Source organism: Macrotis lagotis, chromosome 1, assembly GCF_037893015.1.
Source record: "Macrotis lagotis isolate mMagLag1 chromosome 1, bilby.v1.9.chrom.fasta, whole genome shotgun sequence".
Classification (NCBI taxonomy): domain Eukaryota; kingdom Metazoa; phylum Chordata; class Mammalia; order Peramelemorphia; family Peramelidae; genus Macrotis; species Macrotis lagotis.
In genome coordinates, this window is record NC_133658.1 from 484,818,775 (window position 1) to 484,962,953 (window position 144,179).

General features: G+C 35.9%; 1 protein-coding gene across 1 annotated transcript; it reads left to right on the forward strand.

Moving 5' to 3' along the window:
• Positions 1-22,434: 22,434 nt before the first annotated feature.
• Positions 22,435-96,643, forward strand: LOC141504807 (phospholipid-transporting ATPase VA-like). Its single transcript, XM_074210114.1, has 20 exons — positions 22,435-22,488; positions 22,842-22,927; positions 33,236-33,342; positions 33,457-33,588; positions 34,946-35,076; positions 36,302-36,554; positions 41,091-41,308; positions 42,995-43,189; positions 46,663-47,230; positions 59,100-59,203; positions 59,591-59,717; positions 64,933-65,117; positions 66,694-67,021; positions 71,685-71,761; positions 76,092-76,217; positions 80,070-80,270; positions 91,141-91,221; positions 91,427-91,531; positions 92,155-92,342; positions 92,471-96,643. The coding sequence occupies exons 1-20, from the start codon at positions 22,435-22,437 to the stop codon at positions 93,150-93,152; spliced, it is 3,948 nt and encodes a 1,315-aa protein (XP_074066215.1). The 3' UTR covers positions 93,153-96,643.
• The last annotated feature ends 47,536 nt before the right edge of the window (positions 96,644-144,179 follow it).

Genomic DNA, 144,179 nt, shown 5'->3' on the forward strand with positions numbered 1-144,179 from the left:
GTCTCCTTCCAGATGCTTTTTCTCATAAGAATCTGTTCCCCTACACAGAGTTCTCATTACCAATCTCTTCCTTTAGTCTATCCCTTCACTTTTTACACCTCTCCCCAACTATTGGATGATTATCTTTTGGCCTCACAGTAAATTAAGAACATAGAGTATGGAGACACCGGATCTAAACTGAATAAAAGTTATAGAAAGAAAAGAAATGAATTAAAATTAGTGAATGAAAGGAGCTTGTCTCATGACCATGAAATTAAACAATCACTTAGAATGAAGATATATAGCAATTGTTTTCTGTTCTGACCAAAAACTTTGAGCGTATTCTACAAAACAGACTGATATTTTTTGTGATAATAAATTAGACAACCTTTTGTCTCAGTTCTTACTTAACCCATAATCATTGAATGGGCATTGACAAACTAAGGCCTGGGACAGACTTTAATTTAGAAAGACCAAGGTCATGTACTTCATTCCAGACCATTGCCAGTCATCTAGATATTTTTCTTGTGACTGCATTTTGGATAGCTCTGGAGAAGAGTGAGACTGCACAACTCTGCCTCATTTAAATCCAGTTGAGGCACAAATCGTGATATCACCCTTCTGATGTCACTGGTCCTTTTCAAGAATGGAGGATAAACAACAGTTACTGAAGATAGTTCTGAAAATATTCCAAAAACATTGTGAGCCATGATAGAATCATTTGGGGAAAATGTCACTTCCTAAGATCATAGGATCCTAAGAACTAGACGGATCAGAGAAGTCCTTCATTTTACAGATGAAGACACTAAGCCCAGAGAAGTTAAGTGACTTATCTAAGATCACCCAATACAATCATTGCATAGATGAAACATTATAAGAAAAGGATAGGAGACACTGCTAAGTACATGAGGAAAAGTTTTATGTAAGAAGTGGCATTTGAACTGACCTTTGGGAGGAACCAGGGACTCTGAGAGACAGAGTGAGTTAGGATGAAGATACTCTGAAATAATAAAGGATAATAAATATTTAGTACAAGTAATGCTAATTTATACCTTTCAAAACTAGTAAGCCTTTTATAGCTTTGCAGAGCACAATAAAGATGGTAGAACCAGAATAACAGGAAATTTAACTAAGCAAAAGTAGAGTTTGGGGGCTATATCATCCCAAGTGATTATGTTTGCTTCAGGAAGTTCTACAGTAAGAAAAAGAAGGAGACAAAATGAATGTCCTTGGTTTAGTTTATCAGAAAACCTTTATTGGTTCAAAAATACCAGCCTTCCAGAGGAAATTGAAAAGATTTATATGAATTAATGCAGAATAAAGTGAGAACTGAGAGAGCAGTTTAGCAATAACAAGAATACTGTAACAACAATGAAAGCTTTAAAAGTCCCAAACAACACAGTAACCAACTGCAGTTTTAAAGGAGTCATGACAAATTATGGGGATTGATAAGACTTTTTTAAGAAATGGAATTTCTTTAAGATTTATTTTGCTTGATATATATATATATATATATATATATATATATATATTTGCAACAGGAGTTTTATTTTATGTTGCATTCTCAATGGAGTTGGAGAAAGGCAAGAGGAAGACAAAGGGAATATTCATGAAAATAAAATAAAAATTTGAGAAAATAAATAGTCCAAAGGTACCTATAAAAATCTCCCCAATAAAATCTTAAAAAATTCATGAATCTCATAAAAGGGTCATAAACCCTTGAACATTTTTTTACTGTAAATATTGTGATGACCTTCATGGTCACAAAGGTACTCCTTTCCTTTTTGACATGTTATGAAAAAAATAAGTCAGGAACAGAAAAATAATTAAAAACCCTATACCACAGATTATATCGTATCATATTAACTATGTCTAGATGAAAATTAGAGGTACAAAAGATGGGGATTTTTGTGGATTGCAAACCTAATATAAATTTGATATAATATGGCAGCCCCAAACTGCAAAACAAAACAAATTCCTAAATGAGATCTTAGAATGCCTTAAGAGAAGCATTGTGGCTTTTGCTCTAGAGACAATAGGACTGATCAGACATCAAGTATCGCATTCCAGTTTTTAGTACCATATTATAGGAATAACATTGACAAGCTGTAGTGGATCCAGAGGAGAGCAGCCAAGGTAGTGAGAGGATGGGAGCACATGCAGTAAGATTTAAATGATTTTATTTAGCCTGAACTATAAAATATTTTATGAGGAGTAGGGATTGGAGAAAAAGTAGTGGCAATAAGGGTTGGAACTGACTAGAATAACTGTCTTTCATATGGAATTCGATCTTTGCTTCACTCAGAAAGCAAAGTTAGAAACATTGAGTGGAAGTTGGAGAGTTCCATAGCTATAGACAATATTAAGAGGAATAGTTCTAGCAGCCATACCAAAAAACAGAATAAGCTCCCTGGGAAAGTAATGAGTTACCAAACAGTAAAGGTCTCTGCAGCAATTTGTCTCTGCCTTTCCTGAAATATGTTGCCCAGAACTGAGCACAGTGCCAGATGGTTCTGATCAAGGAACCCTCACCTCCTTATCTTAGCATTAACCACTGAAGGACCACTTAAATTATGAATTATAATTCAGAATTAAAATTCAGAGAAACTATGACTAACAGTTATAATTCTATGTGATTATAAAATTATAATTTGATAAGTTGCTATGTGTAAATCAATTAAGGCAGTTTGACATGCTTGAAAGAGTTCTGGACCAGAAATTAATTCTATTATCATTTACTAGATATATGGTCTTGGGCAAGTCATTGACTTACTCTGATTCATATCTATAAAATGAAGGGGAGAAGATGGAAGAAGCAGCTAATTAGCACAGTGATTAAAGAGCTGGGCTTGGAGTCAAGAAGACCCCAGTTCAAATTTGACCTCAGTCACTTACTAATTGTGCTGCCCTGGGCAATTCACTTAACCTGTTTATCTCAGTTTCTTCAACTGTAAAAGGAGAATCAGAACACTTGGCTTATTGTGAAGAGCAAATGAGATAATATTTGTAAGACATGCTTAACATAGTGCCTGGCAATCGGTAGGCACTATATAAATTCTTATTCTCCCCACCCATACCTCCTCACATACATCTTGTTGGGACCAAAAGACTTGTGAGATTCCTTCTAATATGATAATGTGATGAATCAATTTGACTTATAGCATTGTTTTTCAGGAATAGGTTTACTCAACTATACTTTTGTTTTATCCTCGAAGTTTCTAAGTTTGGGATATAATACTAGGAGCTCTGAAAATGTAAATTGAATACAGAAGTAGTTGCTCAATTATTTACTATTTTAATAATTTATGTGAAAATAATAGTCTGCTTGAATTATCTCAGTTATTTGGCAGTGATGCCTAAGGGAAACACAAAATATATTTTCTTTAATGCTTTCAATTTAATAGAAGGAATATACTTTCTGGAAAATACCTAAAAAATGGGACCATTTGTAAGAAGCTCCAGAAAAAGTGCCTTACCAATTTTCTCAGATCAGGGAACCTTAAGTGCAAGTTCAAAGCTAAATGTTTGATGTACTGCTCTCTGCAATGGGACAAGGACCTCCAGAGACTTCATAAAACAATACTGAAAGAGAACTACTTTGAGAAGAATGGTTTAGAGATAAAAATCAAAATTTGCTGCATATTATATTCTCAGTACCTTGATATTCTCTTCTTGATTGTAGCATGTCTTGGTATATAGATCAGAGTAAGTGGATCACGGGTCAGGCAATCAGATAATAAGGTCAAAATATCAAAGAGATTAAAAGTAGGTTTGTTTTTGTATTTTGTTTATTTTGTTTGTTCATTTTGCCATGTGGTATTTTTTCTTTGCTAGTTTTCAGAAAAAAAAAATTTAGTTCACTTTTTAAATACAAAAAGACAAAAAACAATGAAGATTTCTACATATATACAACCCAACATAAAGAGAGAATTCAATACAAGATCATGACTTTCCATATCTTTTTTTTAAACTTAATAAATACTACATGATGTTACCCTGCTTTTTCTTTGTTTCCTTCTAAGATTTTTTTCTCTGCTATAAACTTTTTTCCTTCCCTTCCTCCCTCCTGTATCCTAGAGAAGGCTACAATTAAATATATACATGCTGCATACATGTGAAACCATACTATATATAATTCTTATTATTAGTTCTTTTTTCTGGAGGTAGATGGCATCTTCCTTCATAGGTCCTTTGTAGCTGATCATTCAAATCAGTCATTCAAAGTTATTCAAAAGTTGACATTTCTGTTACTATATATAAAGCTCTCTCTTGATACTGCTCATTTCACTTTTCATTATTTTTTGAAAGTCTTTCCAGGTTTTTTTAAATTAACCAACTCATATCTTACGGCACAGTAGTATTCCATTGCAATCCAATACTACAACTTGATAAGCCATTTCCAAATTGAAGAACAACTATTATTTTAACCAATCTGATAGGTATAAGGTATCTTTAAAGATGTTTTAATTTTCATTTCTCTATTCAATAACAATTTAGAACATCTTTATATGATCATATAGTTTTGATTTCTGAATTAAAAAACTGTTTAGGGCAGCTAGATGTCACAATGGATAGAGCATCAACACTGAAGTCAGGAGAACCTGAGTTCAAATTGAGTCTCCCTGATACTTATTAGCTGGTTGACCTTGGGCAAGTCGCTTAGTGCCATTGCCTTGCAAAAAAGCAAAAATAAAACAAAACAAGACAAAACAAGAAACAGTGTTCATATCCTTTGTGCATCTATTAAAGTTATTAATATATTTGAGATGAGACCAAATTTATCTGAGAGATTATCTATAAAAATTCCTCCCCAAATTTTCTGCTTCCCTTCTAATTTTAGCTGTATTGGTTTTATTTGTTCAACACTTTTTTTATTTTAATGTAATCAAATAATGAATTCTTATTCTAAAAATTAAAATATATTTTTCAAGCATAATGTTACTATAATCATTTATTGTTATGTATTGTACGTCTACTCTATTCCACTGATCTACTTTTTCTTAGCCACTACCAAGTAAATTTTGATAATTATTGCCTTGTAATATAGCTTATGATCTGGTAGTGCTAAACCTCCTTCCATTACATTTCTCTTCATTAGTTTCCTTAAAATTCTTGTCTTTTGGACAGGAGAAGAGCCTCTCCTAGGTGTTCTCTCCATAATATTTCAAAAATCTTAAAATTATGACTCTAACTACATTTTCGAGAGATAGAACCCAAGAAAGATCCAGTGAGGCAATTCTCCAAACCAAGGTAACCTGGAAAATAGTGGAAAGGCTCTGCTCCATGGGGTTAGAGCCCCAGGGTGCCTGGGAGCTGCGGTTCATGGCAGCTGGGGCAGTTTCCTGATTTACACCCCAGGGAGCACCAGGCACAACTTGGAAGATCAGCGGGGGGGACCTCTGTCAAAGAGAGCATGCAAAGCCCAGGCTCTCAGGGCAGTTGCTGCAGTCAGAGAGGTCAACGCAACAGTGGTGGGCCCCAGTGCAGATCCAGGCAACTGAGCCTTGAGTGCTCAGCCCATCAAAGGTACGGGAGACTTCGGAAGTTTGTCCTCTGTCCCTGGAATAGGACTCTGGAGCTCTGACCACATTCAGATCCTGATCTCAGTCTAGACCCCCCCCCCCATAGAACAGGCCCCCCCCCCACCTCAGCCCCATAGCAGAGGGGTGTGCTTGTGGTCATTCACAGACCAGGAGGGCAGTCAGAGATTCACACACTGAGATCCTTGTGTGTGTGTGTAGGGGGGGGGGGGTGTCCCAATGATATTCACAAGCTCAGGAAACATCCCAAAATCAGGCACAGACTAGAGAAATGAGTAAAGAGAGACAAAAGAGGAACAACATTGAGAAATACATTGTCTATGATCCCAAGAAGGATCAAAATGTTCAATCTGAAGATGAGGAAGTACAAGCTCCTGCATCTAAAGACTCCAAGAAAAACAGAAATTGGGCTCAGGACATGACAGAGCTCAAAAAAATGTTTTGAAAATCAAGTAAGGGAGATAGAAGAAAAACTGGGAAAAGAAATGAGAGAGATATAGGAAAAACATGAAAAAGAAGTCAGCAGTTTAGTCAAGGAGATCCAAAAAAATGCTGAAGAAAATAACGTTAAAAAACCAGCATAAGTCAAATGGATAAAACAGTTCAAAAAGTTATTGAGGAGAAGAATATTTTGAAAAGCAGAATTGGCTAGATGGAAAAGAAGATAAGAAATCTCTCTGAGGAAAACAAATCCCTCAGATATAGAATGGAGATAAAGGAAGCTTGATGATGTTATAAGAAGTCAAGATACAATACTTCAACACCAAAAGAATGAAAAATTAGAAGAAAATGTGAAACATCTCGTTGAAAAAGACAACTGATCTGAAAAAAAATGCAGGAAAGATAATTTAAAAATTATTGGGATGCCTGAAAGTCATGATCAGGAATAGAGCCTTGACCTCATTTTTTTTAAGTTTTTTTGCAAGGCAGATGGGTTTAAGTGGCTTGCCCAAGGCCACACAGCTAGGTAATTATTAAGTTTCTGAGCCTGTATTTGAACTCAGGTACTCCTGACTCCAGGGCCGGTGCTCTATCCAATTGCACTACCAAGCTGCCCCTTGACCTCATTTTTTAAGGAATTCCTACAGGAAAATTGCCCAGATATCCTAGAAGCAGAGGGCAAAATAGAAATTGAGAGAATCCACCTATCTCCCCTGGAAAGAGATAAAAAAAAAACCCTGGGAATATTATAGCCAAGTTCCAGAACTCCCAAGTCAAAGAGAAAATATTACAAGCAGCCAGAAGGTCACAATTCAAATGTCATGAAACTGCAGTCAGGCTCACACAGGACTTAGCAACAGCTACATTAAGGGCTCATAAGACTTGGAATATAATATTCTGGAAGACAAAAGAGCTCAGAATGCAACCAAGAATCAACTACTCATCAAAAATGAACATCCTCTTTCAGGGGAAAAGATGGACTTTCAATGAACTAGGGGAATTTCAATTATTCCTGTTGAAACAACCAGAGTGAACAGAAAGTTTGGCCTTCAAATATAAGACTCAGGTGAAGCATAGAGAGAGGAGGAGAAGGGTAAAATATGAGGGACTTAATAATGATGAACTATATGCATTCCTGCACAGAAAAATGATCTGATAATACTCATATGAAACCTCTTATTTAACAGAACAAGTAGAAGGAACTTATATAGTTGAAGCACAGGAGAGAGCTGAATTTGAAGATATAATATATTGTAAAAATGGAGTCAATGGCTAAAAGGGAAATGTACTGGGAGTAAGAGAAAGGAGAGGTGGAATAGGCTAAGATATTTTGTATAAAAACATTTTTTTATTGCGATGAGCTATTGCAATGATATGGAAGGGGGGAAGGTGAGGGGAAATGAGGGAATGTTTTCTCTTGGCCCCAGGCCAGTGATCAGTCTGCTGTACCACTCAGCTACCCTACAGCACTTTTAGAAGAAGGACAGAGTGAAAGGAGAGAGAAAATATAGTAAATGGTAGTGGGGAGGTATGGATGGAGGGAGCTGTGATCAGCAATGGCAAGGGTCAAAAAATATGGAAGTAGCTTTTGTGATGGACTTATCATAAAGAATGTGATCCACCTAAGCAGAGCTGGTGGTATCAGAACACAGACTGAAGCACATATTTTTTCTCTTTCTTTTACTTTATTTCTCATAAGGGTCTATATTTGGGGGGGGGGGTATTATGTTTACACTTGAACAAGAATACTTCAATAATATATTAAAAATATATTAAAAAATATATTAAAAATATATTTAAAAAAACAACATCACTTGTACAAAAAAATGGGAAAAAAAGAAATTCTTGTCTTTTCTTCCAAATGAATGTTGTGGGTTTTTTCCTAAGTAACAATTTTTTATTTAATTAAGATGCATTGAATACAGTAGATAGATGAAATTATTCTTTTTATGAGATCCAAGATTTATGAAATTTCATTTTATCCTTTTTAAACAGTGCTATTGCTTTATGGTCAGTAAACCTAAAATTTGGAATCAATTTTCTACTTAGTATTAATGGGTAGAACTGGGCCCATCTGAATTCTCTTACCTCTTCTCCCGTATGGGCAGTTGTTTTCTATGAATCTTTTCATACTTTTTCTCTTACAATTACCATGCATATTGATGCTGAGCAAAATGAGCAGAACCAGAAAAATACTGTACACCCTAACAGCAACATGGGGTGATGATCAACCTTGATGGACTTGCTCATTCCATCAGTGCAACAATCAGGGACAATTTTGGGCTATCTGAGATGGAAAATACCATCTGTATCCAGAGAAAGAACTGTGGAGTTTAAACAAAGACCAAAGACTATTACCTTTGACTTAGGGAAAAAACCTGTTATCTTATTATATAATTTTGCTATCTCATATTCTTTAATTTTCTTCCTTAAGGGTATTATTTATCCCTCATCTCATTCAACTTAGATCAGTGGAAACAATGTAAAGATTAACAGACTACCTTCTGTGGGTGTGGGGGGAAGGAAAGCAATATTAGAGGAAAAATTGTAAAACTCAAAATAAAATCTTTTTTAAAAAAGAAAAAATACCATGCATAAAGGTAGGTGGTACAAATATTACTAGTTCTTATATGAAAGCACTTGGTTTTCTTTCACAGTACTATAAACTATGAGCATACTTGATTTTTTTAGCAAGGTTATTAAAATGACTCAGAGTAATACAATGCTTTAAGATTCACAAATTGCTTTCCTCACAACCACCCTGTGATGTAAGAAGTACATTTATTCATCATAAATTTATACCTGAAAAAACTGGGCTCAGGGTCACATAGCAAGTTTTGGAATTGTCTTGACTTCTCAGGTCTTCTGATTTTGAAAAAGAAAATTATATGAACTTCCCAACTCTGTAAATTGACTTAATTTTCTACTTTTGTAATGAAAAAGTAACAATATTTGATTTTTATGGTCCTGTAAATATCTCTGTAATAAATCTTGAAGTTTTTCATTCTTGTCTTAAGGAAGAGGAAAGTCTAGTTCTGCTTTTAGTGTATATATAGTCAGCCTGAGTTAACTAAATTAAGCATCTCATATTTCCCCTATTTTTCTCAGTGCTTGACCTATAGTAGACATTTAATAAATACTAGTTGACTGACTTTTCATATCTCATTTCTTTTGAATGTAGCATCATCTTCCCAGTCTGAGGTTTTCAGTGTAAGATTCATCCTTGATTCATTACTATCTTTTAGTCCCAATATCCAATCAATTGACAGATTATGTCCTTTCAGAATTCATAGTCTTTTGCATCTATCCCCTCTTCATTCACATAGTCCTCACCCAAGTTCAATTCCTTCTTGTTAGAAATCCTGGGTCCCTTCAAAGCTTAGCTCAAGTAGAACCTTTTATATCTCTGGAATTCTCACTCTTGGTCAGTTTCTTTAGAAATTTTGTATTGTGTCCATTCCTTTAAATCATCCTGACTCTTCCTGATCCCACTTGGGGTTTTGTTGGCAAAGTAATGAGTAGTTTGCCATTTCCTTCTCCACCCAATTTTAGGGATGAGGAAACTGAGGCAAGCAGAGTTCAATGATTTACCCAGGGTTATGCAGTTAGTAGGTGTCTGAGATTGGATTTGAATTTAGGTCTTCCTGACTCCAGGCCCAATACTCAATCCACTGAACTATCCCTTTAGAAATTAAATTGTATTTACTTTGTATATATTTTTAATTTATTTGTTTATGGTTTCCCCCCAATTGAATGTAAGTAACTTGTAAGCAGGGACAATTTGTTTTTCTGTTTCTTTCCTTATATACTTGTGCCTAGCATGTTATCACTAATCCTTTTTGGTCATTTGTATTGATTAATTCCAGGAGAACAGTAAAATGTATTAATTTACTTCTAGTTCTGGTTCATCATCCAATGATACTAAGCCACTAAACAAGCAAACAAAATTTTTTGACATTTGGATGAATCTATGATCACATAAACAATGTGGGTTCCTATTCCCATTGATTACAATCTAGTTGTGCCTTCCTTTTAAGTCTTGTCTATGTCTTCTCATAAAACACTATACTCAGGGCATAGCTACTAGACGTCCATTGGTTATCTCTTTCTACTGCTCCTTGATTCATTTTCTTTTCTACTCATATCTCTTTAATGATATTCCTGAAGCTGCTTCTCTTACAAAATTCTTTATTGTCAGTGTTTCATTCTTTTAATGACATCCCAGAGCCTTTTGAATGGCTTGAAACTTGAATAGTGATACATACATATATATATATATATATATATATATATATATGTATGTATATATATATATATATAATCAATCAGAAAGTATATGTTAAGTAACTGTATTAAGTAGCTGAGAATACAAAAACAAAACAATTCCTACTCTTGAGAGATTTACATTCCATCAAAAGGGACAATATGTACATAATTAGATATATGTAAAATAGTATCTAACATCTGGAGGGACTTCTGAAAGGCCCCACATAGTAGAAATTTCTTGACCTGAGTCCAGAAAGAGATGGGAATTCCTTAGGCACCGCCCAGCTGCCCTAGGTGAGATCAAGAAGGAAAAACATGCCCCCTATTAGGATGCTTATTAGGATAAAACAATACTAAGAAATTCTAAAGCCTTTAATTTTTAAAGTTGTTTTGAGAGTTATACCCTAAATTCAAATGTATATTTTTGACTGTAGTAATAGTCTTTTATCCCTATAGTCTATCCATCTAATGATAAGACAAGCAAAATTAACAGATACACTTTATCATAGTTTGCTTTTTTTCAGCTTTAAAAACATAATGGGAAATAGGTATTTTTAACTTGTTATTAATGGATAGGTTTCTTTGGGTCCTAGACATTTAAAAGTGCCAATTTTTACCTTACTTAGATGAAGTTTATAGAGGTTTTTTGGTGAATCCACATTAGAATCACTACTTTTAATCATAGTGTACCCTAAAGGGGGGAAAAATAAAAAGACAGGAGCTTTTTGGTTTCTCTACTCTGATCCATGGAATCCAGTTTTAGTAGATTAGGACTTTGGGTATAGATGCCCTTCTTGCTTTATTTTATTTCTAACTTGAAATGAGTCTAATTCATTACTTATGGGGCAAGATGCATGGAGTTTTTGACGGCTTTACTTTCTTTGGCTTTCATGCCTGTGTTTTGTTTTTGTTTGAGATTTTTTTGTAGTTTAATCATCATATATAATATTGTATTAAATGCATCCAACTGAGTTAGAAACTAGAGAACTATTTTTATAGAATTTACTAACAAACCAGCACCCTAAATGGTTGGTTCTATTCCGTAAAAAGAGCATACTAAATTGCCCCAAATGTTAAAGCAAGATTGATCTTTCTTTTCATAAATCGGATCTGTCCCAAATTACATAATTATGTGTATGATGTAATGAATGCAATATCTGCATCCCCAGAGACAAAGTTTCCTAGCATTCCTAAACCATGTTAAGAGACAAAGTATCCTAACATTCCTGAGTCATGTAAAGTTAGAACAAATAACAAAGATATTTTAAACACTAACTACATTATCTGCCAAGTGTAATATTAATACACTATGGAAATCACCTCCTTCATGGAAATCCTGGATTATATATTTATGAGTTCCTTCCCTTTTTTTTTTTTTTTTTTTTTTTTTTTTTTTAGTTTTTGCAAGGCAAATGGGTTAAGTGGCTTGCCCAAGGCCACCCAGCTAGGTAATTATTAAGTGTCTGAGACTGGATTTGAACCCAGGTACTCCTGACTCCAAGGCCGGTGCTTTATCCACTATGCCACCTAGCCGCCCCTCCTTCCCTTTTAAAAAAGTAATATATCCACCTCTTGATGATTCACAAAGCTTTTAAATAAACATATTACTCCTGAAATTTTTGTATTATTAAGGAAATAGAATATGAGCCTGTTGTAGCCAAAAAATAAAGATACTGTTTTTAATTAAGTTTTTAAAATAGACTTGAAAATTCTCTTTGAAATTAATGATATTCTTGTATGATTATCCCTTCCATATTGTACCTTTCCATATCATGGTTTTAATATTTAGTGAGCTGACATAAGAAAGTAAAGAAAAATTTGGGGGGAGTTTTGTGAAAGTATTGGTACATATAAAGATCAACTGAAACATGCTAAAAGTTTAAAAATTCAGAAATGCATAAAATATATGTATAGTATTATGTAATATCAACCCAAATTTTACAATAAAGTAAGTAAATACTCCAAAAAGGGAAAAGAAAACAATTCAGAATTCTTCTCTGGTACGAAGGGGAAGGCCAAAAAATGTTATGTGGATTTTCCAGATGGCAGGGTTGCTGTGAAGGGATAACTGTATGTGGTATGTTATGTTTTTATATACATAATACACTGCACCTTGTGGAGAAACTTGCTATATATAGTTACCTTTTCCAATGTATCAAAGAAAATATTACATTTGTAATAGTGTTATAATAACTAGCTAAGATTAATATTAACTATATACAGATTTGTTTAATGTTATTTTTAATCACTATACTTTTTATTGTTTTCAGAAACTTAATATAAGCCAAATATATGAAAAAAAGAAAATAATTTTTGACTAGATTTTAGTGAAGAAAATGTGACTATAAAACTTAGAAATGAAAATGAGATCAAAAGTAGGGATGAATCTTCTGAATAGGTTGCTGGATAGTACAGTGGATGGAGGGCCAAGCCTGGAATCAGGAAGACTTGAGTTTAAATTCAATCTCAGACCTTGGGTAAGTCAGTTAAGCGTTGCCTACTTCAATTTCCTCACTTGTAAAATGGGAATAATATTTGTAAAATACTTTACAAACCTTAAAGTATTTTTAAAATGCTAGTTTTTATTAACTTCAAACAAATGAACTATAGTTCCATATAATTACAAAACATTATCAGTTCATAAATATAATAACCCTCTGAGCTAGCATTCCTTTTTCATTGATGATGAAATTCTGGCTCAGAAAAGTGACAGTAAAATAACAAATAGCAAAGCTACAGTTCATACTAAGGTTTTCTGACTCAAAGTCTAGTGCTCATCCAATTACACCCATCTTCCATTGTTTCGTTATACATATATATATATATATATATATACATATATATATATATATATGTATATATATATATATATATATATATATACACATACACACTAAGTGCTAGGGATGCACATATAAACAAAGAATAGAAACTGCCTTTAAGAAACTTACATTCTAATGAAGAAAGTCAATTCAAAAAAAATGAAATGTGGGGGGGAAGGACAGTAACAGTTTGAAGGGAATATTGAATAATAAAATCTGAAGAAGAAGCACAAGCAGGAAAAGAATCAAATTTGCTCAACCTAAGACCTCCCTCAAAATTGTAGCCCCCCCACCAGAAGAATCTCATCCATAGGAGAAGAAGGCAGCATGGTGATGAAAAGTTCTAGTGCACAAAAATAGTTGAGTCATGGTGGTGAAGTTTACAGTCAGAAAAAAAGAGATAAATAAATAAATGGAATGTAATTGGAAGGGAGAGTGTTATCAAGTAGTGAAGACTAAATAGAGGAAGTAGAATTTGAGCTGAACTTTGAAGGAAGATAAGAATTCAGGACAACTGGGGATGAAGAGAAAATACATTAATTGGTTGGTGCCTATTCTTCTCAAAGAGGTGTAAAATGGCATCATTCTGTTAGGATCAAGTTATAGACCCATAAGAGCTTAGAATTCTCTACTACAAATAGGAGTGGTTTTTGCAAATGCACAAAGATGAGAATTAAGATTTTGAGTCTAGAGACCAAATAGTACTTAAATTTTGCTAGAATATACAATGCATGAAGGAGAATAATATAAAATAAGGTTGCAAATGCCATGGTAAAGAGGACCCTTTAATACCAGATTAAGAAATACTGTATTTTATACTGAAAACAAATAGGAATCCATTATATGTTTCTAGGCAATTAGATGGAATTGTGTTAAGCTTAGAGTCCAGAAGACTAATTTTCGTGATTTCAAATCTGGCTTCAGGCTCTTAACTGTGTGAGCTTGGGCAGGTTATGTCCCCTCTGTGCTCTGTATTCTTCTAAATAGGAAATTGCTATCCTAGATAAATTTAAGGCCCCTCTTAGTTCTCTTGCTATGAATGGCCTAAAGTCTACCCTAGAGTATAAATGAATGTTTTACCAATGTGTAAAATTGGGAGGAATGAAATATATAATCTAACTGGCTTGAATTGAATATTTTATGCATTTCTGAGTTCCTAAACTTTTTGTTTATTTCTATGGCCTTCACATGTCACCTAAGATTAAAATATTGAAAAGGGGTGAGGCCAAATCATTGGGTTGAATTGAGAGAACAGGGAGGCAGAGAAATAGATATTAGAGGCTGCAGATATTAGAGGCTTCATCTTTAGATGAAGAATGGAGTGAGTAGGATTGAGGCAGGTGAAGTGATAGGGCAGGAGCTTATTTAAAATCAGGGAAAGGAATTCAGAGAGATCAGAGGAGAGACATTGAAAGGGTTTTGAGATATATCACTAGTCTTGTAGGGGAATTATGTATAACAAAGATGGAAGATAAAGATCATAAAAGTTAAAGATTGAACTGGGACCTCAAGTCATTCTTGGAGATAACAATTTGGATATTGAATTTCCCCAATTATGAGGTGAAGTTTGGGATAGAGAGGAAAATTGAATCAGATACTGAATTGTTTGAAACAAGAGAGAGAGAGTACCATAACAACACAGACCTAGAAAGGCTAATAAAGGCAGATGAATTGAGGGTTTTTTGGGTTTTTTTTTAATATTAGAAAGGTTTTATTTATTTTGTGTTTTACAGTTTTTCTCCCAATCTTGTTTCCCTCCCCCCACCCCCCACAGAAGGTAGTTTGCTAGTCTTTACATAATTCCTATAGTATTCCCTTTACCTAAGTCCCATAATTCCCTATTGATCTAAGTTGAATGTGACAAGAGAGAAATCCTATCCTTAAGGAAGAAGTATATAGTATGACATATAGTAGAATTACATAATAAAACATTTTTTTAAAAAATTAAAGGTAAGGGGCAGCTAGGTGGTATAGTAGATAAAGCACCAGCCCTGGATTCAGGAGTACCTGGGTTCATATCAGGCCTCAGACACTTAATAATTACCTAGCTGTGTGGCCTTGGGCAAGCCACTTAACCCCATTTGCCTTGCAAAAAAAAATTAAAGGTAATAGTCCCTGGTCTTTGTTCAAACTCCACAATTCTTTCTCAGGGTATAGAAGGCTTACTCTGTCACAGATTCCCCAAAATTGTGCCTGATTATTGCCCTGTTGGTATAAGCAAGTCCATTAAGATTGATCATCACTCCCATGTTGCTGTTAGGGTGTATAATGTTCTTCTGGTTCTGCTCATCTCGCTCAGCATCAGTTTATGCAAATCCTTCCAGGCTTCCCTGCATTCCCATCCCTCCTGGGTTCTAATAGAACAATAGTGTTCCATCACGTACATATACCACAGTTTGTTAAGCCATTTCCCAATTGATGGACATTCTGTCAGTTTCCATTTCTTTGCCACCACAAACAGAGTTGCTATGAACATTTTTGTCCAGGTGATGTTATATATATGTGTGTATATATATATATATATATATATATATATATATAATATATATAACTAGCAAGATGCAACAGAAAGAGCTAGAAAGAGAAATCCCATTCAAAGTAACCTCAGACAATATAAAATACCTGGGAGTCTACCTGTCAAAGTAGACTCAGAAACTTTCTGAAAACAATTAAAAAAACACTTCTCACACAAATAAAATCAGACTTCAATAACTGGACAAATATCAGTTGCTCATGGATAGGCCAAGCAAATATAATAAAAATGACAATTCAACCAAAATTAAACTACTTGTTTAGTTCCCTACCAATCAAAATTCCAAAAAATTACTTCAATAAGAAAAAAATTGTAAATAAATTCATATGGAGAAATAAAAAGTCTAGAATATCCAGGGATTTAATGAAAAAAAGTACAAAAGAAGGTGGCTTAGCCCTAGCAGATCTAAAATTATATTAAAGCATCCATTATCAAAACTGTATTGGCTAAGAAATAGAATGGTGGATCAGTGGAATAGGCTAGGTGCAGTAGCAGGAAATGATTATAGTAATCTGCTGTTTGATAAACCCAGCTATTGAACTGAGTTTTAAATAAAGAGATGTTTTAGAATCAATGGTGGATCTAGCTAGCAGTAATAATTAATAATTTAATATATATTTGAATATAGTATAAATGTATGGCTGTGTATATACACCATAAATAAAAATATTAATATTATTTAGTCATTTTTCAGTCACATCCAACTCTTCATGACTCCATTTGGGTGTTTCTTGACAAAGATACTGGAATGGTTTGTTATTTTCTTTTCTTGAACATTTTATAGATAAGGAAACTGAGGCAAACATGGCTAAGTGACTTGTTCAGGTTCACACAGCTAGTAAGTGTTTGAAACCAGATTTGTACCCAGAAAAAAGGAGTCTTCTTGACTCCAGGCCAGGCACTCTTTCCATTGTGCCACCTAACTACTTATTAATAATAATTGCTAAGATTTATATAGTGCTTCCTGTTTGACAAGCACTGGTCTAAACATTTCACCATCATTGTCTCATATGATCCTCACAACAATCCTTGGAGATAGATATTATTGTTATCTCCATTTTACAGATTAAGTGACTTAGCAGAAAGTCATATAGCTAGTAAGTGTCCCTCACCAGGTGTGAACTCAGGTCTTCTGACTGCAGAACAATTGCAAATTAAAGGCCAGGAAGTGACAATGAAAAGCAAGAAGTGTGTCAACTCTTCTTTTTTGCTGTGGTGTGTGAATTCTTGAATTCTTCCAGAAAAGGAAAAATCAGAACACAAGAGGGTGACTAGGGATCTTCTTGAAAGAGCTGCATTCCAGAACCCAGAAAATGGAAAAATTTTTGCAGGAACTAGATGTAGAATGGAGGATTTGTTAGTGACGGAGCAGGGGTTTCAGAGAATACAGAGGAAGATTTGACTCAAGAATCGTAAAAAAATATTTTCCCACCCCTGTTAAAAACTAAATTAAAATTAAATTAAAACATTTTATTGGGATGAACTGCTTATTTAAACAGTTAGGAAATGAAATTATTGTCTTCAGCATTGCTGTTCCAGACACCAGCAAATTATTTGTGACTATGCCTCAATTCTAATTAACTAAAAGGCATTTTATTCTAAATACTTAATTGCCAGTCTATATCAATGTCTCTACTGTAATATAGAAACCTTGGAGTTTCTGATGTGTTTCATTAAATACATACTTCCTTCTTCATTATTTTTTATCTCCCCAAATATCATCTCATACTGAATGTATATATGTGTACGTGTCTTTGTGTATGGATATGTGTCTTAAACCGAAAATACTACTGAAATAAATTTACTGCTAAAATATTTTCAGAATATTCAACAATTCAACTTTTTCCTTTGACAATCTTCATTTTGATTAATATTTATTTGTTATATAAATGAAATTCTGTAAGCCTATATCAATTAACCATCTGCAATGGATAAGACATATGCATAATTTTTTGAAGATATAATTATTCATTCTTGAAGCTTACCTACTATAGGACAGATAAGCAAGAACTTTTCAAAACATTTGAAAGCTACACCTATTTATCCCGGATTGCATACAGGCATATACAATACCTATTTTACAAATAGGTATATTTTTGGTGACAGCCTACATATATCATGTCTTTTCTGTTAGATTACAGACTCAAGGTCAAATCACCAATAGGGTCTTCAAATATATTTGAACAAACTAGAAAATGTCTTTAGGGAAGACCCTTGAAACAAGGATGAGTAACTTAAATTCCATGTTAAAAAGTAATACAAAGGGGGCGGAGCCAAGATGGCGACAAGAAGGGATCAAGTCTTAGGAGCTCTCTGACAAAATTCATCAGCTAAGGACTCTAACTAAACTTTCAAGACAGAACCCACAAAGGGACCCAGTGAGGCAGTTCTCCTACTCAAGGTAACCTGGAAAAGAGCAGAAAGGCTCTGCTCCCCAGGGTCAGAGAGGCAGCCTGCCCGAGGGGTGGCCCACCAGAGCCAAAGAACCTCAGCCTTCCAGAGGCAGCCCCAGGGCACTGGGGGTCTCAGCTCACAGCAGCGGGGGAGTCTCTTGAGCTGCACCCCAGGGAGCACCGGGCACAAAGTGGAAGAACAGAGGGGGACCTCTGCCAGAGAGCACGTAGAGCCTAGCCCTCAGGGCACACAGAGAGCAGCTTGGTCTTTCCTCAGCCTAGACCCTGAAACAGAAGCAGGTGGAGCCTGTAAGCAGGAGCCCCCAGGGCATGAGCCCATTGAGCTGAGGGAGGGGAGTGAAGAGAGACTGCAGAGCTCTGTCCTCTGCCCCTGAAACAGGACTCTGGGGCTCTGACCACATTCAGATCCTGACCATAGTCTAGGCCCCCCCATAGAACAGCAGCCCCACTCCCACATCAGCCCCTTGGAAGAGGGGGGCGCTTATGGTCATTCACAGATCAGGAGGGAAGACAGAGCCTCACACACTGAGACCCTTGTGGGAGTGTCCCAAAAGCTCAAGAAGCACCCCCTAACCAGGCCCAGGCTGGGAAAATGAGCAAGCAGAGAAACAAAAAGAAGACTATTGAGAAATATTTCACAAATGAGCTCAAGAAAGACCAAAATACTCAGTCTGAAGATGAGGAAGCACAAGCTCCTGCATCTAAAGACTCCAACAAAAACAGAAATTGGGCTCAGGCTATGATAGAGCTCAAAAAAGACTTTGAAAATCAAATGAGGGAGTTGGAAGAAAAACTGGGAAAAGAAAGGAGAGAGATGCAGGAAAAACATGAAAATGAAGTCAACAGCTTAGTCAAGGAAATCCAAAAAAATGCTGAAGAAAATAGCATGCTAAAAACCAGCTTAGGTCAAATGGATAGAACAGTTCAAAAAGTTATTGAGGAGAAGAATGCTTTAAAAAGCAAAATTGGCCAGATGGAAAAAGAGATAAGAAAACTCTCTGAGGAGAACAAATCCTTCAGACAAAGAATAGAATTCAGGGAGATTGATGAATTTAACAGAAATCAGGAATCAATACTTCAAAACCAAAAAAAAATGAAAAATTAGAAGAAAATGTGAAATATCTCATTGAAAAAACAACTGATATGGAAAACAGACTTAGGAAAGATAATTTAAAAATTATTGGAATACCTGAAAGTCATGATCAGGAAAAGAGCCTTGACATAATTTTCAAAGAATTACTACAGGAAAATTGCGCTGATATTCTAGAAGCAGAGGGCAAAATAGAAATGGAGAGAATCCACTGATCCCCCAAGAAAGAGATCCCAAAAAACAACCCCTAGGAATATTATAGCCAAGTTCCAGAACTCCCAAGTCAAAGAGAAAATATTACAAGCAGCCAGAAGGACACAATTCAAATATAGTGGAGCTGCAGTCAGGATCACACAGGACTTAGCAGCAGCTACATTGGAAGCTCGTAGGGCTTGGAATACAATATACCAGAAGGCAAGAGAGCTTAGAATGCAGCCAAGAATGAACTACCCAGCAAGGCTGAATGTCCTCTTCCAGGGAAAAAGATGGGCTTTCAATGAACCAGGGGAATTTCAAATGTTCCTTTTGGAATGGCCAGAGCTGAACAGAAGGTTTGATCTTCAGATACAGGACTCAGGTGAAGCATGGAGATTGGAGGAGAGGGGGGAAATATGAGGGACTTAATGAGGATGAACTGCATGTATTCCTGCATAGAAAAATGACACTGATAATACTCATATGAACCTTCTCAGTTAATAAAGCCGGTAGAGAGAGCTTTTATAGTTGAAGCACAGGAGAAAGCTGAATTCGAAGATAAAATATGGTGTAAAAATGGAGTCAATAGAAAAAAGGGAAATGGAATGGGAGAAAGAAAAAGGAGAGGGGGAATAGTGCAAGATATTTCACATAAGATTTTTTTTTCTTACAATGAGCTATTGCAATGATATGGAAGGGGGGAGGCAAGGGGGAATGAGGGAACCTTTGCTCTCATCAGAGATGGCTAGGAGAGGAAACAGCAAATATACTCAATGGGGTATAGACATCTGGAGTAAGAAGGAGGGGGGGAGCAGGGGGAAGGGGTGGGGATGTGAATAAAGGAGGAGAGGATGGACCATGAGGGGGAGAGTGGCCAGATATAACACATTTTCTTTCTTACTTCTTGCAAGGGGCTGGGAATGGAAGGCCTGCTCAGGACCACAGGGCCAGGTGGATTCTGGGCCTAAGGGGTGGTATGGGGGCTCAGGGCTTCTTGGCCCAGGGACCAGGGATCTGTCTGCTGTGCCACTCAGCTACCCTACAGCAGAGTCATAGTGAAAGGAGAGAGAAAATAGAGTACATGGTAGTGGAGAAATAAGAAAGGAGGGAGTTGCGATCAGCAATGGCAAGGGTGGAAAAATATGGAAATAACTTTTGTGATGGACTTATCATAAAGAATGAGATCCACCCATGACAGAGTTGTTGGTGTTGGAACAAAGACTCAATAACATTTTTTTGTTATGATTATTTGGGGGAGGGTGCAGGGCAAGTAGGGCTGGATGGCCTGCCTGGGGCCACATAGCGGGGTGATCTTTGGGTGTCTGGGGCCGGAGTTGGACCCAGGTGCTCCTGGCTCAAGGGCCAATGCTCTGTCTGCCACCCATCCACCCCTACTATTATTACTATTTTATTTTATTTTGGGTCTTTTTTTCTTTCTTTTTTTTGGTTTTTGCAGGGCAGTGGGGATCAGGGTGGCTTGCATGTGACACGGCTGGGTGATTGTTGGGTTTACAAGGCTGGATGTGGACTCAGGTGCTCATGGCTCCAGGACTGTTGCTTCATCCATTGCACCACCTGGCCATACCTACAATTATTACTATTATTATTTTTTTATTTTAATTTTTTTCCTCTCCCCTTTACTTTTTTTGCCCAAACAAGTCTATCTATATTCATGGGGGAGGAGGAGGGGTATTTTGTTTACTTGTAAACAAGAATATTTTACTAATGTAAAAAAAAAAACATTTGTACAAAATGAGAATAAAAAAATAAATTTAAAAGAAAAAATAAAAATAAAAAAGTAATACAAAGCCAGAAAAGGACTGAGGAATAGAACAAAATTTAAGCAGCAAAGGGAAACTTATAGCGGTTGTACCAGTAGGTCTTTAACTAACCTATACTTTAGTGAATTGTTCATGGATGATGGTGGAAAATGAATTATTTAATTGCCTAGTATTTTGTAATTAAGTGCTTTTTTGTACATTATTTCATTATTTCTTTGGGACAGCACTGTAGGATGCAAGATGAGAAAATTTAATTTCCATTTTAGACAACTTTTAGAGAAGAAAGAGAACAGATTCTCCCTACTCCTAATCTATAAACATGTTTATCTCCATATAATGAGGCAGAATGAACAGACTTTAAAATTCATTTTTTTAAAAAATTCATTTGAAAGAAAATTATTTAAAACCTTAAATAATTCTTTCAATTCATACCCTCCATATCTTTCTTCTTTTTCCTCAATCCTACTTGAAGCCCCATATACATCAATCTATCTAGAAAAATTTAGGAAATGTCACAAGGTGGAACTTGATGAACCCCATAGGGTCCTTCAAATTCTATAAATTCTGATTGTTATTAAATAAGTCATTGAGAGATTTAAAGGCATATAAAATAACCAAATCTTGGGAAAGTTTTTATCCAATGAACATAGAAATTGTATAAATACTTTCTTTTTAAACAAATATACACTTACTGAGGATCATATCTATTGGAATGATTACTGAATTGAAAACAAAAAGACATGGGTTTGAATATTATTTGTGTCTCTTACCCTGTGTGAACTTTATGTAGGTTTCAACACCAACCTAAGGTCTGATTTCTAATTTCTAAAATGATGGGATTGGAGTATCACCTACTCTGAGCACTTAGTCTGAGATAATATACATGTAAAATTGCTTTGTAAATTTGAAAGAATCAGATAGTCATGTTATTATTATTATCCAATTGTGTCTGCAGTGTGTACCACTTAGTACAGTATTCTGAGCTTTAACAGTGCCAGAGTACCAGAGGTTTAACGAAAACAAGGAACGTTTTTTAAACCATTCTATGTAGAGCTCAAATGTGAACAAAGAATTTTTCTAAAATTTTGCAAAGAGGAGAGGCATTGTTACCATTTAATTTAGGAAAGAAATGACTTGAAAGGAGAACCCATTTCATGAAACTTTTGCTAATAATGATAATGTAAAGTTGATGACAGCTGGAAGGCACATTGGACTTGGAATCAGGAAAATTTGACTTCAGATACAGTCTCATATGCTTACTAACTGGCCAAGTCATTTAACCCCTTTTTGCATCAGTTCCTCATGTATAAAATGGGGGACACATTGGTGAAGAAAATAGCAAACCACTCCAGCATGTTTGCTAAGAAAACACTATGGATAAGTCCATAAAGTTACAAAGAATTGCATTCAACTACAGGACAGTGAATGTAAACATAAATCAAGAAACATTTATTAAGTACCTACTGTTTTCAAAATCTTTGAAGCTAATATTTTGCACCCAGCTGCACTCCTTTGTATTTCTCCATTATGCCCTGCTTTTCTACCCCCAATTCCAGCTATTATTTTATTTTCCTCTTTCCATTATCCATTCCTTGAGAGCAGAAACTTTCTTTTTCCTCATTCGATACAAATAGGAACACATAATAGGCGCTTAATAAATGCTTATTAACTGATTAGAACATTAGATTAGGAGAATTAGTTTCTTTTTCTTTAATAAAACAGATGACTATAATTAGTCTTTACTCAGATAAATCTAATGTACAAAATTTTATAATTCTAGGATGCTGAATTCAATCCCTTGAAGTTCACCAGTATAATCGAATGTGAGAAGCCAAATAATGACCTAAGTAGGTTTCGAGGTAACATGTGAGTATTTCAATCAACTTGTTGTCTATCTTTTTTTTATATAGAATTCAAGCCACTAAAATGATTCACTTCACAGACTTGGATTGTCTCTCCTATCTATAGTTCTCAAGAACATTTAAGCTTATTGTCATATCATTGTCTTTTAGTGAATTTAGCCTTAATTTACTGATCAAAGACATCATCCAAAAGATACTGCTAAATTTCATCATCATAAGAGTAATTGTTTTATAAAGAAGACTGATTTTTATTTTTCTGAAGGTTTCAGATCATCAGAGTTGGAGGGTTTTTTGGGGTTGTTTTTTTTGTTTTTGTTTTTGTTTTTGTTTTTGTTTTTGTTTTTTTTGCTGGAGGGTATTTGGACCTTGAGTTGAGTAAGGAAAGGGAAAGTTCTGATGTCCTTCTCATACTGGGAATCTCAACATCCTGAGAAAGGGCATTTGCCTGTGGATATCGATTTCATCATCTTATCATTAGTGACTTTAGTCTGAGTTTAGCTAAGTGTAATCAAATCTTTTCAAATTTTCTGGAATTCTGTTTTCTCATCTGTAAATTGTGGGGGCTGAATTTTGTCAAGTCCCTTCTGGTGATAAAGAATCCACTTCATCCCCAGGACTTGGCACTTTGGGGGGCTTTACAGATAATTAGGGTCTGAAAATCTTGAATGATACATGGTAATTTTAGAATGATAGAACTAGACTTGTGAGAGACTTGTATTTAACTCCTGTCACTGATAATTACCAGTCAAGTGACCATACACAAGATATTTAATCTCTAATTTGTAAAATAAGGATCCATGTAGTATATATTTCACAGGATGTTGTGAGGTTCAAATTGGATAATCTATGTAAAGTGATTTGTGAAACTACCCTCCTCAGTGCCACCTAATTCTCAGCTCACCCACTTCCTTAGATTATTCCCAGTAATAGAAATCTTTCCGAGTTCAGAATGATATATATATATATACATATATATATATATATATATATTTCCTAGATATAACTTATATGGCATTTGTTTTGTTTAACTATGAATATTCTTCCAAGGAGTTTCCTGCCTTCCTTCTCCCCCTACTTAGTAGGGGTAAGCAGGAGATAAAATTTACTTTTGTTATTTAGGGAAAAAATTTTACTTGCTAGACTTTCTCAAATACTTCTCCTTGCCTCAATTCCTTTCCTATCATCCTTCTCCAGTATCATACTGTCTAAATACATTTTCTCTAAAAATGTTTGCTGCTGATTACATTTGGATACTACTTTATGGTTTGAAAAGCACGCTATATGGATTATCTTATTTAATCCTCAAAACAACTCTGGGATATGGATACTATTATTATCTGTTTCCATTTTACCAATAAGAAAAATAAGGTTGATATATAGGTTAAGTGACTTGCCCAGAGTCACACAACTCATAATGGTGAAAGACAAGTTTTGAACTCATCCCTTTTTTGACTCCAGGCCCAACATTTTTATACACTATACCAGAGGTTTCAAACATGATCCAGTACAGCTTGACACTAATCCACATTGAGAAATTTGAGGAATTGGGAATTATAGTCATTGTCAATAGTAATTATTTAACAAAATAAACGAAAAGGTAATAGAACATAGATAATATTAATATGAAGCCTTCTCAGTCAATATACCCTCACAGGGATCTTTGTGAAAGATTTAGTGGCTCTGGTTTCTACTTGAGTATAAGACAACTGCACTATACTTCCTACTTCACACATTTACAAACACAGACATTATTATAGAACAAGATAGGATTGTAGAGATTATCTTGCCCAGACTTGTCATTTTACAGATAGGGAAACTGAGCTTGCATTTTAGGGCTCTGCCTTTCCTATGAAGATGCCACATTTTTTTAGGGTTTCACAAGGTAAACGGGATTAAGTGGCTTGCCCAAGGCTAGGTAAGTGTCTGAGACCGGATTTGAACCCAGGTACTCCTGACTCCAGGGCCGGTGCTTTATCCACTATGCCACCTAGCCACCCCAGGATGCCACATTTCTTAGAGTTGAATAGACTCCCCTAACATCCTTATCTTTTACTACAAACCTGAGTATATCAAGAAACCAGTCATATTTTTATTACACTTTCTTAGCCAGTCTTGTAATACAAATAAGATTTTTTTTTAAAAAGATAAGGCTATTCCATCAGACAGCTAGATTGTACAACTCTGGGCTTGGAATTAGGAAGATTCATCTTCCTGAGTTCAAAGATGCTCAGATACTTATTAACTGTATGACCCTGGGCAAGTCACTTCACCCTGTTGTCTTCAGGTTCCTCATCTGTCTGTAAAATGATCTGGGGGAGGAAAGGGAAAACCAATCTAGTATCTTTGTAAAGAAAACCCCAAATTCGCTCAAAATGATCAGATACAACTGAAACAACTAAAAATCAAAAACAAGGCTATTCATCACACACAAACCCTAATACTTTGTTTTATTTTTGTTTTTCCTGTTGCATTGTTTTTTGAGGACCTATAATTTGCATTGCTTTAACTGCTGAGACTTTTTACTACTTGAAGGCATCATAACCTTGATCTCAAAAAACTTGACAATAAAAACCATATGCAAATTTTCAGAATGAAAACAAGTTTCATAGACAACTGAGATTGTGTAAATACAAAACAAAGAGTTTTACTTCTAAATCTTGCTAAACTAAATATAAAATATAAAAAATTAAAGTGTAACTAGAAAAATCAATGTACTTTAATACAACAATATTAAGATGTAATTACACTGACATCTGTACCATCATTAAAAATAAACTGCCTAATTTTATTAAAAATTTAAAGGCATTTTAAACATATTTTGCAATAGTGAAATAGTACTTTCAAAGTTGTCAATTGCAAAACTGAGTTAATTCTTTTTCATTCTACCCCACTCCAAGCATGAGCATGAATCCACATACATCAATTGCTTGTTATAAATTAAGTTTTCAAACTGAAAGTCAATTTTTACTTTTCCTTTCAGGCCTGTGGAATGTATTAAAGATGATTGGATTAAATTCATGGGTAATTAATAGGTTTGTTCTAAGTCTTTTTCTAGATTCTTCCATCAGCTTCTGCTTAGCATATGACTGTTTCCCAACTGAAAACATTTCTTTTTAGAGGGAACAATATACTCAATGGGGTCATATAACAATAGAGTTAATGACTTCCCACACAACTAGGCAATTATTAACTATCTGAGGTCACATTTGAACTCAGATCCTCCTGACTCCAGTGTCAGTGCTCTATCCACTGCACCACCTGGCTGCTCCTGGCAGTCAGTTTTCTTGATAATTTCTTGAAAGATACTCTTTTTTGATCATGGGTTTCTGGCAGTCTAAATAATCTTAAATTACATCTTCTGGATCTATTTTTCTAGTTCAGTTGTTCTTACAGTGAGGTATTTTGCATATTCTATTTTTCATTCTTTGATTTTGCTTGAGTGGCTCCTGATGCTTCATAGTTATTAACTTCCATTTGCCCAGTTCTAGATTTAAAGAATTATTTCCTTCAATTAGTTTTTGAATTTCCTTTTCCAGTTGCCAATTCAACTTTTCAAGTTGTTTTCTTTAGTCAATTTTTGTCCTTTCTTTTCCAAAATATCCACTCTCTGTTGCATCTTTCTCCTTTTTTAACCAAGTTTTCTTCTACTTCTTATTTGATTTTTAAAATCCTTTTTGAGCCCTTCCTAGAAGGCTTTTGGGGACTGAAACCAATCATGTAGGAATTTTTACATGATTGTTCTCTTTTGAGTTTGTGTTTTGATATTACCTGTTACTATAGTAGCTTTCTGTCACCTGTTTTGTGACTTTTCAAATTTAGTTCTGCTCTTGGAGTACAAGGTGCACCTTACCAAGGTTCTTGTGTTAGGGACCAGAGACCCAGTCTCTGACTTTTCTGTACCTGGTCTTAGGTGCTGGTGACCTGGCCTATTATGCTGGGGCTTCTGGGACTGTCAGTTTACCTGCTGCCCTGGGGCCTATTAAACATGTCAACTAAATGCTCATGCCTTCAGCAATGGTACATGTTTACTACTGGCATACCAGACCACAATTGAGGACCCTCAGCTGCCGATCTGTGTGGTGACTAGGAGTCTCCCATGGGCTCACCTGGGCATTGTCTACACTAGGTTCTCCTTTTACCCATGACCTTTCCTGAAATCCTTCTAAGTTATCTTAAACTGGAAAATTGTTTCATTCTACCTTTTTGTAGATTTTGTCACTCCAGAGTTCCTTTAACAGGGGTGGGGAACCTCCAAACTGAGGAGCACATTGGTCTGGTAATGCCAAGGCAACCAGAGGTGGAACTCGAATTCAATAAATCTAGTAACTTTTTAGGGGTGAATTAATTAAATATTTTACCAGATATTTGACTCAGAAGCTAAGACGTTATAAAAAGAACTGAAGTTGTTTGGAAGCAGAAAAATACAAGCATGACAGCAAAGTGGAAGGTGCCAGAAACTTTTTAAGAATAATGAAGGTGGGGGGCGGCTAGGTGGTGCAATGAATAGAGCACTGGCCTTGGAGTCAGGAGTACCTGGGTTCAAATCGGACCTCAGACACTTAATAATTACCTAGCTGTGTGGCCTTGGGCAAGACACTTAGCCCAATTGCCTTGAAAAAAATTAAAAAAAAAGAATAATAAAAGGAGAAGCAAAATAAGAAGAGTCTACTACGATGCTACCCCTAGTCCTTAATTATAAGATTTATGAGTATGTCAGTTCATGAGACAAGTGGCAAGAAAAATCTAAAGGCATGAGTCAAGCAGAGGAACTTCCATCATGAAAGGATAGGAGATAGAGATTAGAATATAAATTGATGCCATTTTCTGCTTTGTGGTATTTGATGGAGTAAACACCATGGAAAGTATGGGAATGCCTAATCCTTGGTTCTTATTGTGAGGATCAGTCTACTGGCTTACAATTCTTAAAAAATACACTCTCTAATAGTCCCTGAACAATGAGCTTACATTTTAGAGTAACAATAACTATCTTCATGTTTATAGTTAATCCCCAAACTGTGTGATTCTTCATTTCCACTGCCCACTTTTCTGTTACTTTTCTAGTCATTGCAGAAGCAGGAAAGAGACAGCATGTGATGTCCATTTTGTATGTTTCTTAAGTTTCATTCCGTAGTTAAATAATTCATTATTCATTGTTATGATGGATCTTTCAGCATGTTGAATTGTTCCTTGGAAAGCAGATATATATTTTTGTTGTTAGGACTATAATCAAAGCCTTTCCAGTATGTTGGAACATTCCAAGGTTTCTTAGTTTTTGAAAAAAATCCTGTTATCTCTATACCACAGTGAAGTATATGAAAATTGTTATTATAGTGAAAGGGAAAGAAGCCATGAGAATTTAGATTAAATGTTTAATGTGCTTTGTTCTATCAATATGCAGTTCCGAAAGCAGATTCTTGGTACTTAGATTTTTGGTGACCAAATGGTACTCTTCATAGGAAGTTAAGTGCAACAGAAACATTTGACAGTAGGATAGTCTGTCATAAAACAGTTAGAATTGAATTCTATTTTGCAGTCATTTGCCAGCAATGGTGCATGTTTACTGTTATATTTTTTAGAACCTGAAGCAAATGAACTATAACATGCACAAGATAGGTTATCAGCCACAAATATGAAAGAAAGACATAACAATTTCTGAGAAAGAACAGATGGGCTATGACTTTTATTAGCTGAACCCAGCCAAATTTCCAATGAGCAAAGCATACAAGTCTTTAAAACTACTGGTAGACCTTACTACTAGATAACCGTGACACCAAGTTTTATTTTTGGCTAATCCTGACTATAAAAGCCACCAGTTTAATTTGAATTGACTTTTATAGTCTTAACATTGATGGTATAAGATCTTTGGTGTCTTTCATTTTATATAAAAGATAGCTATAATTTCTTTAAGCTAACCTTGCTACCCTCCACTTGCTCATTCACAACCAGAGGGAAGCAAGTAATATGTTTTCTTGGGTTACCCTTCATAGATTTTTCCCTCTAAGCAGGCTGGGGGCATTGCAGTGACTAATACTTTCCATTTTCCCAGGAACCAGAAAGACAGCAAAGATTCTTTTGAAAAGCAGCTCATTTTTATTTCTCTCTGGTCCCCAGCCCCTCCCTCCCCTCCACCTTGCCCTTTCTCCTTACTCCCATCCTCCTCACCATTCTGATCATGTCATTTGACATATAGATAACTCGGAAGTTTACATTTGCAGAATCACATGAATTCCCAGTTTCTAATTTGAAAATTTTCCAAGAGGTCATCCATCTAATACCCATTTGCATAGGAATCCTGTCTCTTACACCTCTGGTTTGTGTTCATTCAGCCTTCACCAACTTCAGTGATGGAAAAACTTCCTAATTCTCAAGATAGCCTATTCTATTTAGGGGCAGCTGTTATCAGATTTTTTTTTTTTACAGAGAACTGAAGTATGCTTTTTCTATAATTCTCATGCATTGCTCCTAATTCTGCCTCCTAGTGTCAATGAGAATACATCTGATCCATTTCCACATGATTAAATTTATATTATTAAGGAATAGTTTCAGGAGAGCTAGGTGGCACAGTGGATAGAGCACCAGCCCTGGAGTCAAAAGGACCTGAATTCAAATCCAGCCTCAGACATTTTAATAACTACCCAGTTGTGTGACCTTGGGAAAGTCACTTAACCCCATTACCTTGCAAAAACAAACAAAAAAATTTTTTCCCCAAGTTTTCTGTTTTCTTGGCTAAATATTCTCAGTTTCTTCTTCCATGGGATGGTTTCCTACCCTCTCACTAGATTCTGGTTTTACTTTACTTTTTCAGTCTTTTGAGTTGCATTATACATTTTGACTAGTCTTTAAAAAACTCCACATGTCTTTCTCATACAGTTTGGGGTTAGCTATGACAATTTCAGCTTGTACTTGAACCATTTTTTTAAACCCAAAAGCACAACTTCCCTTTCATCCTTATTAAGTTCAGTCTAGTCATAGTCAATTCAGTCTAGACTGCTGAGATCTTTTGGGGTCCTGATTCTGTCATATAGTACCATAGCTATCCCTTCCCAAATCTGGTATATCTGTAAACTGTGACATGAGTTCCATATAGGCCTTTACATAAGGCATTTATAATATAGGAATATAATAGCCCAGGGTTGCATATATTCTACTAGAATCATACCTGTAAATTGACATTGACCTGTCTGCGTCTACAAGCCCTACTTCTTTAGCCCTTTGGTACTCAACCAGTGATGAATCCACCTATCCATACTATTAGCAAACCACATTTCTCAGTCTTGCCCACAAAGATACTATGAATAAATACCTTGCTAAATAAAAAGTTCATTGTGTCTTAGACATTCCCTTGGTCTACCAGTTGAGTGTATGTTTTTTTTTAATTGGCCCTATTATTTGAATGAATCTAAAATACATAATCATTATCATAATAGTTATATTCTTCTTTCAACTTTATTTGTAGGTAGTTGAAGAAATGTGATTTAGAAGGTGCTTTCCATGGATTTTCCTATCTTTTTCATGGGTTGTAAATATTATACTTTTTCCTGTTTCTTGATTACATGAGGTTAATGTTTTGTCCTAATTGCTTCCTTTATCACTTTTTCAGGAAGCAACATTTTTCCATGTTTGAATGACATATGATATATTAGTCAATACATGGGATATCAATAGGCACTGTCTGACTTCAATCTTAGCAATGGTATTATTCATCATTTCCTCTGGGATTTCCATATTCTATTCTCTATGTAATTTGGGTTCATTATGCTTATTTTTGGGCAATACAATTTTCTCTTTGCAGTCTCATGTTTAATGATGAAAATATTTCCTGGAATTATCTGGTTGTAGGTAGGAGGTTGATAATAAAAAAATTTGTCAATTTGAAAATCCACATGAATTTTTAAAGAACCATTGAATGTGCTTGGAGTAGACGTGACACAATTTGGAAATCTGTTTTTTTCCTAGAAAGTGAATTAGTATTTTAGTCTTGACTTAATTTTTTAACTCCAATGCACCAACAAGAAGTGCATCTATTACCTGGAATTTGCAAACACAAATTATAGTTAGAGTTTGCTGAGTTGTCCTACCCCCTGTTCCATATCTAAGCGATGTATGACTCAGGGATATTAATTTATTGAAGATACAGAAAAAGTAGAATTAGTAGGTGGTGTTTGTTCCTTAGATAGTGATCTTGTTTCCCTCTCCCACCCCACCTTTTCAGTCATGACCTTCTTTCTCTTGTATCTCAAACCAAGAAGCACAGAAAATTATCTATGCTAAGGGAGTAAATAGGCTATGCAATAAAGTGTGTCTTGAAGAGATGATCAAGGAATTGGGGTAAGCTAGTAAGAAAGGGTGTAGGCAGTATTTTTCAAAGAAACAAAGATGTTTGATACCCAGATGATGAATATGAGTGAAAAGGAGGGTAATTGAAGTGTGGGAGGAGAGTGGGTGGATGACTGTATTAACAATGAATGCCTAAGTGGGTTGGGGGAGATGAAAGAAAAATGAAGAACAGATGTTGGGGAACAGGGGTTGCTACTTTGAAGGTCAATGACCTTTATTAGAAACTATACTCTGATTCTTTGTAATTTAAGTAAAAATAAAATAGACATTGTAAAGAAGTCTAAAATAGGGAAAAGGCAAAAAATATTAACCGAAAGTCCTTACTTAAGAGGTGGAAAATAGCATGTCTCATCAGTTATTTTGGGCCCAAAATAGTTATTTGCCTTCTCTTTAGTTGTCTCTGTCTGTACAATGTGAAAGTTAAATGATTAGGTAATCTGAGACTTACCTTTGAACACTAGCATTCTGTGTCTCAATGACTTTCCTGATTCTCAGTTTTATTTCTGGAATTAAGTTTTTGCCATTTCTTTTGTATATGTAATAATAACAACACCCATTTATATGATGCTTTAAAATTTGTAGAATATTGACCCACAACTTTTTGAGGCAGATAGGACAGGAATTTCACATTTCACAAATGAGGAAATTACAGTCCAGAGAAATTTGGGGCTTATGTATGATCATATTACATAAATAACAGGTGTCTACCTAAACTCAAACTCATCCCTGTTGATTTTAGAAGAACTGATCTAGCCCTATTTACACTACTCATTAATGCCCTTAGTGTAGCTAGGGACCCCTTCATTGAAAGCTATCTTGATACTTTGCACCATACAGTCTATAATCTCCTATGAATCTTGCTTTTTTAAAAAAAATTATTTATTTAAGGCAATGGGATTAAGAGACTTGCCCAAGGTCACACAGCTAGGTAATTGTTATGTGTTTGAGTCTGGATTTGAACTCAGGTCCTCCTGACTCTGGGGCCAGTGCTCTATCCACTGCACCACCTAATTGCCCCCTCATATGAATCTTTCTTATTCATGGTGGCAACCCTGAAGAAACTTGATGAAACCGACTTCCTTTGCATATGCCCATGTCTCAGACTGGCTTCTTTACAACTATAGAAATGAACATTGCAAAAAACTGTTCTGAATGACTAGAATACTCCAGATGTTCATTTTATTTTGTTAGGAGGACAAAATTATAACAGACTTTAGGTGCTAGTGAAAGGATGCAGTTGAAGCCACCCCATTTGACTCTTGTCACCTTATCTAGGTGAGAATACTTTCTAATTGAACTGAACATTTTTATTTGCCAGATTGGTATCAATCAACACAATTCAGTAAGCTGATGTTGATGATGTCTCCTATGTCTTTTGACCTATAGATAGGAAGCATGTCAACATCCAACAAAATTCAGAATCCTATTCAATTCAACTACTGCTTATCAAATACATACCTTGCTCATAACATGTCAGGTCCTAAGAATTATATAAACTTTAAGATATGGTCCTGTCTTATAGCCTGGTAGAGGGACAAGACACAAGATAACACTAATACACCATATTAAATAATATATAGCTCTATAGTTGCTAAACAAAATTCGATGTTAGATCCAAGGGAAAAAGATAATTTTTAATACCTCCACTCCATGCCCCCATGGGAGAGAATAGTATTAAGGAAGGCTTTTTGTAGAAGGTGGCATCTGAGTTGGGCTTTAAAAATAGGTAGGAATTCCACAGAATCGTGGAAAGTTTCAACCATAGGGAAAGAAAGTATTCAAAATATTATGGCTTAGGACCTGTTCTTTATAGTTATGTTATAGCTTAAGCAGTATGTTATGCTTCTAATATATCAAATCTCTCAACTTTGGAAATATTATATCCCCACTGGAATACTGAATTTTCCTCAGAGCGTCCAAGATGAAGGATATGGTTTTTCTTTGAGCTGACATGTTCTAAACTGTTCTTTGACAGTATACATGCAAATGGGAAAAAAGCTGCACTTTATAAAGAAAATCTATTGCTGCGTGGATGTACCATTAGAAATACAGAAGAAGTGACAGGAATAGTCATCTATGCAGGTAGGAGTTGTCTACTTTTGTGCTACAGCAAAATTAACTATATTAATTTGGGTAATTACAATAGTTTCCAAGTTGTTATCAGTTCACACCAAAAATCTCACTATCTAATGACAGGACATGAGACTAAAGCTTTGCTAAACAACAGTGGACCACGTTATAAGCGAAGTAAACTTGAAAGACAAATGAATATGGATGTCCTTTGGTGTGTCCTTATACTCATAATCATGTGCCTGCTTTCAGCTATTGGTAAGTCATCTTAATAAAAACAAAATTAATCCAAAATATTTGAAAGCTCAGAGTCTAAAAGTAAAATTTTAATGAAATCTTTTAAATTGGCCAAAGATACCAATATGAAAAAATTTAAATATTCTGTTATTCATCTAACTATGGTTTCTAAGTGGTATTCTTCTTTTATCATTTTTGCCTTTCATGTTTAACCATGAAATTTATTTGTCCTTCATGGTAGAATTATTTAGGTTGTGGATGGGAGTGTGTTGTCTAATATGATAATAGGAATTCTGTCAATCCAGTATTTCATATAGCATGATTAAAAATATAATTGATATTTCACTCTTGATTTTTTTTAACTTCTCAAGGATAGTGATAGGGTTTAGACTAGTGATTTTTGAAACTCCCTGATTAAAACAAAGCAAAAAACTTCCCTCTGCTGACTCAAGTGAGCACATCCTTGCTATTTATGTTCTTAGATAACCACCCGGAATGCTGAGAAATGCAGCCAAAGTATGTCAGAGGTAGACCTCCAACTCGGGTCTCCCTGGCTTCAAGGCTGACTTTATCCATTACTTGATGGTACCTCTCCAAAATTTCTTCTCATGATCAAAACATTTAATTATTGTTTGGTAGTCAAAGATGAGTTACTTTTGAGGTTATCTGAGTCATCCTTACTCACACTATACATCCTAGCTTTGGAAATAAATCTCTTGATTAGTGAGATAAGGATGATTCATTCTTAGTAGTCCCAGGACTAGAAATCATAGAAATGCCTTCAGTGCTAAAGGGAACCATGTTATAGAAGGAGTGCTCCCTTCACTTTGCAGTGTAGGCTAGGAGGTATGTCTGAGTTCAGACCCAGTACTATGGCTGTTGTATATACATCTTTGTGCCTTTGAACAGCAATACCCCCTTGGGAAGACCTAGCAGGGGAGAGTAGCAGTGAGTAAGTGTCTTGAAACAGCCTCAATGGCTACTATTTTTCAGTGTTATCATTTACCCAAAAAGTACAAAGTGCTGAATCCATTTTTTTCTAGGAACTTACCATTGTAAATTGGCAGGTTGCATATAATTCATGTTTTCTTAAGCAATTCAGTAATTTAAGTACCAACAATGGGTGGATGGGGGAGGGTGGGTAGTAATGCTTCCAGCAATTTAATCTCAACTCCCCATGAGAATCCATATATTTTTATCCTTCCTCTTCTAACAAAACAGGCACAAAATGCCAATATGTAATATAACAAAACCAAGTTGTTCTGATTTGATTTAAATATAGGTAGGCTTAATGCTTTCTTAACAATGCATTTTCATTTCCACCAAAAATATTACTTCAGTTGGCTGAATGTTATTCCTCTTCACACCATTGTTGCAGGTCATGGACTGTGGGTATGGCAGCATGAAGAGAAGAAGCCATTATTTGATGTTCCTGCATCAAATGGCAACTATTTGTCTCCAGTTCTAGCTGCAGTATATCTATTTTTGACAATGATAATAGTTCTTCAGGTAACAGTTCTAAGTACAACATAATTATTCTGTTTTTTTTAAATGAAATTCTTCTTTGATCTAAGATTTTCCCAAAGGCAACCTATAGTTGTATAAAATCAGAAGAATCAAAAAGCACCTTAGACACAAAAGTTGCTTGTCAGTTTAAAGAAATTTCCTTGTAGACTTCTTATGGATTATTTTGAGGTTAAAGTTTTCTTATTGCTTCTCCAAAAAATCCTCATGCCTTGATTTTTTTCCTGTTCCCTGTCCTTTCCTGCACTCATAACTGCACAAATCTCCTAACCAAAAAGTATAGGAGCCTCCCACCCCAACCCATAAGAAAAATGAGACCTTGCTGTATTACAAAGAGTTTGTAGGATTCTGTACAGAAAATACTTAATGAAGATGTTTAATGAGACCTTTTACAGAAGGGAAACAAAGTGATTTTCTTTTAATTATATGTGTTGAATGCCTGTAAACAATCATCGGTAAACTCAAATGGGAATATAGCTAGTGGCACTGTGGTTGAGTTACCAAGCAAATCTAATTCACCTGGATTTCAAATCACCATATCAATAACTATGAAAGAATTTCATGGTGCTTGTTTTTTGTATTATCAAGCTGTTGTGAAAACATTTTCCTGAAAATACTTTACTTCTATACATTGTAACAATCATAAAACTAGTCTATCATTTAACTAGTACACAAAATCAGCAACTGAAAAGATTGCTTTTTCTGAAAAATATGGCTCCAGAAATTGCATTTTTTTTTCTGTGACTGGAGAGATTTACCTTCTGCTGTGAATATGTATAAAACTTGGGGGTTAGAATGACTTTTTAATGCTTGATTTCTTTTGCTTATGCAGAACTCTGACTGTACCTTGTGTTTTTTCCCCTCTCTCTCTTTCCTTTCCTAGCTTTTCTCAAGTCCAACTTATTATTCGAAAGTGCTTGCTTCTATCCAAGCCATGATTATCACACTTCCAGATATAATAATGGATTTCCGCTCTACAGTTGCATCATAGGCTTTCCTAGTTTATTACAGTAAACCCTTTGTCAATAGTCTAATAACTTTTCAATATTGACTCTAAGCCAACTTATTTAAACTCTTAAAGGTACAGTATAGTCCATACTTATTTTCAGTTTTTTAGTGTTTTATAAAGTTGAATAGATTAGATCAATTCAACATCTATCAATTAAACATCTATTCTTTCCAACTCATGTACTTTGTTTCTTTCTTCTAGGTTCTAATCCCAATTTCTTTATATGTTTCCATTGAAATTGTCAAAATATGTCAAGTGTTTTTTATTCACCAAGATAAAGAACTATATGATGAAGAAACAGACTCTAAACTACAATGTCGAGCCCTTAATATCACTGAAGATTTAGGGCAGATACAATATATTTTCTCAGATAAAACTGGCACTCTCACAGAAAACAAGATGGTTTTCCGAAGATGCACTGTCTCCGGTATAGAATATTCACATGATGCTAATGGTGAGTTATGGTTTTTCATGTTGTTTAATGATTATGTTTTATTTTTGTCTTAACATTCAAGATGATGCCAAACAGGGAGCCAATTGTAAAGCCTAAAATTGAATGGAAACAATAACCTTAAGTAGTTGCTGACTTATAACTAAGCATGAAGTATATAAGAGAGTTGAATTTAGAACAAATTTTTCATGATTGTGGAGACTTTGTTTAAAACTAACAAATCATAGAATTTGATTTTCACTATTAAGCTAAGCATACCCTGCCTTCCAACTCTTTCCTCCCTTTCTCTTGAAGTTTTATACCTACCTGATTACATCAGTGAACTTATCAGCTTTTTGAACCATATGTAGAACTGAAAGCCTACACCTTGCAAGGAGAGAATGTCATCATAATAATTTCAGAGCTATGTGCTATGGTAGAGACAGTCAAATATAGAAGGGACCGTCAGCACCTCTAAATAATTAGCCATTTGCAACTACAACCATTTGTCCCTCCAAACAAAACAAATTTTCCTTCTTGTAACAGCATCAAAGAACATCAAAGAAATCTTGTTAAAACTGAAATGAACACAGACAGAGATAAAGTATATTGATTGTGATACAGAGTTGCTCTTGGGAAAGATTTAACTAAAAGAATCCATTTCAGATGTCAGGTTTTACATGGTCAAATGATATATCTTCTGTGATCTGAAAAAAAAAAAAATCAAATTCTCCCAAGCAATCTGGCCCAGTCACTACAAGTGAAATGGTCTTATAGCTTAAGAGGGCAAGAAATTGGAAAGTATGAATGACTTCAAAGTGGATCAAGAGGCTACATCAAAAGACACTGAGTCTCATGGTGGTACCTTATTGAGAATTACTGATTAGTGAGAGTTTAAGAAAGTGCTTAGAAAATCATACTTGGCATGGGAAGAACACTGCCTTTGCCTTCCATGAAAGACTACACTGGTCTGTAGGGAAGATAAAAGACAGAACTTTTTCCTTTATATCAGACTACTGATGTGATTGATCTTTGCCATGAGGAAATAGTACTATTTCTTTCAATAAGGTTATTAATAGCTATTCATTCAAAAAAATTTATGAAATACCTACTGCATTTTGCAGTTCTTTACTTCAGAAAATTTATATGCTACTATAGAGAATATGAGTTTTAATAAAAAAAAAACTCTGAAAATGATTACCTTAACAGAATTAAGACTGTGGAAAGAAGTAAAACAATTTCTTCTTTTCTGGATTCAATGGGCCATATTATGAATATACTTAATCTTTGTACTTTTATTAAATGACTACTATGGGTCAATCACTGCACTAATCATTGGGGAACTAAAAAGGGCAGGTTTTAGGGAGAAAGAGTGAGTTTGGGGCATATTAAATTTAAGATGTCTATAGAACATCCAAGTGTCTGAAAGATAGTTGAAGATGCAAGAATGGAGTACAGAGAAGTTGGGGCAGAGTAGTCAGAGTTAAGAATCTTCAGCAAAGAAATGATAATTAAATCTATGGAAGCTGATGTAGTAGAGAGGGAGAAGAGAAAGTCTAGAACTAAGCCCAGAGAAACAGCAATGGTTAGAGGGTATAATCTAGATAAAGAACCAGGAAAAGAGACTCAAAAGAAGTGATCAGGTAGGTAGTTATTAACAATCAGGAGAGAGTAGTGTCATGAAAGCTTGGGGAGAAAAAATATCAAGAAAAAGAGGATGATCAAAAGTGCCCAAGACTGCAGAAGGGTCAAGGTGAATGAAGATTTGAATCTAAAATTTAAAGGATTTGGCAATTAAAAAGATCTTTGGTGACTTTGGAGAGAACCAATTGGGTGAAATAATGTCAGAAAATGAACTATTAAAAGTTAAGAAGAGGGTATTAAGATAGAAGAAGTGGAGGCACTTATTGTAAATGGCCTTTTCAAGGAATTTAGCTTTAGAGAGTAGAGAAACAGATTACTAATTGTGACGGTGGAAAAACAAGTGAAGGTTTTTTGGGTTTTGTTTTTTCAAGGTGGGAAAGATATTGTCACATTTATAGGTATTAGGAAATGACGCAGAAGACATACTGACAATAAGTGAAAGATAGGTGATGACAGAGAGGGCAATATTTTAGAGGAGATGTGATGAAATAAGTAAAAGGGCTAACTTTTATAAGGGATGGGGCCACTTCATCATATGAAACAGAGATGGAGGAGAGGGTGACAGAAGATATCTGAAGAAGAGGGAGCTCATGGTAAATAAGATTTTTTTTCTGAAAAATATAAGACAAGGTTCTCAACTGTTCAGATGATGAAAAGGTAGCCATGAGTTGTTTAAGGAGTGATATAAGGTTTGGAATAGTCATGGTGGAGAATGATATAGTGAGTTGATAAAGAAAACACAAAAGGATTGCCAAGCAGCAGTGAGGACTCATTTAAGATTGTATGGCTTAAATTTGTAGTGAAACCAATGAGAAGATTTATGGATTTTTCAACACCTTTATATTCAGTAGCACAAATAAAGGAACAAGAGTGGCAAATGATGGGAATGATCTAAGATTGAGACTTGACAGGGAACAATTGGTGATATGATAAGGAAGATGCAAGGAATTCAAGAGGGGAAGATAGGGTAGAGTTGAATTCATTTACTTAAAAGTCAAGATGGGGGAAAGAGTGGCTACTGCATGGGAGATGACCAAGAAGATAACTGAAGGGTCAAAGGATTGAAGGTCATGGTATGGGTGAAGATAAGATTTTTTTTAAAGAAAGGTAGAAGGAAAAGTGAACTAGCAATAGGTTATAGTCAGATTAGGGGATTTCAGAGCTCTTGATCAGGGAGGTGGTAAATTCCTGGGTGATAGCAAAATCAAAGATATGACTGTTTTGGGGAATCAGGAAAGATCTCCTATAGGAGATATCCTTAAAGAAAGGCAAAAGTCCCAAGAAACAGATATGAGGAGGGAGAGCAATTGAAGTATGAGTGAAAAGAGGGTAGGAATGGCAAAAACAGAGGTGGGAGTTGGGATGTCTTGTACAGAACAGCAAATAGAATGGTTTGGGGAGAATAGAGCATATATGAGTAATGTATTATCAAGATGAAAAGATAGCCTAAAGCCAAATTGAAAATATTTTTAATTGACAAACAGAAAAGTCAATATTTTATGCTAAAGATACCGGGGAGCCTGAGAACCTCCTTGAGAAGAGGAGTGACATGGTCAGACTTATGTTAATTTGATTGGTATTTGGAGTTAGGATTTTAGGAGGGGGTAGATTAGATGGATACAAGTAGACAGGTTAAAGAGGTTATTTCCATCATTTAAACAAGAGATAATAAACAGAAGTAAGGGGAATTATCATGTGCTTGGACAAACATTGGGGAATAGTGGAGAACAAATGGGTATGGTGTGCTATGGTCCAGGGGGTCACAAAGAGTCAGATGTGAAAATGATCCAATGACAAAAAATACTGTAAATTGTAGGATATTTGCCAGTCTTCATTGATAGATGAAGTCCCTTCACTGGAAGTTTCCTACAGTGTTGAAATGGTAGATTTGGACCCCACTCACTGGCCTCTCAGAATCACATTCTGCATTTTCCAAACTTTCAGAAATTCTCAACTAATGAGAACCTCCACAATTTCTGTATACCTCTCTGAAATTACTTAAATTTACTAGACATGTTCTTTTCTAGGAAATTCATCAATGATAACTAGAAAATGAAGGGTAACTTCACATGAACTGTGCAAATTATGCTTCCATTAGTCCATCTGATTATATGGCATGGAAGTGGCCTGGGGTTCCTGAACACTGTCAATAGTGCAATAGTTCAATGAAAGCCTACAAAAATTCATCAGAAAGATGGATTCAGAAGCTGTTGTAGTGGTTCATGTGAAAATGGGGAACCCCATCACCAAAAATAAGAGCATTCATTAAGAGTTTAGCATTTGAGTGCTGGGAATACAAGTAGGAAAAAAAGAAAATTCCTGGTTTTGTTATAATAGGAGAAGATAACAAAGAAAAGTAAGCTGAAAAGGAAGAAAGTGGGGAAGGAGGGAAAGACTAAGGTACCTTCTCCTGTGGGGCATGGTAGAGAAAATCTAGAATGTACCCTGGAGAGAAATGTGACCCAATCAACCTGGGAGTCCTTCTTAAATGGCAGTTTTAGGAGGAGCCATGCAGTCAGAGGAAGAAGCTGTGGAAGTGTTGGGTACTTCCAATTATGCATTCCCAGTTTAAAGTGAGGCTTTAGGGTGAAGAACTGGGCAATGGTAGAGAAGATCTAGAGTGTAATAGAGGAATGAAAACTGTCATCCAAGTGACAGACAATAGCTAAATTTGACTACAAGGAATGAATAGCAACTGATTGATGACCTTACTGAAAATAAGTTAGTAAATGAAGAAGCATTGTTATGCTGGCTGATATTACTTCTTTTTGCCTAAGCTTATCATTCAGTGTGATTTTGCAAATAATGCAATAGAAGGGAAACACAATTGTCTAGACTCATTGGCCAAGCCAAGCTTCCTATTGTGATTCCTCCCACATGTGTCTAATATTTTGCTCTCTGCCCCTTTCCCCACAGCTCGGCGCATAGCTATGTACCAGGAAGCTGACTCTGAGGAGGATGAGGCTGCCCCCAAGGGAGGGACCCTGTCCCAGAGGGGCAGCATCGGTAGTCACCAAAGCGTCAAGGTTGTTCACAGAACTCAGAGCACCAAATCCCACAGACGGACAGGCAGCCGAGCAGAAGCCAAGAGAGCTAGCATTCTATCCAAACATACTGCTTTCAGCAGTCCAATGGTTAGTCATGAGAAAGGGGGATTTAGCCAATTTGAACTTTTCCTCAAGCAGCACAACTTCAAACTTAAGAAGCAAGGATGCTTGTATGCTTCTGCAGAAGTGGACAAGAGGAATAATAGGCTTTTTCATGGTATTTTTCTTTCTCCCTTATTAGTTTTAAAGGAAAAATATTTTCCTTCACTTTACACCCAGAAATCACTTCATTCTTAGTTTTTGTTCATCTAACCATCCCCCTCCATTGGCCCCTTTTGTTCAGAATGCTGGATGATTGCATCGCACCTTTTGCTATATATTAATTCCAGGACCATAAAAGCCAACTCCTATAAAAGCCACCCAGACAGATTGACATTGTCAGGAAATTCCTGCTGCCAAATGAAATAAATAAGTCAAATTGGGTTTGATAGGTACAAATAATCAAAATCCTAAAGACAACAGGGAGGAGGAGGAAGGTAAACATCAAATCAAATAAATATGACTCTGCCAGTGCCTAAAAACCCTGAACCATGATGGAGACATCTCTAGAAGAAGGGCCAGCCTCTCAAATCTGCTTTTCCATTCCTAAAATGTTCCAATTCAAAAACTGCCAGGAAGAGTATTCTGACAGTCCACACTTATCCAAAGGTTCTCCAATTTGTTTCCCTTCCTATAAACTTTTAAGAAGTTACTATTTTCTGCAAGGGTGGTCGTTTCCCTGTTGCTGACGCAGTAACTCTAGACACAGATGGATTCAGAAAGGACAGACTGTAAATTACCTCAATGTGGCTTCTGGAAGTTAAATCAGGATGCAAACTGCAAAGTAGTGGCATTGTATTTATTGTAAGATTATCTAATTCCTTTTTTTTTCTTTTTAGAGCCTACTTTGAGCTTTATATAAAACAGCATAAAAAATAAATGCATATACCTTCAATGCTTTGATGAATACATGATATTATTGATGCAGATACTTCCTCCACTAATATAGATTGTAGTCCCCTCCATACCTTATCATTCTTGTCTTGATTTTCTCCTAAATCCTCCATTTTAACCTATTTTTTAACCTCCAGATTACCTATTTTTCTGGAGACCTTCCTTTTTCTTTCATTCTTTTTTGTATCTTCAAGGTATAGTGTATCCCTACTGTTTCTTAGTTCTTTCTCCATGATTGGTCAGTCTCATTTCAATGCTTCCTGAATGATTTACATTGCAATACAGTTATTGTTCTGTCGGGGCAGTTATTGTATGGTAAGGGCAGTGTATATAGGGGCACAGGACCCCCCCCCATGATCTGTAAAATCCATGTAAAATTTTTTTGCCTTCCCTTCCTACCTGAATTATGGTATTAAAAGATAAAATATGTTATTATGTAATAATATATATGTATATATATTATTCATTTCTGTTTCTAATCTTTTTCCTGTATCATTTGATGGCCTTTGCATGTCATCTACAGCTTCTGTAAAACTCCTCCAAAAATTAGATTTAATTTCTTATGCTTACCCACACTATATTGAAACTGCAATGGAGGGAATCACTGTGTGGAAGGGATAACTTCATTAGTGACCTATAGCAGCCTTCTTAAACTCATAATGTGTCTTTATTGTCCTTTGGGTAATATGTATGCTTCAGACATCTTAAGCCAAATAGTTTCTATAATAACAATACCACTGAAATATGACTCATTGTTATACATATTTCCTTTATTTCTAGGAAAAGGACATTACCCCTGATCCAAAACTATTTGAAAAGGTAAATGAATGTGCCAGGTGTCTGGAGATCATGAGAAACCAGGAAAAGTCACTCTCCCATCTCAGCCCAGAACTTGCTGACATCTTTGACTTCTTTATAGCCCTGACCATCTGCAATACTGTGGTGGTGACAGCCCCCAATCAGCCAAGACACAAAGTAAGTTCTATCTTGGTCAGGGCTCTTTTGCTTTGGTCAGTCTTCCAGAATCTTAGGTGGGATGACATGAGTTAAAGGTGATGATATTTTTGAAAGTATAATTCTCAGTGTTAATTAGTATAATTAATTAATGTTATTAATAATTATTATTTACATAGTGTTTTAATGTTATAACTAGCATTCATATAGCTCTTTAAACTATGTGCTAAGTACTATGCTTAAGTACTTCGTAATTATTTCACTGGCTCCTCACAAGAACCCTGAGAGGTGGATGCTATTCTTATTCCTTTTTTACATGTGAGGAGACTGAAACAAATAAAGGTTAAGTGATTTGACTGGTTTTACATGGTTAATAAATGTTAGAGACCATATTTGACTTCCTCGGGGCTTTCTAATTCCGTGACCAGTGCTCTATCTGCCATTCAAGGAAGTATGTACTATTATTAGCACCTACATTTTTGAGATGAGAAAATGGAGTCAGATAAAGGTGAAATGGCTTAACCAAGGCATTACAGCTACTATGTCTAAGAGAGATCAGATTTGAACCCAGACTTCAGATCTAGTCCTCTATTCATTGCAGACAGGCAAAAATTTATGAAAAGATAGATGTACATTTACTATTATACTTTAAATCAGAGGTGAAACTGGGGTTTTCTCCCAATATTCACATATTGCAATTTCAGGCATTTGTTGTTAAGGCTGGATAACCTGGGTAAATGAAAGACAAAGCAAGAAAGAAATAAAGACTCAGATTCATCTGTCTGTCAATGAAATAGATGATTATTGAATGAATGAATGAAAAGGTGACTACAAAGTACAGTAGATAGATTGTCATAGTTCACTACAGTCAGCTTAGGCAAACCAGAAGGAATGGGCAAGAAGTGGGCTCTAATTAAGCAACTTTGGTCAGTATCCTAGGACAGAATGAGAGAACAAGTAAACATGGATTTTTTAAGTAAACACACTAAAGTCAACATCCAAGTACAGTTGTGCCTTTTGCATTGCAACTCCCCATTGCAGTTTCTAGATGTTGCGGGTGGCATAAGAAATTAAAAGGGAATTTTTGAGAGTTTTGCAGAAACCACAGATTTCCCAGAAAAGGTGTTTTTATTTAATGTTGACCTGCATGTAGCTTATGACCAAATACTTAACTCAAATTTTGCATTAAGTTACTGTAAACACCCCATAAAAGAAAAATATAAATTTCTGACTTCTCTGCTAGGATACAAGAGTAAAAAAAATTTTACATTGATTTTCTAAATCATGGGGACACTGCATCCCTAATCAACCACAATGTGGAAGATATAACTGTATATGGACCAAACAGGAGGGAATGGGTAAACAGAAAACTTCATTTATTGGGACTTAACACAGAAAAAAAGTTACTAACAAGCTACACCTCAGTTTTATAATTGTTAATAAAAGAAAAAAAGGCTGCCTTTTCCTGTAGGACTTTCATGGGTAAATGCAGGCTATCAGTTAATAAATTGGAAATCAAAGAAGTCAAAATTTACCACAGAGGTCTCCTGGTTGGCAAAACAGCTTCTTACCTACAGCAGAGAGGCCTAAGCATTAACTCATAGCATCTCAATTTTGTCATTCGGGGAGACATTGTTGGGAAATAAGTCCTGGGTTCTAATACGGAGAGGTGGAAACATATAAGAGGCCTGTATTTGCTTTCATTTTCTTTTTTCTATTTCTGGTGCTAAAGTTTACCTTTAAGTTTCTAAGACCTTATTTGCAACTGGATCTCTTATAGATGGAGAGTGACTGAGAATTTTCCCATTTGACTTTGGGGGTTATATTAATACTAAAGATTTAGCCTGATGTAATGGAAAGAGCTCTACATTCTCCTCCCATCTGTAGTATTCCCTTTTTTTTGCACCATCTTGGAAAAGTCATTTCAGCTTCCCGGGCCTCAGTAGACTCTCTAGTTTCCTTCAAGATGCACCAACTCCCAGCCACAGATGCTTACAGGCCACACACCTCCTAAAAATATTTACCTTATATATCTGATTTATAGAGATAAATTTACCTGACATCACCTTTAATAGAATCTAGGTCTTCTGAGGGTAAAAATTCTCACTTTTGCCTTTGTATTCACAGCACCTACCACATAGAAGACACTTAATAAATATCTGTAAATGATAACTGAATTTTATACAATTTAATTCAACAAACACAAGTATAGATACTGGAGTTGAAGGGAGAGGGGAGAGGTTGGGGAGGAGTATTAAGACAAAAATAAAAATAGTACTTTCTAGATATAAAGTACTATGATTCTTTCGATCACAGAAGCAAATTGCTTAAAATGGGGGAAAAACCTGTAATATCCTATTGATTTTTGAAAATAATATACAATAAATAAAGGACACTTTAAAAGGAGAAACTTGAGTTGAAAGTCAAAAATTACATTGAGATTGCTCTAAAAAATCAAAACAAATTTCCTTCAAACTTAGAGGAGTAAGAGATGATTATAAAATGGGGGGGGGAGATATTTTGTAGCACCAATCCAGTTGTTTCTTGAATATCCCTACCTACTCCTACCCCTACTCCCCAGTTTGTAAAATAGATTTTGCTCAATTAATAATCATCTTCTCAACCTGAGGGGGTGAGGGGAGGGGGGGACTTTTAGAAACAATTGGGTGACTGGTGCTACACTGCTTTTAGTCAATTATGCTTTCTTCAAGACTGTTAGTTTTTCTGAGAGCAGAAATGTTCATACGGCTTAATAGACCATTATATTCTTCTGGTCGATTTGAGCAAATCTAGTGGAGTATGCTGATGACAGATCATTTAGAAGAAGAAAGTGTGCCCCCAAGATTAGAAACTCTGGTCTTTGAATTGCCTATCTGCTAGAGGCCACATTCCTAAAATTAATTTAGATAAAACAGGATTGGTTTGATTTTTTTTTTAAACCTTCCACAGTCACTACTGAGAAAGAACAGATATTGAGTGGTCAGTGGTATCTGATGATCAATATTAAACTTAAAGAAAATAAACTGACAGGACTATTCCTAAATTGTTCCATTGCTTTTCAGTTGTGTGTGACTCTTTGTGACCCCATTTGGGGTTTTCTTCGCAGAGATAATGCAGCAGCTTGCCAATTTCTTCTCCAGTTTATTTTACAGATGGGGAAACTGAGGTAAACAGGGTGAAATAAGTTCCCCAGAGTCACACAGCTAGTAAGTGTCATAGGCCAAATTTAAACTCATGAAGATGAGTTTTCCTTACTCCAGGCCTGGCACTCATGCCAATGCTCCACCTGGCTTCCCTATTATTCCTAAGTAAGAAATAGTAAGTTTTTGTTGAATTTCCACTATAATGTTTTGTTTTGTTTTGTTTTCTGAGAATCCACCCTTGCTCTCCCTAAAGATGACTTTACCTTTTCAACCTTATCCTAGTATCTTGGGTTTGGTATAGTTGATTTAATGAGTTAAGTTCTCTAATCCTTTGCTTTTTCTGATTTGCAGGTAAGAGTTAGGTTTGAGTTGAAGTCTCCAGTGAAGACCATTGAAGATTTCATCCGAAGATTCACTCCTAGTCGCTTGACATCTGGATCAAACAGTGGAAGCTCCTCAAGCCTCTCTACAGGCAAATCAACACACAAAACAGGTTCCAGTTTTTTGTCAACACTGTCCACTGAGAGTACTCTGCTCAAACTTGAAGCTAGGCTGACTCGCTCCTCCCCAAAGATGAATAACAATGGTTACGGTGTACAATCCACAGGTGGCTGGGCAACTGAAAATGGACTCAAGGAGGGTGAACTTCGTTATGAGGCTGAGAGTCCTGATGAAGCAGCTCTGGTCTATGCAGCCAGAGCCTACAACTGTTCTCTAGTTGGCAGGCTACCCGACCAGGTTTCTGTAGAACTCCCTTACCTAGGGAGGTTAACCTTTGAGCTTTTACATACACTGGGCTTTGACTCCATCAGGAAGAGGATGTCGGTGGTGATTAGGCATCCTCTTACCGATGAAATAAATGTTTACACCAAAGGAGCAGATTCAGTGATGATGGATCTTCTTCTTCCTTGCTCTTCAGGTATTATCTTTTTTCCATTCTGTTTTTGTCCTCATTATTTAGGTATACGTTAAGAAAAATTCCTTGGGATAGTCAGGTGTTGCAGAGATTAGAGCACTAGTCCTAGATTACAGAGGATCTGAGTTCAAATTCTTCAGACTCTTGCTAGCTGTGGAACTCTGGGAAAGTCCCTTGATCTCAATTGCTTTAAAGAAAAGAAAAAGAAAAATTCCTTTATGTAGCTTGGACTTGAGGCTGGGAGCTGGACCAGATTGTTTCTTGAGTTCCCTTTCAGGTCCTAGAATTGTTATGAATATTGGCACCAGAATAGAGATGAGGATGATATTTTTCTTGTCAGAATGAAAAAGATACTTAGGTTCTAGAACTGGATCAGATTAGCTCGGGAACTTGGACAAGTATTCTCATCTCTTTGTTCTTCATCTGTGCAATGCAAGCTTTGGAATACATGACCTTTACATTTCTTTTCAGTTTTTACATTGATGGCAAGACTTATGATAAAGGCATAATTTTAAAAGAAAAATGTCTTTTAAAATGCTACCAATTTCCATACTGGCTTTTGCCCCAGAAACTTTAGTATTTGATGAAAAATTGATTTTTATGATTTCTTTTTTGAAACCACACACTATAACCAAACTTTGAGCAGTAGTGATCTTGGACAAGTCACATAACCTCTATGGGTTTTAGTTTTCACAGCTGTAAGATGAGGACACTAGACTAGATGGGCTGCTGGGTCCTTTTTTGTAACACTATAATTCTCTTATTTGCTGACAGTTACCTATGATTCTGATGCCCTCAGTGCACAATTAAGAAACCTATTGATGCCTGTAATTTTATTTCCAATTATGATACTTCCGTGTGCCAGTTCCCAGCTACCATTTTGATTCCTCATCAGGGTTATAAAAGACTTGGCCATCAAGTTTTTGCTGATTTTTCAGTCATTTTTCAGTTGTGTCTGACATCATTTGTGGTTTTCTTGGCAAAGATACTGGAATGGTTTGCTTCAGCTTATTTTACAGATGAGGAAACTGGGTTAAGTGACTTGCCTAGAGTCACCCAACTAGTAAGTGTCTGAAACTAGATTTGAACTTAGGCAAATGAGTCTTTCTATCTCCAGGCTTGGCACTCTCGTCAATTATGTTACCTAGCTGCCCTTTGTCAAGATTCTCTAAAATGATAGAAAGGCAGCTAGAGAAGACTTCGAAGAATTATTGCTATTTGTTAGCAAATACAGTCAAAAAACTAAGGGTTACAAGGTTGAATCTGCCAATAGCTATAACTTGCTTCTTTAATTATGATTATTTTAATGCTTCTGAAGATATATTTCACTGAAGGTTTAGAAGCATAGTATGTCACTAAACAGCATTTATGGACTTGAAGCTGAGGCTTCAGAACTATATGCACATACTAGGATTTTAAAAGGCAAGTAGAAGATGCTGATCTTGCCCTCAGGCAGATTACCATCATACTGGTTAGAAATTTAATCCAAACAGAAGCCCCAAAGACATGATAGGTCATCTGATGTTATGTTGGTAGACTTCTCTTCCTTCTATCACATTCTTCTATTTGTAAACAAATATATGTTAGATTGTGATGCTGAAAAGGGCTGCCAATTAATTTTCAAGCATTTGTATTTTATGATGAATCATTTTAACTAGAGCATCTCTAGGATTTGATCCAATAGGGATTTTTTCCAAGGTTCCACAACATAAGTGGAAGGGACAGGTAGCTAGAGTTACTATATTTTTTAATGATTTACTTCATTTTCAGTTCATGGAGCAAAACATGCATTTCCATAACATAGTACAATTAAAAAAAGATGAATGCACATGAAACTACAAATCTACTATTCCCTTCAAATATACAACAAAGTTATCCTGTAGATTTCTTTTTTTTTCCTCCCCTCTTCCCTCCATTCTCCACCCTAGAGACAGCTACCATTGGTCACAAATAGGTGTGAGTGTGTGTGTGTGTGTGTGTGTGTATTTATGTGTTTAAAATTGTTTGAATAATAACTTTTATTTATCAGATTTTTCTCTAAGTACAAAGTTTTCCTATTTATCTGACCTTTATTTTTAATTTGTATATTTATAATAGTCAAAATTACTATAGAATTGTGGTATGATTCTGGTTAACTTGGGGAGGGGGGAGGAAGAACAAGAAGAAAAGGAGGATAAAGTGACTTCCCAGCCCTTAGCAACTTATACAAACACACAAAAATATATGAAGTTTCTTATTGGATAAGCCCTTTACACTATCCCCAAAGCATCATGGGCTTCTTGTGTGACAGAAGTTCCTCTAAGTCTCTTCTATTTGCTTCCATTACAAAGCCCTAAAAGGCATCACAAGAAAATTCTTGCAACTTCACATCGTAATACAAAATAAAATGGTTTTGGCAGGGATGGAGAGCCATGTAGTGTGATAAGCCCCTGTAGCAATGCCTGCTATATCTCTTGCTGTTAAATAATCATTGCTACTTCTCATATTTTTCTTGTCCTGTGGGGTTTCCAGAGTATACTTGGATGTGGCTATTAATATTCAGGCATATTGGATAATGAGAAACAGTCCAGCCTACAATCCATGATACCTACCAAGAGGTAGTTCTACTATTATATAGTTATGCAAAATGGCACAATTAAAAACCACAGAATTTAGGGGAGAAAACAGGTTTCACGATACACAAAACCTTCAGCAATGACATTAAATAAAGAGGAGGAACTTTTTCTTCCTTATTCCAGGTCCAACACTCTATACATTGCACAACCTGTTGGTTATGAAATACAAAGTATAGATAGGCAGATAGTGAAAATAAACCATTTGTCACAATCTCTTGGAACCTCTAAGGATTTGAGAACAAGTGTGAACCCAGTTGTTCAGGTCTATATAAAAATCAGAGCACCATTATAAAAAAAAACACAGAATCAAATGATTCAGAAAATCAGAAATTCTTTTGCACTGGATGCCTTATTGTGACTATGTTAATATAGTATTTTACAAGTTGACTTTATAATAGTGGGCATTTGTATAGTGCCTACTATGATTCAGGCACTGAAAAGGGTCTTTCACATGTTTTCTCCATAAGTCTTTGTAGCATCCCTAGGAGTTAGGTGCTATTATAGCTCTACTTTACAGATGAACAAACTGAGGCAGATAAGTTAAATGACTTGCCCAGGGTCACACAGGTAATAAGAAACTTGTGGCTAACTCCAGGGCCAACCAGATGACAGACTAGGCCTAGAGTTAGGAAAACTCATCTTTATGAGTTATATCTGGTCTCAGATATTTACTAGCTATGTGACCCTGGGCAAATCATTTAACCCTGTTTTCCTCAGTCCCTTATCTCTAAAATGAGCTAGAGAAGGAAATGAGAAACTACTACAATATTTTTACCAAGAAAATCCTAAATAGGGTCACAGACAGTCAGATATGACTGAAAATGACTGAACAACAGCGAAAATGATTGAACAAAAGCAAAAATGATCAATTATGTTGGTTGTTTTAATGTTGAACTATCTTGCACCACTGGTATGAATTCAACATGGTTATAATAAATGATTCTTTTTGGAAATACTTTAGTCTTTTGGCCAAGAGTTTCTTTAAATATTTTCAGTATTTTATTGTTTGTTACAATGCAGCACTGGGAAAAAGTAAATATTTTTTTGCTATTTAGTATCCAGTTTATGAGTTCTTCCCTGTCTTCAGCCCAGGATTTTTGTTATTGTGTAAGGAAAATTAGGACAGTTATCTAATATATGTGCTATCCATGACCTCTCAAATGGCATTTTTGGCCTCTGCTTTCTCCATTCCTATAACTGGACAATAAGTACTGAAAAAGTCATTTTAACATAATACATGTTACCCTTGATTTTAGAGTGATTTCAGCCAACTTCTTTAGTATTTCACTGACTTCTCCACTAAATCTGATTTGTCATTATTCAATCATTTCAGCCATGTCCAGCTCTTTGTGATCCCATTTGAAGTTTTCTTGACAGATACTAGAGTAGTTTGTCATTTCCTTCTCCAGCTCATTTTACTTTTGTGGAAACTGAGTTAATTGCCCAGGGACACACAGTTAGTGTCTGAGGTCAGACATGAACTTAGCAAGATAGTCTTCCTGACTCCAGGACCACAGTTTACCTACCCTTCCACCTAACTTCCCCACCAAATCCAATGCAAACTTCCAAAACTATAAAAAAAACCCACACAAATTATAAAGAGTGAAATAGTACAATCTTCTCCATATCTAAATCATAATATAAAGGGGCAATTAGGTGGTGCAGTGGATAGAGCATTGGCCTTGGAGTCAGGAGATGGGGAGTTTGAATCCAACCACTAACTAGCTGTGTGATCTTGGTAAAGTCACTTAACCCTGATTGCCTGGCATCCAGTGCCATCTCCAGTCATTCTGATTCATATCTGGCTATTGGATCCAGATGGTTCTGGAGAAGACAGTGAGGCTGGTGACTTTGCACAGTACCTCCTCACTTAAAACCAGTTCATGTGCTTGTCATGGCATCACCTCCCTGATATTGTGGTCTTCTTCAAAAATGGAGGACAAATATTATGATAAGCTTTTGGTGGAGTCAGTGTTCTTTATTTCTAGATGAGTGTCCAATCTGTTGGTTTTTATTTCCCTTTTTCAATGTATACATTTGCGATGTATTTACTGACACATATCACAAGATAAAGGTAAACTGTCCCCCCCCCCCAAATAATATAGTTTTTGCTTATACAATGATGGCCATTTTACCTGGTTGGCCTTAGAACATAAGAAAATGCTTTTTAAAACATCAGTAAAACATTTTTAAAACATCAGTAAAACTTGGATCCAAAAGAATAAATGGAAATATATCTCCAGACTATTTTGAGTTCCTAATATCTTATAACCTGGATAAAGTAATACTCAGAACTCAAATATAATGCAGTAATTAAAACATTAGCTTGAAAATTTATATTCTCATGTAGGCAATACTCTATTGTTTCTATAGGATAGGGTTTAAAATAGAGACTGGACTTTTGATTCTACCAGTATAGGGAAATTTTTGATAAGGAAATACCCTCTATTTTCTATATAAGCTTCTGAATCCTATTAATTTCCTATGTGCATTAATATTTGTTGCCTCTTTAGCCAATGATTGGAATTTAATACATGAATAATTATACATTTACATCAGTTGTATAATTTGGAATACTCCAGATTTTAACACATTTGTCTTTTAAATGCATGGACCACACCAACATGGATAACAGGTAGTTCAACTTTGTTCATGTTAGCCTTATAACCATGGACAACAGGTAATATGGTAAAGTAGCAAAATCATTGAACTTTTGCTCAGGGAACTAAAGTTGAAATGCTGCTTTCCTACGTACTACTTATTTGACTTTGGGCAGGTTCTCTATTTCTTCATCTGTTAAAAATGAGGAGGGCACACCAGATGTCCTTGAAGGTCACACACACACACACACACACACACACACACACACACACACAGACATATATATATATATATATATATATATATATATATATATATATATAAATCATCCTGATATATCATAAAATAAACTCTTTCTCAGAGCTGCTAAAGGGTCCCATGGTACACAGAAGCATGCAGGTCCAGTAATCAGGAAGATTTGAGTTCAATTTCAACCTATAACACTTACTATGTGACCTTGAGCATGATACTTATACCCTGCCTAGTTTCTAAAACTGTAAACTGTGGATTTAGCCCTGGGGGTTGTTGTAAGGATCAAATGATAAAATATTTCCAGAGCACTCTAGTGTCTAGAATATAGTAGTAGTTGTTGTTCATTCCCTATTTGGGGTTTTCATGGAGTGATATTTCATTTCTTTCTCCAATTCATTTCCACATGAGGAAACTGAGGCTAAGAGGGTGAAGTGACTTGCCCAGGGTCACACAGCTAGCAGGCATCTGAGGTCACATTTTAATTCAGGTCTTCCTGACTCCAGACCTGCTGCCTTCTAGGTTGCACCTCCTAGCAATCCTAGCAAACAGTAGATGTCTAATAAATCTTACTTTCTTCCCTCTTGAAAGACTCCAGCAATATTCTAAGACCAAGTTGCAGAACAGTTGCTATACTGCATTGGTATGAGACATTTCCTCACTGGGAGTTTCCTACATCAATGAAATAAAAGGTTCCCCCCCCTAAAAGGAAAATAGATATTTGTATTAACAAATGAAATTGTTTTATTTTGAACTAGATCTAATGTTCTTAAGTCAATACAAAGAAGTGCCCGTGTTTTTGAGATTCTTTTTAAAATCCAAAAATGACTTTCTGAAAGGCATTTTTAAGCCAGGCAGTGTCTAGCTGAAGTGCCAGACTTCAATTAAAAGAATAAGTCCCAAGTACCTAGAACAAATTATTTCTCTCTTTGAGTCTAGTTTCTTCATCCACAGTATCGGATAATTATCCCTGATGGAGTCAGCCAACCTCACAAGACTGCTGTGAGGGTCAGATGATATTCTGTAGGTACAAATGCATGGTTCACACCAAGTTGTAAGTTTATCATCTTCAGAATGACCTCCATTGCTAATGAAACTAGTTGTTCTATCTTGTGCTTATGAACTTACTTATATAAGTTCTTATGAACTTATGCCCCCCCAACCCCTTAATATTTTCATTCTGAATTGAGATCTTGAAAATCCTCTTCCCATTTACCATATTGAAGTAGGTAAAATGACATTTTAGGAATTTATGATATAAATAGAATTATTCTCCAGATGCAAAGGGAATTTAGTATAGTTGATAGAAAACTGGCCTCAGCCAGAAGGTCAGACCTAGGTTCAAGCCTTCCTCTCTGACCCCTACTGGCCTCTGTGATCCTGGATAAGTCATTTAACTTCTACAGCCCTAGCCATATCTCTAAGAATATTAATTTGTTTGTAGAAAATGTCACCTATGTTTCCTCACCTGGAAATTCCCTATTCCTTTGAAATCACATATTCTATAAAATTTCTCTGGATAGCAATATTTAATTCATTTAAAGGAGAGAGTTCATCATACAAGAAACAATTTCAAAGTCACAAAGTAAAAATATTTGTATCCAGAAGATGACTATGATCAGAGAATGGTTAATTTGGTATTTCAAAGCTAGCATCAAGAAATTGAAGGCAACTCATAATAAAAACCAAGGTTTTCTTATTCTTTGCATCCTAATTTAAATACCTGAAGGAATATGCTTTAGTCTATCCTAATACAGGAAAATTCTTTGTTACATTTCTACTATTTATAATCATTAGTAGACCCTCTCTCATATTGTACAATCTCCTCCATTTTTTCCCCTGGATTTATACAAGGAATGATAATTACCTTTTTAGTCTGAACAGAAAATTAGATGCTTTTAATGAACTGAAAGAAAAAAATTAATTTCATCTTAGTACTTTTAGTCAAAGAATATTTGAACCATTTTAAAGCAGGATAAGTTTCTCATTGTAATTGAGTGAATGAAAAACAACAAAATTATACATTTTGAAACCTTTGTCTTTTATTTTGAATGAAAGCCAAATTCACCTCTAATTCCTACATCTAATCTTGCCTAGCATTTATTATTCAACTCACAAAAATTAATAGAAGTGTATCTTGTGAAAGACATTTCATTTGCACCAGTGAGGTATTGGCCTTTTGTTTGCTTTACCACTGTTGAAGGTTTCTGAGTGATAGCTTTTAATTTTTTCTTAATGAATTTTAGTAAAATCATAACAAGATAAAACAAGACATTTGCAGTAAACCAGAGCTGACGCATAAAATTAAGAATTAGTTATCCTTTTTACTAAATGCTTCTTGAATATTATTTGTCCTTGAAGAGGACTATGACATTAGGGATATGATGTCACAGCATACAAGTGAGTTATAAGGCAAAGACACTAGGCTCACTTCTTCTCTGGAGCTATATGAGTTCAGTGGTCAGATATGAATCTGAGCAATTGGAGATGGCCCTGGATGCAGTGGGAGACGTTGTTCTTTTTAAACTGAGATCATTAACGGGTCTCAGTTTCACTAAGGCAATGCCCATTCATTGATTAAAGCTATATAAAAAAAAGATATGAGGCTGAAAATGACTTCTTTAATCTAGCCCCCCCCCCAAAAAAAAATCAATCTGGGAGGTTTCTGGTCAAAACAGAAACAATTGCTATTTACATTCACTCTTGGCTAATCAGGACCCAAACAATGACCAAGTGGACTTGACCTGGGACCTATTGTTGACCAATCAATGAGAGCCTCACTCTCACTCTTTGAATAGTATTCTAATGAAATACTATTATCACAGTACATCCTATGTTAGCAGCATCTCTGGATACTCCTCTCACACTCAAGTCAACAAGTGAAGGTCCCCAAATGTGATTTTCTTGCAGTCATGTAACAATAAGAAAGACCTTTTCATAGGTATCTTCATTTGCTAGTGGGGATCAGAAAGACTGGTACAGAATGTTTTAGGAAGCCATAATATTCTTGGAAATGATGAATCCCCAGAGGTGATCATATAATTTGAATTTGTACTACATTTTCTATTGGTCTAGAACCAGGTGTCATATTTTACATAATATAACTTTATATAGTGGGAATTCAAATAGATGTGACTTCTTCAGGGAATTCATTATTTAAGCAAATTGGAATCCAACTATAATTTCTAAGAACAGATTTTCATAGAATTGTACATATCAAGGGCATAGAATCTAATTCCATCATTTTTACTCAGAAGAAACCTGAGAATCATAGAAGATGACTTACTAAAGTATCAAAGGTGGGACTTGACTCCCTGACTTTAGATTCCTCTTAAGGATCCCATTCTTCTTTCCACTAGAAAATCTCTTATCAAAATTTTAGGTGTGGTTTCTATCTCAAATTTATGACTTACTTCTGGTATTTTCAGTGGAAGATCTTTAGGCATTTCTTTCCATCCATTCTTCTTTCCAGTTTCCCATTAGGATGACATTAAGATGATGTAAAACATGTTGACATTTATACCTCAATACTTCAAAGACATATGATTCATTGGTATGGTTGCTGCCATCACTAACCCTGATTACAACTTCTCTCTGTAGCTGGCCTTTATGGGGACTGCTATGGACAGGAAAAAAAAAAATTCTTACCTAGAAAACTAAATCTCCAGGCAGTGTACCTTTCCATACTTATAATAGGTTGGTTCTTGTATGACAAAAAAAAAAAAAGAATTTAAAAAACAAAAAAAACAAAAGACTATATTGCTAGATTTATACTTTTAAGTCTTTCTGGGTTTCTGTGATCTATCAGATCTTTAATACAAGGGCATAGCCTTGAGCAATCCAGGGTCACATCCGTATTAAAGGATAACTCCAGTAAGACTTATGGGACACCCTGTGTAAGGACTTTAATACAGTTCACATTTATTTTAACCACAATTATTTGAATTTATTTTAAAAGTTAGATAGGGGTGGCTAGGTGGTACAGTGGACAGAGCACCGGCCCTGAAGTCAGGAGTACCTGAGTTCAAATCCGGCCTCAGATACTTAATAATTACCTGTGTGGCCCTGGGCAAGTCACTTAACCCCATTTGCCTTGCAAAAACCTAAAAAAAAGTTAGATGTTGTCTTTTACACCTTTAGATCATTCCATTTACCTCTTCCCCATTCCTTTTTAATTTCTAATATTTTTTTTTTCTGAGATTGCGTTAGAGCTGAGCTCTTCTTAACAACTAACTTCTGTTGACTTTGTATATATGTATGTGTATATGTATATGTATATATGTAAATATTGTTTTGTATATGTGTTTGTGTGCATACATGCATGAAAGTGAGAAAGAAAGATCACAGTAATATGGGTATTTCTACTGTGGACATGAGCTCCACCATGAGAGCAAACCTAGAATCCCCAATGTACTCAAACCCATAGCTCCGCTATTCTCTTCCTAAAGTAGGTTGTTAGTCCCTTTCAAGCCCACCACCACCCTGTGAAGCAGATATAGCTGTGCTTACAAAGCTTATATTAGCAGTGGGTTGACAACTATCATCCCTCTGATAAGATGTAGGACAGCAGCCCATATTATCTACTCTGGCTCTACCTCCTAAGGTCTTCCAGATTCCAACACCTACCCAGCTACTATTCCAGGGCACTACTATCTTACTTACTAGTGAATCTTAAGGACTCCCAATCCATGTCATCTTCCCTGACTCTGTACCCCTAGGACCTGTGGATCTTTCCATCCACACTTCTGTTGACCCTCATATATATTTTTTTCTTAGTTAGATTGTGAGCTTGCAGGGACTGTCTCACTTTTTTCTTTGTCTTCTAGACATTTAATAAAGTATTTGGTATACAATAAACACTTAATGATTATTCATTCATTCATTCATTCATTCTCCAGTGGTATAGACCGTTACCTATCTATACATTATCCTATGTCTTTCTTATGAACTTCCATAAATGCTCCACAAGGCGGCCCAAACTTACTGGGAATTTTTGTCCAAGTCTCTAGATATTACATGAATTATATTAATTACACCAGTCACATGGATTATTTGTGCCTGACCAGTACTAGAGTCTTCTGAGCTCATTTTGTTCTGATTAGCCGTAATCAGACACACTATTCTTTGACCACAGCATAATGATGTCATTTTAGTCTTCTTCCTTCAAGAAGCATAACCACTATTACATGACAAACAATTATATAGGCTGTCTTTTGTCATTTACTCTTACTAAATGATCTACCCACTTTCTTTTCTGATCATAGCTCTCTTTGATGATACCTTATGCATTGCTTATTGTGACATAAAGTATTCTGCTTCTTATGAGACATCTGCCATCTATCTGTTAGGATCATAAAAGATTCCTTGATCGAAGCCATAGAGGAAGTTAGTGATGGTTAATTACACTTATTTTTAGCACTTTCAGTTTTACAAAGCATTTCATATATCATTTGATCTTCACACTACCCTTGTGAGGTTGCCAGCAAAGACTGTTATTGTACATATGAGAAAACTGAGACTGAGGAAAGTATAGTGTTCACCTATGGTCACGCAGACAGTGAATAGCCATCAGAATTTGAATATAAATGTTTCTTCCATGTGTACCATGTGTACCAGTGTACCATGCTGTCAAGCACCAACAGATTTTCGTAAATAATTGTTGCTATTGAGTCATGACATGTCTGACTCTTCATGACCTCATTTGGGGTTTTCTTGGCAAAAATTCTGGAGTGATTTGCTATATTCTTCTTCAGTTCATTTTACAAACAAGGAAACTGAGACCAATAGGATTAAGTGACTTGCCCAGAGTCACACAGTAAGTGTCTAAGGACAGATTTTAACTCAGGATGGTGAGGCTTCCTGCCTCTAATCATGTCATCCTACCCACTGCACCTTGTGGCTATTACAGTAAATAATCATGGAATATGAAATGTTATTTACAGAGAAATGCTTATATATAAATAACAAGATATAACAAGCTTATATCTTGTTTCTTCACCCTCGGATTATAGTATATAAAGTAACAAACATTTATTAAAATGTTTTTTAAAAAATTAGAACTATTCACAAATATAATGTTTTAATTTATTTTCTTAAGAAGCTCTTTCATAAGGATCTAGGAAAGAAATGGACTTCATCTATTTTACATATTGGATAAGATTAGATAAGAGACCTGAGCAATTCTAATATTGATTTTGATATCTATTGAACTAGTTAGGATTTTTTTAAAAAGTAGCAAAAACTGTTAGCTGCAACTCGGGAGACATATTTCTCATTTGAAAGTTTTTCAGGGTTTTCCCCACAGGAAGCTTCCAGTAGTCACTTATAGGCTTATTTTTTTTAAGTGTGCATTATTCTTATGTTGGTTATTTTTCACTCACTGGACTTTTGTTATTACTCTTACCTAGATGACTCAAGAGGAAAGCACCAAAAAAAAATTCAAAGTAAAACACAGAATTATTTAAACCTCTATGCTGTGGATGGATTGCGAACCTTATGTATTGCCAAGAAGGTAAGTCAGCCTAGATTTATGGAGGAAAGGCAAAAATGATCAGAAATCTTAGTTCATTTGGAGTGGGAGAAAGAAGAGGGAAGCAGAAGGGCCGTTCCCTCCCTCCTCAGATCTCTTTATATTATACTCATTCCTCTACATCAGGAGTTTTTTTACCTGGGCTCTGTGACATGTGTGTGTGTGTGTGTGTGTGTGTGTGTGTGTGTGTGTGTGTGTGTGAGAGAGAGAGAGAGAGAGAGAGAGAGAGAGAGAGAGAGAGAGAGAGAGAGAGAGAGATGATATTTCAGTATAATTAATTTCCTTTGTGATCCTATTTATTTTATTTTATGATATTCAGTCATGCTCACTTAGTGTCTGAAATGGTCTCTGAATATCCTTTTCAAATAGGTTCTAAGTAAAGAAGAGTATGCCTGCTGGTTACAAAGCCATTTGGAAGCTGAATCCTCACTGGAGAACCGGGATGAGCTGCTGTTTCAGTCTGCAATCCGTCTGGAGACCAATCTACACCTATTGGGTAACTGCTGAAAGCTGGATCTTATGGTGGCAAGGCTTTTTAGAGAGGAAACTTTAAAGAAAATAAGTTTCTGAGCTATATTTGACATGGCCCCAGCTGGTAACTGAATTAGTCATAATTCGAAAGTTGTTCCAAAAAACCCTGGGATGGCATTGGACTGGTGTGCCCAAGGGGCAGCTGTGCTATTTTTCAATACCACAAACCAGGAGATAGATGACCCTGGTCAAGAATTAGTTCATTTGGCTATTTTTCCTTACACGGATTATAAGCAAACTCTTTAAATGTCTCTCCATAGACGTGGAGAAAATGATGCCTTACCAAAAGAAATATAAAGTGTTTCTAAATTTTCCTCCCTACCTCCAACTTTAGTCAGGTAAAAAGGACAAGCTGTTATATACATCATGAAATCTTGTGATTTTCCCTGTATATGAATGCATTGTACATAAATATTAAAAGAAAGTGAACTCTAAATGCTTCTCACTTCCTGTCATTAAGTAATGATACTAAGGGGTGGCTAGATAGTGTAGTAGATAGAGTGCCAGTCCTGGAGTCAGGAAAATGTATCTTTTTGCTTTCAAATCTGGCCTGAGAAACTTCTTAGCTATTACTCTGAGCAAGTCACTTAACCCCGTTTGCCTCAGTTTTCTCATCTGTCAAATGTGCTGGAGAAGAATAGCAAACCATCTAGTTATCTCTGCCAAGAAAGCCCCACATTGTGTCACAAAGAATCAGACAACCAAAAAATAACTGAACAAAAGCAATGATAATAATACTTTGATAGTTTTATGGCTTACAAAGAACTTTTCTTACAATCATCCTTCCACATTATGACTCCTCTTGAGTTTCTGCCCTTATAGCATGCTTTCATAAACTCTTCATTTCAGTCAAACTGGACTAAATGTCAAGCCCAATTTGACAGGAATGCATTCTTCCCCATGGTTCCCATCATTCATCTGGTGTGCATTATTCTCATGCCTATTATTTTTCACTCACCTGCCTTGTACTCATATTCTTTCCTAAATGATTCAAGAAGATAGCTCTCTAAAACAATTTAAGTAAAATACAGAATTTTCTTAACCTCTATACTAAAAGGGAGACGCTAAATCATAGATAAGAATCCCTGTGTGTTCAAATTAATTTAGAAAATCATTATCTATGTTTTATTGTATCTATCTGTATTTTGTTTCATATTTTCTGATTACATTTTATCTGGTTCCAGAGGTTGCAGGCCATATGTCTGACATCTGTCTTATAATCTCTCTATTTCTAATACAGAAATTCAGATGTTCTCCTTATTCTTTATATATTATGGGGTTTTACTATGCCTGAATGATTCTAAAACTTACTCCCAGGTGTGAATTAATTTAAGTATTTAAAAATATAAATGATCTCTTTAAGACCTCCAGGTCACTTTGAAACAAATTTGGGCTCTCCATACTATGTGCTTTCATAGAAGACTGAAAGCAGCCATTTTCTAAGCCTACCTTGCTTATACTTGAGGGAAGAAATAGCATACTCTATAACCAGATCTTAACTATGCTTAGAAGTTAGGGGGTATTTTTATTAGCTTTGTTTTTTAGCAGAATAGAACATAAATACAAATAGATTTTATTGGCTGAATCCAGATACCTCTTTCAAAGATCCTATCTGGAAGATACCATGATATTGTGGGAAAGATCACTGGATTTAGAATGAATGAAAAGCCATTGCCAGGTGAAAAAAATCACTGCATTTAGAGGCAAAGAACATGGCTTGAATCTCTGCTCTGCCCTTATGACCATTGTGATCTTGGTTAATCATGCCCTTAACTTATCTGGGTCTTTGTTTCTTCAGCTGTAAAATGAAAGAGTTAAAATAGATAAGAGATGTCAAACATGGGACCCATGTAGGCCTCATGTGACCTGCAACACTTCTGAGTACAGACCAAACCAAATTAAAATTTAATGGGAAAATATTCAACAAAATAAATAAAAACAATACAACATAGAAAACATTGCATTTCATTGACTTATTTCATTAAGTCAATATGTGACCTCCAGGAATTCCTTCTGTATGGTTTAATGGCATCCTGTTTTTCTTCTGAATATGACTGCAGCAGACTAGTTCGATTTTTCAGGTTTCTTTCCAGATCAAAAATTCTATGATCCATTTCTTTTCTTTTTAGGTTTTTGCAAGGCAAACGGGGTTAAGTGGCTTGCCCCAGGCCACACAGCTAGGTAATTATTAAGTGTCTGAGACCGGATTTGAACCCAGGTACTCCTAACTCCAGGGCCGGTGCTTTATCCACTATGCCACCTAGCCGCCCCTCTATGATCCATTTGAATAATTGTTCCTCTATTTCAGGGCTTCTTAATCTGAACCCAGTAAACTTTTAAAATTACAATTATGATAACTATTTCATTGAAATGAATAGCCATTTTAATCCTATGTATTTAAATATATCCTTATGAGAAATGGTCCATGGGTTTCCAAAGGGAGCCATGAAACTCAAAAAAGGTTAAAAACCTTTGATCAACAAATGTCAGCATAGACTGGAACTGGAAGGGATTTTAATGATCATCTTGTCCACCTAATCATTTTACACATTTGGAAACTGAGATCTTATTCACACAGTGAAAAAAACAAGGATCCAAAGCAACATCAGCTCTCTTTTCACTGTACCATGCTGTTTTCTTTTCATTGTAGCATTTGAATTGTGTTGCTACTGAGAACAGTGAGAGGGGTTCAACTTATGGGGGTAGAGAGGCAACAGTCAATAATCTAGCATCTACTGGACACCTTGCTAATGAGACTATAAAGAAAAGATCATCTCTGCTCTGGAATTTTCTTTCCCAACTTCTTGGGGGAGGAGGGATTGTGCTAGTCTGGAGGTCGAGAACTTCATTCACGGGATGCCATTCTACTTATTTTCCACATTCTGGTTAATTTCCACCAGCATCATTTAAAAATCCTCAGTTGGTGAATTCCTTCTTTTCTCTCATTAAAGCTGCCTGGCATCTGTCTCTGAGTGATATATAGAGGCACTAACTTGGCTCTGAACTCTCACTAGCTACCCTTGTTAAAATACTCCAAAGCCTGGCACTCCCAAGGATCATACTATAAAGAGTATGGCATTTCCCCAAAGTATCATAAATCATAGAAGCAAGCTACCTTGGAAAACTGAAGAAAGGCATTTTGTTTCAGACAATTCTAAGACCTCTGTTCCCATGAATTTACTATTTATCTTCTGCCATATTTCATTTTGAAACTAATGTCATAACTTCCATAACTCCATTTATAGATCTACTTATTTTCTATGGTTGGGTCACATTCAGGACAACTGATAGTAAAGAGTAGAAGGATTAAAGTGGTAGAACTCATGTTGTTTCAGTAGATGTAGGCCCACCAGAAAGCTGGTAATATGTCCATGGGGCTGCATTTGTTAAATATACAGAAAATTGTTGCTGTGATGAAGCAGTTATTCATTCGTATACATAGACTTTTAGAGTTGGAAGTCACCTTAGGGGTCATCCAGTCCAACCCCCCTTCATTTTTATAGGTTGAGGAAACTGAAACACAGAGAGGTTTACCTGGTTTGTAGTAAAGCTGGAACTAGAAGTGTGTACTTTTGTTAGATGGTCCACTAAAACCACTCTTAAAGGTCACAAAGCCCAGGTAAAAAAACTCCTGATGTAGAGGAATGAGTATAATATTAAGAACTGAGGAGGGAGGAAAAGACCCTCCTGCTTCTCTCTTCTTTATCCCACTCCAGATGAATTAAGATTTCTGACCATTCTTGCCTTTCCTCCATAAATCTAGGCTGACTTACCTTCTTGGCAACTTGGTCCACTAAAACCAGGAAAATTTAGAAACACTTTATACTTCTTTTGGTAAGGCATCATTTTCTCCACATCTATGGAGAGACATTGAAAAAGTTTGCTTATAATCCGTGTAAAGAAAAATAGCCAAATGAGCTGACTTCTTTTTTATTGACTTGAAATCAGGAAGACTCATCTTTATGAATTCAAATCCAGCCTCAGACCCTTACTAAACTGTTTCCTCATCTGTAAAATGAGCTGGAAAAGGATAAGACAAACTGTTTCAATATCTTTACCAAGAAAACCCCAAAATGGAATTCCAGAAAATTGGACATAACTATATGAAAGAACAACACAAACTTTTAATCCCCCCCCCAAAAAAATAGGCTAAAGGTAGTACAAATGAAAATAAAGCTTATCTTCCATTTTATTTGTCAGTTTCCAACTGTAAGTACACTAAGAATGATTTTCTGGGACAGCTAGGTGGATAAAGCACCGGTCTTGGTGCTCAGGAGGACCTGAGTTCAAATATGGTCTCAGACATAATAATTACCTAGTTGTGTGACCCTGGGCAAGTAACAACCCCACTGCCTTGTAAAAAACTGAAAAAAAAAAAAGAAAGAATGATCTTCTATCAGGAAATTATGTGCTTGCCCTGATTGTTATTGTGAAGTCCTGAGCAGGAAAGACCTTGGGATTTTTTTCTCTCTCAACAGAAATTTGTTAAATGAAAGAAAGGAATTGTTCCTTTTTATTTTAATTTCTTCACCCCTCAGTATGGGGCAGAGGAGGGAGGAATTATTATCATTTCTACCACTTCCTTGACAGAATACAAAAAGTTTATCAGGAAAGCATTTAGAAATACACATAATCATAACAGGAGTCAAAAAAACGGAGGGGCAACTAGGTGGTACAGTGGATAGAGCACTGATCCTGGAGTCAGGAAGACCTGAGTTCAAATCCAGGCTAAGACACTTAATAATTGCCTAACTCTGTGACCTTGGGCAAGTCACTTAACCCCATTGCCTTAAATAAATTTTTTTAAAAGTATTTAAAAAATAGTTTAAGGTACTATGTTGCAAGTACAGAGAATTAAGTTTCTTGGAAATGACAATAAATTCCAGTGTATCCCCAGCTTATCTAATTTTGAATGCAATTTGAAGCACTGGTTATTGTACCCCAGTGATGAATCACAACGAAATTGCCCTCAGAAAAAATCAAACTCCCTGTTATCTCGCTAATTGAAATTTAAAAATCAGTGGTCAACTGCAGGTTCAAAGTTGAAAGAGGCTAGCCAAGATGTCATTAATAAGTGAGTTTCCATAACATATCAATATTCATTCTAACTAAGGTTCACAGGTCATACATAGTGTCTGGGGATAGTGTGGGGAATGCTATTCACCCACTTTTGTGATTAGGTGCAACGGGCATTGAAGATCGCTTACAGGACGGTGTCCCAGAAACTATCGCTAACTTGCGACAAGCTGGACTGCAGATATGGGTTCTCACTGGAGACAAACAAGAAACAGCCGTTAATATTGCCTACGCCTGCAAACTGCTCGACCATGATGAGGAAATCATTACTCTGAATGCTGAATCACAGGTAGGCAGATTCTTGTCAGGTGTTGACTTTGAGTGATGCCATATAATATTGGCAGTCTAATATCCATAGCCTCCCAAGAGCCCTCAGGGGAAATCCAAATAGGTGATTAATTAGACATTCATGATAAAAAAGTATGATCACTTCCCACCCCTCAACTTCCTTCCTAGGAGCTCCTGTTCTGAATTGTTGGTAGTTAGAATCGTTTGTCATTCATTTTGCAACCTTGGGCAAGTCACTTAATCTTTGTTTGCCTCAATTTCCTCAATCTGGAAAAGGAGGATAATAGCCCCTACCTCATAGGAATGTTGTGAGAAGCAAATGCAGTTTGTAAACAAGTAGCACAATGTCTGTTATATAGTAGGTGCTTAATAAATGTTTATTTTCTTCTTTCCTGTATTTGAATGCAATTCCCACTGGATATGATTAAGTAAGTACATTTGCCAAAAAGACTGTTGATTAAAAGCAGATAAATCAGTTTAGGAAGGATAAGATCAATTAAAAAGCCTTAAATGGCCTCAAAAAAAGTATAACTCACTGAGTCCTTTTTCATAGTAGCATTGCTTTAGAAGAAGTTCTTAAACTAGCCCTTTTTAGAAGTTGAACAAAGCATCTCAGATGTTTTGCTTTACATCTGAGATACTTCTAGTTTTCCAAAGAAACCAAGAGGAAGGTATTATTTCCTAGCCTTCTCTAACATGTTATGCAAGTGACTTACTGATATCATTGCCAGAATAATCTTCCTTATGGACAGATCTAGTTTTATCATTCTTGTGTTCTAGGCACTGACTAAATGACAACTAAGATCCTTCACATTCAGATCATACTTCAAAGTGACACCACCTTTTACCTTTCTAGTCCTATCTCATAAATTCAGTCAAACCAAATTACTTCCTGTGATTCTTTGCCTTCCTACCTGAGGCCCAAATTCCCCTTCCTCTCAATTTCACCTTCTTAATTCATACTTATCCTTTGAGATTCAGTTAAAGTATCCCTTCCATCTATTATGGACCTCCCTCCAGGAATTTTCTTTTCCCCTTCAGACAATATATAACAATTGAACATCTCATTCATTTAGACTTTTTAATTTTATAACACACACATAAACACACACACACACACACACACACACAAAAACACACATACTTTATCTTTCCCTTTCACTCCAGCCAAACCATAAGCCCATGAAGGGCCCATATCCTATTTAATTTTTGTATCCCACCTCTAAAAAGAGTAGGTGTTTGGTAACATTAACTAACCTGAATTATGAGCTTTCCCATAGGGAAGCATTGCAATATCTATCACTGTAGTATAAATAAATAATTGGTTTAGATTCTTATATCATAAAAGGATGGTTTTATCTTATTTACCAGAAGCTCTTAAATCAGTAACTCAAGTTTCATTCCAACTTAAAAATTTGTTATAAGAAATGTAGTATATATATATATATATATATATATATATATATATATATATATATATATATAAACTCATAATACTATAATAGATGTTTTTCTTTAGGTCCTGTTACCATTTTGCTTTTAGTGTTCAGTTTTGTTTTTTGTTTATTTTTTTTCAGGAAACATGTGCTGCTTTATTAGAACAGTGTTTATACTATGTGGAGTCAAAATTTTCAAACAGTGAAGTGAATAAATCTCTTGGAAAGCTGAACATTGGGTTCACCTCTCTCCACCCACCTTCCCCATCTGATGCCACATGCCCCAACCTTGGCCTTGTGATTGATGGGAGAACTCTGGCTTATGCACTGGACAAAACCTTGGAAGATAAATTTCTTTCCCTAGCTAGGAGATGTCGTTCAGTCCTCTGCTGTAGATCTACTCCATTACAAAAGAGCATGGTGGTAAAGCTGGTCAGAAACAAACTGAAAGCCATGACCTTGGCAATAGGCAAGTATGAACAATTGATGAATCCACCTTTTTCAACATCTTAGCACAAAGTGAACTTTTTTTCCTTTATTCTGTGCCTTTAACAAATATTTCTGGATTTTTAAAAAATATTTTCTAATTTATTTATGCAATTATGCCCATTATAGAATAATTGCCAAGAAGGTATAATGAGTAGTACGTAGAAAATGCATTCTTTCTTTAGCAACTCTATGTGCCAATATTTTGTATTATAGGGAAACCCTTCCATTGGGGTGGTTCTCAACCTTTCTACAATTTTAGAGAAATTGTTATGGGTTGTGGTAAAATGTTCATTGCAAGGAGGCTAAATCTTTAATCATATAGACACTGAATGTTGTTCAAGCAAGAATGGTGTTCCCATTCACTTATATTCGAAGACTTAATTATACCACTTAAGTGTATTAGCCCCTGGCTGTTCAAGGAAACCTCCATTTCATGATCAAAAAATCCAGATAGGATTTTGAACACATAAAATATATGAAATACAGTAGTAGCAAGAGCTATCAGAATATGTTAATATGCTAGTAATAAAATAGAATGTAGAACTTAAATAACAATTAATAATGTTTCCAGGTTTTCAGAGTACTTGACAAATATTATCTCTATTTATCCTTACTATAACCCCGGGATGAAGGTGCAATTGTTATTCTCATTTTACACACAAGTAAACTGAGACTGATAGAACTTAAGTGACTTGCCCAAAGTCACATAGCTAGTTATGTGTCAATTATCTGAGGCCGCATTTGACTTTAGGTCTTCCTGACTTCAGCTCTTTATCCATTTGATCATCCAGCTGCCTATTATCAAGTCAGGGCAGGTTGTAGATACTATAGATAAAGTATCTGTGAATGGCATTATCACTTATTGCCTATATGCCCTCATCCAAGTCACTTAAATCTCAGACATATTTCCTTACTTTTGGATAAGACTAAACCCAGGAAAAATCAGAATTAGACAAGTTACCAGGCTACATATATATATATATATATATATATATATATATATATATATGTATATATATACATATATATATATATGTGTGTGTGTGTGTGTGTGTGTGTATGTATACATATATATGTATATATCTTGGGGTTCTGTTTTTCCTCCTGACCCCCAAATATTCATAATCCCTGCTGCTCTCTGGCTGTCTTTCCTTCCCAATTACTCATTCTTCCTTTCCAGATGCATGTTTCAAAACATTCTTTCATTCTTCTTCCCCTTTAAAAAGGTCTTTTCTCTCTAGGAAATCAAATTCAAAGTTTTTGGGAGGACAGACCTATTTGAGTTTATTACCATCAAGATATCTTGCTCCTTTTTTGGAGAGCACAGTATTAGCCCAAATGGTGAAATTTCATCCAATTAATTTGAGATGAGATGGGTGATACTCCTTAAAACATTCCAGTCTTCCTAACATGAGACTAAATCTTGTCTTGGTAACTTGTAATTTTTAAATTTCAATGAATTAACAAAACAAAATTTGCCATGCATTTACCATGTACTTTTCCTTGCCTTCAAGAATCTTAACTCTAATAGGAGACAAATACATTTAGGGGAATAGTGGCCAGGGTAGGATGCTTTAATCCAGAATATTACCAGGATAGTGAGTTAGGGTCAAAGAGAAATGAATATACCCAGTATTCAAGGAACAGTGGAAAAATTTATCTGATCTTGCTTCCAGAACTAAAGGGAAACTAATCACAGCAGCAAGATGATGATTAGTGGGTAGATGGCTTGACTCTGAGAAGTAAAACAAAGCATAACCTGAAGTCACAGACCCTAGCAGGAAAGAAATTATGGAACTGAAACTTTAAAGCCTCCAGGTCATGGTTCCTGGTTGAAGGCAAGGTGACTAGCAAGTAGATAGCCAGAGAATCAGATACTGGGTTTATATTCACTAGTACCTCTGGATAAGGTTGAGCAAGTCACTTTGGGGTCTCAATTTCGTCACCTGTAAAATAAGGGAAATGTACTATGATCTCTTTCAATTCTAAACTTTCATCTCAACATTTTAAGTGATAATTTTCATTTTATTTTCTTTTTTTAGCAAAAGAAAGTTTCATGGGGAAAAGCTGATTTCTAAAGATCAAACAAGCTGGTCTCCATAGTGATATGAGTCATATTCTAAAGAAATCTTGAGATTGAAATGTAATATCCTCAGTGATCACTTAGAAGCACAGAAACCATCACACTTTTTGCAAGTATTAGAAATAAATCAGAAATCCATATCTGCCTATTAGTATTATCACCATCAGATGAGTATCCTGTTATTACAAAATGAGTATTTTTTTGGGTGCTGACCCTAGGATTTCATAGTTAAGGTTAAAGAATACATCATTGCTTCTCCCTACTCACTATGGTCAGGATCGTGACCACTAAGAGACAAGACTTTTAAAAGAAAATGCAGCACTTTAATACCTACTTGGAGTGGATGTAGTAATAGCTGAGTTAATGCTACAAAGTAGGAACCTGGTGATAATCATATGCAATGGAGGGAATTTGTCTTCTGAGCCCTTGAGCAAAAATTTCAGAGAGGCTTCTTGGACTTCTATTGATAGCAATATCTTTCATTAACTTTGCAAATTGTCTCCTGGCACCATAGAGGTGACTCACCATGGGACCATAGGGTTCTGTGGAACTCTCGAAGCTAGACCCATGAAACCTAAGCTCTGGAAGATGCTAATGAACTAGAACTACTGGAAGTAAGCCAGTCCCCCTCCCTGTCTTCTATGAATTCTCAGTTGTATTTGGAAGACCCAGCCTCCATTCCCAATTCTGCTACTTATTAATTGTGTGACTTTGGCTGAGTCATTTTCTAACTCTGAGCCTGACTCATGCTCGTACCCTGTTTCATTTTAGAACAAAAGAAAACATACATAGGCCATTCAACAGTTAATCATGGCATAGAAAGGCTATTCAATACTACAGAACTTAATTTGGATAGCTGACCCACCCTTGCCTTGCCTCCATATGGAAGCCATCTGGTCAACAGGGTACATTATGGTGTCTCTTTCCAATTTTTCCGGATAGCTGCCAAGTCTGAAACACCCAGACTCTATGTGGGTGGATCTATAAGGCCAGAGACCACCAAGAAACTGTTTCAAAGATGGCACAATTTAAGCCTTAGTCCACCAGGCCAATCAAATACTGGGGACAGTTTTGTTCTTTTTTGGAGGGGTAAAACTAGCTTAATCTATAGTGAGGAGTGGCAAGAAAGAGGAAGAGAATTGTGGTTGGTAGATAGTTGATCCTATCACTTAAACTGATTTCTAAAGAATGTAAAGTTCCATAAATTTTCTGAGAGTTCTAACACTTAAGTCATAATTCATTGATCAACCCGTTAACCTTGCTTGTTCTCAATTTTTTCATCTGTATAATGAGAGGCTTAAACTAAATCAAGGTATTGTTACTTAGGGTCTGTTAAAGAAATATTTTAATAATTATTTCAATATAATATTTTTCTGTGCATTTTATATTATGCATTTAAAAGCATTATTTTAAGAAGAGTTCAAAATCTAGAACTTCTCCCACCATACCATGCTTTTTCCATTGACATGTAAAGTACAGATCAAAAGGCATAATAATCCTGATGAATCCTTTCTTGGTCTTACTGTGTCTATAGTGTTGTGTGTTCAATCATGGCTACAATGTTTTAAGTGATGCAATAAACTAGAGAGTGTCCAAAGATTTACAAGGACAATAGAGAATCTAGAAATGTCATGTAAAGTATAATGAGGAAGTAGGATATGTTAAATAAGAAGAAAAAACTTAAAAGAGATGTATTGAATGTCTTCAGATACACTAAAATTTGTCACATGGAAGAAAGTGTAGACAATTCTGTTACTGCAAAGGGGAAAAACAAGGATCAGTAAATGAAAGTGATAGTATGATAGATTATCACTCAAAGTAAAAAAGCAAAAAAAAAGACATTCAGATAACTAAAACTGCTCAAAATTATAGTATGCTGTCTCAGAGTAGTGGGGTATCCATTATTGGATGTCTTCCAGTATAGATTGGATGATTACCTCCTTAAAGAGGTTATAGTTGGGCACCAAGTTGACATAGTAGATAGAGTATTGGGTCTAAAATCAGGAAAACTCATCTTGCTAAGTTCAAATCTAGCCTTAGTCGCTTACTAGCTGTGAGATTCCTCTTTTCCTCAGTTCCTCATCTCTAAAATTAGCTGGAGAAGGAAATGGCAAACCAATTCAGTATATTGGTCAAGAAAAACCTGTCAAAATAATGGGGTCACAAAGAGTCAAACAACAACTGAAAATGACTTAACAGCAACAACAAAGGTTGAATTAGAATAGATGACCACTAATCACTTCTTTCTCTAAGATTCCATGATTTAAAGACATATTTTTTTTATATTCTTAAGGTCACTCAGGTCCAATAATGCTTAAGACAATGCCACATTATTTTTATATTATGCCATTATCTGAAGAGATACCAGACCAATATTTAATTTTGAAGCATTTATCATTTGCAAAGAAATCCCACTTATCTCATCTATGGAGTATCATCTTTAGAAAGAATCTTATTATCATCCAGGAAGAGAATTGCTCTAAAGTAAGGAATGTTTTGCATATTTACTTTCATAACCAGATCTAGTTTCAAATAGTTCTGCCTTTTTTTTTATTTTCAGGTGATGGAGCCAATGATGTCAGCATGATCCAAGTTGCTGATGTTGGTGTGGGAATCTCTGGTCAGGAAGGCATGCAGGTAATATCTTTGATGGTTATTTCTAAGGAAACAATTAACCAAGGGATTGTCTATGATGCTTTTGCTCTAAAAAGATTACTTCTTGACAAGGGGACAATTGAAGAAACCATTGTAAGCATTCTATAGGCTTCTCTATTTAATTTTGTCCAAATGAGTTCAAATGACAATTTGCATTTCTTCTCAAATATAGCCCCCCCCCAATAAAATAAACTGACTTTCCTGTTAGGCTAACTATAAGACATAAGAAATACAAAATATTGACATAGTTAACAATTTTCCAATTTGCATATTTTCCATAAATATACAAAAGTACATGAGAGGCAAGAAGGTATGTTAACTAAAGTACTCTTAGAAAGTCCTGAGTTCAAACTCCACCTCTGACATAGATTGGCTGAACAAATGCTCTGAGCAACTCTCTTCAAACTATTAAGTTTCAGTAAGGGTGCTGATCTATATTGGAAGAAGAGATTTCCACATCTGGAAACTTGATATACCCATGGCATCACAGATTCCATTCCCAACCTTATCCTGTACAAAAGGAAAACTATCTATCTATATGTGTTACTGTACAATGGACTATTCTAAAGGAAGGCTTTCTTTCTAAATTATAGCTCTTCCTTTGGAGATATATTTAGCATTCCTGGGACCAGAGTAATGATTTGAAAATGTGACACACAAAGAAGACTACTTGCTACTTTGACTTATTTAAAGATTTGTTTGACCTAAAGGATTGCCTGATTTCATTGTCATCAATTATAATGAGCTTATAGAATCATATGACAGAACTGGAAGGGACACCTTCTTGATTAAGGTACCTAGGTCAAATGAGAAGCATTTTGACTCTATATTGAAGCCTCTTTCCACTGTATGAAGCTGATACTATTTTTGTCACCTCAGCATTTGTAAAGCTATTAAAAACAGAAAATATATTATTGTTTTAGTGTTTAAGAAGTAGAATCATTGTCAGCTCTTGGTTATTTAAAATATTGAAGTAATTAGAGCTCGAGGGATCTTGGAATTCCCTCTAGTACCCCCTTCCTAACTTTCCTATTACTGTACTTAAGGTACCACCATCCTCCTAGTCACTCAGGCTTGCCATCTAGGTATCATCCTCCACGATATACTCTGTTTCTCCCCCCCATCCTCTTATTTTATTATTTGTAAAGTTCTGCATTTCAACCTTAGTAATATCTCATTTCTCTTCTCTAACATTGCCACCACCCTAATGCAAGTCCTTATAACCTCACATCTAGTTCAGTGGCCTACTTGCTTAGGCTCTCCCAGCCACAAGTTTCTTCTCCCACCAATCCACACTCCAGTCATCCGTTAAACTGATCTTCTGAAAGTGTTGTTTTTGTTGTGTTTGGTTATTTTGGTTATATCTGACTCTTTGTGATTCCATTTGGAGTTTTCTTGGCAAAGATATTGGAGTTGTTTTCCATTTCTTTCTCCAGCCCATTTTAAGATGAGGAAACTGAGACAAATGGGGTTAAATGACTTGTCCAGGATCACACAACTAATATAAGTCTAAGGCTGGATTTGAACTCAGATCTTTCTGACTCCAGATCCTGTGCTCTCTATTCACTCAACCAACTAGCTGTTCCCATAAAATATAGGTCTGACCATATAACCCTCCCAATTTAATCAGCTCAAGTGACTCCCTATTACTTTCAGGATCTTATATAAAATTCTCTGTTTAACCTTCAAAGCTCTTCATAACCTTGGCCTTTTTTACCTTTCCAGTCTTTGTACATCTTACTTCCTTTCACATACACTGTCATCTAATGGCAGTGATTTCCTTGATGTCCACTAAGCAAGCTCCTACATTTCCTAATTGAGCTTTTTTGTCTGCTGTGTGTAGAACATGTGTCCTCTTCTACATCTCCACCTCCTTGCTTCTTTCATGTCTCAGAGAAAGTCCTACCCTTTGAAAGAAGTCTTTCCTTCTTAATCTTAGTGCCCTCCCTCTCAGGCTATTCCCCAACTTAGTGTGTGGTGGGGAAGGGTGGAGGACAAAGTTGTTGGCACCTTGTCTCTCTTCTAGAGCTTGAGAATTCCTGTTTTTGAAGAGCATTGTTTTATTTTTCTTTGTGTCTTTTACTTAGCATAGTATCTAGTACATACCTTAATAGATGCTGGCTGACTGACAGTCAAGCAAACCCAAGTTCATTCAAGCAAGCACGAAAAATTAGTCCAAGATTATTATGCAGCCAGTTAGTAGCAAAGCCTGAATCCATGTCTCCTGAGAGTTCATCACACTGTACTGATTCCACATGCAGATTATTATCTTGGAAAGTCTCAGTCCTAGAACAACTTCCTCCACCAAAAAGCCAGGTCATAGAGTGACCTATTGTTATCTTTGATTTGTCCTCAGGGAAGTCAGATTACATTTACTGTAGACTAGGGAGAACATGAACAGGAAAGCAAACAAACTCTAATAAATCTTAAAAGAGAAGGCAGTATCAAAAATTTGTGTGCTCTCTGAGATTTTGAATTACTCACAATCTTAGAGAGTTGACTGGAATGTGTAGGGATCACAGATGAACCTCTGAATTGGTTGATGCTCTGGATAAGTTGGTCAGTAGACTTTCCTACCATTCAAAGAAGTACCATCATGGGAAAATTCCCAAACATTCAAAGTTTAGACTTCCAGGTTATTTTTAAACTTTTTGACATTTGACTGAATTTGAAAATATTAATGTAACCTTACTTTGACTGGGAAAGTATATATAATTCCTGTCTTGAAAACCATATAACCAAGTTTTTCTATGGTACCTACAGCTGTCAAGAGGGTATAAGCTAGAGGGAAAATAGACCTTTTGGGGTTGAATAGAAGGAAATTTTTTTTTATTCTTTTTTACACAGGGGCATACTTGTTCTCCTCCCCTGAACATAGCTGAAGAAAATAGAATCAGTTAAAATATAAAAATTTAAATTGACTTTCCAGAGTGCTGTGGCCTTTTAAGGATTTAGTTTTTCCTTCCTTTTTTTTTAAATTTCATTTTGATTGTTATTTAAATGAAGAAATTCATTCTATTGGGCATGTTTAATAAATTTAGACAAAAGAGGATTACACTTACCTTGTTTCAGAATAAGGAACTATAGCACGTTTTGTCAGCAGCAATTAACTTAGTTGTTTAGGATATGACACTTTTGCAAAGTTTTCTATTCATGATTAAAATGTTAGCTTCAAACAGAAGTCAATGTTGCCATGATGGAATGTAAGGCTAGACCCAAATGGGTGCCTGAATAGTACAACATTCAGTTACAAGTGATATCTGTTGACCAGGTATCCAGAGACCTGTGCTCTATTCCCATTTTGGCCACTGGTTGACTTTGAGACCTTTGTCATGTGATATCCTCATGCCTAAATGAGAGAGCTGGACTAAAGAGTTTTAAACCTTTCTTTTTATCTTTTTTCCTATTTTTTGTATCAGAATCTTTTTAAATGCATAAAATACACATGATTACAAAGTAAATCAATTATGATGAAATAATTGCCTCCATAAAAGAAAGACTCTAGGTTAAGAACTTCTGGTTACTAAATGACCTCAAAGTGCCTTTCCAGTGCTAAGATTCTATAACTATATGAACCCATCATCACTATTAAAAAACCAGCATGAAGCATACATCTTAGCCATGAGAAAAGAGTCTTCTCCATATAGAAAAACATGCTTTACTTTTTATTTCAATAGGATAACTAGACATATCAAAGTAATTGAATAACATGAACAAATTTGCTTCTTTTGGATATATTTGGTTGCTTAAAGAAACTCTGAAAATAATGTTTTTCTTCTTTGCCCAACATTTTTTCTTTGAATAAAGTAATACTTTAAAAAGTATTTATCATATTTCTTAATTATGTAATTTGGGCCATAGGTTTTATTTGCCTCTTGCAGGAATCTGTTTTTCATTAGACAATACAGTGGTTAGAATTCACTTTTCCCTATACCTCTTTTTTCTAAAGTAATTTAGTAATAGTTCAGTTATTAGTAGTACTAAGAAAATCAACTTTTACTAATTAGATTCTCACAGATGTCAAAAAAGAAGAAGACTTCTGCATAGAAACAGCATTTAAAAGTAGCTCATAGTTGCCTTGGATTCAGAATGTGACACATACTAACTATGTGAACCTGCTCAAGCCACTTAATCAGTCATTGTCCCAGACAACTCAAGTTTTAGAGAAGTTTTCCATGTGCTCTGGTTGGGACATTCCTTCACTAATGAAACCATAGGTCCAAAAAAAAAAGTAAAGAAGTGAAGTTTCCATGTTGGAGACATAAAGTAGACATGATTAATCAGTATCAATTTTGATTCTTTCCTTTTCAAGGCGGTGATGGCTAGTGACTTTGCAGTCCCAAGGTTCCGACAATTGGAGAAACTTCTGCTTGTTCATGGACATTGGTGCTACTCCCGACTTGCTAACATGGTGCTATATTTCTTCTACAAAAATGCGGTAGGAGTTTAGCTTGATTCTCAAAGGATTCTGAATGCCTCCCGTGTTTATTTCATGTGAAATATAGATTAAGTCACAACATAAAAACTGGTTTGTAAGCAAGAAAATGACAACTGAAAGAAAGCTTGCTGTCACCCACAAGCTAGGTAGACCTAGTACAAAGTCAGATAATACTTGTTGTTGAATGTGAAAATTAAGTGATGGAAAAGAAGTACTGTCTTCACAAAGGTTTCTTCCTTCAATACCTTTCATATAAATCTAGCTGACATGAAGAGGTGATGTCAGGATCTCTGTATTATTGGAGAAAGGGTGAATAGATGCTTTTCTCTTTAAATGGATGCTTTTCTCTTTACCTAATTTCATTTTACAATCTCTTATACCTACTCCAAACAGCTATCAGTAAAGAGGATCATAGATTTGGAGGTCAGTGTCACCCCAGAAGTCTTCTTTCCTAACCATTTCACAAAAGAGAAAACTAGTCATTATACCCCTAACCCCCTACTTCAGAAAGAGATGATGTGTCTTATTCAGTGTCACACAGTAAGTAAGAAGCTTGAGCTGGGATTCAAGGTCAGGCCCATCAGTCTCCAAAGCCAGTCCTCTTTTCAGTATGCCATGCTATTTAGAGTCTTAATTTTTTCTCATTGATGCTTGGGAATAAACTTTTTCCTGTGCTTTCCTCTACATTTTTCCACATTTATTCAAGCAGATGACTGTAAGAGCTATTCAACAAACAGGGCATGTCTAATTTGAAATGTTTGGTCCTAAAAATTAATTCAGATGAGTTTTCTGTTTCCTTAGAGCATCTTTGTGTCACTTAGCAGTGGCTGCTCATTTATTCGTCTATTTCAGTAATTCAGCAAATTTTTATTGCATACCTACTATGTGCTTCTAAAATGTAAATTCATCTTGAAACCTCTCAGAAAGAGAAAAATTAGATGGTTATTGGAGCTCTTGACTAGGATTCTCAAAACCACTGCTATGTGACATGCAGCTCTCTGGCCTCAGTGTCCTCATTTGTATCATTCCAGATGACCTCTAAGGCCCTTTACAGACCTAACATTCTAGAATACATAATTAAAAGTTCACTGTCATTGTAAGATAAAGCCTATAATATTTAATTTACAAATAAAGGCTTAACTCCTCTTCTACCTTCTCCCACACAAGACAAATGTTCTATTCAGAGGGGATGACAGGAAGGGGGGGGGGAAGAACTAGGTGTATTTTCTTCTTTATATATTTTAGTGACTTTTGTTAACAAGTGCTTAATGGACTTGAGGAGTTCAAGGGTAACTTCTCTGCCTCCTAAAATGAGGAATTCATTAGTTTCAGAAATAGGCTGGCTTCCCTTTCCAGAAAGGAGCAGAAGAGAAAAGTTTCCATAGCAACAAAGGAGGTTTTTTGGTACTAGAGAAAATTCTCAATTATCCAGGTTCCTGCTTTACCTCTTTTTCTCCTCAATAAATGGTTCATTAATATGTTGAAAGAAAGGGGAGGGAATAGAGAGGAAGGGAAAATAAGGAGAAGAAGAAGAAAAAAGAAAGATGAAATCAAAATTCATCTATTTTGCAACCACTTAGCAATATAGGCTAGGTTAGTGTTTTGGAACTAGGAAATTTAAGCTATTGGTCAAAATGAGTTTTGAAGATGAATTTACTGCAGTTCTTCGCTGAACTAGTCATCCCTCCAATTGTATGGATGGAAGCTCAGACAGTTTTTCATCCTATGAAATTCTTACCTATATCCTCTCATAAATCCTCCATGAAAGATCTACCCAAAACACTGAAGCCCATTTGATGGGATTTTTAAAATTTGTTTGCATTTTATAGGTATCAGTGGGTTATGTTCTATCTTATTCAGTCTCCAGGTGGTTCAAGGGATTTAGAGTCTAGAATCTCTGAATTCCTGTCACAGAAGTTTATTAGCTATAAGCTATGTAGCCTGAGCAAGTCACTTATTTATGTCTATCTAAATTTCTTCATTTGTAAAATATGTATAATAATAGCACATTTCTCCCAGAATTGTTAGGAGGATACAATGAGAATATCTGTAAAGTACAATGTTCTGCAAACCTTAAAGTAAATATAAATGCTAGCAATCATTGTTGTTATTATTATTATTATTAATTACTCTACCACATATCTTTTGTTCAGCATGTCTTTTTGAATGGCATCTCATTGCATATTCTTTATTATAATAACTTACTTTTTATATAGAACATATAATTTTTCAAAGCATTCATGAACATTTCTTTGATTTGATACTTAAACCACCTCAGTGAAGGAGACAAAGTGAATCTTTTTTTCTTCACTTCAGAGATGAAGAAACCAGGAACCATAATTTAAATGATTTGTCCAAGGTTATATGACTATTGAGTTAGAAGAAACAGAAGGAGAAAGTCTAAGTTTTCTGACTTCAGGTTCATGTATTTCTAATTCAAATTGCTGCCTCTCTAATCAGATTTCCCTATCTAAGATTCCTCTTTCTCAACCTCTTTTTCTCAATGCTTTCCCTGTGCACTGAGATAATTATCAATGATATGGAATTATAGAGGGCATATATATATATATAATATTTACAAATATTTACAAAATATTATTTTATAATATGCATCAGTATTCCACTTAATAATCCTTGAAATCAACATTTTAACAAAATGAGGTTTCTTTTCCTTCCTATTGATTCCATACCCCCACCCCAATCACCCCAAAAAAGAAAATTAATTTGAGTAGAGTCTTAGCAGTGATGTTTGCCTGTTGTTACAATATGGAAATATTTCTAGAGTCTTTTAAGAATTATCTAAAACTTTCCTTCATAGATCTATGAAATGGGTACTGCAAGGATTATTTTACAAATGCTCAAACAGGTAGTCATGATCACTTGTCAAGGCTCATATGAATAAGTGAGTGTCAGAGCTGGAGTTTGAACTCAACTGTCATTACTCTTAAGATGTTAGACCTCTTTTCATTACAATTATGAAAAAAACCTTAACTTAAAGAGGTTGAGTCAAAGGAAAAATCTAAGTTAAGAAAGAAGAAAAAGGATCAAGAATATGGTCAAGTTAAAGTTGAAATAAATGCTTTGGTCAATTTATCAGAATAAGCTATTTTCCTTCCTATCTCACAGGAATATAGTGAGGCTCTCAGAAAGTTATATAAAAATACTTTGTAACCATAAGATTTGTATGACCCTTCTGTCATGGAGGTGAATATGAGTTTTAGAAGGTTAGACCAGTTAAGAACCAGTTCTAGAAAGGTCAACCAAGCTCAAAAAGCTTCAAATTCCAATCAGAGAAGAGACAATTTTGCTCTTGTCTAAGGATCACCTTGCTTAGTTCAGAGAGATACACCACTATGTTAGTTTCAGGTAACATTTTTTTCTTAGGAAATTCTTAAAAGACAGTTTCTAAAGTTATAATGGAGTAGGCATCTAGGTCAATAGAAGGTGTAGACAGTGAAACTACATATCCTTGAATTATTAAAGTATTAATAAAAATTATTGGATTGTTATAAATATATAGAATACATTTCTTCCAATGTCCTTATCTAATGGAATAGCATTAATGCCAGTGTCATTTATTCTTGCTGAAATAATCAGTTACTATTTAGTAACAAAGATCTCCACCTCTCCTAATTGCCTCTATTTTTCCATTGCTATTCATTTTAGAAGGCTATGCTCTCTCATTCCCCTGTGGATAGTGAGTGGCTTCCTTTATTTGCCCATGGTGTTTTATACTTTACTTTTTATCCCTGGGAAGGTTTTAAAGATGCTTGATAAAAATATTATTAATAACTGAAAAAAGTTGTCTGCTTTCTTGTTAATCAAAAACATATCCTTCTCTTTTGCCTGCAGATGTTTGTGGCCCTTCTATTTTGGTACCAGTTTTTCTGTGGATTCTCTGGATCTTCCATGATTGATCAGTGGTTTTTGATCTTCTTTAATTTATTGTTTTCATCACTTCCCCAATTAATTACTGGGGTGCTCGATAAAGATATTCCAGCTGAAATACTGGTTGCTGTACCTCAGCTCTACAAAAGTGGACAGAACATGGAGGTAAACCCACACTCCTATGTCTTACCTTCTCTGCCCTCTCTGTCTCTTGTTTTGAGAAAGGGCTTGGTTTCTATAGAAATACTCTCTTCATGGACATAACCACACACATGAAATCACTCCGTTCTTAAACTCTAACTATATCCCAGACAACATAGGATACAAAGATAGGTAAAAACATTGTTTCTTCCCTCCAAGAGCTCACATTCTAATGGGGGGATACAACATAAAATTGACTATCTATAAAATGTAGCTATATGGGGGAGAAGGGAAAGAGATTGTTTATTTAATGTTGTACTGTGTTAAAAAACAATCATGAAAGTTAGCACTGGATCTCATACCCAAAACATAACAGAAACCAGAACTGAAAGTCCTAGGATAAGTAGACAGTGAACCTAAAAGAAATTTAGTATACAGTCCCACTTCATTAATTCAAATATGTCCATAAACTTCAAATCCTTATTTATTCTTAACAAATCACTTTTACAGAGCCACTGATGCATATTTCTTAAGGGTTTCTCCTGAGAAACATACCTTATTGGTTTAAGTTCTAAAATTCAAACTTTTCATTTATGCAGAGTCCTTTTTCCACCAGACTTGACCATACTTCTCTCTTTACAATCCCATTTTATTTGATTTTCAGGGGAAGCTATGTCTAACAGGGTGTCTCTGAGTGTATTTACTGTAGACAGACAGATGCTTGTACCTAATAATATGGAACCTGGAGGAGGATGTGGGAATAGCTATGAGAAGAGCAACATGGATCTGGTGAATGTAAATGTGGCCAATAGAGACTTGGTAGACCAAAGAATGATTTTGAGGACTTATACATTTTTTTCAACCATCTGCAAGTCTGTATCCAGATGCAAACTTTAAGAAGCTGGACATCAATTTAATTTCTCTCTCTGAAGAAGTGGCTATGTTGTATTTTATCTTTGAGACACAGTCCCATCTCCTTTTGAAGGACAAGGAATAATTTTTAGTGTTTTTATCTTGTTTTCCCTTTGAACTGTCCAAAATTTTCTTTTCTCTTCCAAACCCATTGATTAATATCTATGCTTGCACACCCGTGTGCATGTATTTATTTATCTGTCTCTGCTCTCTTTACCCTTGAATTAATAGCTTCTTTTCTCACTTTGAACAGATTCCAAGCTTTAAAAGATTGTTAACTTTTCAAAGTCACCTGGAATTTTGAATGCCAATATTTAGAGACAATTTGAACAAATTTTAGATAATGCTCAATAATTATTTCAAAATTCAAACACCCATTCCCCCTACTTTGTATGCTTCCATGTTTTGTTTGTTGTTTGTCCTTTGTTTCCAAAGATCAATGACATCACTTTGTTGGAGTTAGGGTATGATATGTTTGATTGTGGTTGATCAGTCCAATAAGGCACTACAACAGATTGGTTGGTTAGAACATTAGAGTGAAAATGACTCTGGATTCGCACAGCTCATTTTCCTTTATACTCCCATAAATATCTGCTGACTTTCTGGCAGAGATCAATAATGAATTTCTTCTCTAAGTATTGCTTTTTGAAATCATGTATTATGCAAAGTAAGGCGACAAACATTTTTTTCAGGGGATGATAGAAGTATTCCCACAAACACTCCATGCTTTAATAATAATATTCCCCTACTGCTGTTCTCTATTCAGCTTTGAATTATGAAATGACAAGGTCTTAGATTCAGATTTGCAAGTGACCCAAAAGATAATACAGAAAATGCATGTTAGTTAGCAGAAGATTATAAACCATAAAATGCATGCAAAATGGTGAAAAGATATTATAAATATATGAACAGAAAATGAGATTACTTCATCATGTCGCAGGAGTGAGAGTTGGCAGATGGACAGAGTTAATCATAAATAAATGAAAAGTCTTTACTATATTCAATAGATCCCCTATCAACTATTTATAGAAACATAGGGCTAAGAACCATTAATCAGTAAGGGTTCATTAAGCACCAACTGCATATCAGGAATTGTATCCTTACTCTCCAATGTAGCTTCCAATAAAGGAGACAAGGACACATAAAAATATGGAGAATAAATACAAATAAATACAAAATAGTTCAATATGAGTTATTTGGGGAAAGGGGGAATAACAGTTGAGGTATCTAGAAAGACTGTGTAGGAAGTAGTGTTTGATTTTTGTCTTGAAGAAAGAAGACTCAAGGAAACAGAAGTGAATAAGAAGTACATGCCAGGCAAGGAGGGTCGCTGGTACAAAGAGGTGGTGCACTTCATTTGAGGACTAGGAAAGGCAGCCTTTGAATGCTCACTGTAGCTATCTGTTGAATTAACAAGCAATTGGGGGCAGCTAGGTGGTGCAGTGAATAGAGCACCAGCCCTAGAGTCAGGAGCATCTAAGTTCAAATGCAGCCTTAGACACTTAATAATTACCTGTCACTTAACCCCATTGCCTTGCAAAAACTAAAAAAACAAACAAAAAAAACCAAGCAATTGGTTTCAAACCAAAGGTAAAACTAAAAAGGAAAATGTACAGGATTATCACATTATCTGGTGATCAATTTTGTTTGACTGGAAAGATAGGTTAGGACTAGATTTTAAGGAGCTTTCAAAAACTTAACAGTCAGTTTATATTTCATCCTAAAGGTAATGGGAAGTCGTTGTTCTTTGCTAAATGGGGAGTTACATCAGACTTACATTTTTTTAAAAAGCACTTTGGCAGAAATGTGTGATGGGCTGGAGTGAAGTAGCCCACTTAAGAGAGTGTTAAAATAATAGGTGAGAGGGCCCAACTAAAGTAGTAGCTATGTGAGTGATGCTGTAGGGGTAAAAACAGTAAGATTCATCAGTTAATTGGATATGAGCAATGAGGGACAATGAAGAGGTTAAGATAATGATGAGATTACTAGCCTGAAAAACTGGAAGAATAGCAGTGCCTTTGAGAGAAAAGAGAAGCATTTGGGAAAAGACCAGTATGTGGGGAAAAAATAAATTCTGTTTGTGGACATGACAACCTTGAGATATTTATGGGACATCAAAATAGCAAGGTCTGCACTGGTAGAAGGAATAGGTGCACCAATGTGACCACAGACCCATCTTAATATCCAAATGAAAGAGAGAAGGCTTTAATAAAGCATTCTTGTCCTGGGAGTGTTTTGCATTTCACACCCTTCTTGGAATTCTGCAGTTATTTTAGAAATAATAATAGTGCAAAGAACATGTCTGTTGATTCGGTGAAACACATTATTTCCTTTGCAGAGTTAATCTTCCCAGTACTAATTAATATATCCCAGGGTACATTTGCACTAAAGGAAAATAGTTTTGCTATATATAACCATGTATTTTAAAATACAAATTTATATCTATGTATGCATGTGTGTAAACACACACACACACACACACACATATATATATATATATATATATATATATATATATATATATATACATATATATACACACACACCCATATAATTGATTATGGTGAAAATAAGCAATGGGACCCTTTGGTTCATCCCATGCTGAGGACCCAAACATACTAGTCAGACATCAGCAATGAGTACTGATTTGAGTCCTCACTAGATTTATAACATTGAGAGATAGTTTCAGCATCATTGTATTTATAGATATGTTCTCTATTCACATTTGAGAAATAACCAGCTTCAGAAACTGATTTCTCCATCTAGGATGAGAGGCTATGAATTGATTGAAGGTTACATTGAATCTCAAATAAAGTGGGCTTGCCTATAGAATAGCTAATTCTTCTCTTATTGAATTTGGATGGAAGCCAAGAAAAACCATTGACTTTTAGCTAAGAAAAGTTTGGTTAGAAAACTCACTTCCCACTGGAACTTAATGCTAGGGATTAATATGGGATAAGTACCTGCAGCTGTACAAATCCATCAATTCTTTTTTTTTTGGCAGGAAAAATATTTATTTATTTATACAAGTACATGCAACAGTACTTTTCAACAATCATTTTTTTTTAGGTTTTGAGTTTTACATTTTTCTTTCTCCCTCTCTTCCCTCCCTCTGCCAGAAAGCAATCTAATATAGACTGTACATGTATAACCATGCTAAACTTAGATCCATATTAATCATGTTGTGAAAGAAGAATCAAATTGAAATGGAAAAAATCTAATAATATCTAACACAACTTTTAAAAATTGAAGATAATAAGCTTTCGTCTGTATTTAAACTCCACACTTCCTTCTTTGGATACAGATGGTATTTTCCATCACAAGTCTTTTAGAATTGTCTTTGATTATTGTACTGCTAAAATGAATGAGTCCATCATAGTTGATCATATTAGTGTGTATAATGTTCTTCTGGTTCTGTTCACTTCATTCAATATTAATTCATGCAAGTCTTTCCAGGTTATTCTGAAATCCTGTCCTTCATGATTTCTTATAGAACAATAGTGTTCCATCACCTACATACACCACAGTTTGTTCAACCATTCCCCAATATCCCCTCAATATCCAATTCTTTGCCAATTCGAAAAGAGCTGCTATAAATATTTTTGTACATGTGGGATTTTTTTACCCTGTTTTTCAATGTCTTTGGGATACAGACCTAGTAGTGGTATTGCTGGATCAAAGGATATGTACAATTTAATTTCCCTTTTGGATATAATTCCAAAATGTTCTCCAGAAATGTTGGATCAGTTCACAACTCCACCAACAATTCATCAGTGTTCCAGTTTTCCCTTCCCTTCCCTTTTCACTAATCATTTTCTTTTTTCAGACATATTGACCTATCTAATAGGTATTAGATAGTACCTCAGACTTGTTTTACTTTACATTTCTCTAATTAATAATGATGTGACTATAATTAGCTTTAAAATCTTCATCTGAGAATTGCCTGTTCATATCCTTTGATAATGTATCCATTGAGGATACATTAGTTATAAAAATTGTTTCCCAACTTCCTTGCTTTTAATCTTGATTGCATTGGTTTTATTTGTGCAAAATCTTTTCAATTTAAAGTAACCAAAATTAACCACTTGACATTTTATAATGTTCTCTATCTCTTCTTTGGTCATAAACTGCTCCCCTTTCCAAAGATCTGGCAGATAAACTATTCCTTGTTCTCCTAATTGGCTTATGATATCATCTTTTATTTCTAAAGTGAGCAATTCTTAAAGTAAAGAAGTGGGCTAAACTAGAAATTACAAAACATTTCCCTTTATGTCTAATTTTACCAGACACACGGTTATGCAAATCTGTCTTTGGAGTTGTTTACACTGAGTGGTCTCAGTTAGACCTGTACTTTAATATGAGTCTATAAATTTTCAATTTTTGAATCTTCTCTATCCCCACCATGACGGTGAATTAAATAAAAGTATTGTCTACATATATAAATACACATATAACTGAGGGATTGTTCCATATACCTGCCTTAAATATGGCCCCTAGATTCTCTAATGGTCCTATACATTGTCCTTTTATTTATACTTTTGGTTTGAATTTAATTGTTTCTTCATTTAACTGATAGCTACTTAATTAATTCAACAAAGATTTACTTATTAAGCACTGCCCTAGGTCCTAAGGATATCAAAAGGAAAGTTACAGGCCCTAGTTTAGGAAGCTCATAATCTTGGGTGGGAAGGATAAGACATGCATGCAAATGATACAACATAGGTTTAAGATAAAGTACACAGAAGAGAGTAAACAGGAACTGGAGAGAGTAAATGAGGAAAACAGTCTCTTTTTACAATGGAATTAAGGAAAGGGTTCATGAAAGGACCTTCAAGGGAAGAGAATAGCTTCAATGACCAGAGATACCAGGCAAGTCCATGCTGGCAGGTGGTAAAAATTTACAGAAATGAAAATTGATGGGACAAAATGGGAGAAAAGTGAGCAATCCAGAAAGGTTGCACTTTTAGAAAAAGAAGAGTATTAAGAAATAGGGTTGAAAAAGTTGGTTAGAGCTAAACTCTCGGAGGATCTAGAAAACCAGCCTAAAGAATATTTATTTTATCCATTGGGCAGTAGGGAAGTATAAAATCTTATGAGGAGGAAAGTGACCTGACAAGACTGATGCATTAAAGATCATTGAACCTCAGGTTTGGGAGAGACCTGGGAAGTTAGTCCAGCAAGGACCCCCTACAATCTATGTAGCAAGTAACCATCTAGTTTTTTCCTCAAGACCTCCAGTGAGGGGGAATTCACTAGCTCTTAAGGCATCCCATTCTGCTTTTGTAGAGTTTGAATTGTTGGGAAGTTTTTCCTGGCCTTGGGACTAATGTGACTCCAATTTATCAATTTCTCCTAGTTCTGACTTCTGGAATAAGGCAGATGAAATTTCATCTTCTTAAATGGCAGCCCTTTAAATACTTAAACACAACTTTCATCCAAGTTTCCCTTTCTCAAACCCAAACATCCTCAACTCCTTACCATGTCTTTCTGTGACCTAACCTTGATTCCCCATCCTTTTATTTACCCTCCTTCAAGTATTCTTCAACTTTTTAGCATGCTTCCTAAAATATGGCTTCCAAGTTTAACATGATACTTCACATGTGAACTTAAGAAAAGCAAGAAGTCTGGTTGGGTAGACAGGAAGGAGGAAAATCTATAATAAAAATACAAAATAACTTCTTGTTTTTGTTGTTCAGTCATTCAGCAGTATTTGACTCTTCATGACCCATGGATCATAGCACACCAAGTCCTTCTTTATCTTCCAAAGTCTGTCCAAACTCAAATTCATTGCCTCCATGATCTTAGCCATCTCATCCTCTGCCATCCCCTTCTTTTTCTCTCAGTCTTTCTGAACATCAGGGTCTTTTCTAATGAGTCATGTCTTCTCATGTATTTAAGCTTCAGCTTCAACATTTGACTTTCCAGTAAATAGTCTAAATTAATTTCTCTTAGTATTGACTGATTTACCTTTCTTACTGTTCAAGGGACACTCGAGTCTTCTCCAGCACCACAATTCAAAGGCATAGATTCTATGATGTTCAACTTTCATATAGTCCAACTTATGGCCATACATTACTACTGGAAAAATTATAGCTTTGAGTATACACTCCTTTTTTGGCAAGGTGATATATGCTTTTTAGTAAACTGTCCAGATTTCTCATAGTTTTCATTCCAAAGAACAAGTATCACTGTCATCTTCAGTGAATTTTGAACCAAAAGATATGAAATCTGATACTGCTTCCATTTCTTATCCCTCTATTTTCCAGGAAGTGACCAGTTGCCAAAAATCTTATTTTATTTGTTTTTTTTTTATATTAAGGTTCAAACCAGATTTTTAAAATCTCTTCTTTCACCTTTCTCCCAGCAACCTTAATTCTTAATTTTTGATTCATCCAGCCTGGCATTTCACATGCTGTACTCTGAATATAAGTTAAACAAATAAAGTATCGATATATTACATTGTCATACTCCTTTCTTTTCCAACCTTAAACCAATCAGTTTTCTATGTTTGGTTACCCTGTTGCTTCTTGGCCCACATACAAGTTCCTCAGGAGACAAGTAAGATGATCTAGTACTCCCATCTCTTTGAAGACTTGGCATATTTTGTTGTGATTTACACAGTCAAAGGTTTTAGTGTAGTCACTGAAGCTGAACTAGATGTGTTTTCTGGAACTACCTGGCTTTTTCCATAATCCGTCAAATGTTGACAATTTGGTCTCTGGTTCCTTTGCCTCTGAAAACCAGACTGTTCTTCTGGTAATTCTCAGTTCACATGTTTCTGGAGCTTAATTTGCAGAATCTTAAGCATAATTTTGCTGGTGTGGGAAATGAATACACTTATTCAGAAATATGAACATTCTTTGGCATTATTATTACCCTTCTTTTGGTTATGACTTTAAACTTGTCTTCCATTTCAATGGCCATTAATGAGTTTTCCAAAATTTCTGGCATATTATTGAGTGCAAAACTTTAGCAGAATCTTGAATTAGGATTTTAAATAGTTTGGCTGGAATTCCATCAGTCACCTCCACTAGCCCCATTGTTAGCAATCTTCCTAAGGCCTAGTTGACTTCATTCTCCAAGATGTCTGACTCTAGATCAGTAACCCACCATCTTTTTATCAGTGATGTTAAAATATTTCTTGTATGGTTCTTCTATATATTCTTTATTGCTGTTGTTGTTCTCTCTGGAATGTTATTTTATTTTAATTATTTATTACATGCAAAGATAGTTTTCGGTATTCATCTTTTCGTAAGCTTTTGATTTCCACATTTTTCAACCTCTCTCCCCTTCTATGCCTTCTTCTCTCTCCATGACAGCAAGTAATCTGATAGAAGTTTATATATATATATATATATATGTATGTATATAATGTACAATAATGTTTAATATATTTCCATATTACTCATATTGTGAAAGAATAATCAGAACTAAAGGGGAAAAATTAGAAAAATTAAAAAAACCTAAAATAAGTTTTAAAACGTGCAAATAGTCTGCATTCAGAGTCCATAATCTTTTCTCTGGATGTGAATGGTCTATATATTTTTGCCTCCTCTTCTTCTTTTCTAATTCTCTTAAGTCCCTACAATTTTTATCTTTTATCAGCCTATTTTTGCATGAAACATTCCCTCAATATCTCTAATTTCCTCCCAAGACCTAAACACCATCTCTCTCTTAATGCAGCAGAAAATTGTCTAAGCTTTCTTCTGTTAACTTGTACTGAGCAGCCTGCTAAAATCTCCCTTATCTTTTCCAAATGAGTTTTTTTTGAGGATGGGGGAGGTTGTAGCCAAGTATATGACTTTATACTTTATACTTATTCATCATAATTATTAAACATTTTGATTTGATTCAACAAATCAATTGACAAGAAATTAATAAGCACATACAAAATTAGTGTGGGCAGCTAGTTGGCACAGTGGATAGAGTGCCAGATCTGGAGTCAAGAAGACTCATCTTCCTGAGTTCAGATCTGGCTTCAGACACTTGACAGCAGTGTGACCCTGGGCAAGTCACTTAATCAGTTTCCTCATCTGCAAAATGAACTGAAGAAAGCGATGGCAAAGTACTCCAGTATCTCTGCCAAGAAAGCCCCAAATTTGGTTCATAAAGAATCAGATATGACTGAAAACAACTGAACAAAAATTTTAAGATAAAAACAAATCAATCAGGATCATGACATCAATATCTGGAAGATATCAGGAAAGGCTTCATGTAGGAGACAGTTCTTGAGCTGAACTTTGAAGGAAACTAGGGATTCTAAAAAAAACTGGAGGATAGGAGGGAGTGCATGTCAGGCATGGGGAACAAACTAAGCAAAAAACAGATGGGAGACAGAATTTTTTTGAGAAGAAATAGCAAGATCATGTTTCAGTGATGTGGAGAATTCATGAAGGAAGGATAATTTATTATAAGGCCAGATATTCTTAGTGTTGTTCATCCTTGGATCTTGAAAAGGACCAATAAAGGAAGGAGATATCTTGCTTGCAAGTGAAGGATCTATGTGAGGCAAAGCTGTGTAAAGTCATCAGTCTCACTCTCTCCTCCAGGGTTATCTGAATCCAGGGGCAAGACATAGGTCAGGATGACTGGAGATGGCCTCAGATGCAGTGGGAGACCTTGGCCTTTTTAAGCTAAAGTCTTTTCCAGGCCTCAGTTTGTCTGAGTCAATGCTCAGCTAAGTAGGAGCTAAGTTGTCAAGGGTTTTAAGTGGAAAAACATGGAAGCTTGTTTTGGATCCTAAAGATAATAGGAAACTCCTAGACTTACTCAAGCAAGGGAGTGACATACATATGTGACATACAACTAATGTTTTGTTTTGCCTTCTTTTAATGAACTAGTAGCTTGTTTTCTTAAGTTTAATACTATTGCTATTTAAAAATATAGTATATGTGAATGCAATGTAATCTTCAACATAGTGTAGTTTTTCTTTAAGAATAGGAATATTTCAATGAATTCAGAATCAAAATTGGTGATTATGTTAATGGCTGACGTGCACCTCTTCATCGTTCTTACAAGAACATCAGAAATGATCAAATGATTCACTAATATCCATCTAAAACATTTCTACAGCAAAGGAAGTAATGTTAAGTTGCCATGACCCATCCTCTTGACAAAATCATGCTGAGTCTGTGATCATGGCTTCTTTTTCTAAAGCTATCCTTCCTTTTAATAATAAATTCCAAAAACAAAAAATTCCTCAAAATAAAAATCAAATCCATTGTATTTGGCAGGTTCCATTTTCTTCAGTTTTTTGAAGATCAGTTCAACATTTGCCCTTCTCTAGTCCTGCAGTAGTATTTTTCCTATTTGCAGTAATCTTTCAACCATCATTGATTGTGGCTCTGCAATTACATCTGCTAGGGGTTTTTTTTTAAGTACCAGAAGATCTGGTTCATCTGATCCTGGGTACTTGAACTGATCAGGAGCAGATGTTGTCTTACAGATTTTCTGCTTATTCTGAGTATCAACTCCCTGTTACCCATTTCCAACCAGTCCTTTCTAGTCTAAAGATGCTTCTTCTTGGAAGAGAAAACAAAAACTAAGAGTTGAAAAGTAATGTCCTCATTCTCTCTCTCTCTCTCTGCTTATCCCTCTCCCTTCTTGCTTATCTTTGCCCCATTCACCAAAGCAGTGGGCTAATCTCTTCTTGTTCTTTCTTTCTTCCCTCCAAAATAAGTAATAGCTACCATTTCTAAAGGACTTTTTAAAGTTTGCAACACACTTTACATATGTTATGTTGAAGTCATCCTTTTAGCCCAGTTATTTCCCAAACCTCAGCTTATTCTGAATTTTATCAATTATAACTCTGTTCTTATAGACCTTTTTTGTTATGCTTTTTTTATTCATCCTGTTACATACCTCTTCTTTCCATTTTCTTTCCATGGTCTTTTAAGATATGAATTCATTAGTAAAAGGAAGTACTCTTTAGACAGTGCCCAGCTTCTCCCTCAGTTTCCCTTTGTTTTGTTTTTTCTTGTAGGAATATCAGCCCCATATGTTTTGGATGAACATGATTGATGCTGCCTACCAAAGCCTGGTTTGCTTTTTCATTCCTTACTTTGTAAGTTGGCCTTTTTTTCCTTTGTTTTTCTGGGTTTTTTTAATTTAAATTTATTTTTTTTATATTCTGAACTTAATTTTAACTAACTTCCCCTGCCCTCAAAACACAGAAGAATTTAATTTCTTTAAGTTGGTCTTTTTCTGCAATATATACCAATTACCTTTACCAGAGCCCCACAAGTATTCAGAATACTATTCTTTTGCAGGCCTATCATGACTCTGATGTTGATATATTTTCCTGGGGAACTGTCATCATGACAATAGCTCTCTTTGTCATCATATTGCATTTGGGCATTGAAACCAAAACCTGGGTAAGAGCCATACAACCAATGTTTTGTTTTGCCTTCTTTTAATGAACTAGGAACTTGTTTTCCTAAGTTTAATACTATTTCTATTTAAAAATATAGTATATGTGAATGCAACATGATCTTCAACTAATCTTCACTTTCCAGAAATAGGAAAAAATAAAGTTTTTGTGAATCTGTATTCCCCCATCAGGGGCCTTTTGTCCACTCTGCATTCACACATCTTTAGATTTTCTTCATATTTTCCTATATCATCATACCCTATCCTCCTCCTTCTTTTTGCCTCTCCCCTTTGTTCCTGTCTCATATTGACACTAAAGATACTGACTATCTATGTAGTTGACCCTCAGGACTAAGGTCATTACTGATAATTGTTAACGTGCTTGTCAAACCAAAGTTCATTTTGAATCATTTTGAAAAGAAAACATGAAAAAGGGGGCGGCTAGGTGGCGTAGTGGATAAAGCACCAGACTTGGAGTCAGGAGTACCTGGGTTCAAATCCGGTCTCAGACACTTAATAATTACCTAGCTGTGTGACCTTGGGCAAGCCACTTAACCCCATTTGCCTTGCAAAAAGCATTAAAAAAACAAACATGAAAAAAACATTTTATTTCTCTTTTCTTTCTCAGACCTGGCTCCACTGGACAGCATGTGGCTTCAGTATCCTTTTATTTTTTATTGTTTCTTTGGTGTACAATGCCTTTTGTTCAACGTGCTTTCCTCCATCTAACCCTTACTGGACAATGCAAAAGTTAATGGGTGACCCCATGTTTTACTTGACTACTATCATATCAACTATTGTTGCCTTACTGCCCAGGTAGGTATAATTTATTATGTTTTCTGTAACTATAACTACTGCTAGTCTCTTGATATAATTTTTATCATGCAATAGAATGTAGTAACCAGTTGCTTTTTTTTTCTTTATTTTTTACTCTGCATCTCTAGATTTTTGTATAGAACAATCCAAGGGACTGTCTTCCCAACCCAACTTCAGCTGGGGCGCCAAATGTCCAGGTGGGCTCGAAAGGAATTGAATGTTCATAAAGATATCATTTCTCAGCCACATCCTGTAGGAGAACAAGAATTGCCAAGCTCAGCTTCAAAGGGCAGTGATACCTCTGGACCCCATCCTCAGGACCAATCTCCCCTAGCATCTCAGTCTGAATATCAACCATCTTCTGTAACAGAGTCAAGGAATGGGCACAGGACAGCAAATGTGAATACACAGTCCTTGAATGATACAATGATGGACAGCTTAAGGGGTCACTCTCCAGTGTCCCAGAGGCCAGAAGGTGCTATTCAAGAGGGACCATCTGGTGATTCTGAGGGTGAATCCTCCACCAGAGAAGTATCCCCTCTTTCCTCTATTCTAGACCTACCAGACTTCAGTTTACTAAACTGGATTTCTTCCACACCATTGTTTAATGGGTTTGGAAGAGCCTTTCGGCTCTCTCAGAGTAGTTTACAAACTGATGTGCTGGGCAGCACATTTTTGTCCGTTGGTTCCCAGTTGGATCAGGACTTAAAAGGTTTAAAAAGAGAGACCTCAGACTGCTTCCAGGAAAAAGTTAAAGGGACTGAAGCTGTTTGCCGCAACAGTGAAAATCTTGAAACAACCTTTTTATAACATGAACTTTAATAATATTTATGTTTTCTATTTGCACAGAAGAGTTATAGTAAAAATGTCTTTAAATGTTTCCAGGAAATTAGAGGTACCAAAAGGTTTATTTTTTAAATTTTAAGTAGAGTATATTGAAAAAGATCAGAGCTTTATAAAAAAAAAAAATTGCACTTGAAATTACATTTAAAACTTATTTTTTCATCTCATTTTATAAGAAAATGCAGTATGTTTTATTTTCTTCAAAATGCTTTATTTAACATCCTGTCTGAAAGTATAAACATTATATTATACCTAGTTCCCAGAACATTGGTTTTCATCACTAATTTATGGCAGGAATATAGATGTCCATAAAGGAGAGATCATTCTAAATCCTCAACCAGCAAATCCCACCATGTGTGTTGCTCATCTCTAATAAGAAGGGCAGACAGAATTTCAGGTAAATGAAAAGTGTAAACACTCATTCCATCCTCTAATGTCATTCAGGTAGCTTATAAGTAACACATTATAAATATTTCATCCCCTATGTAATGTTTCACTTGTTTAAAACCATAACAATAAAAAAGTTCATATTGCAAAAAAAAGAGTGTCCCCTGTTGCCATTAGTCAGTTTGCACATTTCTACCTTCCAGGTTATATTTCAAGGATGGCATAATAATCATAGCCTATGGGGCCTTTGTGCATTATGAAGAGAATGGTTTGGTAAAACAGAATGTACTAGTGCCAGTCCTTAGTCTTATCCCCATATGACCTTCAGCAAGCACTTCAACTCTCTGGACCTCGGTTTCTTCATCTGTAAAATGGGGAGGTATGAGACTCAGTCACCTTCAGAGTCCCTTTTGGCTCTGAATCTGTGAGCCTAATTCTACCTCATTAAGAATTCTATCTCAATGTGCCAAACTCTGTGCTATAAAAAAGCCCTGGAGATTAGAAAAAGACAAGAAACAAGAGTTCAAAGTCTAACAGGAAAGGCAAACTGTGTGTAAACAAAATATGCACAGGATAAATTGGAGATAAATTCAGAAAGAAGGCAGTAAGATTAAGGAAGGCTGAAAAACCTTCTTGCAGTCCCTAAAGATGAGACTTTAGCTGAGACTTGTAGGAAGTTGGGGGAAGCCAGGCAGATATAAGAAGGAAGACACAGAAAACTGTTGAAAATTATTCAAGTTAGGACATGAAATGTCACGATCAGGGTACTGCAAGGAGACTGGTGTCATTAGATCACAGAATATGTGGAGGGAAATCAACTAGTTAGAATTCAGCTTAGGGATAATCTATTCCAACTGCCTCATTGTATATTCAAGGAAGCACACAAATATGTAATGTCTTCCCTAAGGTCACAACAGGTAGCAAGATGCTCCTCTGAAAAGCATACTGGATTTGAAGTCAAAATTTGTTGAAGATTAGAAATGAAGCAAAAGTGATACTGAGAGTATGAATGATTTCACCATTATTCTAGGCTTCTAGGATACTGAGTATGGACTCTTGGACATTTCCAATGTACCCTGGTTTCTATACATGTACAAAACTGCTGCCTCACTAAATAACTATTTGGTCACTGATCATAATACTGACTCTATAAAATTGTTCAAAGAATGTAATGTCTGTTTCCTATGTTCTTATCACCTCCCTGGTTCCAAGAAGTCAACATGGTCATATGAATATACAGATGGATTGGCAGGGCAAAAGCTCTGTTATAACCCTGGATTTCCCCTCCCCCCCCAGATTTCCCATTTCCTGAAGGGGCAACTAGATGGTGCAGTGGATAGAGTTGGCCTTAGATTCAGAAGGAAGGGAGTTCAAATACAACCTCTGACAGTTACTAGTTTTGTGATCTTGGGACCCTGATTGCCTGGTATCCAGGGCCATCTCCAGTTGTCCTGATTCCTATCTGGCCACTGGACTCAGATGGCTCTGGAGGAGAGAGTGACTGGTGACTTAGCATAGCACCCTCTCATTCAACTCCAATTCATGTGCTTGTTGTGGCATCACCACCCTGGTGTTGTGGTCTTCTTCAAGAATGAAGGACACAGGGTGGCTAGGTGGCACAGTGGATAGAACACTGGCCCCAGAATCAGGAGGACCTGAGTTCAAATCTGGTCTCAGACGCTTAATATATTACCTAGCTGTGTGGTCTTGGGCAATCCACTTAACCCCATTGCCTTACAAAAACCTTAAAAAAAGAATGAAGGACAAACATTATTATGATTTCCTGAACTTATAAACCTGCTTTACAAATTACAGACTCATCCTGTTTTCCCAGATGTACCTTAAGGTAACCTACCTATCACATATTGGGAAATGTCCCAGGTTTGTGAAAAGGAGAAAAAAAGTTGATTTAGATAAATGGTCACTAAAATGGATATAGAGGACTAGTCTGCTAATGTATATATCATGAATTTATCAAGGTTGAATAGAAAAGGGTCTCTAACAAATATCACTATCACTCTGTAGGAACTGGGTTCAAATGTCATCTCTATCACTAGGGTGACTTATTTCCCTTCTTTGGGCCTCAGTTTCTCAATCTGTAAAATGCAGGGGTTGTGTTAGGCTAAATGACCTCTAAGGTTTCTTCCTATTCTACGGATAGAGTTGAAATATATTGTACATTCCCTTGAACCATTGGGAAGATGAACATGTTATGTAAGCAAGTCACCAATAATCCATTCCTGAGTCCCAGCTGTGTTTTTTTTAAGTTCCAAAGGTAGGCAAATCCTGGAAACCTCAACTACCCCTCAAAAGAGAGTCCCATTAATTATCTCTACTTTATCCTTCATAAATCTTGTTTGTACATGGTTTTATGATGTCTTCTCCCCTAGAGCTCCTTGAGAGTAAGGGACTGTTATTTTGCCTTTCTTTGAATCTCCTTCTCTTAGTTCATGATGGGCACTTAATAATTGCTTATTGACTCAAATTGTTGATTTGAGAAAATATTTTTTTACCTTAACAAATGAGCTTCAAGTCTACTTATGACTGTCAATTTATCAAGTAATTATTAAGTGACTGCTATTGTTAGGCACACTGTGGAGATAGAAAAAAATCCACCATCCATCCTAGCCCTGCTATTTTCTTGGTGGAAACAATGTAGATATATATTTAAAATATATATGAAATAATTACAAGGCAATTTCCCAGCTGGGGGTGGGAAGAGGTAGGATAATGGGAAATACTAACATGGCTCTCAAAATTTCACTTCCCATATTGCTATTTCTGTCCAAGTTGTATTTATTTCAGATGACCTTCTCTGTAATCTATTCCCTTGACTTTTATACCTATCTTCCTGTCTCCAGTTCTGACTTTTCCATGGCTAATAGAGGATACAGACTAGCCTACATAGTGGATAAAGAGCTGGCCTTCAAGTATGGATGACATACCTTATCTCCATACTGACTAAGTGACCCTGGGAAAATCATTTAATTCTGAATGCTTTAAGCTATACTTTGCATAGAATGCCAGATTGTATTAGAAGAGAATGGAAGGTTCACACATTCACCATGAAATCCCCAGCTTATGTGTGTGTGCATATATACATATATGTGTGTGTGTGTGTGTGTGTTTACATATTCCTGTATATACATACATTCAAGGAAGGATATTATAAGCCCATACCAAGACTATGTTGTGAATAGGCATGTGTCCACATATATGGGGATTGATAATATAAACACACACATACACAGGCACATCCTACCACACACACACACCATTCCCCAAACAGTAGCTGTTGACTTTTGACTATTAGGCTTCCTCTCCTGCTATAAAGCAGTAGACCATTAGAATTTTTATCCTATGATTTGGCAGAAAGACATGGAAGTATTCACAACTATCACCCACTGTACTTTATGCTATCAACCAAAACCTGATTAAACTGAATACCATTCTGTTGGGGTAGCCCACATAGATAGCTAATGAGAACAGAGTCTTGAGGTCATAGCTGGTGCCTTTGACAAAGAAAAACCATCTTCTCTTCACCCAAGTTAAACCTGACCTAACCACTATCTAGGATGCTAAAGTCCACTGAGAGAAATTGGCTAGGTGGGCAGAATGTCCCTCAACTCTGTCTCCTTGTGAACTTACAGCATACATCAGTCTTGGTTTTCTTCTGAGTTAGGTTTCTAGGCAAGCCAGTGCACAAGCTATATATTTATAAACTAGAGAGCACCAAGAGAAGAAAGAGCAGTGCTTGATGATGAAGACCCTGAAGTCCAAGATTTAACTTGAAGAATAAAAAGAATCAGGAGTGAAAAGGGCTGGTAACAGCTGTCTTCAAATAGTTGAAGAATTGTCATATGGAAAAAAACTATTTGACCTTCTCTTTTTGATCCCAGAGGATGAAACAAGAAGCAATGACTAGAAATAACAAAGAGACAAATTTTAGATTTAAAATGGAATGGGATGAATCCTTTGGGAAGTAAAAAGTTCCCTTTCATTTCAGGTCATCTGGCAGATGCTAGATGACCATATATTATATAGCATTTTTTTTATCATTATCAACATCAACAAGCACTGTGCTAAATGCTGAATGATATAAAATGGCAAAAAAGTACAGGGTTCATTTGAAGTATCTACTAAGGTCCCTTTCAAATCTAAAATTCAGTGATATCATGGAAGACAATGGGTCAGTATGACTTTGTTGGGTAGGTATTGTTTGGTTAGAACAGTTAGTACATTCCTCAATGAGTTGTGGCAAGAATAATTGTATCCAACTCTTCCTGACCCCTTTAACCATGCTGTCCATGAGGTCTTCTTGGCAAAGATCCTAGAGTTGGTTAGTTTGTCATTTTCTTCACTGGTAGATCAAGGCAAACAGAGGTTTCTTAATTGACTTGCTTGAGGTCACAGTGTCTAAGGTTGGATTCAAGCTCAGGTCTTCCCAACTCCAGGTCCAGCATTCTGAACTACAAAGCCACCTGGCTGCTTCTTAATCAAGTTGACCTAGGATTGTTAATAGTAACATCAAGTATTTCCAGCAGAAGATCGGAGGAGCAATATTATTAGTTGCTATTCCAGGGGCTCAACCAGAAATAAGCCAAACATCATTCATTTCTATTTAATTAACTAATTAACTAATGTTGTGGAATTTCTCAGCCTGAGAGCCTAGGGAGAATTTCACCCACTAGAAAGTCTTCAAGACTAGAAGTTAAATTAAGCAGCCAAACTAAGAGAAAACAAATTTTATTAGTGCACTAAGAAAGATTGATAGTACAGCGAATAGCACACAGGGTCTAGAGTCAGAAAGACCTGAGGTCAAATTCAGTCCTCGGATTAATAGCTGTGTGACCCTGGGCAAGCCATTTAACCACTACTTGCCTCAGTTTCCTCATCTGTAAATGAAAAGAATAATAGCACAGGCCTTCCAGAGTTGTGAGGATCAACTGATGGGATTGTAAAGGGCTTAGCACATAGGAAGCACTATATAAAAGTGTGTCTCTGGACAAGTCATTTACCCTAGGTTTGCCTTAATTCTACTGGAGAAGTCAATGACAAACTACTCTAGTATCCTTGCCAAGAAAACCCCACAGACAATATTGGTGTGATATGATATATGGAGTCATGAAGAGTTAAACACAAGTGAACTAAACAACAGCAATACAAATTAGCTATTATTATTATTATTATTATTATTATTATTATCATTATTATAGTTAGGTAGTAGCTACAGCTTCCTAGGGTAGATCTGGCTTATATTACTTTTTCAGACCCACTGAGAGAACAAAGCCAATGCACAGCATTCTACAGCATTTAAATAGATGATTGGGATGTAGTCTGTCCTAATAAGGATATTGGTCTAGAAAGTCCCTAAGTATAATTTAGGCACAATATTTGTGAGATTGAGGACCACTAAAAACATTATATGCATCAGGATTCCATTTACCCCCACCTAAGCAGGATGAAGGGAATTGAGACAGGTTTTGCTATTCAGTCTGAAATAGAACGATAACAATTTAGACTGATTTTGTTATTTAATAAGTAGCAGAAAGGGAGGATATTTTTGTGGGGGGAGAGATAGGGTAATTTAATCAAAAGGTGCATTTTTCAGCACACTGGCTTACTTTGAGACAAACTTTACAATCTCATTCCTTTCCTCCAGGGGCACATCATTAAGCCTATTTCATACATTCAAGGTAACTAAGTGGACTAATCTTTTGAAAAAGAGAAAAAAAATGAGTTCGAATAAGTAGTAACTAAGACAAATATAGGTATTTAGTCTGTAAGTAATAAAAGATATTTTGAATGTCTCAGACTTTCTACAAGAAGCCTCAACTACCCCTGGAACCTTTGGTCAGTAGGGCAACATTGTTAGATTGAAGTTCACCTTTATTCACATCAGGAACTTGCTCAATCTCCACATCACCAAGTCTCAGCTAACTGTGTCTGTCATCCTAGTTACATGCAACTGTAAGACGACCTTCTAGTGGGGCAATGGAAAAGGACGGAGTGAAAGGGGTGGATGGGGAGAGGAGAAAGAAGTGATGATAGCTATAAAATCAGAATAAGCAATTAGGTAGCACAGTAGATAGAGCACTGAGCCTGGATCTTCCTGGGTTCAAATCAGACCTAAGGCTAATCTAATTGCTGTGTGAGCCTGGGCAAGTCACTTATCCCTGTTTGCCTTAGTTTCTTCATCTGTAAAATGAGCTGGAGAAAGAAATGACAAACCATTCAATAAGTCTGCCAAAAGAAACCCAAATGGGGTCATGATGAGTTGCATGTGACTGAAAAACGACTGAACAACATAAAATCAGATTGAGTTTCAAATGGCAATGAGATCCAGTGGAAAGAGTATTTATTCAGCATCAGATTTCCTAATTCCCAACTCTCTCATTTCTGCATGTCATTTAACAAGTCATTTAATTTTTTAAAAAATTGCAATGATGGGGTAGGATTAGATATTTTCTAGCTCTAAATTTATGGTTTTGGTTTTCAATGCTTACCTGAATTTTGTCCTAACTAAACTTATCTGTGGTTCCTATTCCTAAAAGAAAGTCCCAGATAGAAACAAGGTGCAACCTCACAAAACTACTCACACTTGAGCCAATACTAGATTTGGAGAATCCTGTTTTTAAGCTAGTCCTCATTTTGTGATCAAATATTATCTTACAAGTCCACCAGAGTAGAAGAGTGCTATCTCCAGAAAAATTAGAATATGAAAGGCCAGTCACTAGCCAACTCCCTCACACAGGTTCTCCTGCATTCTGAGTTCTTAGGCTGATACAGTCCCAAGTCAGAAGTAGTCAGTCATTTGACTATAGTATACCCAATGAATAGTGGCACCCTATGTGCCAGCCTCACTGACTATTCATCAAACCTTCATCTCTTACTACATGACAAAAGGGCTCTGGCCATTAACACCAAACCCCTTATTTTCCAGTCGAAGAAGTCTCGGGACTTGCCAAAGGTCACAAAGGAAGGAGAAAACTGCAGAGCAGGGATCTCAACGTGGGTCTGGTGATGCTCTAGTATGAATCAAAGTTCTTTTCACTGTTCCAAGATGTCTCTTAACTAATCAAACCCATTCACTTTACCGAGGAGACACCCCAAGCCCTAAATCTGCAAGCATCTGCTCCTGCACAAAGTCAAACTTTATTGCTTTTAAGCAAATTCACTTTTTATTTTTCAAAGCAGAGAGAATTACACAGTTTACAAGCACAATTTTGATAAGTAACCTCCTTTTGGAGCAAATCCATAAAAAAAAAGACAGAAATCTACCTTCAATAATCTCTAGGTGCTTAATTTTATAATTTATAAGTAAAATTTGTGTTCTCCCTATTATCTCCATGAACTGGGCTCCCCACCCCAACAGGCATTGATCTGGCTGTGTAATGAAGAATGTTTCTCTATAATGAACCCCAAAACAGATTATCCACTTGAGCAAAGGTGAACTTCAATCCATAGAACATTGTTGGATTGTGCACACAACACCAGAAACAAGACTTCCATTTTTACTGGTCTTTTCACTAATGTCTTCCTTCCATCATCCTGTTTTATATGCTCAGTCTGATCCCATTAGTTGTGTCTCCCTCCCTTCCTTCAGAAGGAGTAGACCTGGTGAGATTCTTCTTGGGATTCTAGGACCAAAGCAGCACCTTCCTAATAACCCTGGAAATGGTGACCCTCAAGTTCTTTAGGCTCTTAAAAAATAGGAAGTATAAGCATTTCCCATATTTCTGGGTTTGTTGATATTACAAATTGAGGCAGCAGGGTGGCATGGTTGATAGAAATGAATCAGAAAACTGAGTTTGAACCTTGCCTCAGACATTTACTACCTATTTGACCCTAGGTAAATCCCTTAACCTCACTCTACCTCAGTTTCCTAATCTGTAAATAGGTATTATAGTAATATCATCTAATTCTTAAGGTTATTATAAGGATGAAATAAGATAATGCATATAAAGTGCTTTCCAAATCTTGAAGTATTATAAATGCTGGCTATTATTATCCCAATTGGAAAGCCCCTCATTCTGACCTGCTCTTTTAAGATCTCAGATCTGTATAGAACCCAGCTAATCCCAACTGCCTTGCTTAAAGTTGTATCACTGACAGTACCTATTCCTTGATCTTTCCTTCTTCTAGTTGGAACAGAAGACACCAAGAGAAACTGAAAAACAGCAATCCCTTCGAAGGCATCTCTGGTATTTTCCTCTCAGTAGGCATCAGAGTTTATTCCTGTTGCCATAGCAACCAACTAGCGCCAAGAAAAAGCATTTGTGCCTCCCTAGGGCAGTCTGAAAATTGTCCTCTATTGCTTTCACCATGAGAGGTTTTGAGTTTTCATGATAACCCATGAATTGACAATACAAATTTAAAAATGCATGCATCAAAGAGAGCAGAATTTTCCAGAATTAAAAATATATGCATTTATTTTTCAAATCAAAATTCTCACCCCCTTCCCACCCCCAATCCATTGCACACTGGGAGAGAAAGCCTATCTTGCCAGCCGCTAGTCATGGATCTCTCTTAACTATTTTCAACTAAATCTTTCCTCTAGATCTTCACTGGGGAACAGCATTCTGCAATCTTTTCCTCCCCACCCTCTACCTAAAAATTTGCCAAATTTTAATATAATGATAGTCTTAGTTATTTTTTAAATAAATTGGCTTCATTTTCGTTTGAGACAAGTCAATTTTATGAATAAGGGAGCCCTCTGGTGGCCAGAGAGCCGGCTTCAAAGCCAGGAAGATATGGGTTCAAACTCAGTCTTTGCCACACACTGTAGAACCATCCCTCCATCTCCAAGTGCCCCAGACCAGTCTCTAAGACTGTACATTAGGGACCAGTAACAGGGGAGCAATGGTAGAGGGAGCATAAAACAGCAAAATAACTAATCTCAAGAGAAATTGAGGAAAGGTCATTTTCAAATGAGCATAACAGTTTTTAAGCAATAACCTTTGCACAGAGCCTGTTTTAAAGTAAGGGAATAAAAAATGCTTATTGATTCATCTTTTTTTAAAAAAAAAAGCTAGCACTGGGTTAAAGTTCTTAGGTTTCTAGACTTTGGGAACCTTTCTTCAAAGTTTGCTTACACAGATCAAGAATGCCAAAAGCCTAACTCCTTATTCCTTAAACTACATAGCTTTATCACTAGTGTAGTGACATTTGTTTACCTAGAAAGGGAATCATATTACAATAGATTTTTAAAAGAACAATAGATATATTATTTTCTTATTTATGAGTTTAAAAATGTTGTTTTACTTTTTAATTTTAAAATAATTTTTTTAGACAAAACAAGGACTTAAAAATCAACTCTAAATTGAAAGTAACAATCAAAAAACATGTATTAAGTACCTAAGTACTTTTTTATTTAAGGCAATGGGGTTAAGTGATTTGCCCAAGGTCACACAGCTAGGCAATTATTCGTGTCAAGGCTGGATTTAAGCTCAGGTCCTCCTGACTCCAGGGGTCAGTGCTCTATCCACTGTGCCACCTAGCTGCCCTGATTAAGTACCATTTAAAGGGTAGCTAGGTGGCACAATGGATAGAGCACTGGCCTTGAGAATCAGAATGCTGCTTCAGACACTTGATACTTACTAGCTGTGCAAGTTGCCTTACCTTGATTGCCTCAGACCCAGAACTGTCTGGGAGATGGCAGAAGAAGAACAGTGAGCAAATAGAGTGAGAGAAACATCCAGCATGTATATAAAATAAATTATTTGTAACTTGTGCCTAAAATTGGAAGTGGGATCTCCATGTGGAGATGCCAATCTGCCTTCCACTAATCCCAGGAATCGATTAGATACATTCTAACCTTGTGGACTCCTATTAGAAAAATGATTATTAATAACCAGTGGCATTCCTCCTTTTTTCTATAATCCTCATTTCAGTTTCCTGAAGTCTCATTATTGATAATGAGATTAAATTAAGTCTCTGAAAGTGGGGAAGCCCACTGTGTTCTACTCTGCTTTGGGTGGAGATAAATTCTATGATTAAAGTGTCCAAAGCTGGGAGTGGTCTGGGTTTAAAGAGGGTCTCTTTGTCCAAAAGTTACATGATGTCATTCTCTCAGTCCCTCATTGGAGTGAGCCCACTTCTTAGTGTAATATTCATTCTCTCACTTTTTTAAAAATATTTATTTCTTTTTCCAACTACATGCAACTGTAGTTTTTAGCAATCATTTTTTGCAAGATTTTGAGTTTTCCATTTTTCTCACTCCCTTCCCTCCCCCCTCCCCCTGACAGAAAGGAATCTGATATAAGCTCTACAATTGTAACCATACTAAACTGTAGCTCCATATTGATCATGCTATGAGAGAGAAATCAATTCCAAATGGAAGAAAACATTAGGGAGAAAAAAATGACAATATAAAAGACTTTTAAAAAATTGAAGATAATAAGCTTTGGTCTTCATTTAAACTAGACAGTTCCTTCTCTGGATATGGATGGTATTTCCCATCCTAAGTCTTTTAAAATTGTCTTTGAGTATGATACTGCTGAGATGAACCAGTCTATCATAGTTGATCATCACCCCATGCTAGTGTGTATAACATTCTTCTGGTTCTGTTCATCTCACTTAGCATCAATTCATGCAAGTCTTTCCATTCCTCATAATTTCTTATTGAAAAAGTGTTCCAAAACATACATATGCCAGTTTTTTCAGCCATTCCCCAAGTGACAGGCATCCCCTCAATTTCAAATTCTTTGTCACTATTTGTAGAGCTGCTAATGAATATTTTTGTACAGGTGGGATTTTTGCTCTCTCTTTTTTAATCTCTTCAGGATATAGCCCTAGTATGTATGGTATTGCTGGTTGACAGGGTATGCACAGTTTTCTTGACCTTTGAGCATAATTCCAAATTGCTCTCCAGAAAGGTTGGATCAGTTCATAACTCCACCAACAATGCATTGGAGTCCCAGTTTTCCCACATCCCCTCCAACATTAATCATTTTCCTTTCTAGTCATATTTGCCAATCTGATAGGTGTGAGGTTGACCATCCAGAGATGTTTTAATTTACATTTCTCTAATCAATAATGATTTAGAGCAATTTTTCAAATGACTATAAATAGTTTTGATTTCTTCCAAGAATTGCCTTTCTATATCCTTTAACTATTTATCAACTGGGGATCTCTCATTAATTGTTAACTAGAGTTGATTGCCACCCACTGTAACATCCAGTTTTTCAAGGGCATATAAACCTGCTACCATGATGATCCATGAGCTACTAACCTCTTTTAGAAAATGCTAGAATTGGGGACAGCTAGGTGGCACAGTAGATAGAGCACCAGCCCTGGTGTCAAGAGTACCTGAGTTCAAATCTGACCTTCAGACACTTAATAATTACCTAGCTGTGTGGCCTTGGGTAAGCCACTTAACCCCATTTGCCTTGAAAAAAAACTAAAAAAAAAATGCTAGAATTATTAATATAATGATCATTTCCTTAGAAATGTGGATTCTCAAATCATCACAGTTAGATGTGCCTCAAGTACCTAACATACTGCTTCTAATACTGTTATTTTCCCCACTGTCCACAACAAGAAAAGCCACCATTTGGAAAATCATTTATTGCTATGACCAATTTAGGAAAAAATAAATTTCCTTTTAATGCAATAGTATATCAAGTCTACTCATTTTAATGAATATCAACATAACCTTTATTTTAGCCATCACTTTTTCAGTTATATATTTCTTTCACACCATTCTCTACATCAGAATTTTTTTTAAATATCAGTTCAAAATAACAAGTCCAAGAAAATGGATTCCATGGGACATCATGTAGCTCTATAAATATATATATATATATATATATATATATATATAAACATACATAAATACATACATACATGTATTATTGTATTGTTCAGAATTCTCATTTTCATGGCAGGGACTGAGTGGACAGGCAATTCACCACTATCAGACCTGCTACCACTCAGCATGCTCCCACCCAGTATACAGGAAATTTCAAATTTAGTTTTCAGCTGAGCCTAGATAATATAGTCATCCTGTGTTGTCATATACTACTAATTTATTACCATGTCTGACCTAGTCTAGAGAATATGGGTTGCAGGATTGTCTTTTATCTCTTATCATCCTGAAAGAATGACATAAACATAGCCACACTCCCATCAGACCAGTGCTTGAGTCAATAAAGTTTTCCTGGAGCCCCTCCTTTAAATGAGTAAAATGAGTTACTAAGGCACCTCTGTACTTGTTGAATCACCAAATCCAAAGTCAGGAACCTTCCTAACCCCTGAGTAAGATTGTATAGCCATATCCACTCTATTGGAGATGGGAAGAGTGTTACTATTTACATACCAGTGAGTTAGATAAACAAGGATCAAACAAGGCATAGTCAATAATCATAGATAGTCCTCTCAAACATCTCATTGAATAGGGCTAAGAAAATGGTAATCTTACCATAAATCATGGTGTCATCTTTCAGCAAGGTTACTCATTTCTTTAGGTACTAAGAACAAAGTACCAACTCAAGTACATGGGCAGTGCCATAGATACAGTGCCAGAAATGGAGTCAGGAAGATCTGAGTTCAAATGTGACCTCAGACATACAATGTGTCTGACACTGTGACCCTGGACAAGTCACTTAGCCATGTTTACCTCAATTTCCTCATTTGTAAAATGAGCTGGAGAAGAAAATGGCAAAGCACTCTAGTATGTTTGCCAAGAAAACCACAAATGAGGTCACAAAAAAACGAGGCTCAACTGAACAACAAGTGATGGACATCACCAGATCACAGTACCTATGAGCAGGTCCAAGGGAGTGCCTTAAAGCTAAAGGGAGTATCAGGATCAGGTATGGCCAGTCACAGTCAAAGAAAAGAGAGGTCAAGAACAAAAACAAGGTTCAAGGGCAGATCCTCAAAATCAAGAACAATTTGGAGGAGAAGATGAAGGTGATGGACAAGCAGATAACAGGGAAGATCACCTCTGAGATGTTAAGGGGGGGGCAGCAGCTAGGTGATGCAGTGGATAGAGCACCGGCCCTGGAGTCAGGAGTACTTGAGTTCAAATCTGGCCTCAGACACTTAGTAATTACCTAGCTGTGTGGCCTTTGGAAAGCTACTTAAACCCATTGCCTTACAAAAAACTTAAAAAAAAAGATGTAAGAAAAGAGGCAAATGGAAAGAATCTTGAGGAAAGCTACCAAAACTCACAAGCAGCACTTCAACAGATACATAGTTCTAAGTATTTATATAACAGTTTTAATTTTGCAAAGCCTTTTACATATATCTCATTTTAACCCTGAGAGGAAGGCACTATTATTATATTTTAGAAATGCAGAAACTGAGGCAAACAGAAACTAAGTGACTTGCCCAGGGTCACATAGCTAGTGTTTACAGCTAAATCTGTCCTAAGTCCCAGTCTGGCACTCTATCCACTAAGCCACTTCCTAAAGTCCAGAGACAGGACTCTATTGCTGCAAGCTATAATGGCCTCTTATTGAGAATTACTTTGTCCCCCAAATCAGTCAGATAAAACAAATTTCTACAACTCTGAATGGTCCTGAGCAAGAGGAATCTGTTTTGTTGGTTCTGGAACATGACAAAATGTTCTGTAGCAGCATTTTCCCCATTTTTTATATTTCCTGCTAAGACTATTTTTAAAGGCTCCATACTCATTGCACTTTATTAAAGTAGGACACATATGGTTAGTGATTTAAGTTTCTTTGTGATAGATAAAATTTCCAATTGTTGAAATGAACAAAATGAACTATTCATTGTTAAAAAAGGTCAATGAGACTTGTTAACCCAGCCTATTAACTAGGAAGGTGTGAAAATTCAACCTGGTGTTTGAAAGTTTGCTCTACTATAGAAAAAAGCTTTGTTAAGCCAGTCAATAAACTCCAAGGTAATAATTAAAACAAGTTTGCTATTACTGTTCTACTTGAGACATAGAAGTTGAGGAGAAGATGGTTAATAGAGTCAGTGATTCCAAAATAAGACTGTAAAAATCAAAGTTTTTGTAATGACCACAGTAATATAAAGGAGACCAAAACTGAAAGACATGAGAACTTGAAAGTGAAGCAGTAGCCAATCTTGATTTCAGAAGACTGGCAGGAAAGCAGATGAGTCTCATTCCTCTGTAGAATGACGGTAGTTTTCTAGGTGCAGAATAAGTCATACTTTGTTAGACATAGATATACTGGTTTGTTTTACTTATTGGTTATAAGGGCTAAGATCTTTGAGGGATGGAGACAGAGGGGGGAGAGGGAGGGAGGGAATAAGTGAGAGAAAGAGAGGAAGGGAGGGAGAAGAAGGAACAGGAGAGAGAGAGAGAGAGAGAGAGAGAGAGAGAGAGAGAGAGAGAGAGAGAGAAGAAGAAGAAGAAGAAGAAGAAGAAGAAGAAGAAGAAGAAGAAGAAGAAGAAGAAGAAAAGACAAAGCTAAAGACAGAAAGGACATGAGGCAGAGGGAGAGGGAGAGGGAGAGGGAGAGGGAGAGGGAGAGGGAGAGGGAGAGAGAGAGAGAGAGAGAGAGGGAGAGGGAGAGGGAGAGGGAGAGGGAGAGGGAGATCAGAGAAAGAGAGAAGACAGAGCCAAAGACAATGAAATAGAGGAGGCAGGGGAATAGAAAGGAGAGGAAGAGGAAGTGGTGGAAGAAGAGAGGAAAATCAGAAACAGAGAAAACAGAAAGAGGACAATCAATGACAGAAAAGACAATGAGATAGAGAAGAGGGGGAAGGGGGAGGAGTGGAAGAGAAAGAATGAGGGGGAGAGAGAGAGAGAGAGAGAGAGAGAGAGAGAGAGAGAGAGAGAGACCCTGACACAGGTCCTGAGAGATAGTGGTGGAGATACCAAAGAAAACCAAAGATTTAAGTTGAAAATAAACAAAGCAAAACAAACAAACAAAAAACCCTAAATTGTTGACTGCATTTATAATTAGAGAAGAAGGTATGGATAGAACCTGGCCTCAAAACAGGAAGTCTTACTTCTGACATGTTATATGACCCTAGAATCATCCTATAACCTCATTTCTCTAAGTTACAGAAATGTTTTTGACTTGTTTTGGTAGAAGGAGCTTCCTTACCTATCAGTGACCTATACTAATGAAATCTAGTCCAATCCCTATAATCAGGGAATCCAAAGTTAGCACTTCCAAATAAAAACATCAGTGTTTAAAAAGGTAACCAATGAAAACAACTTTTTCCCCTTGTATCATTTAGGAATGTGGGATTTGGGGTTATGTTAATGCATTACATTTCAAAGCATAGTAACATACTTTTAAAATGCCCATATTCAGTGGCCCTATGAAAGCTAAAAGTTTAAATTGCTTTAAAAAGAAAAAAAAAATGTATTGACACACTGAATCTTTTTCATGAATTTTTTTCCCTCTAAGATTTTAATGGAACCATAAGATCTCTCCTCGATATTATTCTACAGAATAAAGAAGGCACTTTACTTTAGTTCCACAGACAAGAACACCAGAGTTAGAGTCAAGAAATTGGATTTCTGCCTTCTCTCAGCATCATAGATACTCCATCTCTAAAAGGAGTCATCCCCCCCAGCCCAATCATCAAAGAATCCTTGCAAACAGAGCTGAGCAAGATCCAAAGAGTATTTTTAGCTCTCTGGTGAAAACTGTAATGGAGGTTGTTCATACATATAAAAATCTCACCATGTCAGTTGTTAAAGGCACACTGTATATAATTAAATCTTTGTTTTAAAAGCCATTTTGAGCGAGTGGAAAATGAATCAAGAATCAGATTTATAAATGTCTCTAACAAATATGAATTAAGTCTAAAGTTGTACCTGTTTAGCACTCCAGGAATATTTGTTTGGTTTTCAGAATGAATAAATTTTTTCTTCTAGATACTGTAAAGGCTTCTTTGCATATTAAATAGCATATATGTCTCCCATCACCTCTGCAACTGTCAGATCACTCTTTTTTTCCCCAGGAGGTAGAAATGACTTTGTGTTAAGGGGAGTAGTATAGGTTTAGGGGTCTTTTCATGACAGTTTTAAAATACTGCAGAATATGTTTCTCTTGTTGGGTTCTAAAGATGCCCTTTAGGATCAGTAGGGTTCTTTTAATCCTATCAGCTAGAAACCCAATTATTATGTCTTTTCTTAGTTTCAGTTGACAGTTCAAATTGTAAATTTCCTTGATGTTATTAAATGTTCCAATGATTAGCATCAAATGAATTAATTTAACAAATTAATATGTTTGCTTTTGCAAAGGGCTAAGATATAGCAAGAACCAAAGTACAAAAACATCCTAATTGAAATGAGGATAAATTATCACCTCAGCTTCTGGGGAGAGGGATCTCAAACTTAAATCAACTGATACAAATCAGTCACCCTAAAAAAGGTACTATGATTAATGGGCAAAGTCACTTCCTTGCTTACAGAACCCAGCATTTCAGTTTCTCAGAGCCTTTCATGGCAAGAGAAGATTAATCTTAGGGCACATCTAGAGCCTCACCTGGTTGATCTGTGGTTTTGATAGTCTTTCATGGACTCCAGTCATGAACCTCTGGTGGCTCCCTTGACATTTTGAATCTCCCAAGTTGCTAATATCCCTACACTTGATGATGATGATATTTGTCCTTGTTCTCGAAGAAGGCCAGGACATCAGGGAGGTGATGCCATGACAAGCACATGAATTGGAATGGAGTGTGGGGGGGTGTTAAATCACTACATCACTAACTAAATCATTAGCCTCACTTTCTCCTCCAGAGTCATCTGGGTCCAGTGGCCAGATATGAATGATGAAAACTAAGGATGGCCTTGGATGGGAGACAATCATGGTTAAATGACTTGCCCAAGGTCACACAGCTAGTAAGTGTCAAGTGTCTGAGGTTGGATTTGAACTCCCATCCTCCTGACTCCAAGACCAGTGCTCCACCTAGCTGTCCTATCCCTATACCTCAGAGAAAGAAAGAATAACTAGATGGCATAGTGGATAGAGCATCAACCCTGGAGCCAGGAGGACCTGAGTTCAAATTCAGCCTTGGACACTTAATAATTACCCAGCTGTGTGACCTTGGGCAAGTCACTTAACCCCATTGCCTTGCAAAAAATTAAGAAGAAAGAAGGAAGAAGGAAGGAAGGAAGGAAGGAAGGAAGGAAGGAAGGAAGGAAGGAAGGAAAGAAAGAAAGAAAGAAAGAAAGAAAGAAAGAAAGAAAGAAAGAAAGAAAGAAAGAAAGAAAGAAAGAAAATTAGATATTATATAAATAACATATCAGCAGGACTTGAATCCAATTCTTTCTGATTATCCACCACACTCTCTAGCCAAATCCAGACTATCAATATTTAAAGTGAGTTATACCTAAACCCACAAATTCTGGAAATATATTCTACACTGATGATTTAGAAAAAAATAGTCCAGGAAACATGCCAAAGGCATCATCAAGGACTTCAGTAGTGAGAAATCCATCTGTCCTTCTATCATTCCAATCCACCTCTGACTTATCTTTCAAACCCTAGGGAGTTTTTGGAAACTCATCAAATTTAAAGGCTTGCCCAGAATCATGTAACTAGAAACTCTAAACTAAGAAACTGCCATTTCAACCCAAAATTTTCTGATTCCAAATTCAATGCTCCATTTAATCTATACCATGTCTCCTCATACACAAGGAAAGTTACATTACTTCCACTAATACACACATAGACACACACAAACACTCACACACAAAACCAAGAACAACTCAGAGCTGGGTTGGGCTTTAAAATTCTCTAAGTTTCTTACAGTAATGAAAACTAATCTCTTCATGAACTTTACAAATTCTTACACAACAGTAGGGAGTTTGGACTTCAGTTTTAAATCGACAGAACAACTATGGATTTTCCAAGATATAGACTGGCTTCTCCAAGAGTCAGAGCTATCACTTCCTCTTTCAAAGTAGTAACAAGCTTCAGGATTTAATCTGGTGGAAGGATCATTTGGATCTGGAGTGAAAAGAAATGTGTTCAAATCCCAGTCACTAAACTTCCTTGGATCTCAGTTTCTTCTTTCATAAAATGAATTGGATTAGATGGCCTCTAGAGACCCTTCCAGCTCCATATTATTATCCTAAAAGTTAAAACATAGATCAGAATAATAGGATCTAGAGGAAAATTATTTCCTGCTCCCTAAATCAGAGGTGGATTTATTCTACCCAAAACTTGTCACAGAGGGATTTTTAAAGATCCTGATTAGGTAATTGTTATTGCCAAATGGGTGTAAGCTTTCATTATTTTCCTTCGGAGTTATTACCTACAACTCTCACAGATGACTTTCCATTAAAATTGTGTATTAAACTGATACCTTCTCCTTCTTTGGCATGGGTACTAAACAGGAGAATATAAGAAAGAACCCTTTCTCATGTTGTTTTTTTAATATATTACAAACACTCATAGTTTTAATGCCAAAAAATCTGTGCTTTATTTATGTAAAGCAAATTGTTAAGAGCAAGGAAGACTCAAATGTTTGTATGTAGCATATAGCAGACATTTTTAAATACTTGATGAAGTGAACAAGTAACATTCAGAGACCATAATGTTTATATGCAGAGAGGAGCAGTTTAAAACTTGCTTTGTCCTGATGCTGAGGAAGAATTGATCAATCAACATCTATTAATGGACATCACATATTTTATATCCAAGATTCTTTATTAAGTTCTGGAAAGGTAAGGCAAAAACAATCTCTTGCCTTCAAGGGGCTTAAATTGGAGGGGGGGGGGGAATCCCATAGGATAAGGAAAACAATTTAGACATAGGACAATAGAACTAATTAATTCAGACTAATTCAACTGTTTGCCCTTTTTTAAAAATATTTACTTTAGATTGTTTTTGTGTTGGAACTGAGAACCAGACTTAGCTATATCTGCAAAAAAATTACCTCAAAAGGAACTTTCTTAGAGCAGCAGTCATTAACTTAATTTTAAAATGTTTAAAATAAAAGTTTGATTTGTCATGCAAATAAGACAAATTATTTTTCATTTTTCATAAGTACTCAGAAAAGAAGAGGGATTTCAGAGATCAACCAGTTCAATACCCAACTGAATGGAAACACTACTTCTGCTACAATCCTTTTTGTTATTCAGTTATTTTCAGCCAAGTGCAATTCTTAATCCCATTTGGGGTTTGTTTAGCAAAGATACTGGAGTAGTTTGCTGTTTCCTTCTCTAGCTCATTTGACAGATGAGGGAACTGAGGTAAACAGGGTGGAGTAACTTGCTCGGGATCAACTAGTAAGTGTCTGAGGACAGGCTCAGAAAGATTTGAACTCAGAAAGATGAATCTTCCCACTATCGATTTTTATCACTTACCTATCCCTACTGTCTTTATCATTGACCAATTTCTACTCAGACTTTCCAGTTGAAAAAGTCTTCATTCTTCTCCTCCCAACCCATCAGATATCAAGTGAATATCATAATCTTTGATTTTTTTTATTTGTAGTCTGTACTTTTGGTTTTGTCTTCAGATAAAAAATAAGTTAATTTCCATGACATTCTGAATATATTTGGAGATACTGATTATGTAATGGTTTGGGGAGGACAAAAAAGGAACCTAAGGATGGAACTTGATTTAAAAAAAATGTTTGTTGATTTGACTGGAGACACAAAGGTGGGGGAAGGGAACCTTCATTCATGAAAACATTTATTTCATTGTCTTTTATGGTATCCTTGAGGATAAACAGAAATATGTGGGTTACTATGTGTTTTTGGAACTCTTTGAAATTTAAAACTCTTCTCTCTAGGTACTCTTTCTCTTTCTGGACTAGCTCACTGGCCCCACCTGCACCATGATCAAAGGTCAAAGTGATACCTGAAAGATGTAGCAATGCACAGGCAACTCACTCTTAAGGTCCCTAAAGGTAATTAGAGGTAACTAGGTCTACTACTCACAATAGCATCCCTAAAAATCCACCCCTGTGCTTCCAATTTAAATAAATCAGTCAGATTAAACTATTAACTCTTTATTGGGAAACATTACTAAAGAAAAAGGTGAAGGTAAGAATAATATTAACATAACAGTCCACCCATAAGCCTGAGTCACATTCTGCCAGTAACGTGCTTGGTGTTCATGAGCAAGAGTAGGCATGGACATAACAGAAATATTGCCAAGAGACATATGAATAAAGAAAATCACATGCCTGGGGCAGCTCAACTCTGGACAATAGGCTTTGAAGCTGTAGAGCTCCTTAGGGATACTTCTACTTTCAAGGTCCTAGGGGTATCCTTGGGAGAAGGGGGCTAACCTCTGCCCTACCCAACATATACTACCTTAAGAATTAGTCAAAAGGTAGTTATTTTAATTAAGTTCTTTCACAAAAGCATTTACTCCAATAGATTATTAAGAGCAGTGATTCCCAAGCATTTCTTCCAGGGTGTATTAGGAAATATTTAGCAAGGAGTTCTCAAAACAAAAAAAAAAAACTTTTAAGTTAAATCTGAACATTTAACAAATTCTCAAGACATGTTTAAATTTAATCTGCACCAATAAACACTTTCTCTATCGCTTTCTTAAATCTAGATAATCAACCAAAGAAGTTTTAGCAATCTTTGAAGTTTTAGCAATGATATACATAACCTATACCAAATTCTTACTATTTTGGAGGGGGGAGAAGAGAGAGGGAGAGAGGGAAGAATATTTGGAACTCAAAATTTTATATAAAAAATGAATGTTAAAAATTGTCTTTACATGTAATTGGAAAAATACTATCAAAAAGAAAAGGGGCGGGGGGGGGAGGGGAGAAAATTTAGCAATTGCCTCTCAGGAGAAAATTTGAATTAGCTCCACCATATCTCTGATTTCCTACAATAGGCACATTCCCCAAAGAAATGCTCATACAGAGCCCACAGAAGTAATGAGGAACACATGTAGTTAAGGCTGTTCACTACTCTGGAACTACAATGTCTCCATATCTTTTCTTTCTCTGGAGGTCCTCATACCTCTGTGGTGGCATGTCATTATGATGGATGTGTCTCTGCTGTTCCACTAGGCCAGTTCCTTGCAGCCTCTCTGTTTGATGGGCAGTTCAGTTGGGTTTCCTTCTCCCAGGGCATAGTATCTTGGCTGGATGGTCCAGGATACTCCTGGACTAGGTCAAACAGGTTGCTTGCTTGCTCACCAGCCTCAGCTACTAATGGGATAGAATGGACATGTTGCTCAGTCATATACTACTTTCTTGAACTATAGTGTTACAACTTTCCTCTTCAGTCACAGTACTTTGGGGCACCTTCAACTAGGGCAACAACTTTTGTTGCTGTTGTTACTGAGCCCTTATTTTCAAAGAGGACTATGGACATCAAAGTGTGATGTCTTGACTTGTGTGTGAATTGGATTAAAATGAGGTAGAATTGCACAAAGTCATCAGCCTTTCTCTCTCCTCCAGTATCATTGAAATTCAATGGCAAGATAAAAGTCAGGACAACTGGTGATGACCCTGGAATGCAATGAATGACCTTGGCATCTTCGATATCTGATCAATCAACAGTTTTTAGCCTAAGCATTTACTCCCTTGATAACTCTCCCAGAGACTGAGCTATGAGATTTGCAATCTTCAAGGCCAAAAGAGTGAGAGGTCTAGTCACTCCTATTCAAAGCCTGTTCCCACTGTAAGGTATTATACCTCACCTGAGGGTGATTAGTTCCAGATCAATCATGAACACTTCCCAGCCTCCTTTGGAATATAATAATAGCAACAGTAACAACTAGCTTCTAGATAAAGCCTTAAGGTTAGCCATTATCCTCGCATTAATCCCATTTTTAAAATGAGGAAACTGAGGCAGATAGAAAAGGTTTGCCAAGGATCCCAAAGTTAGTAAGTATCTGATTAGAAAGTCAGATGTTGCTAGAGATCTAGTACTCAATGGATTGTAGTTTACAGGTCTTTCAGTTGATGAGTGACAATGGACAAATTTAATGTTGACTATGCCCAAGAGCAAATTCATTGTCTTTCTGGCCTCTTCTTATATGACTGAGTCATTCAAACTTTAGAGCTTTTCTAAAGGGAGGATGGAGAGATCTTTCTATTTTAATTATGCAAGCTGATTTTTTTAAAGATTTCATTATTTATTAATTTCTGGGGAGCTGGATGACACAATGGATAGAGTAATGGACCAGGAGTCAGAAAAAAATCTGAGGTCAAATGTAACCTTGAACACTTGCTAGCTGCATGAGTTGGGTGAATCATTTAAACCTGTTTGACTCAATTTCCTCATCTGTAAAATGAGGAGGAAATGGCAAGCCACTCAAAATCTCTACCAAGAAAACTACAATCACAGAATCAGATATTACTGTAAAAATACCTGAACACATCTCTTTGTTTTGGCCCTCCTGACTTTTGACTTTTTTGCAGTATCATTCCTCATCCCCTTATTACTGATTGCTGGTAAATGTTTAACAACAAACTCTCCTGGAAGGAAAAATGTACAATAGGACACACTTTTAACTTGCATTACTAACATTTATTCTATCACTTTCTCAAGTTTAGATAATCAATAAAATAATATATCAAACCATTATTTATAGTGTTTGCTGATTTCTGAGGCGTAAATGTTCCCACTGAAAATTTAACAATAGACTTTTCACTCTTCAGTACTTTGTTCCCTGCCCACTACCAACAACTACTTTCATTTCAGGATTTCAGGACTGGTTTAAAACAAAACAAAACACCATCAAGGATATAAATGATGAGAGAGAGAGAGAGAGAGAGAGAGAGAGAGAGAGAGAGAGAGAGAGAGAGAGAGAGAGAGAGCTTATGTAGAATGTGTAAGGGGAATAGATGGGAATTCAGAGCTTGTAGTGGTATCCATGCAATAATAAAATAAACAGAAGGTTTTTGGTGCTGTGGATGTTTCTTCCCTGGAGAATTTATTATTCCATGGCTAAGAATGATACAGAGTGAGGGTATGGATGGATCACAATCTATTTCATCAGAGTATACAGAAGTATCAATAAGATTATGAACCCATCACATATGGAAATATAATTTGGTAGCAGTGAGCATCCTGGATTTGAAGGGACACATACTCATGCTAGGGAGACCAACAAAATATAGTCTAAATGTGAGATAATAAAATGCCAAACTAGGGTAATGCTAGTTCAATTTTTTAAAGAAGAGATAGATGGCAAAAAGCCTTTTGATAAAAAGAATCCACAAGGTTTAGTTGTGTGACCAACCACACATGAGGATGCAGCTGTTGCCATGGAGAACAATGAGGGAGCAGAGCAGCCACAGGGGCTGGATGCCAAACCTAAAAACACAAAGGTACTCACAGACCAACTGGGTGTGGCCAATTGCAGAGGATGCTCTCGGGTTTTTACTCCCTGTCACTTTTAATGTACCAAACTATTGTAGTGCAAACCTCCAGGATTTTCTGTGATGCTTGCTTTTGATCTTCCTTAGAGACTATCTCCCAGAATTTCAGCTCTGAGGATTCTTAGAATTGAAAATTGATCTTGATTTATTCACACTACTGTGATATTTAAAAGGTTTGAGAGATATAGTTTCTGGGTAATTAATCATTATATTAATAAGGTTAACTTCTTATTAATAAAGTAAGTCAGTGGAACTCTTGAATGCCAAATACATTGGTGGGCTGACTTATATGCCCCTGGAAAAAGGGGTGTTCCTGAGGATGAAATCAATTCTGATTACCAATTAATGTGAGAATTAATATTTCAATGAGAAGCTGGATTATATTACAATGACAGTCTTGGGGTGTCACCCAAGTCTTGGTGAAAGAGACTTATTAATTTCCCTTTCACCTGTCTGACATATTTTCCCAGACCTGTCTAAATAATCACAGTGAGCAGGAATCTATCCATTTGACTAAACTCAGAATTTCTTTTACTGTCTTTGATTAGATCTTACCCTAGGTAAGTCTTTGCCCACAATTTCTCATACTGGTTGATTTCTGAATGAGAAAGTGGAATAGGAAAAAAAAGCTTGGTCTTAATTCAATAATTAGTTATCAAATACAAAAGGAAAGTAGTCATTTCTCTCGCTGTGATTTTAGCCCTTACCTAGGGAAAAAATGAAATCAGTCCCCTTGGTTTTGGCTCATTTGTAGCCCCTTGGAAGGCTATAACTCCAGAGACAGAACAGGGGTAGAATATAGTTCATTAGTTTTAAAAAAGTGATTTTTCAAAGATGATCAAGAGAGAGAAACCAAAGATCTATTCTTAGGCTTCAAGGATTGTGATATAGGTAGTAGAAATAGGAAAGTCAGAAGATCATAGAAGAATTTATATCCTGGAAGGGACCTAGAGTTGTAGGAACCTAGAGGTCATCATAGTGGATTCCATCATTTTCGTATATCTGGAGCTTCAGGGCATGACCAGTTGGCCTCCAGGGGCCTTGAACATGCCCTTTTTGTCTAACCTGGACCCAAATTTATCCCTTTGCATGTGGGTGAAGCAACCTACTTTGATTGGCTAGGTAAATCTTTAAAACTAATGAGACTGAGTCTGTCACTCTTTTCTGCCATCATTTTTCTTAATGTGCTCTCTTTAAGGCCTTCTATCTACTACACTCCATCATGAACTGAATCAATTAGAAGGGAGAAACTTATTTTTTTTTTCTATTTACCTCTCAATTACCCCAACAAATAGAACTGCTAGTGTTTGTTTCTATTCTGTGATTTGTCCTCAGTTTCAGGTACTGGAGGTAATCACCAAGGAACCAAAAGTTTGAGCAAAGGCAATCTCAAAGCTTGGATTGTAGGTGGAAAGGGACAGTCAGCCAGACCAGCAAGGGAACCCTGCAAAGTCAGGAAGCCTGGGACCTGAACTTCGGGGTTTGGGGATTTTACTCAATGGAATATGAAGTGAACTATGAACTTAATCCCATTCTCCCTACAGATTAAGGTGGTATTATGTAAGAGAAAGACTTTCCCATGTGTTGGAAAAAGTATGTTTGTATTATTTGTGATTATACTTTTGAATTAAATAATCTTTTATAAAAAGTCCCACATTACATATAAATGAGAATTTATAGAAAGAGAGAGATTTAAGTGACTTGCCATGGGTTCACATATCTAGAAAGAAGAAGAAGAAGAGGAAGAGAAAACATTTATATAACTTTTTAAGGTTGGAAAGTGTTTAATATATTATCTTATTTGATCTTTACAACAACCTTACGAGAAAACTTCTACTATAATTCCTTTTACAGATGGAGAAATTGAAGCACAGAGCACACAGCTAGGAAGTACAAGAGGCAGGATTTTAAACCAGGTCTTCTTGATTCTAAGGCCATGGCCTCTCCACCATACCACATTGTCAAAAGAAGATTGAGTTGTTTTTTTTTTTTGGTTTTTGCAAGGCAAACGGTGTTAAGTGGCTTGCCTAAGGCCACACATCTAGGTAATTAATTGTCTGAGACCGGATTTGAACACAGGTACTCCTGACTCCAAGGTCGGTGCTTTATCCACTACACCACCTAGCTGCCCCAAGAAAATTGGTTTTTAGGAAGAAGATGATGATTGTGGTTTTAGACATATTGGTCTTGATGCATGCAGGTGAATGACCTAGAAATATACAGGAGATCACTGGAGATGAAGAACTGAAACTTGAAAAAAAAATGAGGACTGGAGATACAGAATTGGGTTAGCTTGTATTAAGTTCATAGTTAAAACCAAAGTAGTATTTAAGAACTCCAAAAGGTGAAGAATAGAGAGAAGGAGGGCAGGGCCCTAGGAGCTACCCACATTTAGGAGTCAGAAAAAGGAAGATGATCCAGAGAAGGAAACAGAAATGAGAATGGGAAGGCAGATGGAAAACTAAGATAAAAGCACTGTCATGGGAGATGAATGAAGATGGTTCATTTAACCTCTGTCTCATAGAATCCATAATTCCCTTCCAAGTTCACCTCAAATTATTGTCTTTTGCATGAGATTTTTCCTTATCCTCTCAACTATTAGTATTCCCTCCTCCCCGAACAGTTACTTCACTTTTATTTTGCATATGCTTTTATGTATAAATGTGGTTTCCTCAGTAGAATATAGGAAGCAAGGGGCAGCTAAGTGATGCAGTGGATAAAGCACCGGCCCTGAAGTCAGGAGGACCAGATGTCAAATCTGGCCTCAGACACTTAATAATTATCTAGCTGTGTGACCTTGGGCAAGTCACTTAATTCCATTGCCTTAAATAAATAAAAATGCAAAAGAAATAGAATATAGAAAGAAATATGAAGGTTCTACTCTATATGTATTTCCTAGCTCTGGGTCACACATTTACTATCACTGATTTAAGAAATTATTGATTGAAGGTTGCCAAATGCTAAAAGGACTTCAAGAAGAGCCAAGACTGAGAGAAAGCCATTGGATTTATAGAAACAGTAAACCCAGGGAGATATAATTATGTTGTCTTCCCATTTTTCATTTTTAATGAATTTGACATGATGATTTAGCTAACATTCTGATAGTAGTCACTAATTTGAGTTAGTGTCTTTGAAATGTTAAATTTAAATGGGCCTTCTGCTTTTGCTACGCATGCTGCATATGCAGACATTCTGTGCTGGAAACAATGTTCCAAAGGATTGATTGGAAAAAAGTAGAAGAAATACCTAACAGAAGATGCATTTTTTTGTACAAATAATGAATATTCTTTCCTGAGATGGGGGCCAAGGGGAGGTGAGTAAGAAGAATGGATATAGTCAGAGTGGATTTTTTTTCCCTCAGAGTTTTGACACAATTTACAGAGCAAATTTTGAAAGACAATGAACAAATAGAATAATCATTCTTGACAGAACATCCTTAATCACCAGAAAATACAGCAGTCACATACTCTCCTCAAGATTTCATGATTTATTTTTCTTTCTTACTTGGTCACAATTGCAAGATTTTCAGCTCTTACCTAATACAGAGAATGCTAGCTTTCTAAATGCTTACTTTCCTAATGAGTCCAAATACAAGAGTCACTGAAAAATTTCCATAAAGTGCAAACCCTGAATAAGCTGAAAAGGTAGATGTTTTTCATAGATTACAGAAGCCACATTTTTTTCTTTGTTGATTCTTTCCCTGGGGAATAGAACATGCCATTTGATTGCTGATTATAACATGCACATACAAAATAGAAAGTGTGACATAGCATCTTTTTATATGAAAAAGAAAAGCTATTTTCTGCCACTCAGCAAATGAGCCAACATTCAATTCTATCCCATATAAACTTGAGATGAGGTCCATAGATTGTATGGAAGTGTTTTCTTCTGTTTCTGGTTATTCTCAGGGTGATCTAGAAATGAAAGGGATCATCTGGTTCAATATCTCTCATTTTTCTGTTGAAGAATGCAAGAGCCACAGCAGTTAAGTTAATCCAAATCACCTAAGTAGAAGTGGCAGAATCAATATCTGAACCTAAACCTTCTAAATATAAAGCTAGCATTCTCTTTACTTTTTATTAGATAATTCAGCCATTTTTGGTCATGATCTTCATGACCCCCATTAGGGTTTTCCTTGGTAAAGATTCTGGAATGGTTTGCCATTTCTTTCTCAAGTTCATTTTATAGATGAGGAAACTGAGGCAAATGATGTTATGTTACTTGCCCAGGGTCCTCCAGCCTGATAAGGCCAGATATTAACTCAGGAAGATGTTTTCCTGACAGTCTAGCACTTTCTTAACTGAACCACCTAGCTGCCCTTCAATTCATCTCACATTTATTTACAGCTTTAAAAGAGAACTAGATAAACAGACTAATCTTGACCTATATAGTGACCTAGGGGATAGTACAAGCTATTAAAAAAAAAAGACAATATGAACTAGAATAGGGAACTCACCTCATGAACTGCAAATCTTTCAATCTCCCAATCTCTCTATTTTCTATTGGAAAAGAGAATCCTCACTCCCATTTCTCAGATTTTGATGTGCTAAAAATAGCTGATGCAAAGAATGAAGTAGAGAAATTCTACAAAGAATTCTGGAAGACCCTCCAAATTAATCCAACAAAGACTATAATACTTGGTGATTTCAAAAGTGAAAATGGTGAAAAATATGTTTGAAAATATACTTTAGAAGAAAGGATGAGAGAAGCTAAAAGCAGGTTTAGACTATATAGCAATGTATACCAGAGTTATCATATATATAGGCCATAGGTCAGTCATCTGAGTATAGGTTTAAAATGTATTTGAAAATATGAAACAAAATAAATAAAAGCAACAAAACATAGATATTATCACATCCTAAAATTAAGTCAATATGTACTTCATAGGGTTTCTTATGTGTGGATTAGAGGCTTCTGGTTTCTATTCGACTAATACCATTGCTCTATGCTATACTTTCTTCAAGAAAAGAATCAAAAGTCACTGGTTATGGCAAGCACTTAATAATATCACAAAAAATGAAAATTTTGATTTGCTTCTATTTTAACAGGGAACAACTTGTTGCTAAAATGGAAGTCATGTATAAATCTGCTTTCTGTGTACAGTCAGTCCAGTAACATGTTAGAGTACAGATACCAATTAATAGAAACTAAAAGATAAGTAAAAGGACAGCCAGATGGCTCAGTGCATGGAATGATCTGCCCATTCAGGAAGAAGGGACTCTTGGGTATACCAGAGACTAAATAACCTTTTTTTTTTAGGTCTTGTTGACAAATAGATTTGTGATCCTGGGCAAGTCACTTAACCTCTGTTTGCCTAAATCCTTTGAAGAAGGAAATGACAAACCCCTCCAGTATCTTTGTCAAGAAAACCCCATGAACAGTAGGCTTCATGAGATCACAAAAAGTCAAACTTGACTGAATTACTGAACAAAAAAAGAAAGAAAAAAGAATTTGAATAACATGGCATGTAATTAAAATAACTGCAATATGACCTATTTAAAGAAACTGACACTGAAAAATAGTAATTCAAGGGTTTTTATTTTAATAATTACTTACAAAGTTTACCCAATATAAGTTAATAATAACAAGGAGAACATGAGGAGCCTAAATATCATTTTATCCCATAGTAAATCTAGTCACTGAATGGTGAGATATCCAAGGGCAACAGCAGTTAAAAAAATAGAAACTCTCTTGTAAAATCTTAAAAATGTCAATGATTAAAGATTATAAGTAATAGCACTCATGAAATGATAAGATGCAGTATAGGAAGGGGAAAAAAGAGTTGAAAGAAAATTTGGCAAGAGAATCAACTAAGCAAAGATATCCTAAGGACATTTACAGTTAAAACTTTATAATGAAAATGACCAAAAGCAAAAGATACACAGATCTTAAAAGATTTTTATAATTCTTTTTATCATCAAAAACAATGGATCTCCCATATTTGTACTCTGGCATGAATATTCTCTTATTCTTTATGGGTGATCAGTTTGCCTCTTTCTCCAAACCTGCCTATCCCTTGATATATTTTGTGCTACTTCAAAAAGTCAATATTGGTAAAACATCACAGTCTACTCAGACCTACCATGTCTTTCCATTGCCCTTTGGATCTCTTGTGATTTTGATTCTTCTGAGATGGTAGTCCATGACTCATTCTCATAGAGTTTTCTTTCATATAACATTATAATTATATGCTACATATAGAGTGGAAAAATGTGGATGTCTAACACCTCTGATGTTAGGGTTAGCCAACCCCTTTCCAGGGTTTTGATGTCCCCCTGATACTCAGCTCTCAGCTGTGGCTCCAAGAAGCTGTAGCATGTACAGCTGTCACACCCTAGTAATTGTCTCAGCAGACAAGCTAAACCAGGTTGAGGGTTGCTGACAGGCCTCAAACTTATTGGTGAGTTAGAGAATGTCTGCCCCACGTTGTGAAGACTTTCTCCAGTGTTATGAACAGATCAGAACATTTTGTTCCAATAAATATAAAGGTAGTTGAAGCAGGCACTGTTCAGCCCTTAGTGCTTGGTCAGGCATCAAAGATTCCATGGTCATCCACTGCATCCTGGAGGCATCACCAGTTATCTTGATTTTTGTCTTGCTGTTGAACTTCAATGATTCTGAAAGACTAGAAAGCTAATAACTCTGCCTTACTTTAACCCAATTCATGTGCAGACCAAGACATTGGCCTCTGATGTCTTCAGTCCTCTTCAAGGCAAAACAAACAACAATATAGCATGTAAGAGAATATGGCAATAAAAAGAATAGATCTTTTCAGTGAGTTGACTGAGATAATTATGAAAGTTTCCTAACTGTACTTTAGCTCAGTCTCTAACTGCTTCATTCTGGTCCCAGTTCTTAAATGAACCATATTCAGGACCCTCAGTATAAACCTGTATATATAATGACATACACACACACACACACACACACACACACACAATACAGCCCATCCAACTGTATGCTGGCATATGAACACTATATGTATTTCATTCATTTTCTTTTTCCTATTGATCTCTTTTGAATAACTTTTGGTTTTATGGAGGAAGATGTAGTATTCAGAAACTAAATGCAATTAGCATAATTTCATTGCAAACAAAGGCATTTAGAAATAATGGAATTTCTGCATCTATTTGTACCCTGCCCAGGGTAACCCTTGTGACAATTAAGAATATATTATTTGAGAATATGGCTACCAGCTTTGTTCCTTGCCTAATACTCAACAGTAAGATAGATGTCAAAGTTAGACATATATCGAAGACATATAGTACAAATCCAGATGGCTGCCAACAAGACCTAAAAAAAAAAAAAAAAAAAAAAGGTTATTTAGTCTCTGGGATACCCAAGAGTCCCTTCTTTAAAAGGAGTAATTCTTAAATGTACATTGTGAGGATACCTTTCAAGACATATTATCTGTCAACCATTAGTCAGGACATCAGTTCCTAACCAATGTAGACATTTTTCCATCTTCATTGCCAAATCTCCCCATGATAAAGAGAGCACAATTTGTTGATCAATTTGCCATGGCAAGTTAAAACCTAAAAGTAGGAATGAGTATCCCATCATTACCATTATCATTTTCACTGAACATATTCATTAAGCACCTTCTCTTGTCTGTGCTTTAGTTCTTGAGCAGATGTGGTTCCTTCCCTCTAGAAATTTACCTTGGAAAAGGTCAAACAAATGATTTGATCTGTTTGCATTTAATCAGGTTTTTGCATGTAGATAGTTGGCTTGGGGGAAGGGGGAGGGGAAGAGAGAGGGAGAAAATCTTAGGTTTAATTTCAGGAGACCAGAAATTCAAATTTCAGTTCTATCATTCAACTCTCCATGTAACTGTGGGCTCTTATAAATGACATCTCTGGGTCTCAGTTTCTTTATCAATAAGATGGTTGGACTATAAAACCCATAAGATCCCTTTTAGCTTTAAATCCAAAGTTCCTTTGATATATACTGAAACAAGATCAGATGAATAAGAGCAAATATTCAAAGAAATAATTGATTCTCTATTCTTTAGTCATTTCAGTCTTATCCTACTTGGTTCATAGTAAGTGATTAATAAATGATTATTGAATAATTGACTAATTAAAAGAGGTTCAGTGACCAGTTAGCAAGTATCCAAGGCAGGATTTGTACTCAGGTCTTTTTGACCCCAGATTTCAGAACTACTAACACCAGCTAACTAAACTGGAAACCAATTTCATGGGAGGCAGACTTCAGGAAGACCAATAAAGAGAAAATAAATGACTATGACATCATTTCCATATGGAATAGGCCTTGGAATAGCGCTCGATAGACAGTGTGGAACGGCTTACAAGGAGGCTGTCATGATACATGCCTGGTGCTGGCTTCCTCTGCCAAGAATTATACACAGTTCCATTAAAAGCCACCGCCAAAATCATCTTCCCCAGTCAACACTTGAATGTTATCACTCTCCTTCTAAGAACCTAGAATAGCTCTACAGTTCCCAGTGTATCAGAACAACCTTCCTGCCTATGGCCTTCAAAACTCTTCAACAGATGGCTCCACATTATTTCTCATCACTCCTCTTCTGCTCATCCTTGGCCTAAGTGAAATTCTCTAGCCAGGCAAAAGCCCTGTTGATCCCCAACTGTATTCTTTTTTTTCCCCTCTCTCTGTACCTATGGATAAGCCATTGCTCATGCCTAAATTAACTTTTCTCCCTACACATTGTGTCCCCAAAACTTCACGCAATGCCTGCACCATAATAAAAACTTATTGACTAACTTCAAAGTTAACTCCTTGCAAGCTTTTGTGGTCTAATGAATAGAATTTGGACTCAGGCTTGAGTCAAGAAGTCTTGGATTCAAATCATGTTTCAAGCTTTGCCAGCTGTGTGACTCTGGGCAAATCTTTCTTTGTCTATAAATAAGGCAATAGATGTCAATGACCTTTAGGCTCCCTTAAAACTCTAAACCTATAATCCTAGGAACTTTATTAACCATGACTCTGCCCAGAAACCTTCTATTTGCTACACAATAATTAATTCAACAACAGGTATTTATTAAGAACCTACTATATGTGAGGCAATATGCTACAAATCAATGAAACATTTATTAATTGTCTACTATATGCCAGACATTGTGCTAAGGGTTGGAGTTACATAAAGATACAAAAGACAGACCCTGCCCTCAATGACCTTGCAATCTAAAAGCGGGGGGGGGGGGGGGGGGGGGGGACAACAAGTAAATAACTATAGACAAAGCAAGTTTTTACAGGATAAATAGGTCATAATTAGCAGAGGGAAGTCACTGTCATTAAGAGGAATTTGGGAAGGCTTACTGGAGAAAGTGGTAGGAAGGTCAGTAGGAGGAGGAATAGCATTCCAGGCATGGGGGGGTGACATGATCAAAACTGCATTTTAGGAAAATTGGGAAAATAATTTATTCTAGGTATGAGCTGGCTAAATGGTAGATTGGAATGGGATATAAGTACAGAGAATGAAATAATCATTATTCCAAATGATGATGCATTCTAATGTATGAGGAAAATAAATACATATATAAATTTAAACAACACAAATATAAACATCATCTTATCAGAGAATTCTGATAGCACACCCTAAGAGGATTAATTGGAGCAGCTAGATGGAACAGTGAATAGAGTTCTGGGTATGGAATCAGGAAGACTTAATTCCCTGTGTTCAAATCCAGCCAGAAACACCTACTAGTTGTGAGATCCTGGGCAAATCACTTAACTATGTTTGTCTTAGTTTCCTCATTTGTAAAAAGAACTGGAGAAGAAAATGATAAAGCATTCCAGTATCTTTGCTGTGAAAAATTCAACATGGAGTCATGAGGAGTTAGACCTGATTGAAATGACTTAACAATAACAATAACATGCCAAGTACATGCTTGGCCTCAATTTCCTCATCTATAAAATTGAGGATAATAATAACCCACATCATAAAGCCATTATCGTACAAGATAATACATGTAAAGCTTTAAGAAAACTAACAGTATGATGTCAGTTTTTATTGACACACTCTGTCCTTTTCTCATCACCCCTCTGCTAAAATTCAGTGATGTTTTTTTAAAATCCTCTGAAACGTCATTTATCATTTCTAGGGCTTCATTTCCTCATCTTTAAAAATGTAGGAACCTAGGGGGTAGCTAGTTAGCACAGTGGATAGAGCACAGGCCCTGTAGTCAGGAGTACCTGAATTCAAATCTGATCTCAGACACTTAATAATTACCTAGCTGTGTGGCCTTGGGCAAGCCACTTAACCCCATTGCTTTGCAAAAACCTAAAAAAAGAAAATGTAGGAACCTAACTAGATAACGTCTAAGGCCAAATGTCTAAGGGCCTCAGTTCCTTTATCTATAGAGTTGAACTCAATGACTATTCTCTAAATGTATGGACTGTGAGGTTTCAGGTTCTAAACTCTAAGACTATAAATTCTATGAACCACACTTTTACGTTTTGAGTTTGTTTTTTCCCAGTTCCAGCCTTGCCCATAGTGGGTACATCACCTGGCATGTTCCACTCTACTCTGACTCTTCCTGGCAAATATACTGAATGATGTCATGAAACAAACTGTATTTTTTTTAAACTAGGATCCTGGCTTTAAGCCTCAGTCCTTGGTCTGACTGTTTGAGTATTTGAATAATTAATTCACTAACCTCCCTGAGCTTCAGGTTGCCCATTTTAAAGTAGGGAGGGGAGGGGGGGAAGTGCTTATATAAGTATCACTTTGGAATATTATTGCTGAACAATATAGTCTCTGGTTTCTATTTGTTCTCCTTGCTAGCCAATGGATGCTTAAAAATCTCCAGCACCACTCTATTAATGGACAGCTCTAATTACCAAGATTTTCCCCTTCCTGAGTCTAAATCTTCTCAATAACTTTTATTCATTGCTTCTAATTCTTCCTGCCAGGGTCAAACAGGGTCAATAGTGAAATCCTTCTTCCACAAAACCACTCTTCATATCCTTGAAGGTAGGCATATCTCCAAAATCTTCTCTTTTCTAGACTAAGTAATCCCAGTTCCTTCAACTAATCTTAACCTAACACCTTTTTTTAATCCTCTGATTGTCCAGGTCACTTTCTTGTCAAAATACTCCAGTTTGTTTCTATATTTCTTAATATATTGTGCCTATGACTAATTTGGAAATCTATTTTGCTGCCTATGTGGCTTTATTTTTATTTTAAAATTTTCTCAGAATGGGATGAGGGGAAGAGGAGGCAAAATTAATATTAAAATACTAATAAACTAAAAAAATTATAATAAAAAACATGCCCAAAATTGAAGACATCTGAAAATTTGGCATAACCTGGGTAATTATCAGAATGATTACCTCCCTCACTCTAGATATTACCTCTTTATTTATACAGCTCAGGGGACTATGAAAGTTTTTTCTCCTGCTTTGTAATACAATTATCTCATAGTCCAACTAACTGCCAGTTCCTTTACAAATAACTGAAATATAGCCACATACATCCATTCTATATCATTTTTTCTCTTTTAAAAATTGTTTTATTCATTTTAAACAAATACAAAATGAGGATGGGGAGACTTTTCCATGTACTCAGAAGAACATAAGGGAGGAGTCAATAAAAAATAATAAATTTCCATTCCAAGAATACCTCTATAATAAATTTTATACATTGTTTTCAAAGCTACCCAGCTTTTCTATACTTTCTTCTATATTTTCTTTTGTTCTCTGCTGTGTAGTTTTTATTCTAGAATTTCCCCTGATAGATCTTTTGAAAAATGAAAGTATTTTAAACATAAATCACAAATTCATTAGCCACTCCAATATCTCCCTGATAAACTTTCCCTTTCATTGCTTTTGGCAAAGAGAAAGCCCTAGTAAATGTCTAGGTAGTTGAAATTCCCCATCATAATAATATAATGTGTCCAAACTTATGATCTGATTCCCAAACCAAGTAGTCTATAATATTTCCCCACCATATAAAGGGAGCTAGAGATATTCATATATCTTGGGATCTGATTCTCAAACTTCCTAATCTAATTCTTCTTCTGTTCTAGTGCATGTATACATATGTTTATATGTATATTTTTATTCTCTCTCCATTGATAATTGATTCTCAATCAGATTTTTCATCACCATGTTTCTTCAGTTCTACCTATAGTCCCTTAGTTCCTAGATTTACTCATAAGTATAAAAAAGCAACACTTTTGCTGTTATTTCTTCTCTTCCTTTTGAATAAAGTATAATCTTAAAGAACCATATCTCCATATAACCTAAGAGACAAAAATTGCTTTCATATTGAGATCTCTGAAGGCATCTTTTTTAATCAAAGACTTTTTGTTGATATTGTCTCCTATAAATTATTTGTATTCTCTTGTGCTATTTTCCCTTCTATGTTGTACCTGATATTCTTTATAGTATCAAGCTTGTTGTATCTTCTTTTATTTCTTTGGCCTCGAGGATCTCTTTTAGTCTTTATTCTTCTTTTATTTTCAGTTCATGACCTAAAGGTCTCCACAGTTTTGTTTTAGGATTCCAAGGTGCTTATCAATTCTTTCTGTATTCCTTCTGGTATTATCACATCCATTTCTGCATGAATCGCCAGACGTAGATAGGGGTTGTCAGGTTTGACAGTTCTTATTAGTCTCTCGGTTATGATCCCAGGAAGACAGAAGACTTCTTTTTCAGTTTGGTCAAACTGTCAAATTGCCATCTCAATACCCCTCAGCAAAAAGTAATCACCAGGGAGTAACTTTTTCTAGGCACCATTACTGGAAGACCTGTCAACTGTGGATCCATATATACTTACCTAGAACATTAGAAGCTACTTCTGGATCCCAGTTTTCCATTCTCCCATTTTTCAGACACATGAGAATTCTTGTAATGGCCAGGGAACTGAAGCTGCAAATAGGAAGAATAGAGTTTGATTTTTACCTTCCAGTGCTTAATACCTATGTGACTCTGGGCAGGTCCCTTAATTTTTCTGTGCTTCAGTTTCTTCATCTCAGAAATGGCAATAATGATAGAAATTGTCTTAAAGGGTTGTTGTGATGATCAAACGAGATAACATATACAAAGAACATGAGAGGTCATTATCTTTATCTTGTTTCTCCCTTCAAGCACTTAATTCCCTTTGATTTTCTCCATTAACCACCAAAGAATTTTGTACTTTGTGTCTAGATTAGTGCTTCAGGGTACTGGCATAAACTCAAACATGGAATATTCTTTGCAAGTTCTAACAAGATTTTCTTTGCACTCCAAATCTTGTCCTAAGCAAGATCCCATTGTATTTTATCTTCTTTTTGGTAGCACTCATGCTAACCCTTTTGGAACAGAAAAGAATAAGCATTTATACAGTATCTACTATGTTTCAAACACTGTACTAAATTATTTACATTGTTTTATTTGATTTAATTTGGCTATCTACTGTGGCAACCTGCTTATCTGAGAGACAGAAAATCTAAGAAGTATCATGTACAGATATTTCCTTCTTTTTCTCTTCACACTAGACTCTTTCTCCCCTTCTCTGGGATAGGAAAAGGGTCTGAAGTTTTATTTGATAAATAACAGAGAGAAGCAGACTAGACAAAGCACAAAGTTAGAAGATGAAATGCACTGATCTTATAAGATCTCCCCTCTTCATTTTATAGTAGTTAATAATAATAGCTAGCATTTATACTGAGCTTTTAAGATTTGTGATACACTTTACATGTTTTCACAATTGGTCCTCACAAAAAAAAAGGATGCTGGAATTAACTCCAATAAACAGGGGAAAGATAATTCTTAAATTTTCAGTGTCAACACACACATCCTGGAAATTGATAGATAAAACAAATCAGGTCTTGATTGATTGATTTGATTTTTTTGTTGATTGTTGTTGTTTGGTTGTTTCAGTTATGTCCAGGGTTTTTCTTGGAAAAGATACAATGTCTGTGATTTTCTTCTCTAGGTCATTTTACGGATGAGGAAATTGAAGCAAACTAGATTCACACAAGTTAGTAAATGTCTGAGGCTGAATTTCTGACTCCAAGTCCACTACTGTCCACTCACCACCTATTGACCATAGTAATAATAAAATAGCACTTATATATAGCTCTATGTTTTGTAAGGTACTTTGCAAATATCTCATTTTATCCATATGACTGTTATTATTCTCTTCTTATAGATGAAGAAGCTGAAGCTGCGAGAGAACAAGTGACCAAACTAAAACAAATGACTTGTGCTTGGGGTGAGGAAGCTTTAAGTATCTGAGGTAGGACTTGAATGCAAATGGTCCTGACTCCATATCTAGCACTCATACACTGGGCAACTCAGTTGTCTCATTTAACCTGGTTGCTGTTTTCTTTTATCTCTCCCTATATTTTCTTAGCCTCTGAATGACCTGTGAAAATCTTCAAATTGCATGGAAAAAATGAAAGGAAACCTAACATTGCAGCCCCCATTGGGATGTTTGAAAAGCTCAATAGGTTAAGTGCTGACTCTCTCATTCTTTGGTATATCTGTCAGTCCATCATGATGGGTATGCTGACTAATAGAGTAGCTCATGAACCTTTTTCTCCTACTTAGTTCTCTTCCATAGGTCCTCCATAGAAGAGACCTTTCTCTGCTCTTTCTGATTTTTCAGGAGGTTCTAAGTATGTGATGAAAATCTGTAGTCTTTCCTTCCTAGAAACATTTACCTCCTCATTTTCTCATGTTATATCTATTTAACTGCCTATAAATATACAGGTATATATGAATAAATAGTTCAAACTATAGATATATAAATACATCTATACCTATAGAGACCTACAGATATACAGGTTTATCTATACCTATGGATACCTGAATATATATATATATATATATATATATATATACACACATATACATATAGAGACATACCTATAAATGCATAGGTATAAATATATACTATGAGATAATGAGATAGCAATCTAACTACAGATAGCTACATATATGTAGTTAAATACATATGTATGTATGTGTGGATATATATATATATATATATATATATATATTTTAAATAATACCTCATGATATTCCCCATTTTCTCTACCATCAAACTCATTGTCAGTTACACCCTGCAGGTCACTTACTCTCCATCTTTTTTCACTGTTCTTTTGAGTTATTCATCATTTTAATTCTTCCAAGTTCATGGTTTTGCATGATTTCCCAGTCATATAGCACCACCAGGAGAATACTCATGTTAAATGATATTCTGTGGCAATAATGAGTTATTTGAGAATCATTAAAAGCATGGCACAATTTCTCCATTGTAATTCAGCTCAATTCTTCAGTCCCTGGACCCAGTTTACTATCAACTTGTCCCAAACTGGACAGGACTTACTCTGAAAGGATTAGATAGGCAAAAACTGATAGTTAACAGGAAGAGAGATGATCCTTTAAAAGATGACTTTGCTTTTAAACTGAATTATGCCTAGATTCACTTACTGAAATTAATAGGCAGCAGATAATGGAACATCTGTTGATTCAGGCTATGCCTTCACCAATACAGATAATTTGAATTTATTCCATTAGTTATTCAGAGATTTGGGATATAGCACTTCAGGCCTCAGGGAAAGCAAGTGGGGGAAGGCTGAACTTAGAAAATATAACTGATAGACTTTAGAGATTATCCTCTGGAGATCTGAATAGCATCTGAATGTCATAATAACTCCCATTTATATAGTTCTTGAAGTTTTATAAAGTACTTTCTTCACAACTCTTTAAGGTAGATATTATGATTCCCATTTTATAAATGAAAAATCTAAGATTCAAGGAGAATATAGATCTAGATTGAGCTGGAAGAGATCTTAAAAATTATCTGAGCTACTCCAAGGGTCGTTAAGTGTGAGACTGCTAGACCTGGAGTCTAGAAGACTCATCCTCTTAAGTTCAAATATGAGTTAAGATACTTACTAGCTGTGTGACCCTGGGCGAGTCACTTGACCCTGTTTACCGCCATTGAGCCAGAGAAGTTAATGGCAAACCAGTCCCAGTATCTTTGCCAAGAAAATTCCAAATGGGGTCATGAAGAAACAGACACAACTGAAATGACTCAAAAACAATCTACTCCAATTCTCATTTTACAAATGAGAAAACTAAGACAAAGAGTGGTTAAGACACTTACTTAAGATCACAAAGGAAGCAAATAGCAGTCAGAATTTGAACTCAGGTCCTTAAACTACAACTTCAGCTTTCTACTGCATGGTGCTAATATAAAGTGACTTAAGGTTATATGGGTAGATTTAAGAACCAGAATTTGAACTTCAAGCTTTCTAATTCTCTATCCAGTGGTCTTTTAATGAGTTCACATTGCCACTCTAATATCATCTGCTCAAACCAAAATATTATTACATCATCAATTTTTGAATTGGTTAAAAGCAAAAAAAAAAAAAATCCCTGAAAACAAAATATATATAGAATGATGGGGAGAGGGAGTAAATAAACTCCCTCTCCCCATCAACTATGATGGATAATGATCAACTGTGATGGATGCAGCTCCTTTCAGCAGTTCAGAGATCAAGGACAACCCTTTAAGACCTGTTATAGACAATGCCATCCACATCCAGAGGGAAAAAACAAGCACACCACAGAATCTGAACCATAGAACCACACCACTTTTTTTAAAAGCTTCTCTTATGTTTTTCCTTTCTGTCTCATTGTTTTCTTTCTTTTCCTTTAGTCCTAATTCCTCTTTCACAAAATGACTAATATGTAAATATTTACAAACAAATATACATGTACAACTTTACCAGACTGTTCACTGCCAAGGGGAGAGCAGAGGGAAGAGAGAGTGGCAGAAAAATGTGGAACTTATAAATTTGCAAATGAGATGAATGTTGAAAAATTAATAGCATGTAATTGGCAAAAACAAAATAAATAAACAAACAAATAAATAAATAAAAATAAAATTTTAAAAGTTCTGCAGAGGCTGGAAAGGGGTAAGTGGGGCTAGGTTTTGGAGGGATTTGAATGCCAAAGAACTTATATGAACTGATACAAAGTGAAGTCTAAAGAATTTTTAAAAATCTATATGAGTTTATAGTGATATAAATGGGAAGAATGATAAAATAAAAAATGAAATTGAATACTATTTATTAACCAAGCTTGGCCTTGAGTTTGGTGACATGGATGTGGAATATACTATATGCAGTCATACTTGATCAATATGCTAGTTCTGTCAGAACTTTTTTTTGTCTTTAAAAAGTATATTCTTGACTATAAGGGATGGGGAAAGGGAAATCAAGGTGTTATAAAAATAAAAGGTAGTAAAAAATTAAAATTAAGAATAATTTGCTCAATATTACCTTCTGATAATCACTTAGATATAAGCTATTACATAGTAAACAACATCACATTTCAATAGCTTGGAGTTTTTATAAATAGTTAAGTGGGAGCCAGTGAAAAAGATCTTCCAACACTAAGCATATACCCAGTGGAGAAACCCAGAAGCCCACCCAACTCTTTCCCATATAGGGACAGTTCTTTCTTCTCATTACTCAATAAACTGAAGGAAGTAAGTTGTCCAGATTTAGGCTGGGATTTGTAAGCAATTTCAGTCTCAATGACCTAGATATGTGGAATAGTCCTCAAGCTCCCTCTACTGTGGGCCTGAAGATAATGAAGGCAGGTACACAGGGGAGGAGCTCCCTTCCCTCATCTCCCAGCCTTTACATAGGCAAAAAGAAGGCCTCATAATTGGAGGAACTATTTGCACTCACTCTGAAGACTTTTTCCTAAAGGATTGTTTTTCTGAGAGACTTTCCACTCCTTATTTTTTATTCCTTAGAGATTCCTCCTCCCCCAAAGTCATTTTCAAATTTTGTTCAGTTATGTCTGACTCTATGGTTTGCCATTTCCTTGTTTAGCTCATTTTACAACTGAGGAAACTGAGGCAAACAGGATGTCCAGGGACATCCAACTGGAGAGTATTTGAAGTCAAATTTGAATTCATAAGGATGAGACTTGGTGACTCCAGGACTGACACTCTATTCACTGTAACACTTAGCTACCACAATTTGAAATTTGATCTTAAACTTTCCAGGTCACTTTATTCTACCACTACACTATACAGCCTAGGGTTCAGATATCTTTGTTTCTATGTCATTTTTACACCTTCTAGCTGAGCTGAGCTGAAAGCTAACCAAAACAGATAAAAATCTATCAGCAATCCATTTAAAATTGCACTTAAAAATTTTTTTAAATTGCATTTTATTGTTTGTAACCTTTTATTTTCACTACATAATCACTTGTAGATATACCCTCTCACATCCACACCTAAGCAAAATCAAATAAAACAGCAATCACATCTGACTGCATATGCAGCATTCTCTATCCATAGTCCCCAGACTCTCTAAGGAAAGCAACAAAAATTCAGTACTGCTTTAAGGGGGAAACAATCAAAAGCTTGCATGGTATTGTTAGAGAAATATTTCATCAAATTTTATCCACTTCAAGTAACATCTTTCAGAGTTTGTTTTTAAAGATGGAGAAATTTAGGCAAAAAGACAAAGGATTTTAGAATGGCTCTTAAAGGTAGTTCATTTTGTCTAGACTCTTACCAAAGTCCCTTCTATAATATCCTTAAAAAGTCATCATTCAGATTTTCCTGATGCTGCTTCTCTATTTATTGAAGTCACTATTCTCCAAGGCAACCCATTTTATTTTTTTGAAAACTCTAATTATTATGAAATGTTTCCTCATTACAAATCCCAAACTGCCTCTTAACAGCATTCTACTGCATAGCTCTTATATTCTAAAACCCACAGAACCCCCCAAAAGTCTACTCTTCCTTTTATTTGTCAACCCTTTATATACTTGAAAACATCTCTTACAGCATTTTCTTCTCCACCAGAAAAATACCCTCATTTTCTTCAACTATTCCTCAGATGTCATGATTTTGAGTTACCTCACCATTCAGTTGTTATCTCCCTGGAAGCTTTCCAGTTTGCCAGTATCCTTCCAAAATGTGATGGAAAGAATTGGACACAATAGTCATTGTGTCTGAAGGGGACAGAGTATGACATGACTGCTCTGGACACTTCACTAACACTATTGCAGTGTAAGGCTGTTATAGATCTTTTGGCAGCCACATCACACTGCTCTTTCTTGATGAAATTGAAATCTACTAGATAGCCCTCAGTTACTTTTCCAAAGTAACCTCTTTTCTAACCATCTTAGACTTGTGTTGGGAAAAAATTGTTATCTCTATTATTTATCTCTATTTATTAGCTTTAACTTAAAAATGCTTTTGAATCCTAATTCTGATTAATTAGCTATATATATATATATATATATATATATGTATATATGTATATTTAGCCTATCCTTCTCAGTTTTGTGCTATTTATCATAGTCACTGGTAAAAAATGTTGACCAGAACAAAGCTAAGAACTCAACTAGTGGCATTCATCTAGTGAACTTCATCATATCAATTCTCTTTGGAGCTTCCATGATTCTAAAGCTATACTCTACTATCTTATCTACTTATCTTATCTACTATCTACTCTCTGTCTTGTCTCAAAAGATATATTGAGTTTGTCAAATATCTCATTGAAATACTTATTCATAGAATTCCTTTAATCTATTTGTCTTTTAACCTTATCTAAACAGAAAATTGATTTAATCAAGTATGTCTTGCTCTTAATCAATGAATCCTGATTCTTTGCTCTGACTTATTTTCTTTGTAAGTGCTCACAGCTGTTAAATAGAATGTTACTGAGAATTGATGTCAAATTTAATAATCTATAATCCAAAATATTTTTCATTTTATCTCTTTAAAGAACCATTGTCCATTTCCAATCATAAGGCATCCCTTCCGTTCACTTCAGTTTTTCAAAGATTACTTAAATTATTCAAATTATTGTTTTAAGAACAACTTTGAGTAAGTCATTTGAACTTTTTTGAATATTTATGAACCAAATGAGCTTCAAAAGACAAATGAATAAAGAAGCTATCTGCATCCATAGTAAGAACTGATAAATAAAAGTATGTATAAAATGATTTTACAAAAATGGATATGTAAAATTATTGTATACATATATTTGTGTCTAATATTCACCATCTCTAGGGTGTGGGTATGGAAGAAAAGAAAAGGAAAAATAAGGGGGAATTTACATATTATCTTTAAAAGGAATAGCAAGTTGCATATAATAGATTTACAGTTTCCTTTGCACTCACTTTTTTAAATTATACTATGTTCTAGAAATGCTTGTTTTATTCCATAAATTAAAATTAAATAAAAAATTTAAATGATTATTGAATATCATTCAGCAATTATATCCACAAACTTGGCTGGTACACACTGGGCACTTAAATTCTTACTAATTGATTGATAGACTATCTCAAGCAGTTCAGATAACTTGAACTCATTGAGGGTGGCAAGGTGCTGTTTTTCTGTATCCTCACCTATCTTCAGCTTAAATCCCCTATCACTACTTTTTTTCCTATATATCCTAGTCTGAAGATAATTTTCTTTGGTAGAAAAACAAGAGCAAAACAATTATAGGACTGTTTCATTTTATCTTCATCTGTTATTTATTAATCCCTTCTAAGGAGGAATACCACACTTTTTTTTGAAATTCTTACTCCCAATACAGTTTATCTATTTATTTTTTTTTAATCTCTTCTAGGACTGATTAGAATTATATCACCAAGATAAGAAATGAACTGGTTCGATCCCAATACTCATTACTATGGAAGCTTTAAAATGTTCTGTTTTTTCCCAACCTAGGATAATTTGCCCCTCCTAAGGATGTCTGTTGGTCTTCCAACTGGGGTGGAGAGGAGGGAAATCACCAAATTGGTGCCTGACAATACAGACTCCTGACCAGTTTTAGCCCTACTACAGCTCAGAATTCTCAACTTCAAATGCTCAGATGCAACCTCCCCAGCAACAGGGACAGCAGGTATGTGTCACCATGCATGGCCACCATGATATGCTCTTCAAACTTTAAAAAAATGTTTTAGCATATATCAAAAGTTTCAGCTTCCCTTGGACTGCAGAATTCTTGATACAAGTCTTACAGTACTTTGCTACCTTTCTTTTCTTGTGTATGCTATTTTTATTTTAGTCCACACATCCCTGTGCAGCCACATCAATCTCTTGAGATCCTTCATTCTGTTCTTTATCATCAGAATCAATTCACAATTTTTTTCTTTTTATAATGAATTTGACAATCATGAACATTTCAATATAAAAAGTGCCCTTATGGCTTTGGAGACATCCTATACAAAGAAGAATAGAAAAAGAGGATAATATAGGAAAGTATTATTTACAGTTCTTTAAGGTTTCTATATATTGTATATAGTAACAAATATTGTGCAATGATCAACTATGAATTATTTTGCTCTTCTCAGCAATACAATAAGCCAAGACAATTCCAAAAAACTCATGATGGAAAATGCTATCTACATCCAGAGAAAAAACTGATGAAGTCTGAATACAGACTGAAGCATATTTTCATTTTCCTTATTTTTTCATAGGGTTTTTTTTTTTTGGTCCTATTTCTTCTTTCACAACATAGCAAATAAGGAAATAGCTCTGGAGTCAGGAGGACCAGGAGTTCAAATCTGACTTCAGATACTTGAGACTTGTTAGCTGTGTGACCCTGGACAAGACACTTAACACTGATTGCCTTAGATCAAGGGTCATTTCGAGTCATCCCAATTCATATCTGCTGCACCCAGATGGTTTCAGAGGAGAAGGTAAGGCTGGTGGTTTAGCACAGTACCCCCCCTCACTTAAATCCAATTCACTTGCTTGTCATGATTTCACCTCCCTGATGTCATGGTTCTCTTTGAGAATGAAGGACAAACATCAACATCAATATGGAAATATGATTGCACATGTATAACATACATGCCTTAGTGAGGAGGGATAAGAGAAAATCTGTAACTCAAAACTTTATTTTAGGGACAGTTGGGTGGCACAGTAGATAGAGCACTGGCCCTGGAGTCAGGAGTATCTGAATTCAAATCTGGCCTCAAACACTTAATAATTACCTAGCTGTGTGGCCTTGGGCAAGCCACTTAACTCCATTTGCCTTTCAAAAAAAACAAACCTTTATTTTTAAAAAAGTGTATGTTAAAATGTAATATAATAGGGTCAATATTGCTCTCTGCTCATCTGTCTCTTCTTATTTTCTTTGTATACTTTTCCTTTCATTAAATTTTTACTGATAACATATCACTTTCATTTCCTCCTCCACTCTTTCTTCTACCGCCTTCTGAAGAACCATCTAACAATGAAAAAAGGAGAGAAGAAAAAAAAAGAGGAAAAGAAGATCAGCAAAATAAAACAATACAACAAAAAAAATCTGACATTATTTGCAATGTTTCAAACCAATGAACCCACCTATGTAAAGGAACAAAGAATGGCATTTTTTCATGTTCCTTCTTTGGGGCCAAACTTGGTCACAAGAATTTTCTTCTAGAGAACTCTCTACCCTTCTTGAGCTAACTTACATTTTAGGATCCTCTCTATTCAATCTTAGAGTACTTTGAAATATGCTTTAAAGTATAAATCTTGCATACAAATCAGAAAATGCTTGTTATTCTTTTCTTTATCTATAACTCAGCATGGCCCTTGTCTCCTCAGGCTTCCTTTATCCCCCCTTAAACCTCCTTATTGATCTGAATCAGGACCAAAATATTAGTTCCCCTCAGTTCAATTTCATTTTGAAGGATGGAATTATCAACGAAGCAAGGAAAGAATTTTATCAGCTGTTCCACTTGAAACAGACTTCCAGCAGGTACCCTGATAAAGTCCCCCATTACTACATGTTTTCTGCATGTTCCCTGTGTGCTCTGCCTCATGAACACATAATTTAATTCTGCCTACTACCTGGACTTGTCTTATATTCCCTCTATCAAATTTTTCCATTTCTTTCTTATTTTACATTTTCCAAAGACTTTTCACCATGCCTCCATCCTCAAATGACTGTATTTCCATACAGGTGAATTTCTTCTTCACATATTGTTAACTCCACATTCTCTTCCACCCTGTTCCTCTTAAGCAGGGTATAGCCTTCTGTTACTTATAATCATAAAATCATCATATTATAGGATCATAGATTTAGAACTGGAATAGAATTCCAAGGCTATCTAATCCCAGTTCCTTCATTTTACAGGTAAGGGAATCAAGTCCAGGATTAGACAGCTAATAAGTATCAATATCTGAGGGCAAATTTGAACTCAGGTCCTCCTGATTTCATGGCCAGGTATTTATTTGCCCCAAGATTCACTTTTTACTGAATGGGGCAGCTAAGTTACACAGAGGATAGAGTCCTGGAGTCATTAAGACTCCCCTTCTGAGTTCAAATCTGACTTCAGATGCTTATAATCACCAGACTCTAGACAAGTCCCTTAACCATTTTCTCTGGAAAAGGAAATGGTAAACAATCCCAATATCTTTGCCAAGAAAACCCCAAATGGAGTCACTAAAGGTCAAACATGACTAAATGACAACAGCTCCTCTGCTTTGATTTAGTAGCAGTATCAGAGAACTTTTTTTGTTTTCTGTTCCTTTTCTAACTTAAAACTCTCCTAATTCTTTCAGTCATTCTGCAGATAAATGTTTATTTATTGGGTGTATTTCAGCCTGGTCAAAAACTTTTCATTCCTGATTCTTAGATCACAGTTCAAAAAGTCAAACATTATTTTCTGATGCCATCTTCTTCCCATAGCCTACTTTGTTTTTTTCTAAAATTCAGTTGGCTGTGATGATGAAAAAATGCCACCTCTGCCTCTGAAATCCAACCTCCTATGCCATTAATAATAGAGATTCTTTTGGAGAGTATCTCTTTTTCCTTCATGTATTACCAGAAGTGAGAAGTAATACCCAGATTTGCCTAGTCTTACAAATCTCTTGGATGCATCCTGAATACATACCACTTAAAGATGTCTGGTTGATATTTGATGATTTCTGTACCTTTCACCAAGGAGTCCCATCTCTTTCCTGTGTTCAACCTCAGATTCCTTAGCTCTTTATGACACTTAGAAATCTTCCTAATTCAATAGAACATGAGGACTACAACTTTCCTTCTCAGAAGACACAGTCCAGTCTTCATTTATTTTTATTCCGTTATTTCAGTTGTATCTGATTCTTCTTTATCCTATTTGGAGTTTTCTTGGCAAACATACAGAAATAGTTTGTCATTTCCTTCTTCTCCAGCTCATTTTTACAGATGATGAAATTGAGGCAAACAGGGTTAAATGACTTGCCCAGAGTCACACAGTTAGTATGTGTCTGAGGTCAGATTGGAGCAAAGGAAGATGAGTCTTCCTGACTCCAGGTCTGGTACTTTATCCATTGCATCACCAATTGCCCCCAAACCCCATTCCTTACAGGAAGAATCATATTCCTAGTTTGTTTCTCCCAAGCATTCAAAAGATTCCCTTTCTTCTCTGTGACACATTATTCAACCTTCCAACTTTTTGATCTTTAGGTCTACCAAATACCACCCAAGGCCTGGCATAAGCCAGTGTAAGCTAGGTTTTCAGACAAGCCTGGAACATTTATCGTGACTCCTAATTGTTGGAGAGAATGCTGACTTTGGAAAGTGCAGATATGGAGGGGAAGCTGACTTAACAGATGCCTGATTTCTGTCTCAAACCATAAATTCTTTTCCAAGAAGTCAGGTAGCTATTGCATACTGCCAAAATTCTCTCCACTAATCTGCATAATAGGTCACATTAGCAGCTTATAAAATATCCTAGATTAATTCTGGGATTCCCAGTTAAATCAGTAATTAACTGATTTAGGGAAACCCTCTAGGACAAAGGGATGATAATTCTTCCTTGCAGCAGGGCAGACAAAGCTGAAAGTCAGTGGAGACCAATTGCAAATTACCTGAAGTGATGGAAGGCTATCCTAGTGGTGGGACCAGTCAAGTGAATGTTCAAAGCCAAAAGAACCTCTGAAAGATTAGGATACCAAAAGGCAGGAAAGTAAGGGAAAATAGCATTTTATCCCAATATCCCCTGCTTCCTGGAAGCTAAGAAGCTGAATAATCATTTAATTTCAAGTTCAATGGATTTGAAAAATAGAAGACCCAGGTTAGAATCTGCTACTTGGTAGCTTAGGCAATCTAATCCAAAGAAACTTATGTTATATACATATATATATATATATATATATATATATATGTATATATGCACATGGATATATATACATATAATTTGATAAAGAAGATATCATAAACAACAAGTGAGGAATCAGGCAAAGTTTCCTGGAAAAGGTAGCCAATGAGCTGATCCTTGAAAGAAGCTAGGGATTTACCAGAAAGAGGAAAAGGAGGAGCTAAGCAAAATCACCATCCAGATTAGGAGATGGAAGGAATGAATGATATTTATTAAGCTTACTATGTGCAAAGGGGAAGCTAGAGGGCACAGAGAATAAAATGCCATATCTGAAGTCAGGAAGACTTATCTTCCTAAATCCAAATTCAGCCTCAGACACTTATTAGCTGTGTGGCCATAGCCTTATCCCCCCTCCCTCAGTTTCTTCACCTGTAAAATGAGCTGGAGAAGGAAATGGCAAACCACTCTAGTGGGGTTATGAAGACTCTGGCATGACTGAAATTAATAAGCAACAACAAATGTGCAGAAAACTAGAGAGACAAACAAAAAGTAAGACAATTCTTGTTCTCAGGGAGCTTACAAATCTAATGGGGGAGGCAACAACTATGAAAGATTTCAAAACTCAAGTAAAATGGAAAAACCTTTAGGTTGCAGGCACAAACCACATGTTAATGACTCTTCCTTAATGTTGCTTCCACCAGTAAAAGTTCATCACTTTCTGATGCTAAACTATGGAATGTTGTATAATGATAAGAATTAAGCCATATCTGCTACAATTTATAGTAAATAATGGAGAATAATAGGAAATAAGCCTGGAACCATAGACTGGACTCATAATTGAGAAGGGCTTTAAATATCAAGGTGGAGTGGTATTTTATCCTGGGACAGGAAAGAGCCATGTGAAAGTTCTTGAGGAAAGAGAGAATGGTAGTAAGATGTGTACCAAGATTTTTTGGCTACTGAGTGAATGATAAAATTATCCTGAATTTTCTGTGCCTGAGAAAAGAAAATACTCCAAGATTGACTTGGAGAGGTGTCAAAGAAGGAGAATGGATCATCAGGATAGAGATCTAGAATTGAAATGTACCAAATAGTACTCTAGATAATTATTTGAGATCCATCTAAATTCTTAAAGACATTGACTGACACTTCTGGTTATATATCTAATCTACTACCAACTTTCTGTTGGAAGAAATCCCTTAGAGAAGAGCCTTTTAAGCACTGGGGAATTAATGGCAAAGATGGATGAATATTCTATCTTTCCCTAGGCCTGGTTTTGAGAAAATAAATTAAATGATCTCTCCTTCCTTCCCTAATCCACACATGCCCAGGAAGGATTAGCTATCAGTCAGTCAACCCTGGTATGAATTTAAGTCAATGGGTTCATTCTATTAGTAGTATTTACATTTTAAACCTTATCTCTAATAGTACAATGAGAAGATTTTTTTGGCCAAGTTTTCAAGAAATTGGAAAAAATTGGAGAGGCACATGGGAAAATAGGGACTTCTCTGAAATTCCTTCAGATAAATCCAATTCTCTGAGTACAGTTACCTCAAGGGTTGACATTCAAATCTCTAATTGCATGTGCCTGCCCCCTGTAATCCCAGGGGGGGGAAAAAGCTTGGAAAAAATGCTCTATTTTCTTTTTTTAATAATATTTTATTTTTTCTAATTACATGCAAAACCAATTTTTAACATTCATTTTTAAAAATTCTGAGTTCCGGACTTCCGGCCAAGATGGCGGAGAGAAGACAGGCACAGTTCTAAAGTCTCCTGATCTCTTCCCCATCTATCACATGAAACAAACCTCTTAAAAGAAGAAAAGCCAGGAGAGGAAAATCTACCTCAGGATTTGTCTCCCGCAGCAGCCTTGGTAGAGTACCAGCAGGTGAGTCCGAGCTCCCAGAGAAGATCAGCCAGACCAACAGCTGAATCGGAACCAGGAGTCTGAGGGCCCAAGAGCCGGACCTGCTGGATCAGCAGTGGGGCTGGACGAAGGGGGCTTGGGTCTGCGGGGAAGCAGAGGAGCTGGTGTTGGTGCTGTCCCCCGGGAGCTTGGGGAAGGGGCTGCTGGGAGAGGTCTGGTGTAGGACAGCTGTGGACACCATCCCTGGGCTCCTCAGGTCTGAGAAACTCTGAGCCCACGCCTCCATTGCACTGAGGTCTCCTCCCAAACAAATGCAAATTATTTCTGCCTCAGGCCCAGGTGTGTGAGCAAAAGAACCAGCCCAGCTGAGGAATCACCTCAGGCCAGGGTAAAGCCCAACATTGACTGAAGGCAAAAGAATTCAATAGCTGCAA

Bases quoted from the DNA above. Each gene is read 5' to 3' on its own strand.
- LOC141504807 (XM_074210114.1), top strand. From the start codon at position 22,435: ATGGATAAGTCCATAAAGTTACAAAGAATTGCATTCAACTACAGGACA. The intron at 41,309-42,994 runs GTTAGTCATGAG...CTTTATTTCTAG, and splicing joins CTGCTTTCAGCAGTCCAATG to GAAAAGGACATTACCCCTGA. The intron at 65,118-66,693 runs GTAGGCAGATTC...ATTTTTTTTCAG, and splicing joins CTCTGAATGCTGAATCACAG to GAAACATGTGCTGCTTTATT.